This window comes from Megalobrama amblycephala, linkage group LG15 (genome assembly GCF_018812025.1).
Source record: "Megalobrama amblycephala isolate DHTTF-2021 linkage group LG15, ASM1881202v1, whole genome shotgun sequence".
Taxonomy (NCBI): domain Eukaryota; kingdom Metazoa; phylum Chordata; class Actinopteri; order Cypriniformes; family Xenocyprididae; genus Megalobrama; species Megalobrama amblycephala.
Window position 1 is genome coordinate 20510357 of NC_063058.1, and position 128940 is coordinate 20639296.

At 37.0% G+C, this 128940-nt stretch overlaps 3 protein-coding genes and 1 long non-coding RNA gene across 9 annotated transcripts in view; 1 reads left to right on the forward strand and 3 right to left on the reverse strand.

Annotated features, from left to right (window-relative positions):
• The window catches only part of si:dkey-219c3.2 (transcription initiation factor TFIID subunit 4), a 60870-nt gene extending 38768 nt beyond the window's left edge, over positions 1-22102 (forward strand). For 2 of the 3 annotated variants that reach the window (XM_048159285.1, XM_048159287.1), the window contains exons 13-14: positions 3314-3433; positions 18934-20566. In XM_048159285.1, coding sequence (XP_048015242.1) covers positions 3314-3433; positions 18934-19107 — 294 coding nt within the window. In that variant the 3' untranslated portion in view covers positions 19108-20566. Of the gene's footprint in view, positions 1-3313; positions 3434-18933; positions 20567-21890 lie in introns of those variants that run through there. The other variant, XM_048159286.1, reaches the window with a different exon arrangement.
• Positions 22103-22284: 182 nt separating this feature from the next.
• kctd15a (potassium channel tetramerization domain containing 15a) lies at positions 22285-41081 on the reverse strand. 4 transcript variants are annotated; one of them, XM_048159291.1, is made up of 5 exons: positions 40285-41081; positions 38052-38227; positions 36845-36989; positions 30567-30872; positions 22285-24109 (listed from the first exon to the last, which is right to left on the reverse strand). In XM_048159291.1, exons 1-5 carry the CDS (start codon positions 40294-40296, stop codon positions 23951-23953), a joined length of 798 nt encoding a protein of 265 aa, XP_048015248.1. In that variant the 5' UTR covers positions 40297-41081; the 3' UTR covers positions 22285-23950. The 4 variants fall into 4 exon arrangements, with proteins under 4 accessions (XP_048015248.1, XP_048015249.1, XP_048015250.1 ...); XM_048159292.1 differs by lacking the exon at positions 40285-41081 and adding an exon at positions 39997-40271; XM_048159293.1 differs by lacking the exon at positions 40285-41081 and adding an exon at positions 39239-39374.
• Positions 41082-45375: 4294 nt separating this feature from the next.
• Positions 45376-118252, reverse strand: si:ch211-269c21.2 (carbohydrate sulfotransferase 8). The gene is made up of 4 exons (XM_048159288.1): positions 117931-118252; positions 96370-96578; positions 50279-50319; positions 45376-47852 (listed from the first exon to the last, which is right to left on the reverse strand). The coding sequence occupies exons 2-4, from the start codon at positions 96542-96544 to the stop codon at positions 46773-46775; spliced, it is 1296 nt and encodes a 431-aa protein (XP_048015245.1). The 5' UTR covers positions 96545-96578; positions 117931-118252; the 3' UTR covers positions 45376-46772.
• A 7338-nt stretch (positions 118253-125590) lies between these two features.
• LOC125247563 overlaps positions 125591-128940 on the reverse strand; it is an 11212-nt gene continuing 7862 nt past the window's right edge. The window contains exon 4 of the long non-coding RNA XR_007180112.1: positions 125591-126001. This is a non-coding gene — a long non-coding RNA (uncharacterized LOC125247563). The remainder of the gene's footprint in view (positions 126002-128940) is intronic.

Below are 128940 nucleotides of genomic sequence, written 5' to 3' on the forward strand. Positions count from 1 at the left end.
ATTGCGCTTTTTTAAAGCTATAATAAAGTAATTATGCAGCGCGCGCCGGCGCATTTGCGCATGCAATTCTTGAGTGCGCGCCACGAGCACAATAGCCTATAACGGCTCGTGTTATTTTTTCTGAGTTTTACCGACATAGGCTTACATGATCTCATCTGATCTCTTCTAGCAACATTAAATCCAGGAGAGAAGACAATTCTAGAGAAAATGCATGTTTGATTTACATGGAACAAAGTTTGAGCACGCACAACCGCACTCGCAATATCTGAGCGAGAGCAAATAACGCCACGGAAACTGTCTCAAATTAACTATAATGACGAGAAGAAAGATGTGTGCGCTGCAGTCAGAGGTTCTTGATTCTCTAACGACTTTTTATTGGTTAAAATGAATGGAGAGTATCTGAGCTCGAGCATCCACCGGATTTCACTGCATTGAGATGCGCGTCCTGGAAATGGGAAGCCTCGGGTGCGGCTTCACATTGACACTCACCGCATAATAACGAAGTCTCACGCGCAGCATATGCATCAGTGTAAATCAACATAAAAAATAAAAATCGCTCGGAAATCTGGGGGGGCCTGCATGTTAATGAGGGGGCCTAGGCCCCCTCAGGCCCCTCCGTGGCTACGCCACTGCCGTACATACATTTTCAATAGAGGGACAGAAAGGACTAAATCTAAAATATCTTAAACTGTGTTCTGAAGATGAACGGAGGTCTTACGGGTTTGGAACGACATGAGGGTGAGTCATTAATGACATAATTTTCATTTTTGGGTGAACTAACCCTGTAATTTATATTAAATATAATTTTTATATTTTTTATTATTTCTATTAATACTTTTTTTAACACTATTAGGATAAATTTACCTTCCTTTTCCAGCATCATGAATATACATTAGTCCAGATTTTTAAAAACTATTTATTGCATACTGTTTCACATACTTTACAAAAATATGCAGTATACAGTATATAGGGGTATGACGAGATCTGATATTGCCACGACGAAGTGTGAGGTTGAAATTAGTATAGAATATGCCACCGCTACATTTACATTATGCCTCCACTTGTTTTTCTTTAGGGTAAAAGTTGTAGAAGCTCATAATTCATGTACAGTTGGGTCTGAAGAGACTCATGAAATCATACAGGAGAGAAGACAGTCAGTTGAGTTAGTGGCAAACCTTTTACAGTGCTTAAGTATTGTTGTCTTTTACTGCATATGATAATTCATACTCAGAAAGTAGAACTGAAATGACATTCATTACAAGATGATTAGTTAAAACATTTAAAATGCACCTGCAGACTATTTTTCTAGTCATGTATTTTGTCATTGAGGATTTCTTAAAAATACTGTGTAAAAATCTCATCTCGTTCTCGTGACACAACTGTCTCGTCATACCCCTAACAGTATGTACTGTGTAGTAAGCAGTATGCTGCTATTCCATTCTGAATATAGCCGAAGTGTTGCAGTACTTTTGATTTTAATGAAGTAAGTGGAGAATCTCCAATCGGTATTCACAATGCCGAACAACCGTGTTAAAGTTGAGCTGCAGGAATTGTGATTGAGGTCAGTCATTAAACAGTGATTATGTGGAGCTACAGAGCTCTGGATTACAGATGGCATAACTAGGTTCCCCTTTCACTCCTCATCAAATAATCGAATATGAACGCAAGTCAGCACTCTAGCTGCAGGCGGCGAGAGAAGATCAGCGGCGACACCAAACAGTGCCTGTCCGCCTAGAACCTTTCATTTAACACCCCAAGAGTGGCTGCATTGTGTCCATTCAGGGCCTTCTTACCTCTCATTACTTCAAATAGATTCACGCACCATGCCGTCCATGTCTTTTATGTGCCCTCGGGCACATTCACCGTAGCTGTCGGGGTCAGGTGAAAGTTCAGTGCACCAGATCACTGACATGCAGCAATCGCACTGGGCATGTTTACGTGTCAGCTCACTCTCTCCGGGGCATCCACGCGTGTGCATGCAATGTGCACAACTTCCCTTCCGATTAGCATAACCCTGACTTAATTAGCATGTAAACGTTGTCTTGAATTAGCGGTTTGTCAATTTCTCCCTCTTCATTATGTTATTTAGTTTGTATTTGTGAAAGGAGGGGCAAGCTGCATAATTATTTGGACAAATTGTTTCTAGCAGCACAAGTGACAAATTCAGTCAATTAAAAGTAATCTACATACACAATGAAAATCAGTCACTCTTTACAGAATTTCTGGAATATTGAAATGTCTTTTGCACTCCCACTGATCCATCAAAAAGGCTGAAGTCTTTATCAATTGACACAAAACCAAAAATATCACAAGTAACTTTACATAAAAATAAAAATACTAAGTATACTTTAAACCCATTAACACATTTATTGACATATCACTTAAGACATACTGATATATAACTTTATTTGGAGCATTTCTTTATTGCACAATGCACATTTCTTAATATTATGCCTGAAATGTGTTACTGTTAATAAGGATCATATGATCTCTGTATAATATCATTATACATCTTTAAATGCAGCATATTTTATTTCTAGGTTTAACTAAGCAAAATGAAACTATTTCCAGGTCCTCCTGGTTGGGAATCTCTTTTTGGAACGTCATCCGTCCTGTACCCCACCTCTAATGTTTTGTTCCCACATTTCCCCCACTTCACTTCATAACTCCAGAGGCAACTGCAGCTCAGTGAATGCACTTTCTAATAGGGCCGTCGATGACACACAAAGCTTTTGTTGCTGCTAGTGTTTTTTTTGCGAGTTCATGGCCACAGTGGTGTGAGTGTCAGGGTGAGGAGAGGTGAGGACTCTCTCTGCATTCTGTGCCCGGCAGCGCTCACTCCGAGCGGGGGAACAGAGGACGCGCAGCCCCCCTCCTCATCAACCCCTCCCGGCATGGCTGGCTCTGTCACTGCCTGCTAGGGTGAGATGACTTTACCTGCGGGCTGTGCTTTTTGAAAATCGCTCGCTCTCTCATTCTCAAACACTCACTCACTTTCTCTCTCATTCCCTCGTGGAAAGAAATTGAATTAAGCACCCAGATACGGCGAAAGCTCTGAGTTATTTGCTGCATTGAAGCTGTGCATGATGTTCGGAGCTTCATTTGCTCTTTTAGAGCTCTTCAGGGCAGCTTGGAATGAATGTAAAATACACAGCATACAAATATTTGAAAATGATAATTCAAGTAAAGGAATGTGATACACAGTAATACTTATTTGGGGACTTGTTATTCACAGACCTACACAATGTATGTCGGTTTCGCATGAATCGTTTTGATATGCAGTTAATATTGATTGAATGTTCTTGCCATTCAGATGCAGCAGCAGGAACTCGCCCAGATGAGACAGCGGGATGCCAACCTCACAGCCCTTGCCGCCATTGGACCCCGAAAGAAACGCAAGCTTGACTCTCCTGGGGCCTCAGCAGGTGCAGAGGTAAGACCCTCGGGCCCTTATTTATATGGACCTCCACACTAAGGTTCATATGGGCAAATGCCAAGTAGATAAAAGCATGTTAGCTCCTGAAATGCAATATGTTTCTCTCACAAAGTCTTTAAAAATGGATTCTTCAAACCTAGAAAATGTTAAAAAAAAAAAAAAATAGACTATAAAAGTAAATCTTAAGATTAAATTGTGTCATTATCATTAGCACATTTTTTTTAAAGCATTTTCTAGTTGCAACAGTGACTGGGCAACTGGGCTTGGTTGCATTATTATTTTTCCCATTCATTTGGTCTAACATTCATTAATAAAGAGAGAGAGAGTTCAAAGCCATAAACCAAACTAACCAGCTCTGTGATGGTTCACAATACAAACATGAACTGGAATAAAGATTGTACAAGATTGTGATCCACTTAATGTCTTTTGTGAGGAAATGAACTACAAAGCACTGAGATCATTGTCAAAAAACAATGGTAAAACACATATTTTTGCTTTGGTAACCTGACTGTTGCACTCACAAGCGTATAATATATGGCCATAATAAATGCCCCAACCAGTGACATGCTCAATGGGTTTTTTGCTTGGGCAAAGCTTATTTGTGCTAATTTAGTAAATCAAGCAAGTGTCATTTCAGTTCTATGTAAATACTGTGACTTCACATGCTGCCGCCCATGGCATATTATCAATAAGAGATGTGCCAGACGATATCGCACATAAACGATCATTACCACTATTAACATTAACAGTAGGGGCTGCCTTCTAATGACCCGCCACATGGTTTAGATCTTCGCTGTACTTGCATTGCAACAATCTGCTGCTGTGGAGGGCACTAAATGTCCCTTTATGGAGAGCATAAATAACCAAATAAAAGCATTATTTCTGCTCTATGAATGCACTGCCGACCTCTTTCACTATGGATTACCTTCATCCACCCACATAAAACATAACCAAAACAGATCAGCAAACACAACCAAACTGATTACACAACTCAGGCTTTCCCAGATGTCTTTTTGTTGTCCCAGGTAAGAGCGTTTGCATTCAGTGTGTCCAGAATGAAGGCAAGTAGATGTCTTCTCTCTTCATTTTCATCCCATCATTTCTGTCTTTCACATCCAACTCAACGTTGCCTTCGGCAGTGCCTCCCCCAACATGTGCACAGAAACTCGCGCGCACACACACTGCCTCGATGTGGAGGAAAGTGAATATGACTTTTCTAAAGGGGTCGGTCCTCGCCCAGAGGTCCATGGCTGGGCCTGCTCTGAAGGGTCCAGTCAGAGATTTCATCACAGCAATGTGCCTGAAGGGCAGCACGGCCCGGAGCAGGAGGCAGCCATGTCATAATGGCTCCACTCATTCTTCCCCCACCCCCGTGTCCTGACAGCAAAATACCTCGTCCTTGCTCCCCGTTCGCTCTGTGCAAGCTTCCTGCGGTGTCTTTCTGCGGGGAACTTCATCGGGGACGTAGAGATAAAATACTCAAGTTCTTGTTTGCAGCGGTTGAGGAAAGGGCACAGTTTTTTGCTTGCCCTTTGTCTGGCCTTGACGCCCTTGAGGCGGTTTGTTGTTTGATTGCTATTCCGTCTGTCTTTGGGTTGATGAAGCGCTTAGGCCAGAGGGCAGCCCTGCAGGACTGCCCGAGGGTAGATTAGTCACAAGGGCAGGTGATGAGGACGTTCTGAAGGGCGAGTTTTAGGGCACGCTGTAATAAAGGCCGCTGAGTTCCTGTGGGCCTGCATACCAGACTGAGCCTGGGGGCAGATCACACATGAGGGTTCAGAGTTGAGCTGTTCTAACATGGGCAGCCCATATTAACATGTTCATCCCAGTCCTGAGGCCAGGGGGAAGAAGAGGACAACGGATTGAGAAAGAATCCATGTGGAAAAAGAGGAAGAGATGTTTTCATATTGTCTGGTGTACTTCTTGTACTATTATTTTTGGTTTTTTTTTGAAGATCACCATGATTCTTGACACAAACTAACTGTAAGCATTTTCTTGGCCTGCATGCGTTTTGTAAGTGTAACATGGGCTTTAACTTTCAGTTTGATTTGTGAATCAACACGCCTTCATTGTGTTCCAAACCTTTATGATTTTCTTCTCTGAAACAAAAAAACTAATTGAAGATACGGATGCACAATTGATCAGTACTAAAATTTGAGTTTCCGCATGCATTCCGTAACATGTTGGCTTTAACTTTCAGCTCAAGTTAAGAAAAGCGAGTATTGTGAGAAGGAAAAATGGAGACGAGAAGCAAGAAGAAATGTATCTCTCATACAGAAAAGGAGAATGAATATACGGTTGCCCTTCCCTGCAGCAGAATTAACAGGCATCACATGGAAAACAATCTCAGCCCCGGCTATGAAAGAGAGGAGAGGGCCATTAAAAGCAGCCTGAAGGGATGGACTGGACCCAATATCACTAAAGCAAGCTCTCACTCACTGAAGTGAGGGCTCGCTCACAGGCAAAGAACCGTGCAGAGTTCTATAGCCACAATTAAAATCTCCCCCTCTGCCAGATCGGCCAGAGGGCAGAGACTGAATGGGTGGAGGGAGGGGAACGTGGGGGCAGACATGGAATACCAAAGGCAGATTGAAATGTGTAGCCAGTAATGAGCACTACCAAAGCACAGCTTTTTGCAGCAGCGGTCTAAAGTTTAAACATTACCAGTCATTGAACAAAGTGTGGTTGTTCTGTATGTGTCGTTAAAGGGACCGTTCGTGCAAAATTTGAGTCATCGTTTACTCACCTTCATGTTGTTCTAAACCTGTATGACTTTCCTCTCTGCAACACAGACAAACTGTGTATAGGGATGCACAATAGATCAGTTATGTATATATTTACGTTTATGTATTTTATCTATCAAATATTTTGTTTATGCTCATTTACCCTATTTTTACATTTAGATTACCTTCATCTAGATTATCGTCTAACATTTACTTAAAGGTGCCCTAGAATCAAAAATTGAATTTACCTCGGCATAGTTGAATAACAAGAGTTCATTACATGGAAAAGACATACATTGAGTTTCAAACCCCATTGCTTCCTCCTTATGTAAATCTCATTTGTTTAAAAGACTTCCGGAAAACACGCGGATCTCAACATAACACCGACTGTTACGTAACAGTCGGGATCATTAATATGTACGCCCCCAATATTTGCATATGCCAGCCCATGTTCAAGGCATTAGACAAGGAAAGGCAGTATTAACGTCTGGATCTGTGCACAGACAAGGTAAGCAAGCAAGGACAAAAGCGAAAAATGGCAGATGGAGCAATAATAACTGACATGATCCATGATATCATGATATTTTTAGTGATATTTGTAAATTGTCTTTCTAAATATTTCGTTAGCATGTTGCTAATGTACTGTTAAATGTGGTTAAAGTTACCATCGTTTCTTACTGGATTCACGGAGACAAGAGCCGTCGCTATTTTCATTTTTAAACACTTGCAGTCTGTATAATTCATAAACACAACTTCATTCTTTATAAATCTCTCCAACAGTGTAGCATTAGCCGTTAGCCACGGAGCATAGCCTCAAACTCACACAGAATCAAACGTTAACATCAAAATAAATACTTTACTCACATAATTCGAAGCATGCATACAGCATGCATGATGAACATCTTGTAAAGATCCATTTGAGGATTATATTAGCTGTGTGAACTTTGTAAATGCACTGTATAGTCGAGAGCTCGTGGGGCAAGAGGGAGCGCGCCATTTAAAGGGGCGGCGCGCTGCAAAAATCAGTGTGTTGTTAATGATGGCCCAAAATAGGCAGTTAAAAAAATTAATAAAAAAAAATCTATGGGGTATTTTGAGCTGAAACTTCAGACACATTCAGGAGACACCTTAGACTTATATTACATCTTGTGAAAAAGCAATCTAGGGCACCTTTAAAGTTTATCTTTAAAAACACTCTTCAATTTAAAGCCGGCATGAAAATAACCTGTTTTCTAAATACGTGTTGTTGATCTTTGTGAACAATTTATCTCTGTAATTTAATTTTTGCAATTTTGACCTCGTAATTTTTGATCACAATTATGACAAATTTCTTCTGGCGAAGTATGCCAGACTTCTCCAATCATTTAGTCAGCTTAAACTGGAAAAAAAGGGGAAAAAATCAGCTGCAAGCTTGCATTCAGATCTGACTCCATTCAGTCAGCAACTGATGGACCGGACGTTCCATCCTACAGTTTTTTTTTTTTTTTTTCCCCGATAATCCGTTTTGTTCAGATGTGCGTCACAATACGGAAGAAAAGATTTATTGCTATTTGTTTCATTGCGACTTTAATCTCAAAATCAATTCATTTTTTCCTGAATTCACAATTGATCTTCGCGTTTTATTTTATTTAGACAAAATAATAGAATTTTAATACCAGTGCATCCCTTAATTGCACATTGTCCAAAGCTCTTTTTTCATAATAGGCACTGGCACTGTTAAACTTCCAAATAACAGTCTGTATGACTCGTGCACCATATTTCAAGCCGTTGTAAGCCATAAAATATCTGGGGGTTTTTGTTGTTTTTTGTGCAGGGAAAAGACTACATTTTTTTTTTTTCCCCTCATTTTTAGATGTCTGTTCCTCAGGTTTCCAGTAGGCTCCTATTTTCTGTCCCCTACATGCCTTAACCTTGGCCTACACATTGTGCTTTATCTCTGTGGTTTGTTACCGTTGTATAAAGTTGGATCATTAATCTAAAATTCACACATATTCTCTTGTTTCCTGTGGCAGATTTTGCCGGTTGATTGGAGCTCCAGTGTTTTTTCATGCACGGTGATGTGATGAGTCTTGTGTGCGCTATCTGTGGGTTATCTGCATGTGTTTTGACATGATAAGAAGGAGCATGAAGAGTCTGTTATCAGTTTGTAGGGGTTGCGCGGAATAACGTAATGCCAAAAATTGCCTCTTTCTGACCCCAGGCTACCACTGCAAGAAGTGGAAGGTCTTTGTTAGTGGTTAGGGCTTTGTAAGAGTGATGATGTGTTCTGTTTTTCTTAATTTTGTATTGATCAAGTCATGCTTTGACAAGCAGTTTTTCATTCAGTATATTAAGGGAGGTTAAATTGGGTTTTATTTGTCGACCCAGAAAAATCCTACTGAAAAGGATTGTAAATTGAGGGCTAGTTACCATCTTGTTGTCTTCATTAAATTTCAACTGAAGATATGTCAGAAATAATGAAATTTTTAGTTTTTACTACTTTTTTTTTATTAATTGGAGCCAGATTTTGCAGTGATGTTTTTGCAAATTGCTTTATGCAGTGAATGGTGGTTTTATAACCCTAATTTATGCATGAAATATTTCTTTGTAGATTTGGATGTTATTGCTGTATGATTTATTTCGGTAAATATACATAATGCTAATCTTTTCACATACATCATTGATAATTTTTTACCCACAACACGCATAGTAGATTGCTTGCTTAAAGACACAAGCAATGTGTAACACTTGATGGATTTACTCAAGTTTGTACAGGGAGTTGACAAATGGAAAATCCCTTGCAGTGAGTAGCTATGATCAAATGGAGAGCAGGGCCTCCAGAATATTTTCAGTCCTTCTTGGAATACTGTTATAAAAGTCTTGATGTGTGAGGAGTGGAATATTGCATCATTCTCCATGAGGAAAAGCGCCTTGAAGGATGAATGAGATGGAATTTGCTATTCCTACTGTGTGCTCGAGAACTTCACATGATGGTTCGGGTTTGATGATGCTCAGATTGGGAACTTGGTGAGACCATAAATGCATTTGACCTTATCTTGGCTTGAAATGTAACATCAAACCATTATACCTGTCTGGATGTAGGAGAAAAAAAGCATGGCTCTGAAGAACATTACTGTTCTTGCACCAAATTAAGCATCATTTTTTGCAATTACCGCAGCCCTGCCATATGTTTCAGCTTTCATGACCAGTTCCTGTTCAGCGTGTCTCAGAGTACTTTTACTACCTACTGTTTCTTGGATTGTGATCATCTTGTTTGTGTAGAAGCTTTTTTTCTTTTTCTTTTACCCGTTATGGCTAATGAAGATTTTGTGGGATGTTTGGTAAAGTGAATAAGGTGATCTACATTCAGTTCCAATAATAACAGCACAATAGACCTCAAAGAGAAACGTTTCCAGCCATCAACTCTTTTAGAATGCAAGTACATGCTTTTCGCCAGCTTATAATGATGCCCCTCTATTTTGCCCACATCAATGAAAAAGCATTCGGCTCCGTCAACAAAGTCAAGCCTTTGGCGCTTTTAAGATGCCCATCTCAGAAATTAATTACCTCCCTTGTTAATCTTTGCTAATTAAAATTGTAAGTTTATTGGTTCATGATGGCCATGGAAGGACAACACTCACCAAGTTCCCTCCAACTGCAAGAGTTTTGTGAAAGTTGGCTTTAGTGACACCAATCAGAACAGTACGAGACTCTTTTGGATTCATTGGTCTGATATAGCTTTTGAGACGAGCGTTTTTACCTCCTTTTTTCAAGAATTTTATTTTGTACCAACATATGGTGACAATCTTTTGTTTGTTCTGTTTTTTTTGTGAAGAAAGAAAACAGTTGGTCCAAGATTAGCTGCAGAGGTTGCCTACATGTAGACTAATCCATTAGTGTGGATAGGTTATTGGCTTCCTTTCTGCTGCTCAAATGGAAACCCATTAACGGAGGTAATGTGTGCCTCCGGCGAAGCCCACGGCACGGAGGCAGTGGAGGGTGTATCTCTCATGGAGCAAACACACACTGGTGTTTAGAAGACTAACAGTCTCCTGAACCGATGAGCCAAATATTTCTTTCACTGTCACTTTTTTTTTTTTTTTGGCGTTAATTTTTTATGCTTGTCCTCCTTTAACTCTTTTCTCTGTCTTTTACTCTATGTATCTCATATTTTCAACTGTTTTCTCTTTCTCTCTCGCTCGCTCGCTCGCTCTTTTGCTTTCTCCTGACGCTCTCTGGCTGACACTGGCTTGGGTACAGAGTCACATTGATCTGTGAAAAATCCTTCAGGCAATCATGAAATATTAAATTCAAGTCGTACTCTACCACTTCTCTCCTTTCTCTCTTTCGTTCCTTCTCTCTCTTTATCGCTTTCCTTCCCGATTCGCCATGTCCTTCCTTGCATTTAGTTTATTCGCACTGCATTTCATCAGTTGGAACAAGTTACAACCTTGCATAAGTCACACAGACCGATCTCTATCTGCGTTTTAAGCATTTGCATCTACATCTTTAATGTAAACACCTTTCTGTAGTTTATTAACCAGAACAGTCATTCGCAAAGCACTCTTATTCAAAGATTCAATAGTATTTGTTGATACGATAAAAATATAACAAAATGGTTGTCTAAATCGTTTTTATAAAAAAAAAAAATGTATATTATATTTTACATACACCATGAGTGTACGTTTCCTCAGTTGGTAGACACAATTGTGGTTGTGAATGTGTATACCAATTGAGGAAACGTTGATTTTGTCGATTTATATATTTTTGTTCCTCAATTATATATACATTGTGGTTATTAATTTCTTTCTTAATTTTCTTTTTCTTTGAGTATTTGTATTTTTTAGCTTAAAGAGTAAAAACATCAACAAACTGAATCTAAATGGTTATATACATTGTCTTGGATTTCCTGTGCTTAATTTTTTTTACGTTTTTCTTTCTCCCTCACTGCCAGAGATCTCTGGTTGGTTGTGTAAATAATCTGTTTCATATTACCGCAATGACCCTGTGTGTATGTAGAAGCCAGAGGGCTATTGGCACCATCTTGGCTTACCCTCCTGATTCCCTCAAGCTGTTCAGCTACCATTACAGCTCATACTATTGCTCTTTATACATTTTGTTTATTCTGGATTGAAACGCAGTAGGCGTGCATTTTGCAAATCGTAATGTAACAGCAGCATTGTTTATGTTAAATCCATTCCATTGATAAACAAAATGTCATAACTTATTTTGAAAGCTACACAAAATCGGTAATAGTGGAGACATTCAAAATCCATTCCAGTGTAATGGAACATTTTTTTTTTTGTACTCCAAACTAAACGAGTGTTTTAAAGACCATCATGCCACAATCTTTGTTGAGCTACTTCATGTGTTTGTATAGCATCGCCCTCGAGCTTAATGTGTACCTTGTAGCCATGTAAGCTGTTGACAAGTGCTCTTTTTTTATACAGGCAACACAATGTGGGAGAGCTGTTTGAATTGCAGGCAGATGTAGGCAGAATGTTCGTTCTCCCGCAAGTGCTGCCTGAAGCATCCCGGTTCTTTGTGCTGAGAGAGTGAAACAGGGCGAGAAAGGGATCTGCTGTAAAATGTGTGCAGAATATTTGTGAATTTGCACCGTGGATATTTACCACACAAATTCGACAGACGTACATTGTCAGTGTCATATTAGACACTTAAATAATGCTTAATCCTGAAAAAGAGAAAAAAAAGAGTTGGAGAGGTCTGGAGATGTCAACTCCTACAGCCCGGATGAATCACAGTATGTGGCATCTTCTGACATTCATATCTGACCCAAGTGTTTGGCGTACATGCTGCACTTTTGTTTTTACTGAAAAGACTTTCTCTTTTTGGCTGTTATTAACAATAATTGTGGCAGATTTGAGAAGTTCGTATATTGATAAATGCTAATGATGGTTATCTAGTCCATTGACTAGAACCTGTGCCATATCTAGAGACCAGAGACTTGGGATGGGTTCTTTTAATCAAGAAGAACACCCTAGAAACACCATAGCAACCACATACCATGGTAAAAACCACCTAGAGGTGAGTTTCTGAAGCCAACTATGGTCGCAAATTCCATCTTTACCAACACAATTCAGCAGAACTTGCGACTATAGTTGGCTAACAATGCTTTTGGGAAACGCACCCAGAACAGCTAGCATGTTATGTGGTTGTAAGGGTGTTTCCAGGGTTATCTGGGTGGGTTTTACCAACCGCATAGCAACATGCTAAAAACCACCTAGAAAAACTAACATGTTATGTGGTTGTTAGGGTATTTCTAGGATTATATGGGTGTTTATTTAGCAACCACATTGCAACATGCTAAAATAACCCCTTAACTTTATAGCAACATGCTAAAACCACTCAAAACACCATAGAAAGGCAATAGCAACCATAGTTACCCCAAGGTTTCTTCAAAGGAACTAGTTTTGTCTATTCCATTAGTGGCTGAAGATCTCAATTTGATTTGAAGGGGGAAAAATCTGAAAAGAATCAGGTGGCGTGTTGTGATTCAGGGTTTGTAGTAGTATCTTCATCAGTTTGACAAGAATGCATACACTTTGCTGCATTTTGTTGTGTCTGTACTTAATTATGTGGTGAGGTAATGATGGAACACCACAAAGCCTCACATGCTCTTGTTTTGGTTGGGGCCGCAGGCCTGGATTTTATCCCAGCTCTGCCCCTCAGCTCCTCAACTTCACTGGAGGCAAAGGAACTGCAGCTTTGCCACTATTTCACTAATTAGAAAATCCCCTTCCCTACAGCAAGACTTTTTAATTATGTGTAGTGTCAACTACTTTACAGATTTAATCCATGGTTACTACACACTGAACCACAAACTAGGATTGTGTCATAAATGGGCTGGAAAAGTGACCATTGTCTTAGTGGATTTCGTAGCACCATCTTACACACTTAAAAATATAGGTTCCAAAAGGGAATTTAGAACTACTATTTTTGGTTCCCCCAAAAAACCTTTTAGTGAACAGGTCTTACGAGAACCATTTTTTCTTAGTGTGAAGAACATTTTAATAATCTAAAGAACCTTTTTCCACTATAAAGAACCTTTTTGTGCAATTGAATAGTTCTATGGATGTTAAAGGTTATTCATGGAACCATTGATGCCAATGAAGAATCTTTATTTTTAAGACTTTAACTCTGGATCTTCTGCGAAGAAGACATTGTGGTTTAAGCGGCCTGTTTTGAAGTCCAACCATGTCCCTCATAGTTTTGTAATTGCACAAGGTTAGACGGTCCTGAATCAAAGTAAAAGACTACCATCAAAAAGCCGGATAGTAGAGGGTTAAAGTGAAGTGGAGCAGGGTTGCGTAGCCCCGGGCGGCAGTTCTGCAGAGACTGGGCTGTGTTCGTGCAGAGGCAAGGCGAGTCATTTCCCCAAACGCTGGAGACACACAGAACCCTCAGGCACTCTCTAACCTTTAGAGGCCAGAAGTGCTCACAGTCGTTTGGAGGAATAAGGTGGAGTAATAAGGTTTTTTTTCTCTCCATTTTGTCTGGAGAGGGTTTTCTCTGTGGTGCTTTGGTCACTTTGAGTTGAAGGGCTTCTCAATTCTAGGGTAGCTTTGGCGCAGAGCTGCTTCTTGCATGACTTGTACTTGTTTGGAAGATTTTAAGACCTTTACATCTGGTTGAAGGATTTGTTTCATGCCGTTCTGCTCAATTCATGGCTTTCAGAGACCTACAAGTGTAAGCTGCCTCATCTCTTCAGGGTTTGGAGTCAGTTCCTCTGGAGGTGTTTGCTGTCCTACACACAGTGAACACGCACTAACACAACTCAAGGGTTTACAACACACTTTAACCCTAATGACACTCGAAAAAGATAGCTTGTGCACCCTACACATTCCACTCCACAGCTAATGTGGTTTTAAAAAATACATTTCTCTCAGTGCCTGGGGCATGTTAATGCTCACATCTGTAATATATTCATCCATATCTTTACACATTTATGCAGGCTTAACAAGCTCCATCTCTAACGCACCACTAGGATAGTGGCAAAATGCCTTGAGCGTGTTCACCCACACATGCTAACTGTGAAACGCAGGCTTCCTGTACTGCAGTATCGAGTCTAGCAAGTAAAACTGTCTCTTACTAAAGGCTAGAGTTTTTGGTGATTACATATTGGATTTTTTTAAATGACTATATTTTGCTTCTTGTTAATATTTTATTAGTGGTCAACGATTAAAAATGTAGTTTAAAACGGAAGCGGCAAGTTCTTAGAAATTTACTCTTCATATTCATTATGGTTTTCAAAAACTTTTATATAATTTAAGAAAAGTATCTATTTAATGATATAAATGTCATGTTGTGTAACCGCTATTGGTGTGACGAGACGGGTATCTCACGAGACGAGATGAAACTCGAGATTGAGTTCACGAGACGAGACAAGATTTTTTACACACTATTTTTAAGAAATCCTCAATAGCGAAATACATGACTAGAAAAAATATTCTCCAGGTGTATTTGAAATGTTTTAACTAATCATCTTGTAATGAATGTCATTTCAGTTCTACTTTCTGAGTATGAATTATCATATGCAGTAAAAGACAACAATACTAAAGTACTGTAAAAGGTTTTGCCACAAACTCAACTGACTGACTTCTCTTCTGTGTGATTTCAGTCTCTTTTGACTTCCTAACTGAACTCCTTTCCACAAACTGATCATAGAAATAAAAACAGTATAAATAAAAATGTTAACACTTTACAATAAGGTCTCATTTATTAACATTAATGTATTAACCAACATCAACTAACAATGAGCAATATATTTGCTACAGTATTTATTAATCTTTGTTTATGTTAGTTAATAAAAATAGTCATTCATTGTTAGTTCATGATAGTTCACAGTGCATTAACTAATGTTAACAAATGAAACCTTACTGTTTGTGCTTAATAAGATTAAGAGAAAACTGTTATTCATTTTTTATGGTAACACTTTACAATAAGTGCAACCATAATCGCACCCTTTCAATATTCAAAGTGCAAATAAGACCAATTTTTCTTTGATACAGAGCTAAGAGATGGTTACAACTACACTGGCCAGCCTAAAATATCTTTCATATTGAGAGATATTTGCATTCATCAGGGAGCCGCTTTCAAAATGCGGGGTATTGAAATCGCGTTTGAATGCGCGCTCGCGTTTACTTTCACTTTCCCGATCGTGCGTAACTCTGTGAATATGGAGCGGCGGCGACCGTTATCCAACTGAATTAAATGTTTTTTATTTAAATACAAAGCAAAACGATAGTGGAGGCGTAATGTAAACGTAGTGGTGGCATATTCTTTCCTAATCATCCTAACACTCTGTCATGGCAACATCACGAGACTACTTTTCGCCTCGACGAGAAATCTCGTCACATATTAGTCTTGCGAGATCTCGTGACACGAGATCTCGTCACACCCCTAGTAACCGTGATGTAAAAAAGTAATAACATTTTCCTAACACCTTGAATGTATGCGAGTGTAGACATCCTAGTTATTGTTTGAATAGTTTTTAAATGTTTTTCAAGGTAAAATGTCTACAGATATCATGAATTATTCATGTCATTTATTATTCATATTTTATTTTATTTCAGCTTTTATTTCAATTAACAAACAGCATTTCTAATAGTTTTTCACCAACAGTACTGGTTGGTTGCACCACATGTCACCACCTGCAGAAGTTAGGTAATTTTAATGTTTAAGAGATTAATATTTTAATGAAATTGCTTTTTTAGCCTAGAAATGGAAATTTTGCCAAACTATAGCTTTTCCTTTCAAGAGTTTCATTATTTTAATGAGAATTTTTTTCTTTGTTTTAATATATGGATTTTTTTTTTTCACCCTAGCATTTTGGACATTTATGCACACTTAAAAAAAAAAAGAAGAAGAAAAAAAAAAAAAAGAAATTAATCTTAATTTAAAAAAAAAAAAATGGAAAAACATGTTCATTATAGAAGAGGTGTATTCAAGTCATTGCATGTATGAATCAATTTTTTTAAATAAGATCATGCCATTGACCCATTTATTTGAAATCCCCAAATGCAGTGGGTCTGTGTTTAAGACCTCATTCAAAAGTGTTTGTTGATTTGCTGACTATTGCGTGGCATTGAGTCAGATGCTGAAATCTCGCACTAGCTCGTTACGTTTTTATCACACACACACACACACACACACACACACACAGAATCCAATGCTCGGCATTGATTTCAGGTTTATTTAAGTGTGTGCAATATGTAACCAGAGGCTTACTATCACTCGATCACATCTTGTACTCACTTCCTGGAACGGTCTCTTCTGGGTGTGGTCATGAGTGAGAATTTTGGCATTAATCTCTGATTTCAGTTTTGTGTTTCATTCTTCTCTTAAAGTGCTCCTAACAATTTTCGAATAATAATCTAACATTAATGACATACAAGACCACGCACGACCTGCCCGCGTAAACACGTCGTGAGCTTTGCCAGCCCTGGGTGTGTGTGAGAGTCGGAATCATTCAGGGTGTGTAAGAGCATGTATGAGGGTGATATAGATCCCACAAAGCTGCACGTTGTTTCTGTAGGGTGTGGTGTGCGTTTTGTGCCCAGAGGCCATCTTACACCTTCTCACGTATACTTAGTATTCAGTGAAGGCTGGAGACCCTAACCTCATTCCAGCCGAGTGATGTCACGCTACAGACCCCCTGTACGGCTGATGAATACAACAACATGCGATCTTCCTCTCTCCTCCAGTAAATTGGATGTAAGGTCTTTCCCCTCAAGGTGGACTACTGTGGCGTCAGCTCCTTTTCATCATCTTCACTAGTATTTTATTTGAATGATCTTTGTTTTTTGCAAGAGTTTCGTTGTGATCTCACTCTTTCCCACTCACATTTGTTTGAGTCAAATCTGCTTTGAGATACTGTAGTTGAGATCAAAAGTCTGCTGCCCGGAGCATGAGGTGTGGTTCTCTAGCCTCGAGCTGAGAACAGATGATCACATGTTGGGCAGGTGTGCTGACAAACACACAAAAGCACAAAACCAGAGGATCTTTGATGACTGCTAGGGAAAAAAAAATCTAATGTAGGCCAGACTGGTTCGTCTCAGATTTAGGTAGCACAAAGACTTCATTTCTTTGCTTCTTAAATTTTGGGTTTTATTTGATTTTATTCATTTTTTTGACTCATTTTTAAACCCAAAACCTTTTGACACAATCTTTTTTTTTTAACACAAAACAATCTGACGGAATCTAGTCTTTGAAAATAAATAGATTTTTTATATAATTTTATTTCTTATTATTATTTTAAGTTAAATACGAACACAAAATAATGTGACCTAATCTTTGAGAATAATAAAAAAAAAATGTTTTACTATTATAAATGTAACAAAATATTTCAATCCAGTCTTAAAAAAAAAAAAAAATACATTTTATTCATTTCGTTTTACTTTTTTAAATTAAATGACCTAATCCAATCTTTGAGAATTATAAAGTTGTTTTTCTAGCTTTGTTTTATTTTTATCATTTTATTATTTAAAAAATAAAAGAATTTGTCGGCGCCGATGGCCTCATGGGCATATAGCGCCAATGTGCTTCGGCGACCCGAGTTTGAGTCCCGGCTCGTGGTCCTTTCCCAATCCCTTTCCCCTCTCTCTTGCTCTCTCTCTCACTTTGCTTCCTGTCTAATCACTGTCCTATCATAATAAAGGCAAAAACGCCAAGTCATATACAGTAAAATATTGGCAACTGTAAAATAAATCAAAGTCAGACATTTTAATAAATAGTAACATTTATTAAAACGAACAATTTGTCTAATTTCTTTTAAGTAATTCAGTGTGTTTGACTAACTCTGGTCTGTTTATGGTTAACCCTTAAATGCATACCTCGGGTCTTTAGTGACCCGGGACGTCATTCACTACCTTCCTCCTCATTCATTTTTTAAAGTTAGACATCAACCTTCTTGGTATTCCTCAATCAATTCATTATAAAGAATATAACAAGAAAAAAAATCATAAAATTATAAAAGAATGCCTATTTTTGTATTCATTTTTTGTAAAAATTGTTTAGGGTCGCTAACGACCCGAGGTGTGTATGAGTGTACATATATTTTTCCTGCACAACAATAATTGAATCTTAAATGATGGAATAAGTGCAATTCACCTTTATTCCACAAGGTGGCAATGTCTGAAACACAATGCTGAAGTGACGACTCGTTCAGACAGAAAACGAAATAATAAGAGAAAAATGAAATGGCTCAGCGATTTACTGCAGAGCAAGTACTGAACGCAATCAAATATGACTGTAACTGTCACTGGATGGATCTGGTGAAGCTGTTAGCAATCGAAATATTGATTTTGAAGATGTTGAAAATGATATAGTTCTGAGAATGTTTGAGATTGCAAATGGGCTCATATTCATGACCTCAAACATAAAACTAGCCAATTATTTGCTGAATTTACTGGGAAATGAGCTCTGACGAGGACAGTGATGATGGCATAAAAGATATGCTCAAACTGAGCCCTTTAAAGCTCCAAAAGGTAATAAAATATGATTTATGTTATTCTTCTGTAATTGTTACTCTAATATCAGAGGAGTTTTATATTATCGCGACAGGTAGAGATCCTTCCGTGTTAGATATAGATCCGGGTCGATAAAGACCCGAATATGTAAGAATGATTGGCGAAACAGTCATGCATTTAAGGGTCAAATAAAATAAAAATAAAATCTAGAATTTAACAGCCTTCTTGATGTAGAAACTGTTTATTGTCATCAATCACAGACTTGACAAACATTGACCTAATGAATTCTTTCATTATTCCCCTTCAGCTTCCTGCGGGCTCCTCTGGATCAGCGGCCGGTTCTACCTCATCCTCCACGTCCTCGGTTCGGCAGACCCGTCAGCGCATCACCCGGGTCAACCTCAGGGACTTGATCTTCTGCATGGAGCAGGAGCGAACCACAGCCAGGTCCATGCTGCTCTACAAGGCCCTTCTGAAGTAGCACTGATCCAGTGAGATAGATGAGATCATCCACCTTAATGGTACTCCACCTGCTTGACTCTCAGTAAACGTTCAAGTCTTCCTCTCCTTCTCCACATTCATCTCCAGTTTGTGCCTTCAGACTCACCTGTGGCATGAACTCTTTGATCAGTACGAGCGTATTGCTGTGAAACTTCCAAACGTGGCCGTTCTGGAGATGAGAAGGTTCTGGAAAAGCGTGTAAGGCGGCGGCGGCTGTGGACACCATGTGATTATCCCCTTTGGGTGACCCTTTTATGGTTTTACTTCCCCTTTGTTTTGGATTAATGAGCCATCATTTTGAGCAATGTTGATCTTTTTATTCATTAACTTGAACTCGGACTGATTTTACGTTTCAGGATAGAGATTGAGATTTGTTTTATATAAATAATGGCTGGACTTGTTTTTAACCGAAAGCCTCATTTGCAATAGAGACACTGGAAATGTGAATGCAAAGTTTTAGAGGTCTAACGAGTCGGAAGTATTTTTAGTAACTTATAAGTAGCGCATCTTTAAGTCTCTGAGGAAACGTGTGGATGTTTTTGGGGGGGTTTTTTGTTACAGATTTATGCAAAATGAAGAAATTCTGTGTTGTAAAACACTGACTGTCTTTCATCCTATTGGATGGTCTTTTGAAATTCAGTGACAGTTTTGTCTCGCACACTCAGTGTGGGGTTATAGGTGTGTACGGTTTCACTAGTGTCTGTTAAGTATACTGTGAAATGGTGCCTTATGTGGCCCTCCTGGGGCACCATTGTTTTTGAATCAAATCAACGGCATGGAATTATCTAATATGCTAATACTAATATGCATCGCTTCAACAACGATTCTAGAGCAGGATCTCTCGTAACTTATTTGTGGAGAAATGGCAGGTTGTACGTATTGTTAATTTGACCATTTTTTTTTTTTTTTAAATACGTTAAAAATGGGGTGGCTTTGACAGACTGCAGTAATGATTTTAAAATACTAATAATGCATTTTGGATCCTGTACTTTTGTGTATGAAATTCAGTTTCACTATAAATTTAGTATCTGTCATTGGGCATTATTTTATGTCTGAAACAGCAAATATTTGTATACTGCCCTTTATGACTTGTAGTAGGAGAGGAAATGACATTGTTCGACATGTACCTTTTGGCGTTGTACAGATGTATGTTGGGAGACGGTCAACGTTCATGTCGTGTGCAATGATTCTTTTGAGATCTGAGGCAAATTTTTTTTCCATCACTCAGATTTGTTTTAATTCATATTGTTTGTGCTGACATTTGGACAAACAGTATTGTTGATCAAGGGATTGTCTTTTGTCTAAAAAACATATCTATTAGAATTTCTATTTTTGCTAAATTTAACAATTTTTGAATGTTTGGTTGGTTTGAAAAAAAAAAAAAGTGCTCATCTCTATTAAATTTGTACTTTTGTAAAAGAATAAAGTTCCTAATTATACTTCTGGTATGACTTTCTGTGATGTTTGCCAATAGCTAATGCTCTAATTTATGCTGTTGACATAACCAGCAAGTAAAGGATCAAATAAATGTGGCCTGATTCCTGGGACAAGCTTTATATAAGGGGTTAGTTCACCCAAAAATGAAAATTCTGTCATTACTCACCCTCATGTTGTTCCACACCCGTAAGACCTTCGAAATTTCGTAACACTTACAACATAACACAGCCTCGTTTACTGAAATCACGTGACTTTGGCAGTTTGATGCACGCTCCAAACCACTGATTCGGAACAAAAGCTTCATGAAGCAGTGTTTTGAAATCGCCCGTCACTAGATATTGTTGAATAAAGTCATTATTTAGTTTTTTTGGTGCACAAAGTATTCTCGTCGCTTCATAAAATTAAGGTTGAACCACTGTAGTCACATGAACTGTTTTAAATACGTCTTTAGTAGCTTTCTGGGCATTTGAAAGTGTTCATTATCTTGCTGTCAATGGAGGCCTCACTGAGCCGTCGGATTTTATCAAAAATATCTTAATTTGTATTCCAAAAATGAACGAAGGTCTTGAGGGTGAGTAATTAATGACAGAATTTTCATTTTTGGGTGAACTGACCCTGCAAAGTGTCTTTAACTACTATGTACTAACACATTTTAAATTAATCATTTAATACAGTGCACTTATTGTGTAAATACATGTTTTTCATTGTACTTATATTATAGAAAATACCTTCATGTAAATATATCTGTGATTATACTGTTGACCAACCTTACCCCAGTGTTTCCCAACCCTGTTCCTGGACACATTTTAGATATGTCTCATCTGACCCATCTGGAGTCTCTGCTAATGAGCTGATGAGTTGAATCGTTGAATCATATGTGTTTGTTTAGAAAGAGTTGGAAAAAGTGTACTGTTAGTGTGGCTCCTGGAACAGCGTTGGGAAATACTGCCTTAACCCACCATACCACTAAATCTGCCCATAACCTTACCCATATTCCACCTCAATAGCAGCAAAAGTGTTTTGCATTAAACACAATAAGTACATTGTACCCAAGTTTGTTTGTTTTTATGTAAGTACAGTAGTTAAAGACATCTCATGCAAACTCATTCAGGTGAGGCTCTATTCTGGTTTTTACCACCCACCTTTCATGATTCAGTCAGTTTCTGATGAAAAACATCGTCGCGCCCTACATTTTGTTTTATCCTTGAATATTTTGTTCAGAAATACTTAGTTTACGAATGTTGTTACATGTTAAAGATCTATTTTCTAATTGCTATTATTGATCTTTTTGTTTTTAATCAATATTGTCATAACTCAATCTTTCAGTGAAACGACAAACTTCTCTCTGGTGACGTATGCAGGACTTCTCCAATCGCATCCACTGAAACCCTCCACAACTGACCGCAAGCTCGCATTCAGACCTGCCTCCAACCGACGGACTGAACCAAGTAACGAACCAAATGTTTCACTTGGATGTATGTTAATATGAAGAAAACATCTGTTGCTAATCCTGACTAAAGCTAACCCTGTTTTACAATATTTACTTCAAATGTTCACTGTCATTTGTACACATTCACATACATGCTGTCAGTGGTTTAAAATAGGGAAAGAACTCCAACAATTTATTAAAAGTTCATTTATCAACACCAATTACAAAAAGAATGTGACAATTCAAATAAACACATGCCTGACATACCACTATGATTCATATCAATAATAATCCATTACAAAAATGTTTTATTTAAATAATATACATTTGGACCATACTGCAATATACATCTTGACACAACATCCATTAGAGCAGTATTTAAATTAAGATTTTATTAATGTCCGACGCGGCTTCTCTGACCCTCGTTGCACTGGAGACAAGATAGTCTTTTTAATTTTTTTTTTGAAATAAAAAACCGAAACGCCAGTCGCACAACAGCGAGGTGGTAAGTTGCATTCAGGGGGACCTGTGACGCGTCCGTGAGCCTTTATGTACAATGTGCGACAAGTTGAAGAAATTTGAACACGCAGCTTAAAAGAAACAATGGCCAGTTGAGACAACAAATAGCATAACACATCCGTGACATTTCAGTGATTCTTCCTTTTGAAATGGTGAGGCAGAGAGCCTTAAAAAGCTGTCTCATTAAATGTGCCTTTTTACAACACATTATGCAATTCAGTCTGTTTACCAGCCACCAAGTTAACCTTTCAAGTCTATTCTCCCGCAGTCTCTCTCCAAGTGGCTTTGATTGCACTGTTTTGCTAAGGGAGAGTGAGCAAAAGGGATTGTGGGAAAGTGACCTTAACTCCTGGAGAGAATTCTGACCCATAGCCCCTCCGTCTCCAGGCCTTAAGGGGTACAAGTAATCCCCCTCTTCTCAGACGATCCGTGCAGCGCCCCCTGAAATTGCTGCGTTCATTAACAGTCTGACTAATCTCATTTTTCAAAAGGTGCCTTCATCAAAAAAGATGTTGTTTTGGATGCATAGGGCACAAATCTACAAAAAGATCTTTGCTTTTTAACCGTTTAACTCAAAGCAATCAAGATGAACTTTCCGAAGCTGCTAGATGGCTAGTTTCGTAGAAAACGGGCACCCGAAAGAAAGTCGATGCCATCAGGCAAGCTCTTCCATATGAGTCCAGGTTTCCCTTTAGACATGCTCGAACAAAAAGCCTCTCTGCCCAGTGCTGAATGCATTACCAGACTGTCCGCTTTAGCCGCCACTTAGCCTCAAGTCAAAGCCAATCCAGACCGCACTTACAACCAAATGACTTCTGAGAACTGCTCTCATATCCTTCATGTAGCGAGACAACAGCAATAAACCTGTAGGTCATAAAAGAACTGATTTACATAGATGAGACTGGAAAATGAGAACATTAGATATCAAGATTAAAAATGGATCAGAGGACAGACTTTGTATTTCGTGGTTAATTTCGCCCGAGAGCTTGGAGATCTGACTGGTGCATCATTTGAAAGTGTTCTAGCCAGAAGGTGCGTTCGCCACAAACGCAACTTCCTCGTAGAGTCCTTCTCGCTCTTTTACACACATACAATGGCGGTTATGTCATGATTCTTGTACTGTGGAAATCTTGATCAACGAGTGCATTTTTCATGACTCGAGCCAAAGAAAGAGTTAAAAAGTTCAACTCGAGGTCAGTAGCTGAAAAGCCATCCTGTGACTCGCTTGGGTTTGTAAAGCATCTTTTGGAGGAGTTTTGGGGGCATTGATGAAATTACTCGTACATTTACTAAGATTTCAGTCCTCTTGGAGTCCGAAGAGTCGAAGAAAACTCTTCTTGCAAATTAAGTCTTCTATTTGTCCACTGGCGCTTTTTTTTTTTTTCTTTTTTTTTCTTCGAAAGCAGACTGAGGTGTTCATGGTTGGTGCAAGAGCCGGCTAGTCCAGAGGCTCCTGTTTTATCCGGATGGGTGTGTGGCTGGTCTGACACCGTCTGTCCTCCCGACTCAGGATGTACTCGCTGAACTGGGAGGAGTCCACGCCCCCGCCGCATGATGCCACCATGCTGAAGCCTTTCTGGAACAGTCTCTCCAGGACCTAGGAGAAACCAGGGACATATTTAAATATACTGATATTTCAGTACAATATGAGAAACTCAGTACTTCATACAGTTGAATCGAGACACCAACAGAAAATTTAGGATGTCATTAGAGCCCCTCTCTCTGAAATGGCTGATGTCTTCAGGAAACCAGGGGAGTTTTTTAGTATTTTGAGATGTTCTCCATAAATGAATTAAAGTCCTATTTATGCTACTCGTATCAGCACTTCATTTAAATGCGTCAAGACAGCACCAGATTACACCCTTTTGCAACAGTCTCTATAGGACCTAGAAGAAACCAAGGACAATTATCAGTATTCTAACCAGTTTTTCATACAGTACTGGTTATCAAAAGCTGCGTTTCCACCGAAAATACCCAGAACAATTTTCCCCGGGTACTTTTTTTCCCTCCAGACCTGTTGCTGTCTGTTTCTTCATCGCGGTCTAAAGTACCGTGAAGAAGAGTCCAGTGACGTAGGACTGTGCGCAACTTTCCAGCTCCCACTGGATTTTGCCCTCCGCATATAAGCTTAATAAAGCCTGAACCTCTTTGTTGGTCCAGGGGTCATATATTTTAAACTTTATTGTTGATTCGAATAGCAAACTCTTACTGCACGCACCACAGCGGACTTTTAAAAATGGTGGTTGTGTCAGTGCCGATGGCCTCATGGGCCAACGCGCTTCAGGCGACCCGAGTTCGAGTCCCAGCTCGTGGTCCTTTCCCGATCCCGTCCCCCTCTCTCTCCCACTTCGCTTCCTGTCTAGTAACTGTCCTATCATAATAAAGGCAAAAACGGCAAAAATAAATCTTTAAAAAAAATGGTGGTTGAAATAACCAATCAAAATGCTGTGTGAACTCAACCAATCAGCATGTTCAGTGCCCAAGTCCCACCCCCAAAGTTCCTCAACTTTGAAAAAAGTACTACCTCGTGAGCAGGGACTTTCTGAGGGGGAAATTTTTTACCAAGAACTTCATTTAGACCCTGGTTCCTGTGATCAAAACACACAGAGTACCACCCCAAAGTCACCAATTCCTGAGGATGAAACACGGCTAAAGTAAACTCCAATTATGCAACTCTATCAGTGCTCTATAGCAGTGATAGTCAACCAGGGGTCCATGGACCCCTAGTGGTCCTTGACATAATGCCAGGGGGTCCTTAAATCACTTATCTGAATATGAATTTTTGTATATTTTGACATTTGACACGTTCCCATAAAAGAAGAAGATAATATGTATAATATAACTGATGATATGACTAAATATAGGACAAGTCAACTAACGTAGTAGTAAATTATACTTGATTGCATTTGGTCATCACAAAGAAATGAATCATGGTTCCAAATATGACGGGGGTCCATTACTCAAAAGGTTGAGATTCACTGCTCTATAGCAGTGGTTCTCAAACTGGGGGCCGCCAGATGGCACTGGGGGGCCTCACAAAAGCCCTAGAACTTTAAGCTATTTTAATAATAATAATTGAATAATAATTAAAATAATAAACAAAATAATAAATGTAATTAAATATATGTAAATTAAAAGTTCAGTATTCATCTACTATGTGCATAGTAAATTAATGTTCAATATTAATTAATTTGTTAAGGACTGTGCCGGTCAGCATGGCAACCTGCCCACCGAAGTGCCTGAGTACCACTGGCAGTGGTGCGCCGAAATACATTTTTGCGCACGTGAATGCTGTTTAACGTGGATGTCAGGACACGAGTGAAGTACAAAAACAGTGTTTACAAAAGAAATGACAGGTTGGCAACCAAATGTTACGTAGCGACAATGGAAACATTTGGATTCATGCTGAATGAGAGCGGTACGTGCGAGCCTGTTAAATCAGTATTCTGTTTGAAATTTTCCATGAATTTAACAATAGCCTATTACAATTAGACTATTCCTCTGGACATAAAAATCTCATTTGTTTCCCCAAATCCTTATTCACGTCTCTTTTCACAGAGGATTATAAACCTTCCTTCCTTTCATTCACTTTTGCATTTTTTATTACGGTAAAGGAGAAAAACACTGTATTACTGGTTTCACAGTTAGACGAGGCAAGTCACGTCAAGTTTATTTGTATAGCGTTTATAAGTATATTTCACACGCGCCGGTAATTAATGGTATTCTGCTCCCGGATACTGTTCTGCGGCCTCGTATCCTGTGCGCGCACCTACTTTTTGTGCGCGAGTTTGAGACATGATAAACGCCATAATATTCAGTTGTAGTAGTACATATTTTTCTTATGCAGAAAATAAAATACGCTCTTCTGACCTTTTACAATCAATGTCAATTGCTTTGGAACATCGGGAGTAAAGAAAACAATGAACATTGACGGACTCTGTTCAGCTCAGTCCCCTATCAGAGCGGGATATATGTGAAACCATTTATCTTTGTGGGGAAATATAATTAAATTTGGCTAAGGCCTACCTCCACAATTTTGCGTAATTTTCTATGCTATTGATTTCCAAGTTCAAGGACTTTGTCTATTGTTTAAAAGTGTATTAAAAAAAAGTTTGAATCAAATTAAAAGCATAAATTCTGCATTAATCTGTAAAACTTTGGCCCTTTACAACTGCGGTGGTAAATAATTAAATAAAAACTGCCACCGTCACAGCCCGTTTTGTTGCGCTTTTCCCAAACAAATTTCTGAAAGTATCAGTTTCAACATTCACTGCAAAAAATGCTGTTCTTACTTAGAATTTTTGTCTTGTTTCTAGTCAAAATATCTTAAAGTTCTTAAATCAAGAAGCATTTTCTTGACAAGTAAAAATTATTTTCTTGTTTTCAGGAAAAATAATCTACCAGACTCTGAAAACAAGATTATATATCTTATTCTTGGTTTGAAATAAGATTATTTTGCTTACCCCATTGGCAGATTATTTTGCTTGTTTTAAGGAAAAACTTACTTAATTTTAACTTATTTTTCCTGAAAACAAGAAAATAATTTTTACTTGTCAAGAAAATGCTTCTTGATTTAAGAACTTTAAGATATTTTGACTAGAAACAAGACAAAAATTCTAAGTAAGAACAGCATTTTTTGCAGTGTTTCTAACAAAACAGTTTCATGACAATTTGTTCCATTGTATAAAATAAAGATCTAGCCAACAGAATTGATGTTCCAGTATTGTATCATTTAATATGCTTTTGCTTTAATTCAAATTGTAAGTTTGAGACTGTTTTGGGTCATGAATTTTCTTTGGGGGGCCTCAAAGGGGGCCTCGCGCTGAAAAAGTTTGAGGACAAGTTGCATGCAGACAAATGCCATGTTTAAATTTTCTGGAACTGTCTCTCCAGGACCTAGCAGAATCAGGGACATTTTTAGTATCTTGAGAAGTTCTTTGTTCAATTTAATAAACTCACTATGAGTTTTTGGAGTAAGCAAATTATTATACTCTACATAATTGCATCAAGATGGCAACCCTTTTTGGGACAGTCTCTCCAGGACCTAAGCGAAACCAGGGGAGTTTTTCAGTATTTTGAGATGAAGTTTTCCATAAAATAAGCTGCTATTTAAGCTACTCTATCAGCACCATCTAATTGCATCAAGATGGCACCAGACTGAACCCTTTTGCGAGTCTATCTAGGACCTAAGAGAAACCACAGGAATTTAAATCAATATTTTGAGTTCAAGTTCTCCGTTATGAGAAACTCGGTATGGCTTTTTTCGAAGTAAACTCCTATTTATGCTACTCTATCAGCACTTCACATAGTTGCATCAAGACGCATTTAAAATGTGCAATCTCAGTAACAGTGCTATCAACAACTTCACGCTCGCATTACCCTCAGACGTTTCTCACTCCAGACCATCCACCCGGGATGAGAAGGAGCGAGCAGACATCCCCTGGGCTGTTTACAGGGGTTTGATGCGGAGTCAAATGAGAATAGGCTCCCCCACTGACAGCCCACACTGAAGCCGCCCGGCTCTTTCATTACAAACCCAATACACACAATCTCGGCTACTGTCAGAGATCCCTCACCGAGAGACGTCTCTGGGCGGCCGCTGTCACTGTCATTCCCGCCGCCGCAAAAAGCCAACGAAATGTTTTATCTGTTGGAGTGCTTGTAGATTTTTTTGAAATTCAATACATGCAGCCTTGAGTATTCACTTACTCCTGCACTTCTTTCAAGTGTGCTTCACATGAAAATGAAAGTTCTGGCTCGGGGCTACAGAGCCAGATAAAAGTCCCTCCGTAAAAAAAAAGAAGAAAAAAAAAAAAAGATGAAGACGAAGGAATCAGTTCAACTGCACAGGGCCTGAGAAAAAATGTCCATCCTTATCCTCACTTTGGAAGTTGAGGCTGCGGAGAAACTTGTAGAGGAAATGAACACTTCTTACGACTTATGCACAGATGAGGTATGAAAGACATCAGTAGATGATTCAAGGGCCTACCATGCACAAAGAAAGATTGCGTTTTGAAGCATTTTTTCAAGAACGTATATTGCCATTAAGATCCAAGTTAGGTTTCGGTTGCGTCAGTGTTGCAGAAGAGAGTTTTAATACACAAATCGTTCGATTTTGAAGTTTGTTTGAAACTTTTCCAGTGAATTTAGAAAAACTTCATCTTTTGGACACTTGTAAAAAATATTAGAGGGATAGTTCGCCTAAAAAATTCTAATTGTAGCATTGTACAATGTTGTTTAGGACCACGTTGACTTTCATTGTATGGATAACTTTCGTGTTCCACAAAAAAAAGGTGAATTCTAAGTGAACTATACCTTTAATTTGAATTTAATCCATTCCTTTGATAAAAAAACATCCATATCTAGAGTCGTACGTAAAGACAGAATGAACATATATAGAGTGTCACAAGCCACTCAAATATTCACGCATTGATATCTGAAGGCTTATGATTTTGACATTACACTCACTGCGCTGATTGTTGCATCACTTACTAACTTTCTTACAGTAAACGGCTACAATTTCTTGGCAACAAACTCTCTCTCTCTTTCTCTGTCTTTTTTCATATCTCTTGTCCTCAGTCATTCCTCTCTGATCTATCTTCTCATATTTCATAGGTGGGTTTTTGTGAACACCCGAGATGTGTGACAAAGACGGGGCTTTAAAAAAATCCACCCGCATGATTCAGTCGGTTAAGTGCGCAAAAGAGGGAAAAAATAAGTGTTATCAGACGCGCTAATTAGTTATACAGTAAGTCAATTAGGCGTGTGTAAAAAAGTAGCGTAAACCAGTTTAGGTTGTTCAAAGAAACCAAAGTACAGTATTAAAAATGTAGCATGTGTGTTTAAAACGCTTCGGGCACAGAAATGTTGGAGCACTTTTTCAAACGGAGAGATTTGTCTTAAGGACGAGTTAAAAATAAATTATGCATATCATTTCCCTCTCTTCTCCTCTCGGTTTCATGACTACATATTCCCCACATTAGCATCGCCTCCAGGATTCAAGGTACCGGACATTTTAAAGACGTATGTATGTGGATGTGTCTGTGTGTACGCTAGGATGTGTGTCTGTTTTAGCACCTTTTAAACAGCCAAATCATGGAGTATGTGAGAAGATCACATGGGGCATAACTGCACCTTTGCAGCTGTGGAGCCACACCTTCATCCACACCTGCCTACAACATCTCGCACCCTCTCACTTCTCTTCTTGTTGGCAGGCAGCAGTCAAGATGCATCCAAGACACGACAGCACAGCACGCTCAATATCCCAAGTTTTTTCCAAGTCTTTATGCTTTATATTTTAGAGATTTTTTTAACATTTTTATTTGACAGGCAGGATAAAGAGTCTGGAAGATGTGGGATCGGGGCATGTTGCAGTCCAGGTTCGAACCATCATTTCCAAGTCTTTCCAAGTTTTTTGTCTGGACTACGCTTGTCAAATTTGATTAAAACTATAAATGAATGGGTAAATCTCAAGGTCACAAATTATAATAATAATGAAAAAATATTTCTGGTACTAGTCAAATTTTTTTGAACTATGACATTATTTTTATGATATTTTTCCTCTAAATCTTCATTACCATGTGTCTGGACATTTTACACTTTTTTTGCAACTTCCATTATTCTCATTGGTGATTTTCATTAGATTCTCATAATTTTAATACAATACTATTAAACCAAGTATGCTCTATCGTTCAAAAGTTTGGGGTCACAAAGTTGTTTTTATAAATGTATAATTTAATTCAGCAAGGACGCATTATGCGTTTAATGTTTAATATTTCAAATAAATGCTGTTATTTCAAAGTTTCAATTCATCAAAAAATGCATCATGATTTCCACAAAATATTAAGCAGCACATCTGTTTTCAACATTGATAATAATAATAATGTTTCTTGAGCAGCAAATAGGGATATTATTATGATTTCTGAAGGATCATGTGACACTGAAGACTGGAGTAATGATGCTGAAAATTCAGCTTTGCATTTTAAAATAGATTCAAACAGAAAAAAAGTTATTCAAATCAAATACTGTCTTGGTATTAGGTGACAGTGCTGTACCTGTACAGAATTGAGCCTGCAGTAGCCATTCAGTGGAAAGCGAATAACATGGGTTGGATCCTGGTTCCAGCCGGCGTTGACTGAATTGCACATGACGTCCCCTGTCTCTGGGAAAATCTCTTCTATGAGGGCCTTGTCCCCACTGATGGCAATCCTCTCGCCCAGGTCAGGGGTCACCCGCACCACCAGGCACTCGCAGGGCTGAGCCGTCCGCCGCTGCTCCCGGTCCTGTTTCCAGCGCTCCAGCTCTTTCACCATGGGTGTCAGCTGGTAATACCGAGCCTCCTCGTACAGCAGCTGGAACTCCTGCGGGAACAACACATGGAACTGAATGTATGGATGGAAAGATAGATAAAACGACGAATGAATGAAAAAAACACCCCATCCAGCAAATGATTGAATGAGCAAAAAACAGACCAACGAATGAATGAATGAATGAACAAGCAAACAACCCATTGAGCAAATGAATGAACACACAAAATAAGTGGACAAACAAATGCACAAACAAACACAAGCTGACAAATTAACCAACCACTGATAGAATGAAAGAACAAGCAGATGAAAAATCCACAAACGAATGACTGAAAAACAACCCATTGAGCAAATGAATGAACAAGCAAACAAACAAAACACCAGGTTGAGCGAACGACTGAACAAATAACTCAAGCAAATTATGGAACAAGCAAACAAACAAAATACCAAGTGAGTAAATGAATGAGCAAACAAACGATTGGACAAACCCATTGAGAAAATGAATGAACAAGCAAACAAACAAAACACCAGGTTGAGCGAATGACTGAACAAATAACTCAAGCAAATTATGGAACAAGCAAACAAACAAAATACCAAGTGAGTAAATGAATGAGCAAACAAACGATTAGACAAACCCATTGAGCAAATGAATGAACAAGCAAACAAACAAAACACCAGGTTGAGCGAATGACTGAACAAATAACTCAAGCAAATTATGGAACGAACAAACAAACAAACAAAATACCAAGTGAGTAAATGAATGAGCAAACAAACGATTGGACAAACCCATTGAGCAAATGAATGAACAAGCAAACAAACAAAACACCAGGTTGAGTGAACGACTGAACAAATAACTCAAGCAAATTATGGAACGAACAAACAAAATACCAAGTGAGTAAATGAATGAGCAAACAAACGATTGGACAAACCCATTGAGCAAATGAATGAACAAGCAAACAAACAAAACACCAGGTTGAGCGAATGACTGAACAAATAACTCAAGCAAATTATGGAACGAACAAACAAACAAACAAAATACCAAGTGAGTAAATGAATGAGCAAACAAACGATTGGACAAACCCATTGAGCAAATGAATGAACAAGCAAACAAACAAAACACCAGGTTGAGTGAACGACTGAACAAATAACTCAAGCAAATTATGGAACGAACAAACAAAATACCAAGTGAGTAAATGAATGAGCAAACAAACGATTGGACAAACCCATTGAGCAAATGAATGAACAAGCAAACAAACAAAACACCAGGTTGAGTGAACGACTGAACAAATAACTCAAGCAAATTATGGAACGAACAAACAAAATACCAAGTGAGTAAATGAATGAGCAAACAAACGATTGGACAAACCCATTGAGCAAATGAATGAACAAGCAAACAAACAAAACACCAGGTTGAGTGAACGACTGAACAAATAACTCAAGCAAATTATGGAACAAGCAAACAAACAAAATACCAAGTGAGTAAATGAATGAGCAAACAACTGGACAAACCCATCAACCAAATGAATGAAGTCTTTATGCTTTATATTTTAGAGATTTTTTAACATTTTTATTTGACAGGCAGTACAAAGAGTCTGGAAGATGTGGGATCGGGGCATGTTGCAGTCCAGGTTGGAACCATAATTTCCAAGTCGAGCACCGTGGCACATTTTGTCTGGATTACGCTTGTCAAATTTGATTAAACTATAAATGAATGGGTAAATCTCAAGGTCACAAATTATAATAATAATGAAAAAATATTTCTGGTACTAGTCAGATTTTTTTGAACTATGACATTTTTCCTCTAAATCTTCATTACCATGTGTCTGGACATTTTACACTTTTTTGCAACTTCCATTATGAATGAACAAGCAAACAAACAAAATACCAAGTGAGTAAATGAATGAGCAAACAAACGATTGGACAAACCCATCAACCAAATGAATGAACAAGCAAACAAACAAAACACCAGGTTGAGCGAACGACTGAACAAATAACTCAAGCAAATTATGGAACAAGCAAACAAACAAAATACCAAGTGAGTAAATGAACGAGCAAACAACTGGACAAACCCATCAACCAAATGAATGAACGAGCAAACAAACCACCAAGCGAAAGAATAATAACAAACAAATACTGAGATATTTTCTAGTGCTACTCTGTCACGATCAAAGATCATTTTAGATTTAAATTGTACGTATGTACTTGGTATAATGTCGTGAATCCACTAGGTAAGACATGATGCAATACAATACAATCCCTTACATACATGGAAAAACAAACAATGAAATTCAAACCCATATAATGATTGAGTACTGTATGTTTCAAAGCATATGTCATTTAACATTTAGCATGAAGCCAGACCAACACATGGAGCAGTTTTGCCCATCTGACCCGTCTATAGCCAGGACCAGGGCGAGGGGGGTGGGGGGTGTAAGCCCCTCCGGCTCTCCCCTCACTCACAGATTCTCCGGTCGGACAGCACAGATTGCTGCCTCTGCCTGAGGGGTCCTCCACCCTCGAGCACATTTACCCCACTTACACTCGCCTTTCATTCACCACTAAACCAGATGGCAACGCGCCTCAGTCCAGCCATTACAAACACTGCGAAATGGAAATATTTCCAATATAAACATGGTGGAATGCATGGGCATATATTGAGGAAAAGGGATAATAAACAACTGATTTTATGCTGCAATTCAAGTCCGTCATCTCTATTTTTATATATTTACCAATACTACAAGTATTTTGTGAAGAAAAACATCAAAATATTCAAAATATAAGCAATTAACCCTCATGTTCTGTTGATGTAGACCATGTTTTTTAAGGTGAAAATCAAAAAATAAATTATATATATTATTTAATACAATTATATTGTGTGTTTATATATATATATATATATATATATATATATATACTCAAACTCTTAATATGTTCCTCTGACCTATTTAAAACCCAATATCATCTTTTTAATAATAGTATATTATAAGGTATTATTAAAGCATACACTTTTCAGAAAAGAAAAAAAACTCTCAAAATATTTCAAGTGATGTGAAATACACCTGGAGTCTCTGAGACCCCAAACAGTGAGGTAAAATTTATCACGCAGAATGTTTGATGGATGTTATCGAGTTACAATTTTGTCAGTTCTCGTTAGATTAAGAAAAGTCATGAAGCATTAACCTGATATTCCATGTTAATGTTTTTTGAGATATTAAAAGGGCCTTGGGGTCTCTCAGACCCCAAACACGAAGGGTTAAAAGGCATTTCTGCTTGAAACGCTGATACCATTCTTTGGTTGTGCGCCCGGTGGCCTATTTCCTCAGTGGCCGTGAGAGATAGCTGTGATCTCGACCCTGCTGGCTCTTCATCCCCACCCTGTAAGACTACTCATTCCACTGCAGGCTACGCCACGGAGAACAATAGCACCGACCATCTCAGACACAACGCTCTTTTACAATTACCACAAGAAAAGGAGTTGTTTTCTTACCCACACCCCTCCCTCACCCTCTCTTCTTTCTCTCCCTCTTTATTCCCTATGTTCCTTTCTTTAGCCCATACTGGTGCTGACAACATGGATACAGAGACTTTAGGCCTTCAGGCTCTTGCTAATTCAAAGAAAAACAAGCTCCGCTTCTTTCTCAGGTCTGCAGTGAAGGCTGGGTATGTTTTAACAGGGTTCCTTCTGTGACTCACTTTTGGGAAAGAGAATGTAAAAGCAACGGCCCACAGTAGAGTGAATTTAGTCTTTAGGCCATATCCATATGGACAAATGAAGCTGGATGCACTACACGGTTTTCAATAGCAAACTCTGCTAGAAGAACGAAAATGTTGCCAATTAATCCAATAAGTCGAGTCGTATGAATACGCAAATGTAAGAGGAAACCAAACGTATCCCATCACCTCTCGCAGGAGGTTCTGCTCTATCTGACTACATGCATCATTCGCCAGCTTCGTCTGAAAAAGATGACCACTGTTAAAAAGACTTTATAGGGTTTGAAGGTTTCTAGGCCTTACAGACGGACCAAACAGCGATTAGTTCATGTAGTCATTAAGTTTTCCTGCTCTCACAGGTCAGGGCATGGTGAGTTTTGATGGGAGAAGAGTGGAAAGTTAAGCATAATGGGGTGTAACGATGTGCCTCTCTGTGCAGTTACATATTTTATGTTCTGTTATCAAACAGTCTCACACAATGGAGGAGAGTTAGCCACAGAGCCTGAGGCGGAAATGACTAGTCTCACCCTAATTAATCCCATTGACACAAATACCTTTACCCATCTGATTTTTGACTGAGGCAGGAATAATACTTCACCGACTTATCTGCCGTCATTAAAGAAAAGACTCACAGCTATGTGGGTTTGAAGTCAGAAATTGTATTTCACACTATTTCGAGTCCGAATTTCAACATTACCTTAGACTTTAAAGGCCCTGATATATTCTCCTATAGTTTAGGAGTAAAACGAAGTTTGAAATCCGCGAGCAGCGATATTGGTTATCGAACATGTGATACTAGTGTGCCAGAATTATCAAATTCCAAAAATAAATGCTACAAATAAGAATATATCATCTCTATATTTCGTAATTGTTTTATAAAATTAATGCTATTGGTCATCCTTTATGTCTGTATGTGGGTTTTACAAATGTTTAACCAATAAAAAGCATTTAAAAGAAGTTGTAACTCCATTGGCTCCTCAAACTGTCAGTCAAACCTCACAACTACGCCCCGCCTCCATTTAGAATGAATAAGTAATACGATGCACTTGCCTCAGATGCGGCTGTTATATATCTGCCATTCGCTGGTCAAAAACCTCTATTTGAACTTGATTTTCATAAAATGTTAATATTATAATGACATTTGCAAGCGTCTGACCATATAAAGCCATAATACCAACTTCGACGACAGTGTTTAATTAAATACAAGGTTTCCGCCCAACAGCGACTATATGTAAACAACAAACATCATACCTTATTGTGTTCCTACCTGACTTAAGCTTAAGTTTAACATTAAATGTGAGTACCACTTTTAATATTTTTGTTTTCTTAATTTTCATTAAACATTAAAAACAGTGTAAGTGTCTTGTTTCATCAGAAGACAACTTCATTTTCTACTATAAAGCAGCTCTCCGATGCGTTCATGTTTTCACTCGCGGCTGTCTGACCTCCATTAATTGAACAGGAGAAATAAAGCGGAAAAGATTTCCACACCTACTTATTGTGTAATCGCCACAGACCAGTGGTAGTACAAAGGTGTTTTCCAGCCGAAGCAAACTTTTCCGAAGTTCATTTTGGCCTGATTTTGTTTTTGATTTCTTCGATTTTGCTTGAAGTAGGCTATATTGGGGCCTTAAGGCTTTATTTTTATTTATTGCTATAAATGTACTTAGTATTTTATTTTAATTTTAGCCAGTATGGAAAGATTTGTATGAATATGCAAAGGAATTGCCAAGATAACGTATTTCCCAGCAAAAATTTTAAGGTATTTCTGAGGAACAATGTCATAACACAAAATTCCCATTATGTCAAGATGATCTGAGGCAATTTTGGTGAAGATTGGAGAAACTTTATAGGATGATTACAGGTTTTCGTAGAGATGCCATAGGAGAACCATTTTTGGTTTCCTAAAGATCCTTTCAGTGAACAGTAGAAAAAAGAACCATTTTCTCTTGTGTAAAGAACTATAAAGCCTTTTGTGCAATGGAAAGGTTCGTGGATGTTAAAGGCTCTTCATGGAACCATCGATTCTATTAAAGAAGCTTTATTTTTAAGAGTGAATGCAATTCAAGATGGTGGTAATGTGTATGATGAATCTTGGAAAATGATAATCAAAGTATTCAACATGCATTCAGGAATATTAAGGTTGTATTATTCCAAACACATGGTGTGGCCTAATAAAAAATCTGTATTGAAACCATCATTTTTCTATGGTTCTGTCTGGGACTTTTCTGCTCAAGGCTATTGACGTGATGCTAAAAGAGGAACTAAATGAATGTTTTGACCTGCTGAAGGGACGTTCGGTGTGTGCTCGTTACCTTGAAGTCATCAGGAAGAAGCAGTTTGCTGGTTCTCAGGTAGCTCAGGATGAAGCGGAATATCTCTCCGTCTCTGTCGATAAAATAATGCTGCTTCAGACTGTCCAAAACAATCGGTTCTGTGCCGTTGAACAGGCGACTGATTCTGGGGGGAGAAAATGTAAATCAATGATACTTCAACTTCAAGGAGAAAAAGTTTTTATGCAAGTACTACACTACATAAAGAATGATTTAGCTCATATCATGTTATATATTTTTTTTTTAAAAACCTCCTTTCTCTTCACATTTGAAATAAGTTTAAGGGCGAACATATAAGTTGATTATTTTAACCTGATTAAATTGCCGGAATGGGGTCAAGCATTTGGAATTACGTTGTACGCTATTTCTGTTCTTTGGATAAATCGACTTTATCTTTGCAAAATGTTCTTATTTCATTCTCTCATCCTATTTCATTCTTCCGTTCTTTCTTTCTCTCTCTCTCTCATTCTGGAAACCGATGCAAAACACTTAATAAGAAAACCAATTCCCCCTTTTGTGCCTCGGGTGGTCCTTTTCTCATATGGTCTTGCCGTTCCCCCAGTTAGAATTTCACCATATAGCTTTAGGCAATCTTAGTTTTTCATCTCAGCCTCTTTTTTTTTTTTTTCTCCAAAAAGCAATTAAAATGCTGCCTGCTTTTCACCCTCCCCCAATTTTCCTCTCCTCCCTCCTTCTCGTTGCTCTCTCGCTCCATATCCATTAATAAATCAGAGCGAGCCACGCTCTCTGTTAACCTGAACAGATGTGGCAAAGCTCTCACACTCACTTCCCATCTTGCACACACATACATCTCTAACAGGTGGCGTCCCTTTACCTCCCTTTATCTGCAAACATCCGTAGATTACAATTGGGATGGATGCAGCAGGTAGGAATTGCACGACTCTACAAGTGGCAGTGGTAAATCATGTCTTTTGAGCAAAAAATTTGACACAAATTAGCTTTAAATCATTTAAAAGTACAGCAACTAAATATATATTTGATTCATCGCTCTATTTATACATAAATACATTGCTAAATGAAGTAATTTTGCACTTATATAGAGGCAAAAACCACAGAATTACAACATAAATGCTCATAAACATGACATAGTTTTACGTCAACGCCTCACCCGTCCCAATAACCCCCCCCCCCCCCCCAAAAAAAACTCAAAATGTCAAATTTGTCTTACCTGGAGTCTGGGTATTTGGTGAGGGTGGCCAGACTGCTGGTGTACATGTGCCCGCCTACGTCAATGTGGACTGGAGCATTTGCTTTAGTCAGCTGAGCCGGCAGTGGGATTCCCTGAGCGGCCAGAGGAGACACTGGGGACCGGGTCAAAGACAGCCGAGACATGCTCCTTCCCTCCTGTACAAACAGCACAGTATCAAATAAACAGCTCCTGGTTCCCCTCTCCCCTTCAATCTCCGCAGATCTAAGGTGTGATTCTGGCCTGCAAGTATGCAGGAGATCACTTTTACATCTTCCCTTAAATTGCGTTTTTACCTTAAGAATTAGCACCACAAGTCTAATTAAGAAAATTTGCCTGCCGTTTTTTTTCCCTCCTTTTTTCATAGAACCGGAGGGGAGAAATGGAGTGATGCTTATTAGCGAGCACGAAATGGAGAGAGGGAGAGAAGGAGAGAGAGAGAGAGAGAGGGATGGATCCTAGTACTGTAGGTGTCTACCTCCGGGGAAAGAGAGTGTAAACTCCTAATTAAAGATATTGGGCGAATGTGTGAGATGCAAAACACCTCATCACCAACAGCTTTTCACTTCTTTAAAAGTTTCTCAAAGCAAAAGAATCAACATTTTGAATTGAAACCAAAAATGAGGCTAAATAAGACTCAAACTTTCACAAGGTCAAAAAAAAAAAAAAAAAGAAAATCAAAATGATGCTGCGTCATAATAAAGATTCAGTTAGGTTCTAAATGACACTACATAATCTCACTGTCCACTCCTTAAAGATCACAGCTCTTTACATTAAAACCATAGGGACCGTGATGCATGACTGCTACCGTGACATGAATCGACCTTTGTTTGGTGAAACAAACAATTCCGCCTAAACAGATGGTTAAAGTCCCATTTCCGGAGGCAAAATGCCTGGAGCATTGTGTGCATATGGATTTACGTCAAGCACTTATATACTCATATATAGGACAATGTTACCTATGTCTAGCCATTAGATTTAACTATGAAATGGGTCCATGTTTTAGCTATAGTTAAATTTCAAATCGTTTATAATATTTTTTTAGACAAACAACTTAATATGAGGAGTTTGTTCCAACAAGTTTAAATAAAATGAAAAGACATTTTATATATATATATATATATATATATATATATATATATATATATATATGTGTGTGGATTTCTGACCTATGTAGCACTGTCAGGAGAACTGCCCCACTTTTCACAATATTCAAAAAACAGCCACTGAATCTAGTGAATCTACAGAGCCACGGCTAAAGACATTATAGGGCTATATTACATTCTTCTGAACTGAATTTGATGAGATTAAAATACAGTGTACATAATGACAAGATAACATATATTTCAGTTGTTTCAGTTCCAAAACATACAACGGGACCAGTGTAGTCCCATAACAAACTAATGACTCTTATGAGCCGGTTCTTTTAATGAATCACTCAAAAAGACTCAGAACTTAGAATCAGTCTGACGAATTCTATAATGAATGAACAGTGAATCCATTTTGAATCAACATCTCACTCAGTTACTCAGTAACAAGTAATCGTTAAATTGTACCCAGTGTAAATATATAAACTTGTTGTGTGTGTGTGTGTATATATATATATATATATATATATATATATATATATATATATATATATATATATATATTCACACATTAGGTCGGAAGCAAACGATGATAAGAGATATCATCAAAGTCAGAAATGATAGTTAACTGCGCCAGGTCCCTGGAGTGCGTAAAATAGCCCTACAACTCTCTGTACCGCACTTCCTGTACGCAATGGGCATACAGTAGTGCTATGACCTCTCATTGTATACTCAAATCAGCCCTCCCTGATCTAAAACTGCAAAAGCACGACACACTGAAAACGAATGCAAAGAAGCACTGGAGAAACATTCGAGAAATTTGACAGAATCCACCGTACCGTTTCAAACATTTTAGGATGTCCGACGCAATCTGAGGAGGATTCTAGCAGATTGTCTCTGATGAAGGCTGCTTGTCCTTTAGAAAGAACTTTTCGTAATATTTTTCTCGGCACTCCAAGAGCTCTTCGTACAGAATCCGGCGACAATTCCGTTCTGAATATAACGCCGGCGCAAACGCAGCGCTATATAGGTCGCTGTGGCTTTAAAAACTCGCTTAAAACACAGACCTGCTATAGACACTTTCCACAAAAGCTACACAGGGGAGTCAGTCAAGGCTGCGTCCTTACCTTGGAAGACATAGCTGTAAATGTATCTTCAGCCCTCTTTAAAACATGAGATCGATCGTGGCGTGTCTTAGCCTCGCTTTTTTTCTTTCTTGCTCCTTTTTTGTTGAAGCGTGAGAGTGCGTTGAAGGCACAGCGTTCCAGCCCGAATAACAGAGGACAGCTGAACAAGAATTCTTGCTCAAGGCTCTCCAAACGCCCCGGGGCAGGATTAGGCTACAATTAGCTCAACCCTGCCTGAGCTGGGGCGAGTTATAAGAACAACATTTGATCTTGCTATTCACATTTGGAAGTATGCGTATATATGTGTTTTAATCGCATTTATCGTCGTTTGCCGCGTACTGAACAAATAAGATATGTGCATGCGCGAGGATAACGGTTAGGTTACCTGTGTGCATGTCTTTGGCTTCAGCGAGCAAAAGAGAATCTTTTATTTTAAGCGCTTTAGTCTGTACTGTATTATAATTTATGTATAATTTCCTCCTGTCTTTTTTTTTTTTTTTTTATGTTTCTATTCCAGCTATTCTTGCGGGGATATAAGAATTTATCATCTAAATTTAGTTTTTAAATGTTTCTCTCAGCGTTATAATAATGTTCTGCTGGCCATGAAAACTAAATGACGTATATCGATATGCATTGTGCCTCTGCAAAAGGCGCCCACACAACCGCCTCGAGCCAAACGCGCCATTTCAATTTTTTGCGCGCGGCTAGATAGAGATGTCTGGCTTGATGGCACACAGCTTTCAGGTGGAAGACAGGCTGAAAAGAAAAAGACTTTTACAAAAAGGATATTTGACAGTTTTAGCCCTTTGTAGTAGTGTTCTACTTCTAACGAAAATGTTGACATCTGGCGCCAACCAGTGACCAAACTGAAAGCTAATAAAAATGTTTTTACAACATTTCCACAATGTCTTTGTTGCAATTAGGTAACATAGCAAGACAACGCCAACTAAAATAGGCTAAACAAATATTAAATACTGAATTAATAAACTAAAACAAATCGTTTTAGAAACTGAAAAATGTCTAATGGTCGAAATGTCTTTAACTGTCGAGATGTCTTAAACCGTCAGTAGCCTATACGTCAGACGTCAATGTTTTCGACGAAAACAAAACATGCCAAACTTTAGGAAAGCTTTAACTTAATTTGTACATATATTGGGGGGAAATAATCTAAGTTCCTGACATAAAACACTTTTAAAACTGGGAATTCAAACATTTTTTTTTTTTTTTAATCTAATTTTGAAACAAATTAGCTGAAAGTCATTTAAAAATAGGTAATGTAGCAAGACAACACCAACTAAAATAGGCTAAAAAAATTATTAAATAATGAATTAATAAACTAAAACAAATCGTTTTAGAAAATGAAAAATGTCTAACGGTCGAAATGTCTTCAACTGTCGAGATGTCTTCAACCGTCATACGTCAATGTTTACGACGAAAACAAAACATGCCAAACTTTAGGAAAGCTTTAAATTAATTTGTTCATATATTGGGGGGAAATAATCTAATTCCATGACCTAAAAACACTTTTAAAACTGGGAATTCAAACAATGGAGGCAAACGAGAACAAATTGTGAATTAAGATTTCCATAAATAAATAATTAAAATAAATTAGGCCTATAGTTTATTTCAGTTCAGTAGTTTCGCAAAAGTTAAATGTGATAGAACCCTTAATTTGTCACAAATTTGAATTAAAAAATATATATATATTCCAATTACCTTCAAAAATCTTTTGGCACAGAGCTAATGTTATCACCTTCAACATAATAGCCCACATTCTCGAGTGAAAACACAGCAAAGTAAATCTGTTTGTATACAGGAATATGTTGCAAACTATTTGGACTTAACAGCCGAATTTTTTCTCGCCTTTGGCTGAAATTAGTTTCCCACATCAGACGAGCAGCAGGAAGACAAGATATTTTTGTTCAATTAAAGGAACAAGCCCGGAGTTAGTTCAATTACTTGACGCTGGAGGAAGATGTAAATTTAAAGATTTAAATAGCTTAGAATGTTGCCTCGAGCGCCTGCACTTCATTTCCTTAATTTACAGAGAGATGAGGGGAGTAATGGTTATCCCAATGATGTGCATCATGCCAACAAACTGTATATCTGAGTAACATTTACTATCCCTGGTCTTACAGTTGAGCTCGAGTCCAATAAAACAGCCTGAAGAAAGAAAAACAAACGCGCCCTGGTTATCAATATAGCAGCTAATGCTAAAACTTTCTCAATTCACATGAACTAATTTAGCCTCAATGATATGTGAGACTTTATTACATTAATATTAACATTGTTAATTTATAACCACTAATAGTATTTAAATTATAGTGTTAAAATTTAAATATTATTTAAATTATGTAGGCTAGTCGCTTATTTTTTATGTAGGCTATATGTATTTCTAATATGATAAATTATTACACATATGGGAACATGAGCCACTTTTTGCCAAGAGAGACCATTGTAATACCTGTGCAACATTCATAAATGCATAAATAAATCGACGTATTCTTTCTCAAGTCGTTTTCAGATGATGAACCACAGCGCCATCTGCTGGACATGACTTGCAACAACATCTCACCTTCTCACCTGAAAACAACTTTCAACATTTTTTGATGCTGTTGCATTTTGTCTACACTTCTTTTGGTAATTAGATTTTCCACAGTCTTTTTGTAATAACTTAATTTCTAAAAGTTACTTCAGAGCTTATTCTGTTGCCTCCAGGTCCTTCCATTCCAAAAACCCAATCATACGGAGAGACTAATTTTTCTCTTTTCAGCCCCCCCACCCTCTTTTTTAAATATGATTTTGGTGCTGAAGAAAGAAAAATGAAGATTTTCTTTGTTCTGTCTTCCACGTGACAAATGGTAGCTGATTTGATGTGCCCTTTGAGTCTGTAGATTGTGAGAGAACAGGATGTCAAAGCCTCAGGCTCTGTGAGATAAGGAGGGGGTAACGAGGGGGTGGAGCTAAAAAAGCCGCAGTTGCTCCAGGCGGCAGAGGACTTATTGGAGTGGGAGGACAAGATGTAAAGATCAACACCAGTTTTGACTGCTGCTTTTGTTTCCAATGCTGGGGTAAAGTAGCAAAAAATATATAGGCCTGTATAATAAAAATAATAATGTCTTATCAAACAGTTGCGAAACTGAAGCTCAGGATACAGCCAGGGTAAAATATTCAGCAAACACGGACTTAATAAATATGTGAACTATTGATTTGCTTTTAAATTATTTTATAACCTTACCTGTATATTATATTGAAGCTTCCGCTAAGAAAAAATAATCCATTACAACGTACAAAACAAGCAACTAGACCAACAATATAACATTATTATTAACAGTGAATGTCGGAGGTCATTGTCACTGTAGTTGATAACTGAGACGCAAGATGGCGACAGTTGAGTTTATATAAACGGAGTGATAGGTGTGAAAGTGAAAGTAGCATCGCGGATTGGCGCTCTGACACAGCGTTGCCATGAATGACGGCAAATATTAATAATGTAAATAATAATAATCAGACTGTCAGATGGCGCAATCGACCAATCAGAAGCAAATCGGCATTAAAGTAGTTTCACGTAACTCTATCGCAACTTTCATTGACCAAGGACCGCTGAGAGGTCGTTTGACAGACATGTAACACAACCAATCACAGTTCCGCGTCATGTTTAGGGGCGAGAAAATGTAAAGTCGATGTCCCGACAATAACAGCCCGGCGTGCATCTAATAAATTATTCATTCAAGAAAGTTGTGCAAGTTTACTGCAACAATGGAGCCGTGAACTTCACATACATTTGAAAATCCAGCATTTAGTTGATTCTGATACGTACACATTGTCACAGTTGTAAACACGATGGTGTTCTTCTTTCATGAGGGGGTTTGGCCTCATGGTATTTGTTTCTAGGAGGACCATTAAAGAACGTGACACACGCGTCTCCTGGACATCCTGTAGAGTTCAACCAACCAGATGACGACTTTGAACATCCTGAAGTGTTTCCAGTTGTGTGCCATATGGATCAGATGGGTGTGACGTCTGAGGCTGAGACTAGCATGAAAGTGAAGCTGCGATAGTTTTTTTCCCTATTGTGACATATATAACAGCTTCTGGATGGATTTGTGGAGGATATTTACACCATGTCGAAATTGACTGAATTGAAATCACATCCTTGTAGAACTCATAATTACAAGTTGTAAATTGGGAATTTTCTGAGAGCTCCGACTTGTACCACCTGACTGCAGATTCAAATTGGCATTGATAGTGTTGTTATAGAAACACATAATCCTGAGTCTGACAACAGCTCTGAGTAAAATGTCACGTGTTTTCATCTCGTAATTACGACATGGCGTGAATGCCGCAATTGACCCTTCACCAAGGGTTTGATTGACAGGCAATCTAACCAATCATAACGGCGAATCTGCCATTTTGTCTGGCAAAGCAGTCAGGGGAGTTAGTAGATTAACGTCGGTGGACTTGAACTTGAAAAATGGCTACTGACATCTTTCCGCGGTTGAAACAACATTCCTTCTCATGTTCATTCATGTTTATTTGATGCTATAAATGAACTAGTAGGAAGAGATGATTGGTTCAGGAGCCGCTTGAACTTGGACGCTACAGCGATCTGTCACGACACATTAAAGAGCCACAAAACAGTATTTATTGTTTAAATTTCTTTAAAATGACAAAATTTGAAATTTAAGACTTTGTTTCATATCAAAAGTAACCTGCTCTGTCTTGTCTGTCAACATGTTGCTCCGCGATGTATTTTTCACTGCATGAGAACATGGTGTGTGGTGTGAGAGCAGCATGGCTTGTCGGACATAGCAACAGTAACTAAAGGAGGCGGGTCTTTGCGAATGGTCAATTAGGCCCACTTTCCGCCGAGACACACGTCATGAAGAGGTGTAGACGGGGTGTAAAACGTTTTGAGCTTGCCCACTTTCGACCACTTCCACGAGGTAGTCAAAAACGCATTCAACCAGATTGAGTTCGTGGTGTAGATTTTAGCTGACCTTTAGCAACCGTTCATGTGGTTGAAAGTGTTTGAACAGCCGCCTACTCTCCACCTACTGACACAATAAACATTATCGGAAGCACGCAAAACAGCCGGGATTTAAACTTTGCCGGCTAAACCATAAGTTCGGGTTGAAGATGAAAAATGTACTAAGCACAATGTTCTCTAAACATTTATTTTTTCTAACATGCACTCAGAGCAGAAACGAAAGCTGATGATCTCTGTAAGTTTTCCAGACATCTCCAGTTGTGTTCATATGCAAACTGCATGCAGTTATTTCGCCTATTAGATCGAAAGATCTGAAAAAGCCCATACATTTACCTGCCCATAGACCTGAATCCTCAAAGACATCAGGACAGAAGTGATCAAAAGTGGACATACTGTAAGAGATGGATTAAAACACCAGGTGTAAACGGGTATGTGCCTCTCGTCCACTTGTGATCCGATCGACCAAAACGCATCTTAATACCAGGTGTAAACAGGGCCTAGGAGACTAGAAATGACTGGTATTTTATACATCATTATAACAATAAAAAAGGCAATAATGCAGAGATGTCATCTAACTAACATTAAAAGATGGTGTTAACATTTATTGATATACAGAAAATGTCATAATATGAGAATGTGAAAGTAAGGCAAAGGTGTAGCAGGTCATGCTCTAATACATGACATACTGTAGACAAACTGTTCTTATACATTCACAAAATTTCGATTTTATCATTACCAGATGTACCAGACCAAATCCAGCAACAATCTGCAAATGTCACGTAACATTGTTGAAAATGTTTCGGTGTGTTATATTGAGTAAAGTGATACTCAAAGAAAAGCTGGACTAGTGTTAAAACAACTTGCAACCTGCAACACTTTAATTAATAACATCATGACACTCTTAGTAGTCTATTCTATTATATTCTAGACAGTCTGAGAAAACATGACACACTGAGCCAAATCATACACAACGTGTTGGATAGTTCACCCAAAAATGAAAATTGTACTCACTCACGTTCATATGAGTAACCTTCGCATTTCATAACTCACCTTCAGCATTCATTCCAAACCAATATGGCTTACCCTTTTCTGTGGAAAAAAAAAGAAGATATTCTGTTTTTTTAATTTGTTGTTGTTGTTTTTGTCCAGATGTTGGTTTGGACCCCATTGGCTTTAATTTTACTTAAAATAAGTACATTCTTTACAATATTTTTGTTCACACAAGTTTGGAATGACATAAGACCAAATTATGACCAAATTTTCAGTTTTGGGTGAACTATCCTTCAAGAGATTTCTTACTGAATAGAATTAAATAGGTTTGGCAAATAACAAGATAAACGCAAGGACCAGCCTGCAGATATAAATATAGTGTGATTAATATTTAACATTAAAATTTGTTAACAAATGAACAACATTTTAAAGTAATAAAATAACCTCACTAAGACAAAATATGAACATCAGGCCAACACACAAGTTCATCAGATAACTGTAAAAGGCCTCAGTATAAATCTTTAAACGGTTTGGAGTAGTTGAACATCAAATAATCCATGTAGTAAAAGTCATATGCCCTTTGTCTCTCCGTCACATTTAGCTGTGCAAAATATCTCTTTGTGATTTCCGAAGATGTCCTTTCTGCATTAGGGTTCCTGTCTTTAAAACTAGGGAATGTTAAATTGCTAGGAGCACCAATTTTTCTCAAAAGGAAATTGGCTTCTTCCTCCAGAGTCTCAAATTTCCCAATGAAATCATAGTCCAGCAGACAGGGGCTGCAGAGATGTCCAACAGGCTCCCAGTGGATGTCCATGCCAACCGGCCGATGCACGTCTAACAAATACTGGATGAACTCCTTGAAGGTCACACCCTCTCCCGTTCGTAAGGCATACTGCGTCGCATTGCTGCGGTATCTTGAGATGATGGGCTTCCCAAACACTGGGTGGTAGTACGAGTTTGGACTCTCAAACTTGTCCCGAAAAGCAGACACTAGCCTTTCGAAAGGTTCCCTCAGGAACAGGACTTTGGTGTAGGTCTTCAGACGCCGGATGATGCCCTTTTGATTGAACGAGTCTAGACGCTTCAAGTGATTCCCATAATGCACCTCGTCATGTTGGATCTCTCCTGTGGAAGAAGCGAGACCTTGAAGCACCATGAGCACCCTCTTCCAGTTGGAGCAGCCTGCCTTAGGCACCTCACAGTAGAGGAGTTTGTGCTTGTCCTCCACAAAGATACGGGACACGTGCATACGGGTTATAGTCTGTTTAGCGGTTCCGCTTGTGTATTTGGCACATACCTCTCTCATAAGCCTCAGACGGGAGCTCTGCACCTGAGTCAGTCGCTCTGGACTGCTCCTGATCTGGCCAGGAGGGTCGGCGTTGAGCTGCTGGACAAGTGGGCTGCTCTTAAGGAGGAGTTTACGGTGGCTCTTTGTGACATGGGAAGCAGTGATGTCTCTAGGGTTGATTAGAGAAGAACGCTGGACCCATGGGAAGACTGGAAGTTGCACTGGCTGCACAGGTCTAGGAAAGTTGTCTTCTGTTGGATCAGACTGTCTGTCATTGTCAAGACAATAAGGACACTGTTCCTGAAAGTTAGAGAATGAGAGTAGTCAGCAACAATAGTTGTGTTTCCTCAACTTTCTGACATAGAACCCGAAAGCACTGCACTGTTTACTACGTGAAAAGCAATTGTCGAATAAAGTCATTATTTTTGTTTGTTTTTTGTGCACAAAAAGTATTTTCATCACTTCATAACATTAAGGTTGAACCACTGTAGTCACAAGGACTATTTTAACGATGTCTTTACTACCTTTCTGGGCCTTGAAAGTGGTAATAATGTTGCTGCCTATGTGTGGTTCAGAAAACTCTAGGATTTCACCAAAAATATCTTAATTTGTGTTCTGAAGATGAACGAAGGTCTTACAGGTGTGGAATGACATGAGGGTGAGTAATTAATGACAGAATTTTCATTTTTGGGTGAACTAACCCTTTCTGTACACTTTTAAAATTACACTTTGCAATAATGTCAGATCAAAAGATTTCATTTTAAAAGACATTAAAATCATGTTTTAATAATATTTTTTTTGTATTTCAAAGAAGTACACTCATTTTGATGTGTTGACTAAAATACTAAAGCACATGTAAAGTAGTTGATTATATTTTTAAATGTAGTGTGTTATTCAATTTTACATTTAAAGTTAATATATTTTAGTTTATATATTTTAAACTTCCTCATTACAAATATGTAAATACATTATACAAAAGTTTTAATAGAAATAACATTAAAGTACATTTTAGTTTACCATAAATGCTTGTCAGTACATGAAATTCCATATAGAGAGATATGCTTAAAGGGTTAATTTACCCAAAAATGAAAATTCTGTCATTAATTACTCCCCCCTCATGTCGTTTCACACCTTTAAGACCTTCATTCATCTTCAGAACACAAATTAAGATATTTTTGATAAAATTCGATGGCTCAGTGAGGCCTCCATTGACAGCAAGATAATTAACACTTCAATGCCTAGAAAGCTACTAAAGACATATTTAAAACAGTTCATGTGACTACAGTGGTTCAACTTTAATAAAGCTTCGAAGCTTTACGAATCTTTTGCTTTGAATCAGTGGTTCAGAGAGTGTATCAAACTGCCAAAGTCAGATGCACCACTGAAATTTCAAAACGTTTCGAAACACTTATGACGTAAAAAAGCCTTGTTTACTGAAATCACGTGACTTTGGCAGTTTGATACATGCTCTGAACCACTGATTCGAAACAAAAGATTCGTAAAGCTTCGAAGCTTCATGAAACAGTGTTTTGAAATCGCCCATCACTAGATATTGTTGAATAAAGTCATTATTTTGTTTTTTTTGGCGCACAAAAGTATTCTCGTCGCTTCATAACATTAAGGTTGAACCACTGCAGTCACTTTAAGGGCATTTGAAAGTGTTAATTATCTTGCTGGTAATGGAGGCCTCACTGAGCCATCGGATTTTATCAAAAATATCTTAATTTGTGTTCCGAAGATGAACGAAGGTCTTAAAGGTGTGGAACGGCATGAGGGTGAGTAATTAATGACAGAATTTTCATTTTTGGGTGAACTAACCCTTTAAGTTCTACCTAAGGGGGTCAAAAAGGAACTCTTAAGGTCAGCTAAACTTTCATTTAATTGCAATTAAGATACAAAAACTTTACATTAGTTTGCACATAAGTATATTCTTTTAAAGTATATAAAAAAAAATGTTTTCACAAGGGCATTTATGTTACAGGGGTTTATTTTTATCACAACCCTTTTTTCTTTTGTTCTATGAAGTTCCTATTAAAACTGATTTTAAAAAGATTTTTGTTTCCCATTTTTGTTTTAATCTTACACTATAAAAAGCCATTATAAAAATATGAGTATTATGTGGTTAAAACTATGATAAACTAAATAATCTAAATAAAGCATTTAATATTTATTGTGTAAAAATAATTTATATCACTTTTCTTTGTCACAGTTGTTTTCAAAAAGTGTGAAAATATTATTTAATTGACTATTTAGGAGACATAAATACAAGCTATGAAATTACTCTAAGTAAGGAAAAGGAGTATTGCCATTTTATTCCAAACATGTTAAAAAATGTCATTTTCACACAATGTTTTGTCAAACACAAAACATTTAATTTGAGATGTGGCGAAAATGACACTAGCTTTTAGTCAGAATTCTCTGCTGGATATTGCTAGCAGACAAATTAAATAAGCAAATTAAATTGAACAAACTAGTGAGAGTGTGAAAGTATATTTTAAGGAGTACAGTATCTAAAAGTCCACATGGCTACAGGCCATCAAATGAAAATACATCAACACAGGAACGATTTTTAATGGGCTCTAAAAGCATTTACAAGAGAAGCTTGTGCTTTTAAAGTCTTGTCTCTGCAATGGCAACCACCAAGTGGTGCTAGCGCACAATAATTTCAGCAGCTGTAGCACAGGACTGAAGCAGGCGCTTGTGATTGTTCAGACGAATAAGCTTACCTTTCTTATGGCCTGCACTTGGGAGAATATGACCTTTGCACCTGAGGGAAACAAAAGAGAGGGAATGTTAGGATGACATTTCGGGCTTATCCATTTTTACAGCCCATGTACCATGAAAGTGAACTTTTGGGTTCAGGAATTTTTATCGAGCTGCTTACATTCACTGAGATCCACCCGAATGTGCTGAAATAAAGAAGCATATGGCTCAGCAAAGTGGTGTCCTTGCTTTAGTTTTAGACGAAGTGAAGAGAAAGGGAGGGCGGACGGAGGGAGGTTGACTCCTGTGGTCGACTGCTAATGTTTATGTGCCATTGCTTGCAGCAGCTCCAGATGGTCTCCCAGCAGCCTGACAAACATCATCTTGACATCAAAGGTTATTGTGTATGAACAGAGGTGTGTGTCAAAAGATATTCGTTAGTATTCACCATGGGAAAAGTCTGCAGTCCGAAGTCCAGATTAGAAGATGGCCTGAGTCATACTGAATCAGACTTTGCAGCTCTGGCAGAGATGTCTCAATGCTTTGACACTGACCTATGGAAGGGCAGAGACTAGCATCGATTAGATGCCAAAGCCATGACACTTCTCGTTGATAGATTCATTGCAGGTGGCGGCCTGACTCGGTTTTGAGAGCAGGTTATTTACAGGCCAGGAAAAGGGGCTGGGCAGAAGACTGTCCTTTCCAGGGATGCTGTAATCTGTTTATACATTAAATCATAACTGACTTTATTTGCTTTCTTAATGCACGTCTTACTGTGAACGTTTCAGTGGTGCGTGTTATTCAAAAGCAAAACTGTCCTCGTAATCTTTTAATCAAAATGTTAGTTTACACACAGTTCACAAGAAAAAAAGGCATTGAGATATGGCGCTTTGACCAAAGATGTCCGTCTAGCACATTTACATAGAAAAAAGGTTAAAAAGACTGCATTGGAACACAAAAATGCACCTTTACTCTTCCTCTGAAACTTTGCACACTTCAGGTTTGTACACTGCAATTGAAATTAGTTCACAAATTAGTCACATGACCAAAGAAATAAACTTGTCGATAACTCTGTGTTTCCTGCAAAACACTGATGTCCAGTTTGCGACCAAATGACTCTTATGAGTCAGTCAAAAAGATTCACTCATGAGTTATTGGTTTGAATCCGACTCACTAAGATGAATCATTCAGAACCGTTATTTAGTTCACAACTGCCTGATTGAACAGCGAGTGATTTTTCAGTAAACCCAGAACTGTTGGTCACATTAGTCGGTTTACTGACTATGACATTGACAAAACAATTAAAAATCGATTAGTTCCTGATGGATCAAATCAAGTCCTGACCTAAATTTTGCCTGTTTAATATTCTTACTCAAAAATCCATATTACAGAGGTAAAATGGGTTGTGAAAGGCAATTCAGCTAATCTTGTATGATGTATCTTGTATAATGCTATCTACAAGATAGCAATCTTGTATAATGTGTAACAATGCTAATAAAACCTGTTTAGTGTATATAATGATTACAAATAAATACATAGAGTCATATTCACAGAGTTCTGGAAAACAATACGGTTCATGTAAACCTACATGTAATCAGATTTGGAGGTTTCCTGTAATGAGGACACTGTATAGGTTGTAATTTCCCATAGATGAGTGAGGGTATGAATTTCAAAGAGAATCTGCAAAATATTCATGGTGTTTCTTCTCTTTTATTCATAAATTCATAAAATCCTGCTGGTGAGCCTGTTTTATCCTGCACAATTTGTGTCATAATGCATTATTTCACTTAATACTGTATACTATTAACAAACTCTGCATAATCTGTCACAAAATTATGCCATTTAGATATGAAGGGCCCATCCATGCTGTTTTTTTTTTTTTTCTTCATGTCACTGCAGATAAACAAAATATAATCGAAGTTTAAAAATACATTGAATCAACCATGTAAAAACCCAATTATTTGGCTAAAAATCAGTCATGAATTATTAAATGAAGCATATTTCCCAAAATTATGTGGGTCGGGATAAGTTATACTAATAGTAAGTGATAGTGAGCTATTACCATTACACATACTATTAATATTAAAAACACTATTACATGTGTTATTATATTACTATTATATGTTGAATAATGTTTCACTATATTCAAATATTCTGAAAATTAAACCAGTTCCTGTTAGTTTATTAAAGTTTATTTACTAGTTTTTACTAGTAAAACAAGTTTTTACTAGTTTATTAAAATGGAAATAATGAGACATTGGAATGGGATTGTGCATTAATGTTTTTTTTTTCTCATTTAACTTCATATATTTATTTAACCTGTTAACTGTCACCCCCACTTTTTGTTTTAGACAAGAAAATGCACTATCCAAACTTAAATGGTTGTAATTCAAGAATACTTTGGCTGGTCTTGTTTTAAAGATGAAATTTGGCAGATTATTGTAGACGTGAAATAACTTATGTAAGTGAAGCAACAAAAAAGTTATAGAAGTTTATATTTATGAAAATGTAAAAATATAATATTTTATATTTTATATAAAATATATATTTTACAAAACAAGTTTTACTCTAAAACTGCAAGGAAATCAAAACCAAAAATCTGAACAAGTTGTGTTCCAAATTTCAGGTTGATATCTCAAAAAATGAGCTTTCAGTAAGATTTTGTTTGGGCGCAGTACCACACTTTTTCACTAGATGACAACCAAGCTCCATTGGTGACCATATAAAGGCGCCTCTATTTCCATATATGGTTTGAGTGATCTGAACCATATATTTCCATCATTTTCATACAATTTATGAAGTAGACATCCTATATAGAAGTAGTATGGGAAGTTTGGCAGAATTTTATATGAATTCAGCCTCTAATAAACATAAAAACAACATGTATGTGGGTTATAGATCGCTGCCACAATCATAAATGTGTTTTGTTTTTTTTTACTATTAAAAACATTTTCAGACCTTTTTTTCTCAAAAAATTGAATGAATGTTTTTGAACTCTTGGCATGAAAACAAACATGTTTCAACCAATCTTTAATGATTTTTCATGTTCATCGCTATTTCAAAATAAAGGTCTGAATATGCCTTATGAGAATGAAAATTTGCTTGTTGCAAATTGAAAAATTACTGCTCCTCTGTAATTTATTTTGAAAAATATGAAATCTAGAGATTCTAAGCTTTCAAATGATATATAGTTTGTCAAGATTAGTTTAGGTTTAGTATAGAATATTACTGTTTTAAATATGTAATGGCTGTTAACAGTTAACAGGTTAAAATGTAAATTATTTAAATAATCCCCAATGAGTCTTATTTCTATGGCATTATTTTATAGATGATATAGATGTATTGAATTTCTGTTGATCCTATTTAACGTGAGTAAATAGCTTTCCATATATGCCAAATTGTGCCTTTATTTAGTGCATTAGAACACAAAAATGCATTTCTGCGAGAACCGGCCTTTACTCTTCCTATGAAATTTTTCGTTCATGACACTTCAGGCCCCTACACTTCAAAGAAATTGATCACAAATTAGTCACATGACCAAAAATGACCAAAACAACAATGTCCGATTTGCGACCAAATAACTCTTACGAACTAATGCGTCAGTCAAATTTATTTAGTGCTAATCCTCACTATTGCTCAATTATTGAACTTGCTACAATTATTGTAAAGTTATAAAAATGAATACCAAGCAGCACAAAATGGAATAAAAGATAGTATGCGCTCGCACGGATGCACAGCCTTGTGCGTTGACCCGACTGCATGCAATTCTCTCACGCTCTATGGGTCTGCAAGATCTCTCACTTGAGTGGGATGAAGTGAGACAGGGAGGAAAGGAGAAGGCAGGAGAGATTGTGTGAAAGATAACAGACGATCCCTGTAAACAGCTAATGTCTTTGCCGCTGCGCGTCTCCCTCCTGCTGGCACCGGCAGATCACTCAGTACTATTAGATCACAGTCTCGTCAGAGACGGCCAACCTAAACGACATGAGGTGAAGCAGGAGAGCGACGCTGCTGCACGGTGGGAGCTGGCAGTAATGGAGCACTGCAGACAGCCTCGCTCCCGATGACTTCACAGCTTATGAATAACTCAAATCCCGGGAAGAGAGCAGGAACACGGAACGAGGGACTCTCATTGGTCCCACCACCGTCTGATCTTCTAGAATGCTCTAGTACCCGCTAGTCCTAACCAAAGTTAAGTTTTTATAAAAGAAACTGAAAAAACATTGTAACACACTACTTGTAATGAAACAAATGACGTTTTGGAAGTAATTGTCACGGTGGAGTTGGTGTCACTTTGTAAAGAAACATGTAATATGCATGCGCATGATGTCACCGTTTTCACAAATTTGCGTTTTTGTAGTTTACACGGAGATGATAACGGTATCGTTTTCAAATGTTTGTGTTTTCAGACCCCCAAAACACCGTTGTCGTGTAAATGAATGACCAAAACACATGGGCTGTGTCCAAAAACTGGAAAATGCTGCCTTCTGAGGACACATTTCAAGGTAGTAAGGCAACAAGGCACGTCCGAATCCAATGTTAGCTTCACTTCCTGTCTCATGAGATACCTTCATCTGATCGATTTTTGAAGGAAGCATAGATATATCCTTAGCTGCCTTTGATATCCCACAATCCTGTGCTTTCCATTCTGTGACAGTTGAGCTAGAAAAATAAAGATGGCGTCCGAAAGTTGCGTTTGCTGCTCAGTTTGTGTATAAATGTATGATTTTGACCAACATATTTCAATTTTGATATTATTTCTATCGAGAAATTACTACTGTAGTAATTAAATATTTGTTTAGTTCTCACCAAAGCTCGCACTATATTGCTGTAGATCATTAAACTGTTAGGCTGCCTCAGAAGTCTGTCCAAAATCAATTTCCTGAGGTACCTTCATGCACAAACGCTGCCGTACAAGTCATTCTCTTATAAGATAGCGAGGCAGCAAGACAGCTACCTAGGTTTTCAGACGCAGCCATCGTGTCATGTAAACGGCCTCTAAGGGCAATGAATACACAAGATAATGAGGAAATAAACAAGACACAGGTGATAACGATGAGAAAACATGGAAACAAACTAGCAATGGGAACAAAGGAAAACAAGGAAAACAAGAACAAACTAAGAGTCCAAGAAAACTGAACAAACAAAAACTTACTGGTATTCTTTCTAGAATAATTAGTAATGTTTGTCTATTTGGCCTAATTTTGCACTTTATTGTCACTTAAAATGATGTTTACGGTGAATAAAATTGTTTGCGTGTTGCTATTTTGAGGCAACTGAAAACAACTGCGCCACTGACCAACAAAAACCTGGTCTAAAGTCAATGGCGTGGTAATTATTCAATTTTTTGTTATTTAAAGGGCGTTACACACAATTTTTAAACATTTTTAAATATTAAAAAAAAAAGGATTACAATGTAAAATATTATTATTGTTTGCATAAAGATAAAAATGCCTACATGTCATAATGGATAGTCATTGCATATATCAGAATTACCTATTTGCAGTAATGATGAATGAAATTGGCTAATTAATTGACCAATCATGGCAATACACATGTATTTAAACTGACTCGTCAGGTTGAGGGTGTCTATATTCAGCCATGTAAACAGCAATCCGCCATGGAGCAAGCGCACCTGGAATTTAAAAGGAATGGGAGATGACACTTTGATTTATTGTTACGCCCAAAACATACCCATGACTCATTAAGAGAATAGGTACAACCCTTTTGGACCACACCTGCCGCGCCAATCATTTTTTCCGTCAGTAAACTACAAAAAGTGCAACTGCGGCATGCGCTTCATGAGCTTAGATCGATAAAACAGGGCCCAATTAGTTACTTTTATAGGAGAAGTGCAGTAATATGACAAAATTTCCAACACTAACAGCAGATAACCATCATATGAAATAATATACCCTCTTGTTGGGTTTTTTATGCCACATGCTATTGATATGGATTAAGATACTCCCTCACTGATGCTTGAGTGCAGCTGTATACATATAAAGTTATACAACAGACATCTGAAGAGGCAGAGAAGAGCAAAAGCAAGCAGAGTGCCTGTCACATCTAATGCAGGAGCTCTTTGTTTACCACGGTACAGCTTTCCACAAAATCAAATCAATATGTCATAAACATGGCGACAGTCTCCGGCATGATGAGATGTTACTGATTTGACAGAAACAGAGAAGCAAGGTTTATACTCGAATAGCAGCAGAAGGGGTCAAAGTTTGGCTGGTTAGTAAGGTCCAGTTAGCCCCTGTAACTAAAAAGTCCACAAAATAAAAACACAACAAAACGTCACTATATTTATGTCACTATATTTACGGATATTTTATAACATACTTTCTATATACAAATACATTGGACTATTGTTTAAAATTTGGAGGGTAACAAAGCATCCTGTGTCAAACCACTGAGACCAGAAATGAGGCTAAATTTGGTGGTAAAATATGCAGCTGTCAGTATCTCCATTGGCACACTGTGTGAGATGTGGTGACTGACTATAATAATGGTTTCCTGATATTAGTCCTCTTCATTAGGCTTAATGCACTGTGAAAAACTCACATCATTTTCACACAACTGATTTGTATGCCTGTCTAACCTTGTTAGAATCCAGCAACAACTAAATCAGGAAGACTTAGTCTATTGCTATAAATGATGATAAATATGCCAATTGGTGTATTAGAGATGAGTTTAATTCACCTTCAAATACAAACTCAACTTGAGGGCATGCCCAGTTTCAACTGCCTATATACTGTAAGCAAAGATGCAGCAAGGAAACAGCTTATATCAGGTATCGAAGCAAGATGTATTTATAAGAATGAAAAAAAGTTAAGATGTGTTTTCCAGACAGACAGTGGGCGTATAAGTGTGTATATGTGTGTTTCTTTCAAAAAAACTTTGAAAACTCTGAACTGAGTAGAAGAATTTCACCTTGCTTTGGAAGTATTTGTTGCCTGGCTGCAGGAATATGAATTTAAATAACATATAAAAATGTATCATCTTTAATGGAGTGTCTATTTACACTAAGTGTAAATAGCGTCCCCTCTTGGCAAACACTATTTACACTAGCTCCGCCCACCAACGTCTGGTTGGGCCACTCTTTAAAAAAGACGCACAGAATTAAATGTCTTCAGTAGCGCAACAGTAGCAAGTAAGGCTCGCAGATCTGGCTTTTAATGCAATCGACGCGGGTTCGAATCCGCCTTTTGCCGAGCTCGCATTTATTTCCAATAAAAATGAAATTGATGTTCTAAAAGTGGAAATAAACTTCGAATGAGTGTTTAATAATATTAAAAGTGTTTATTGGGTAGGGTTGGGGAAGGTGTAGGGAGGGTTTTTATTCACCCAATAAGGCAGCATCCATTTAATCATTTTAATAAATATATATCATGTACACTCTATGATATTACTGCATCCTGTTAATGTACAAAGATACAAAGAACTGATACTTTTACATGGTGTAAATAGAATCTATCTCTATTTTCACCTAGTGTAAATGCAGTGGTGGTCAGAATTATTGGCACCCTTGGTAAATATGATCAAAGATAACTGTAAAAATAAATCTGCATTGTTTATCCTTTTGATCTTTAATTAATAAAATTAGCAAAAATCTAACCTTTCATTGAAGGAAAAGAATTGAAAGTGGGGGGAAAGTTACATTATGAAATAAATGTTTATCTACAAAACACGTTGGCCACAATTATTGGCACCCTTTTATTCAATAATTTGAAATTTCAAATCTTCTTCTATAATGCCTGATGAGTTTGGAGAACACCGGACAAGAGATCAGAGACCATTCCTTCATACAGAATCTCTCCAGATCCTTCAGATTCCAGCTCCATGTTAGTGCTTCTTCTCTTCAGTTCACTCCACTCATTTTCTTTAGGGTTCAGGTCGGCCATGGCCATGACAGAAGCTTCATTTTGGGCTCGTTGACACATTTTTGTGTTGGTTTTGATGTTTGTTTTGGATCATTGTCCTAATGGAAGATCTAACCATGGCCCATTATTGGATTTCTAGCAGAAGTGGTCAGGATTTTATTTTTTATCTGTTGGTATTTGATAGAATCCATGATACCATGTATCTGAACAAGATGTCCAGGACCTCCAGCAGAAAAATAGGCTCACAGCATTAGAGATCCAGCAGTATATTTAACCGTGGGCATGGGGTACTTTTTATCCATGTGTGCACCAAACCCATCTGGTGGGTTTGCTGCCAAAAAGCTATTTTTTTAGTTTTATCTGACCATAGAAGCCGGTCCCGTTTGAAGTTACAGTCTTGACTGACAACTGAATATGCTGGAGATTGTTTCTGGATAAGAGCAGAGGATTTTTCTTGAAACCCTCCCGAACAACTTGTGGGAATGTAGGTGCTGTTTGATAAAGTTTTTTTTTAGGCTTTCTGAGACTCAAGACTCAACTAATCTCTGTAATTCTCCAGCTGTGATCCTTGGAGAGTCTTTGGCCACTCAAACTCTCCTCCTCACAGCGCATTAGGACGATTTAGACATGCGTCCTCTTCCAGGCAGATTTGTAACATCTTTAGTTGATTGGAACTTCTTAATTATTGCCCTGATAGTGGAAATGGGGATTTTCAATCTTTAGCTATTTTTTTTTACAGCCACTTTCCATTTTGTGAAGCTCAACAATCATTTGCTACACATCAGAACTATATTCTTTGGTTTTACTAATTGTGATGAATGATTAAGGGAATTTGGCCTCTGTTTCCTCATGTTTATTCTCCTGTGGAGCAGGAAGTCATGGCTGGACAATTTCATGTTCATGATCACCCTGGTGTGCTAAAAAAAATGTAAATATGAATGGGAATATACTTCAGAGATATTTTTATCATAAAATATTCTAGGGGTGCCAATAATTGTGGCCAACATGTTTTGGAGAAAAACATTAATTTCATAATCTGATTTTCCCCCCACTTTCAATTCTTTTCCTTCAATGAAATGTTAGATTTTTGCTAATTTTATGAATTAAAGATCAAAAGGATAAACAATGCAGATTTATTTTTACTGTCATTTTTTATCATATTTACCAAGGGTGCCAATAATTCTGACCACAACTGTAGCATATTGCTAAGAAAATGCTGCTATTTTCACTTAGTGTAAATATCATAAAAAACATTTACTGTCACCTTTGATCAAATGAATGCTTCCTTGCTGAATAAAAGTATTAATTTCTTCTAAATAAACAATCTTAGTGACCCCAAACCTTTGAATGGTAGTGTATTTATACATTTTTAGGAAAGTTATCATGGAAGATATTGAATACTTCCATGATGAAGTTCCATGAGTTTTTCTGTTAATCTAAAGTATTGTGGATTTCTGTCTGAAAGATCTTCAGGCGAATGAATGTTTGGAATGGATCTTAAAGTTGATCGTTTATGGAACTCTAAAGTGCATAAAGGATCACAACAATGTCTCTCTCTCTTTCTCTCTCTTTCTGAACAGACTGTGACATCCATACGGGCCGTCCACACATCAATATTTATACCTGGCAGTCACAGGAAGAGTAAACACCTCTGGCTGCCACCGTCAAGAAGGGGACGAATGAATGAACTGCGTGTGAGGGAGGGAAAATGAGCAAATCGCAGCAAGATGGAAGGATTTAGTGAGTGATGGGGTGATAGATTTCGTGATTGATTGGACAGAGGAACGGTTAGATGGCTATAAGGATGGATGACCTGATGGATATGGTTGTTAAGAATGTAGTTTGCAATTTGTGTCTGGCCATTTCCTTCTCAAATCCAGCCCATTTTCAGTCAAGTGTCCTTCTGCCGTCTGATGAACACGTCGGCGACTCTACATCCAATTATCGTCCCACGGTGACACACACACACACACACACACACACACACACACACACACACTCACACTCACACACACTCACGCATTTATTTACAAATAGCCTACTTTTTCAATATACGCAGTCTTTTCATCGATGCTGTTGTCCTTGACTAACCCAGACATTTTGGAAATGTGTAAAGAGACTCATTTATTGTAAGCTGTTTACTTGTTTACTCCTGTTGTGTACCAGCGGGCCCCCTGGTGGCACATCCGTCTGTTGTTAGCTGTTGTGTGTGTGTGATATCTGGCTCTCTCCCCTCTCTCTGCATGAGCCTGCGTTCTCTCCAGAACTTCATTAGCTTGATTAACATTCATGTCCCACCTTCCTTCACCTCGTGCTGTCAGCTACTGACTTCTTAACTAACTTACACACCCCCTAGACCTGAGCGCTTGTCTTGACATTGGTACGTCTTTCAGCCCACTTCAAGCTAACATGTACTTTAAAGCATGTTTACTGGACATTAGGGCTAAATCTGTTTCTGATTCACAAACTCTCATTTTGTTACATATATAGTACTTTTCAAAAGTTTGGGGTCAGTACAATTTTTTTTCAGCATGGCATATTAATTTGATCAAAAGTGACAGTAAAGACTAAATATGGCCTTGTTTACACCTGGTATTAAGATGCGTTTTAGCTTCAACAAGTGAAAGCTAAAAACTAGGGGTGGGACAAAATATCAATAGGGCGATATATCATTGTCCTTCTCCGTGCGATACTGATATTGATATTTTAATGAATAAAATAAGGTGTTCTAAATAGATTTCCCTGCTCCCAGCATCTAAAAATGCACAAAAAACATGGTAACGCCATTTTAACCTTCTTTCCAAAGCGTTCGGGAGCTTGCATTCCCGTGGTGTCTGCCGTTACTAAGCAATCATGAACCAGGTTCTCTATGAAGACGAGGAAGTTTAGCAAAGGATAAACAGTTTCCTAGCCACCGTATTAGCTCTACTGATATATATATTTATCGAGATGAGAACTAAAAACCCTAAACAGTGTGGATGATGGAACAAAACCTTGTTGAAGCCGTAATGCGCCACAGACGTGTACAGTGTGCGGTCATCGGGCCGATTACCGAGCTCGGAGCCCTCTCCACGGACAGCATGCCAAATATGTTTACCAATTAATTTACCTGACTTATTTGTAAGTGTGAACTCGTGAAAAATGTACCAGGTTTATATAGAGTTGATAAGCAGTTAAATGTGTCAGTTTATACACATAGAAAAATTTAAAGGGGGGGTCTAATGCTATGTCATGTATTCTGACTTATTTACACTGTTAAAGAGTTGGATTCTCATGCTAAACATGGCCAAGGTTTCAAAGCACGAGTTGGACTTATGCATTTCTGTGCCAAAAATACTCTTCCAAATCCCCATAAACTTCTCAGTCTTTTTTTCGAGTGTGTGACGTCATAAAGGTCGGAATTCCTTGTACGGACACTTCTCCCGGAAGAGCGCGCGCACACGTCGACCAGAGCGAGAGAGCAAGAGCACACCCATCAATGCGCGTTCGGCTTTACGGAAGTCGTCGGTAGTGCTGCACAGGTCACAGGACTTCACGAAATCAACAATGTCACCAAAGAAGTGTGTTTTTGGTTAGGAAAGATAACCTTGCTTCTCAAAGAACCCAGCGTTCAGTGGTGCTGAGAGATTTGTGCTCACGCATTACATTGATGCGCTCTCGATATTTGTTATTAAAATAACCATAGAAACTGATAGTTGGAATCACTTTTTTATTGGTTAAAATGAATGGAGAATATCTCGTGTTTTCCGTGGCTGCTCGAGCCTTCAGGATCGGCGCTTATGGTTTTATAAACAAGGCCCAGTTCTACGCTGGATTTACAGATCGTTTGAAACTGAAAGATAGAACGGTCACAGCGATAATGACGGCACGCCTCCAGGCGCTCGGCCGTTTTCGGAAAGACTCGGTACAGCATATGTAAATATAAATATATAAATATTATAAATATAATAAAACTAAAGACTTTTTGGAGATATGAAGGATGCACTACTACTCTATAGGTAGTCAAGATTAACATGAGATTGGCAGAAACTGTGTGTGATCCCCCCCTTTAAGCTTTTCATAAGTACAAGAATAATATGTTTAATTTACTTAAAATGTTATTATTATATAATGTATATATATTATTAATGTTATTATGTAAATTTAATTTCCAGAATTTTTTGTTTTGGTTTCTAACAGTTTGGTCTTGAATAAAGAGACAAAATCTGCACTTAACCTTTCACAGGCATTTTATTTTCATTGTTAGACAGATATTGTGATGTATAATTTTAGGATTGTCTAGCAATATAACGATTATTGCAGAATCGCTGTATCATGATATTATCAGTATCGTGAGCCATGTATCGTGTATCGTATCGTGATTCCCAACACCCTGTGATTCCCAACCCTACTAAATACAGTTTTAAACGGGGTCTAAAATGCTTTGAGCTTGTCCACTTTTGACCACTTCCAGATGTAGTCAAAAACGCATTTGATCGGATTGCTTTCATAGTGGAAATGCTCATGTGGTCGAATGCGTTTGAACAGCCACAAAAGACCGCCTGCTCTCTGACCTATTGAACTAATGTGTAAACATTATGTGAAAGTGTGCTAGCCAGATGAGATTTAAACTTTGCTGGATGAAGATCCAAGTTTGGTTTGAAGATGAAAAATGTACCAAGCACAATGTTCTCTCACCATTCCTGATTTCTAACACACACTCACACAGGTCTTGTGGCTGTCAGAGCAGAAACGAAAGCTGCTGATCTCCGTATGTTTTTCTGTCGTCTCCGGTCGCGTTCATATGTAAATTGCGTGAGCTTCTTTCGCCCATTAGATCAAAAGATCTGAAAAAGCCCCTACATTTACCCGCCCATAGACGCTCCCGTCAAAGAAATCAGGACAGAAGTGGTTGAAAGTGGACAAAAGAGACAGATTTAAACACCAGGTGTAAACAGGAATGTGTCTCCCTCATCTACTTGTGATCCGATCGACCAAAACTCATCTTAATGTAAACAGGACCTTACTTTGTTACAAATCAATGCTATAAAATAAACTTTCTTTTCATCAAAGAATCCTGAGAAAAAAAATGTATCACATTTTCCACAAACATATTAAGCAGCACAACTGTTTTTAACATTGATAATAATAAGAAATGTTTCTAGAGCAGCAAATCATCATATTAGAATGATTTCTGAAGGATCATGGAGTAATGATGATGAAAATTCAGCGTTGCATCACAGGAATAAACTGAAAAAAATTTAAGGAATAGCAACATCAATATAACTAAATCAAACTGATGTTGATTTAGTAGCCACTCTTTTTGTATTATTTAAAGGTGCTCTATGTAGGAATGACACCCAGTGTTGAAAATAGGTACTGCAGTTCAAATTCAAAATATTGTTTGGCCCGCCTCCTCGTTCAAAGACGCGGGTTGCCAGCAACAATAGGGAGCGCAGTTCACAATGAAACCTGAGGAGACTTCAACATTGTAAGCTGATTTATATGTTTTAATATGCTGTTGTTCATAGAGATATTTAGATGGATTCAGAGGCTTTTTAGATCAAGTAGAATCTGCGATTCTCTGACCTAGTTTGTTTGTTGGTTTCCATGGTTGCAATACGCGGTGTTTTCCGCCAACTGGCAACCTGTGATGTCGAAATACTATTGGATAAACTGGCAGCACATGGTTTCACACAGACCAAAACAAAGACAGACATTCCGACACAGAACACACATTTTCAAAGTAGAATGTCTGGCTGTAGCGTTGTTTTTCTGAGGAACAAGTAGGTTAACTTAGCATGTTTCCTAAATATCTGCAAACATATCAGGGTATTTTTATGCTTTATTAACTCCCTGAGGTCTGAAAACGCGCCGGCGTGTTTTGCAGGATTTTTTTCACATTGCAGCAAAACAGACTTAAAATACTCCGTCATTTCTTGTCATAGAGACATAAGTAATATATCAATTGAAACTATAGAATGTCTTCTTTTATTTGTGTACACTCAGAGTAAAAACACAATGTTGTGCTTTTTGTAAAATAAAGAAAACTAACATGATGCGTGATCTCTCCTCTCCCTCTGAACGAAGTCCAATCTGATAGTTCTCAGAAAATGAACTGTAACTTAAGAATACTAATGACAAAAAAATGACACTTACGTCTAAAGAAACGTTGAAATGTCAGGTTTTAAATCGTGCAAGTCAAATCGAAAACAAACATTCTGTGTTTATGTAATCTGTATGAAAAGAGAGCCATGTCAGAAGTCTGTGATTCAGCTCATTATCCGCTAATGCGGCCACGCCCACGGAGCCAGCGCTATTCAGATGCAAATTCAGAGGCAATACATGCAATCATCGTCTCAATTGTGTATTTATTGTCTTGAAAAGTGTTTATTTGGATGTTAAAGCAATGGTTAGCGATCTCTAGAAGACATGCCGTTAGTTCCTAGTTCCTTTTCTTCTTTATATGAATTTGTGGCCTAAAGGTGTACAGAGAGCACCCTCCGGCTGCAAGTATGAATTGAAAAAACAGTATCCAGCACTCATAGTGATGACAATAAATATTACTTCTCAGTATAGAAAATTGACATAAATATATAAGAATCCATCAATATTTCTCCAAATGTGCATGCTTTTAAGCTAAAAGCCTATATGAAATGCCATAGAGGTAACATAATTGTTCAGACACTTTGCATCACAGAAATACATTTTATTTTAAAGAATATAATAGAATACCATTATTTTAAATTGAAATAATATTTCACAGTATTGCTGTTTATGATGAGCTGAGACATTATTACAGAGGGTTTTTTTCACAGCCTACCTGACTGAAAGGCCTCATTAATATGCAAGTCATTTCAGGTCATTATTATGTGATTCTTTTGTCTTCTCAGGTGTAAATGGCCCATTATTCATGCAGATTCACGCCTCCACACATACTGTTTCTTGACAAAAAGTGTCTTACAAAAACTAAATCAATATATTGTTTTATATGAAGGAGTAGGCAGCATAATTTTTACATAATTCTGAAGCAAAAACTCTAGTCTACAACCTCCAATACCCAAAAGTCTTGTGAACACAGATTTAATATACTTTTTTTGGCCTTATTTCAGTGACTTAAGTTTTTTGTTTTTTCAATAACCACGCATAAACATTATTCCTTCAAAAATACAAACATGTACATACATGTTCCTCACATATTATTGTAGCCTAGTTTGTGCTGAATACAGTGTAATGACACTTTTGTCATTTATATGTTTATGAACAACTGAAAAAAGCACAAATGTCAGGGCATGTCAAAACTTCTCCAAGCCCCAAATCAGCCTCAGACTCCAGAGGGTTAAAGTAAAAATCTTACATAGAGCCCCTTTAAAAAGGACAGACTCATAAGTCATTTGTTCCTGAATTGGACTACACTGGTTGCGCTGTTTTAGATTCACTAAAAATAACCTGTTCAAAAGAGTCATTTGTTTAATCACACTGTATATTACTGCATGCAGCCTGTGAGGACAGCTCAATAATAAGATGAATTTTCTTGCTATTATTTGACACATTTTTGGTCTGTTCCTGACAATAATCTAACACATTTCTTGAAAAGACACAAGTCATATGTATCCCTTCTATGATACATTTAAAAAGGTTGACAGCATCTGTCCACACTGTGTGGAAAGGATCTTTGGTAAACTGTGCTAGACATTCTGCTAAACTGCTTTTTGTGCTCCAAGAATGACGTTCTCAGTTTGGAGCAGAATTTTAATTGTCTTGGTGAACTAAGCTACAAAGAACACAGATAAAAATAACAAGACCAGGTCAACAACATTCCTGAAAATCTCAGAAAACAAACCTGTTTATGATCCTTTAACAGAAAATGTCATTGTATCTTTTATGGCACTGAATCTATCTCTAATTCACTTTACAATTCTCACCAACACTCTTTCTTCACCTTCAGCCCTTCTCATGACCTTTCCTGACTTTTTGGCTTATTGTTTATTCCCATAGGTTGACTACAGTGACTACAAACTCACTTACGGAAATATTTTATTTACCAGACCGTGCATTATTTACACTCAAATTTGTTTACAAGCAACAGCTGTAGGGTTATAGACCATATCCATCCTCTTATTACTTTTCCCATAAAATACCCAATTTTTATCTAATGAGGACACAAGATATAAAACTGCTTTCCCCTCATTTTCTATTGTATACATTCTCCTAGTGATTTCCTTTTTTTTTTTTTGTTATCTGCATCCAGAACACATACAGCATGTATAATTCACAATAGAGTCACACAAAGGAGGAGCCAGTCAGCACACTGAAACACAACATGAATTCTGCTGGAGTCAAAACCTCCAAGACATCCAGTCCATGACCCAGACCAAGATGTGTCTACAAAACAAATTCACCCTTACAAAACAAAAGGTGTTGTGCAGTAGGTGAGGAATACACCAAATAACACAAATGTGGAATTATAGTATAGTTATATTGGTTTAATTACGCTAATTATACAATTAAAGGTTACTTCCCAACACAAATGTCTTAAGTAAACTGAAAGAACAATTAATTTGTTGGAATTATTTATTATTTGTTTGTTTTTTATAAGTGCAAGCAGCAAAATAATTTTTTGAGTGAGATGAAGGATGATGATGTCTTTAATGGTTCTCCAACATTTTTTGATTCATCAAGGCAACTGATCAATAAAAACATTTTCATCTGCATCCTTTAAAATCAGCCTCTAACTTTTGATTTTATGAGGCATGAGAGCTACAATTGTTCCCAGAGGACGTCATCTCCGCACCACCTTTTGTTTGCATGGATCAATTTTAATAAGTAATGAAAATGGATTATTCCATGATTGAAATCCACACTGAGCCACAAATAAGATGAGTCTGAAGACTACTCTTTCCCAGGGTGAGAGGATTGAACATTTCTATGGTTCAGAAAGAAACTAGTCTCCTCTGACCTTGAGGCGCTTCGTAAGGAAATGGTGAAATCTGGGCTGCTGCTTTGCAAAGCTATTCTATATTAAAAGCAAAAACCTTTGCCTTCCAACAAAAATGTCATACTAGTAAAATGAAATCTTAAGCAACTTCCCTCTCTCTCTCTTGTAATGATATTGCACAGGATATTGCTGCATGCAGAGAGACACGGATTATTGTGTAGTGGGTCTGCAGAGAATGTATGCTGTGAATCACAGCATGCTGAATATCAAGGGTCCAAAGTTCTTGTTTTCCCAAAACGTAAGACCTAAATAATGCAGACCTGAAAAATCTCCTGTCAAGCACACTTGTCTGAAAAAACAAACAACAGTATCTGTTACTGTCCTTTGAACACTTTGGGGAAATCGTAACGCTAGAAAATCTTTTGGAGTGACAGACATGCAACAGTGAGTGAGTTCTGAAGAAGTTTTAAAATTATATTTAAAGGGGAGATATGTAAGAAGTTTCATGTATTAACTGCATTTTTATTGCCAATGTGTGAACAGCTTGTAACGTAACTTAAAAACGAGACCTAACCCGACTTCCTAGGTTTAAAAGCCTGATTTTTATGTGAAGGACTCGGGACATTTTTGACAGGAAAATCCAAAGGATGTGACATTTACGCATGCTCCCGAGAGCCTCTCTTCCGTTCAATGACACATGAAACGAGTGCTTACAATGTTCAGGATAATGCCGAAAGAGCCATTCTGTACTGTAATGTCAATGTGTCATGCAAAGAAAAAAAAATGTATTCAAACTACACTCCAAAAAATGTTGGGTTGTTTCAACCCATGTTTGAGTCAAATATGGACAAACCCAACCATTGGGTTTAAAATTTTAATTTAAAAATGTAAACCAACGATTAGGTTTGGCCATAATTGACCCAAACATGGGTTGAAACAACCTAGCATTTTTTAGATTGTATAGTCTCAAAGAGCACGATCTGTATAGTCCACAGTCTCAAATATACTTTATAATCAAACTAAAATAACAGTGTGATTTTAATGGCCTCAAACTAAAAATATATCACTACAAAGGTATTTCCAACTATGTAAAGAAGAAAAAAACTTTGCTGTGAGTATATCAGGACCTTGAATCATGTCGTGTACGTTACGTGTGCACAACCCCAGTTAAGTGAACAAGCCACCGGTGTCGCTAATAAAAAGGGTTTCTGAATTCTACATATAGCCTCTTTAACATGTTAAAGGATTAGTTCACCAGACCGCCTTCCGTATTCAACTTCTGAACAAAGCGTAACTGACGTTGCGTAAGTTTCATAAGTTGAATACGGAAGGCGTAGGACGTAGCATAAGCGTTTTGAACTGCGAGAGGCGTTACGCTTTCTTCCTAAGTTGAATACGGAAGGTGGTCTGGCGGAAGCTGGATATATTAATTTATAACTTGTTAAATATGGATATTTTTCTTACACTAATGCACCCCTTCACTTCAGAAGGCCTTTATTAACCCCCTGGAGCCATGTGGAGTATGTTTATAATGGATAGATGCACTTCATACTCGTTGGTCCCGTTCACTGCCATTATAAAGCTAGGATGCGTCAGAATATTTATTAACCCTTAAATGCATACCTCGGGTCTTTAGTGACCCGGGACGTCATTCACTACCTTCCTCCTCGTTCATTTTTTAAAGTTAGACATCAGCCTTCTTGGTATTCCTCAATAAATTTATTATAAAGAATATAACAAGAAAAAAAATCATAAAGATTAAAAGAATCCTATTTTTGTATTCATTTTTTGTAAAAATTGTATAGGGCCGCAAACGACCCGAGGTGTGTATGAGTGTACATATATTTTTTCTGCACGACAATAATTGAATCTTAGATGACAGAATGAGTGCAATTCACCTTTATTCCACAAGGTGGCAATGTCTGAAACACAATGCTGAAGTGACAACTCATTCAGACAGAAAACGAAATAATAAGAGAAACATGAAATGGCTCAGCGATTTACTGCAGAGCGAGTACTGAACGCAATCAAATATGACTGTAACTATCACTGGATGGATCTGGTGAAGCTGTTAGCAATCGAAATATTGATTTTGAAGATGTTGAAAATTATATAGTTCTGAGAATATATTTGAGATCGCAAAAGGGCTCATATTCGTGACCTCAAACATAAAACTAGCCCATTATTTGCTGAATTTACTGTGAAATGAGCTCTGACGAGGACAGTGATGATGGCATAAAACATCTGCTCAAACTGAGCCCTTTCAAGCTCCAAAAGGTAACAAAATACGATTTATTTTATTCTTCTGTAATTGTTACTCTAATATCATGGGAGTTTTATATTATCACGACAGGTAGAGATCCTTCCGTGTTAGATATAGATCCGGGTCGATAAAGACCCGAATATGTAAGAATGATTGGCGAAACAGTCATGCATTTAAGGGTTCATATAACTCCGATTGTGTTCATCAGAAAGAAGAAAGTCAAATACACCTAGTATGGCTAAGTGAACTAATCCTTTAATTTAAGATGGTTAATGAAAAAGTAAAGTATTAAAAATTCTACATTGCAATATGTGTTGCTGTGGACTGCAGAACAACACTAAAAAAAAAGTAAACGCTATATTTGTATGTCTAAATTACCATTACACATACGCAACAACGATATGACATTTGACCCATCACGTCACCACCACTGCGACAGTGCGACTTTTGTTGATGCTTCTCGTAGCCTAGTTGGAGCGAGCGTTGCAGGAGTAGCTATGGATGAAGTAAAAGTAAAGTTGGCGAGTGGAGTATATAAAATTGTTGACAACGAGTCTTTAAAGGCAAAATCGGAGTGTGGTGTAATCTCACTTTTGTAATCTCACAATCGCACTTTAGCCTGTTTCATTAGCCCATTCATGACGCTGTTGTGATGTTGAGAGAGGTGCGAGATAAAAAATAAAGCACTTTAATTGAAATGATTTTAGCGTGTGTGATTTATCGCGGGCACAGATCGGGTAACGGGCCAAATATTAACGGGTCTGGGCGGGTGCGGATATAATTTTGATATTATCACGGGTGACGGGTCAGATCTGGTGCTGAACTTTGCGGGTATGGGCGGGGGTGGGTCTCCAAAAATGGACCCGTGCAGGACTCTACCTAATATTATATTTTTACATTTGCCAATTTTTCAGTAGAGGACTGAATCAGCATCACAAACTGGTTCAGTGCAAGGTCAGTCCAACTTGGGTGCTTATCGGGTGCTCATTCATTTCTGGCTTTTACAGTTAATTAAAACCTTACAAGACTGATCCAAATGGGGTATAAGATTATGGCACAAAAAATAGAATAGTCACTGGGAAGAGATGCAATAGAGTGAAATCTTTATGCCGTAAATTAAGCCTTTAGTTCAGCTGTAACAGACCTATTCAGTGGGGTGTAATTCAATCTGTGCATTTAAGCAGAACTTTGCTGACAACACAGCTAGCAACTGCTGACCGGTCATATATCATTTGGTTTTAGGCAACACTTTATGTATCTTTATCATTTAGAAGCCCTCATGATATGTTTTTGTACTAACTGCAGTCTGCCAAAACATCCTTCTTAATCATCAAAATGTGCAGCTGTAAGGGAAGACTGAAGTCAAAAGCAAGCCGTACTTTGACAAAAAAACAATTGTATTTTTATTTCTGTGGCAAAACAGTCCAGTCTGATCAATGAGCCTCTTCTGGGAATACAAAAGAAATCATAAACGAAAAGGTAATAATTTGCGTCTTCAGATGAATAGGAAATATTTCAGACAGTAAGAGAGACGCTGGTTGTCAAACATCATCAGTGTTACAGAAAAGTGAGAGAGATCAAGTCGTAACCTAACACTAATGATCTGCCTACAGTTGTTCTCACAGAGACACTCTTCATAAATCAGACATCAGTCTTATGACACCGTCTCATAAAACACCCCCGCCATACATGTGCATGTGTGTGTATTTAGCCTTCAGCGTGGAGTATGAGTTTATGATATTTTTTAAAATGCTTTATGTGTTAAGTGAGAGTATAATTTATCAATATAACATATCAAATTAACCTAATTTTTAGAGTTTAGGAGAATTCAGTAATGTTCCTGTCAGGGCCATCAATGATCCTATTGTTTAGAACTAGACTATATGTAATTTCACAAAACATATATATATACATAGTTTAATACACGTTATGCTGGATGCTGTGCACAGTAGACAATGTCAGTTTGATATATTATAGACAAAAATATGCACAACATAAAGATCATCGCCCAAAAGGTTTCAAAATGATACAGTGGTGTGCTGTATTTTTGCCTGTTTTTACACTGAATATTCTCAGACCTTCAAACAAAACCTATAAATACATAAAAGTGATGCGCCATGAACAAAAAAAAACACAATGACACATCCTTCATTAATTTATTAAAGAAAGTTATGCAACATACCTTTTGCATAATTGAGACCATTTTGAAAACTAAAAAGCAAAGAAAGAAGCAATTTTGTCCATTTTATCACCGGATTGTGTGTGTGTATATATATATACTCTATCACAATCCTCCCAAAATAAATAAATAAATACTGACTGAATATAATGTTAAAAATGCTCACAAATTCAGATGAGACAGGATAACTTCAGATAACTTTTCAAGCACTGTAGGCACATTATATCATACAAAATTGTCTGTTGTTTAACATCAACTTAAAGGGATAGTTCACCCAAAAATGAAAATTATCCCATGAATTTCTCATCTTCCAGCCATCCTAGGTGTATATGACTATCTTCTTTCAGATGAACACAATCGGAGATATATTTAAAAATATCCTTGCTCTCCAAAGATTTATAGTGGTTGTGAAGGGGGGGCCTGTTTTGAAGCCTAAAATAAATGCATCCATCCATCATAAATATAATCCATACAGCTCCAGGGGTTAATAAAGGCCTTCTGAAGTGAATCGATGGGTTTTTGTAAAAAGAAAAACCACATTTAAAACTTTAGAATCTAAAATAACTTGCTTCTGCCAGACAACAATACGCATACTGTACTAAGTCGACTTGCGCCAAATGAATAACCCCCTGATGCAATGTATGAAGCAGGATGTAGGAGTATCGTAAGCTTAAATGCTTCTTGTGATTTAAACAAATAGGGCTGTGCAACAAACTGAAGCTCCTCTTTTCTTATATCGAAATCCTCCAACATTTCTCTTTAAAATTTCTCGTTTTAGACTTCTAATTCGTGACCGGTGTTTTGTTTTGCTCTATCCTCTGCGCTTCCGCGTACGTCATTGTGTCAGGCGTCGGGTCAGAGGTCACTCTTCCGCCGCAATCAATGCGTACAGCCCGGGTGTGTCTCATACGTCCTGAAAAGTGAAGCTGCGGGCTCTTTGATCGCCCCCTGGTGGCTGGATGCAGTACAGGTCATAAACCCCGCCCTCTCAATGCAGTCGAATGAGACTTCAGTGAAAACTTAAAAATAAATTCTGCTTCAAATAAAACTTTCTGAAAGATGGTTTTGGTCATTTAAAGGTGCCCTCGAATGAAAAATTAATTTATCTTGGCATAGTTAAATAACAAGAGTTCAGTACATGGAAATGACATACAGTGAGTCTCAAACTCCATTGTTTCCTCCTTCTTATATAAATCTCATTTGTTTAAAAGACCTCCGAAGAACAGGCGAATCTCAACATAACACCGACTGTTACGTAACAGTCGGGATCATTAATATGTATGACCCCAATATTATGGCGTTATTTTACTGTCAATTGTCGAGAGCACACTATTGTGACGCGAGAGCATATCAATGTAATGTGCGAGCGCAAATCTGTCCGCTCGCGCGCGGATTTCCTCTGCTCTCGCGCAAATCTGTCCGCTCGCGCGCGGATTTCCTTTGCTCTCGCGCAAATCTGGACGCGCGCGCTCAAATATACAGTGCTCTCTTATGAACTGCCTCTCCTCTCGCTCAGATATTGCGTGTGCACGCTCAAACTGTTTCCTGCGTGCTCAAACGTGTCCTGCGCGCTCAAACTGCACATGTGCGCTCACGAATCTCTCCGTGCTCTTGCAGAAATTAATTTGCTTTTGGATTAAATGCTGTCAAAAGTTATAAACCAATCAGAAGAGACGACTGATCCATGAAAATGCTACGTGGAATCTTATTGGCTGAGAGTGAACTGCGCCTGGAATTCTTTCGACAAAAATATATATTTTATTTCTTTACAATTTAATAATATTTATCAAATGTAACCTAGTCTAACTGCATCACATTACAGGTCAAACCCCTATTTATCTAAACAAACAAACAAAAAATGTTTCTTAAAGTATTGTGGTCATACGTTTTGTGTTGAAATTTAAAAAAAAAAAATTGGTAACATTTTACAATAAGGTTTTTATTTGTTAACATTAGTTAATGTATTATCTAACATGAACTAACAATGTGCAATACATTACTGTAATTATTAATCTTTGTTAACGTTAAAAATACAGCTGTTTGTTGGTTGTTTACTTCACAGTGCATTTAATAATGTTAACAAATACAACATTTGATTTTAATAACGTATTAGTAAATGTTGAAATTAACATTAACAAATATTAATAAATGCTGAAGAAGAGCAATTCATTATTAGTTAATGTTAACTAATGCAGTTAAATAATGTTAACGCAACCTTATTGTAAAGTATTACCAACAAACATCTTCTGATTAAGACCGAACAAGATCAGGGTCAAATCGTCATTCCCTTAATACTTATTGGAGATACTACCACCATAGTCAATTGTTAAAACATGACATAAAATCCTAAGCTCTTGTGTATGCACGATTAAGCAAAAGAACGCGATCTTATTCCTAAATGACAACGATTCGGTTATGTCTATTAAACCTTTTGAAATTACAATCATACCAGAATATTTAAACCTGCTTTTGCATTGCTGCTGAAAGCAGTGGTCATGTTAGCTATATGTTTTAAACAGCTTCACAAAGTGTTTTCAACAACATACTATTGCTACATCTGTGTTGCAAACATTAAATAATAATGCAAGTATTGCAATAACAATTTATAGTTAATATACACTGATTTCAGATTAAAATAATAGCTAAATGAATGTTGAAACAATGTTGTTAATGTTCTGCCATAGGTGGTGACAGTGACTGTTTAAATGTATTTGTTATCAGAATCATTAATTCAGACCTCAAAAGAAATTGACTATAGTGGTATATGTGATCTCCACATTAAGTATTAAGGGAATGACGATTTGACCCTGATCTTGTTCGGTCTTAAATCAAAGATATTTGTTGGTAAACTTTACAATAAGGTTGCGTTAACATTATTTAACTGCATTGGTTAAATTAACTAATAATGAATTGCTCTTCTTCAGCATTTATTAATATTTGTTAATGTTAATTTCAACATTTACTAATACGTTATTAAAATCAAATGTTGTATTTGTTAACATTATTAAATGCACTGTGAAGTAAACAACCAACAAACAGCTGTATTTTTAACGTTAACAAAGAGTAATAATTACAGTAATGTATTGCACATTGTTAGTTCATGTTAGATAATACATTAACTAATGTTAACAAATAAAAACCTTATTGTAAAATGTTACCTATTTTTTTTTTTTTTAAATTTCAACACAAAACGTATGACCACAATAACTTTAAGAAACATTTTTTGTTTGTTTGTTTAGATAAATAGGGGTTTGACCTGTAATGTGATGCAGTTAGACTAGGTTACATTTGATAAATATTATTAAATTGTGAATAAATAAAATACATATCTTTGTCGAAAGAATTCCAGGCGCAGTTCACTCTCAGCCAATAAGATTCCATGTAGCATTTTCATGGATCAGTCGTCTCTTCTGATTGGTTTATAACTTTTGACAGCATTTAATCCAAAAGCAAATTAATTTCTGCAAGAGCACGGAGAGATTCGTGAGCGCACATGTGCAGTTTGAGCGCGCAGGACACGTTTGAGCACGCAGGAAACAGTTTGAGCGTGCACACGCAATATCTGAGCGAGAGGAGAGGCAGTTCATAAGAGAGCACTGTATATTTGAGCGCGCGCGTCCAGATTTGCGCGAGAGCAAAGGAAATCCGCGCGCGAGCGGACAGATTTGCGCGAGAGCAGGGGAAATCCGCGCGCGAGCGGACAGATTTGCGCTCGCACATTACATTGATATGCTCTCACGACACAATAATGTGCTCTCGACAATTGACAGTAAAATAACGCCATACAATATTTGCATATGCCAGCCCACGTTTCCAACATTATTAAAGGCATTAGACAAGGGCAGCCAGTATTAACGTCTGGATGTGCACAACCAAATCATCAGACTAGGTAAGCAAGCAAGAACAATAGCGAAAAATGGCAGATGGAGCGATAATAACTGACATGATCCATGATTACATGATATTTTTAGTGATATTTGTAAACTGTCTTTCTAAATGTTTCGTTAGCATGTTGCTAATGTACTGTTAAATGTGGTTAAAGTTACCATCGGTTATTACTGTATTCACAGAGACAAGAGCCGTCGCTATTTTCATTTTAAACACTTGCAGTCTGTATAATTCATAAACACAACTTCATTCTTTATAAATCTCTCCAACAGAGTAGCATTAGCCGTTAGCCACGGAGCACTATCAAACTCATTCAAAATCAGAAGTAAACAATATAACAGTATACAATACTCACATAATCCGACGCATGCATGACGAACACTTTGTAAAGATCCATTTTGAGGGTTATATTAGCTGTGTAAACTTTGTTTAGGCACTGTTTAAGGCAAGCCCGAGCTCTGTGGGCGGAGAGCACGGGATTTAAAGGGGCCGCAGCATAAAATCGGCGTGTTTATAATGATGCCCCAAAATAGGCAGTTAAAAAAATTAATTAAAAAAAATCTATGGGGTATTTTGAGCTGAAACTTCACAGACACATTCAGGGGACACCTTAGACTTATATTACATCTTTTAAAAACATAATCTAGGGCACCTTTAAGGTAGTTGTTATCACGCTGATATATATTCAATTGTTCGTTTTTGTGATGATTTAGATTTTAGCTAGCAATTTGATGCTATAAAAATGGGGCGTGTCGTCATGATTCGCAGTTGATTGACAGCTTGTCTGAGGACTGTCGGAGCTTCGAGGGGAGATTGAAGATGTATTAACTAACTATTCATTTTGTTATTTAACACCAACAAAATGAGTTGTTCAGCAGTAAACTGTACTAACCGACCTACAGGATCTGACGGATCACTGAACTTTTTTCTGTAACATTAAATGTGGGCTTCATAAGCTAATTAATAAATGTTATTAGTTAAGATAACACACCTAATGTTAACCATGTCGGGGAAAAGCAGGTGATCATTATCTGGCAGTTACTTATTATTTTTATGGGTATAAAATAATAATTAGCAGGACAAAACTAATGATAGCCTACTCTAATTACAGCAATCGATCTCCTGTAACGTTAGTTGAACTTGATTTAAAATGGCAGGACCGTTTCTGACGATTTAGAGTTGTTTCTAGTGGCATATTATATTGATTTTATCTACTGAATTTGCTGTTTCAAAAATATTATTGCTCTAGAAACAGAATAGCCTATTATTTTGTAGGTAGAATTTTAAATTGTGTATAATTTTTATAGTCTATTTAAAATACATGAATGATGACGCAGTTGTCTGGGCGGAAGTTTGATACCGCGACTCCGCCTCCGGCTCCACTGACGATTCGTTCTGCGCATGCCCAGGCTCCAAACATTTTTTTTTTTTGACGTATTGCGTAACGTGTCAGCGCCCATTCATCGGCCCATTTTGGCTTCAGTTCAATACAATGGAAGGAAGCGGCATCGCGTCGTCCATCTTTTTTTACAGTCTATGGTACAGCCATCTACCGGAAGCTAGTTATTTTACTTTATAAAGTTTTAAATATGGATATTTTTCTTACAAAAACCCATTGCTTCATTTCAGAAGGCCTTTATTAACCCCCTAAAGCTGTATGGATTATATTTATGATGGATGGATGCATTTATTTTGGGTTTCAAAACACACCCCCCATTCACATCCATTATAAAGCTTTGGAGAGCAAGGATATTTTTAAATATATCTCTGATTGTGTTCATCTAAAAGAAGAAGATAGTCATATACACCTTTGGATGGCTTGAGGGTCAGTAAATCATGGGATAATTTTCATTTTTGGGTGAACTAACCCTTTAAGATTTTTTTTTTCTTTTAATTTCATTAAAAGTAAGACTTGCCATTCATTATTCATTCACATCGGCATAATAATTATTTGCCGGGTTATAATGAAGCTATGTGGTTATTATTTTCTGCATCACTAGAAGTGTGAATCGTGAAATGTTTTTAAAGCGGATTCTGTTAGTTAATTCATATGAATAGCAATGGTTTAGTCTGTAGTTGACTATTGGATGTTATTTGATGTTGTCATGTGATATCAGATCAGGATGAAGTCATCTGAACCTGACTTTTGGTGAACTGACACACTGGTCACTCTGATTGGAAATGAAATGGGGAGACCGTAGATTTCAGAAATGGCTTGACCTCTGACTGTCGTCTCTGTAACCCAGAGGCCATAAGCAGATCTCTGCTGAAATTCTGAGCACATGCTGCCCACACAAGGATTAGAAATCCTAAGGGAATGAACGACAATGAATTCTCAGTAAAGGGATAGAGAGAAAAAAGGGATGGAGGAAGGCTGAGCACATGTTCTGGACTCAAGGGGACCGAAAGGACGAATCATGCATATAATAGCTGCAGCACAAGCAGAGAACAGTTTCGTTACATCACATTATTGCATATGCAATATTACAAAATCCCGAATGTGACATCATACAGTAATTTTAGTAAGAACAAAAAAAAAAATGTATATAATTTAGACTGACAGAACATAAAAAAAAAAAGTTAGGCGGTTACATCAAAAGTGTAATTATTTTTTCACCTCTGAATAAAGCAGCGATATTCATCTATCCCAGCAATCTCCAGCTCCATCGCAGTGCAGCTGTTTTCCTAGCCACGAATGAAACAGGGTCTACACTTGGATGGGTGAAAATAATTAGGTGCTTGTCATGAGAAAGTGGGTTGTGGCATACCACTCTAACACTGGGCCTACAGTAAATTAAATCTGGAAATGCCAAGTATCCAATTTCTTACTGTTGCCATTATGGTCACCCACCCATATCCATTTATCAATTTTACCCGGCGACGCCTCATTGCTGTACATCACACCACCATCTGCTAGGAATCTGTAAACAGCTTCAGTGCACAAACTTCTCGTAGCGAGATGGACTGTGAACACGGGGATAGATTCAGAGACACAAACACACAAATATACGCACCAATGCAGATGGACGAGCAAAGATTATTGCACATACTCAGTACAATACAATGTTTACTTATCTGACAAAAAGTATTTAAAAATCCCTATTTTTGTCCTGTTTTCAAGTAAAAAAAAAAGCTAAACATCCTTAAAACAAGATAAATTTACTTGAGAAGCAAAACTGTATAAGATATTAAGACTTGTTAGCAATACAAGTATTTTTCTTATTACATTTTCAAAATGTCTTTAAGCTTAAACCTTATTTTTTTTAGATGTATTATAGCTTAAAAGATTTTATGTTCTTATGCTGCGTTCACACCAGACGCGACTTGCGCGAATAAATCGCGCTATTCGCGCGTAGTTGGACGCTTGAACATTTTGAGTTTACTCGCTTCATTCGCGCGTGAAAATCCCTTCACAACAGACACGAATTGGAGGGCTCTCCCGCTCCTTTATGTGTCCCAGACACTCCCACTGCTTTCTGCACACTTCCTCTGAATAAACACAACTTGTCAGTGGGGAAATAATTGTAAATTACAGCGAATAAGCTCAATTGGTCGTCTTTAGTTGGCTTGTAGTTTTAATATGTATATATATATATATATATATATATAGCTCAAATTGAGTAAAGACCGTTTTTTACAACTTATCAGATTGTCCGACCTCCTCACTTACTTTCTTTCAAACACGATCCTTTCTATTTCTGTTTCTATAAATGTATGAAGATCTACAGCGACGATGATTTTGTCCTCCATTGTTGTTTCGAATTTCTGTCTCAGATCGCTACATCACGTCACTACTAGAGCAAGCTCCTGATTGGTTAATGTGGCGTGGAAATTCGTGAATCACACGTTAAGCACGTCAAACGCCTGAATCGCTCAATTCGCGCCGCGTCATTTGCGCCGCAGGATGTCAAATCGCGTCTTTGCATTGACTTAACATGTAAACACTCGCGCTTACCGATTCATTCGCGTCCGGTATGAACGCACCATTATGCTCACCAAAGCTTCATTTATTTGATCAAAAATACAGTAAAAACAGCAATATTGTGAAATATTATTACAATTTATAATTGGGTATTTTTAATGGAAAAACATGATAAAAATTTTTTATTAAAAAGTATATTTGTTGCATACACAGAAGGTTTTTTTTTCTAAAAAATAATAAAAATTTTGGCAAAAACACAAAATGCTACTTTTATGTTGTAATTGTTAATGAGACAAGGGGATTCATCTTTTGGTGACTGCTTAGTGAATCTTTTTACTGTAATGCTTATCTATAAAATGACATGATTATAGATTAAAAGGTTGAGATACATCACATTTCTAGCACCTGAAATAAAATTCTAGCTGGGCTAACAATGAATCTGGCATAAATAAAAAAAGATGACCTTTCAGAGCTATTTTAAGAGTTTCAAGTGGAAAAGACAGAGGCATCTTCAAAAATCTTTCAAAAAAATATGACAAAGTCCTTTGCTTTCTTCGCAAAATACTTTCCCTTCATTTAGTGAGACAAGACAAGTGATGTGAGGGGATGCTGCTTTCAACTAATTAGAATAACGACCATTAGTCAGTGAGAAATGACACCAAATTGTCACGACTATTTGAAAGTTTAGCATCTTATTTGAAAGATTACAGTCTTTAGGGAGTCAGAAAACATAATAATGATGTGGGAGAAGGGATATGTGATGGTCACGTGTTTACCATCAAATGAGAGCATCCGTGTCTTTTTTTCTTCTTCAATTTAATTAGTGAAATCATTGACTGCAACACTCTTCTGCTGGATCCATTTATCCACAGTAATTTAAAATATGACATTTAGCTGACATTTATTTCTGGCTGCCGAGTCTTAAGCAAGTCTGCATGCAACAAATTAATTAACGGTAGGGGACAATATGACAGGATTTCACACATTTAGAATACATGCTGAATTTTCAAAGAGTTGTCGGTGACAAAAAGCCAAAGATCATACATTGACAGCACTTACAGTGGAAATTTACCAATTTTGCACATTATTGCATATGTTGTCTGTGTTGTTTTAGAACGTAGCATTGCCTTTCTTTTCAGCACAAACATACCCATTTACTATTAAAAAATAACAATAATAGTGGTTATTTTATTATTATTGTTATCACACTTATTACATGTTATTTTATATGTTTTTGAACAAGGTAAGGAAAGAGAGCGACATGCTAGTGTTTATAACAAGTGTTTGGTGTTTGTTCTAATAATAATTAATGGATGCGTTAGCGCTGAGAAGAATGACAAAGACTTAATTTAAAAATGTTTTCAGCACAAATAGCACCATGGTTAAACTATGTTGTGGGTGTTTAGTCAATAAGGCGCAGGTTTTTGTGCTGAAATATCTCACACAAAATTGGCACAATTTTTTAGTGTATATGACAGCATATCCATAAAAATGTCTATAAAAGTAAAAAAAAACCTTGAAACATATGTTCAATAAAATGAAAATACATGTTTGATCCTACATTTGCTACCTTATGCTGACTTCAAAGATCAAAGAGCCAATTTATAGTTCACACTGAGGCCATTCCTGGGAGAAAAACACCCGTGCCCCTGAACTCTGCCTGAACTATGTGTTGAGCGATGCTTCCTGTTCTGATGATGCACAATCCTCAAGACAGACCAGATAAAAGACTTACACCTGAGCCAGCTCCATTATCATCACTCTGACCCTGTTAACCCGCTGAACCATACTGGTGAACTTTTATTAATGGATTTCTTTACTCAGAAATGAGGAAAAGACTGATTATTTACATACATTTTCATCTGTTTCTCACACTAATCTAGTGTATGAGTCATCTGGACTAATTTTAAGATACTTCTACAGTGCATTCTGTTTGAAGCTTGCAAACTTTGGTGCATGTTCACTGTAATTGCATGCAAAAAAAAAGCTGCGGGTCAGAGGTGGTCCTAGAATGTCGGGGGCGTGTGCGAAAAATCGCACATTACACAATCCTTTACGCACATGGCTGATTTCTTTCGAATTTCTCACAGGCCTCTGGGCCTCTGAAATGTCTTCAAGCAGTGAGCACGATTTAGTTGTCTCCTCTCTTCTTAAAAAGAGAAAAAGAAAGAGGAAATATTGGGTCCATTCAATTCCTGAGATTGCATAGAGAGAAAGGAGAGTTCACCTCATCAAGGAGCTGCGTTATGTTTCAGAGTTTACTTCAGGATGTCAGTGGCTCAGTTTGATGCTTTGCTACTGGCACAATCTGTCTTTATATTCTGTATCTTTGTATTCCGCACGTTGTTTGTCATTCAGTGCTGCTGTTTTGTGCTGTAGACGACATGGATCAACTTGTCAGATGGCATTCTGGTTTTTTTGCGTTCGCGTACGGTGGCTCTGAATTGTAAAAACGTCTCTCAAAATGCGTGCCACGGATGCGAAAAACACAGAAAATGGAACCTGATCCGAATATTTTTTTGACGGACGAAAGTTTCGGAGGCAGTGTGCAAACGCGTTTGATATAACATGAGGTCGAATTTATTTTTTAACGTGCGAAAGTTTCGCATGCGAATTTCGGACTAAGGGCCCTATTTTAACGATCTAAACGCAAAGTGTAAAGCGCACGGCGCAGGTGCACTCAGGGCGTGTCCAAATCCACTTTTGCTATTTTAACGACGGAAAAACGGTCCGTGCACCTGGGCGCATTTTTGAAATGGGTTGTCCCTATTCTCTTAATGAGTAATGGGTGTAACGTTCAATAAACCAATCAGAGTGTCATCTCCCATTCCCTTTAAGAGCGAGATGCGCTCGCTCCATGGCGGATTGCTATTTACATGGCGTACACGCGATGAGTCAGTGTACGCCATGTATACACACACATATATATATATATGTGTGTGTATTGGCACGATTGTTCAATTAATTAGCCAATTTCGTTCATCATTATAAGTAGTAATAGGCTGAATTGAAAATAGGTAGCCTAATTCTAATACACGCAATGACTATTCATCATTACATTTTTATATTTATGTAGCCTACACAATAATATTCTTTTACACTGTAATCTGTTTGTTTTTAATATTTGGCATGTTTGTGTGATGCGCATCTCTGTGTGTAATAAGCAAAGTCAACGCGCACTGTGGACGCGCCCAGAGGCGCAGTTTCTACCAACGCTCTCTAACAAAAAAATATTGCGCCATTGACTTTAGACCAGGTTTGAGTTGGTCTATGGCGCAGTCTATTTTCAGCTCCTTAAAATAGCAATGCGCCTGAACACACCTCTTTTTTAGACCAGCACGCCCATGGGCGCACTAACTGGCGCAAATGCATTTACTAATTTAAGGACGTGGCGCTGAACGGGAAAACGCGAACAGCGCCGGACGCAAACTAGCAAACACACCTGCGCTGCGCCTTGCGTCGCATTGCACTGGGTGTATTATAGGGCCCTCAGTGTGCAAACGTCTTAACGGTGAAGTAGTTGTAGCCATTTTCATGTATTTTTGCTGTTATAGCACCACCAAGTGGCTAGTCACCGTGTCCTTTTCACGCGACCACAGAATGAGCTCTTACATAGGTGTGCTGAGTTTGGTGAAAATATCTCATTCCGTTCACGAGTTATAGCCATTTTAGTAAAAGTGGCTCCACCCACTTCGAACGTTTTGGCGGCCCTTGGGGATCGTGAAACAAAATTTAAACTTTTTATGATAATTATTGACAATCAGACTCCGGAGAATCACGCTGCACTGGTTTGGTTCCGATCGGGCCAAAAACCTAGGGCTAGTTCGCAAAATAATTTTTCAAAAAATCCAAAACACCCAAACACCCAAGGATTCCAATGACATAAGACACTTGAGCCTACTCCTAACGGTTCAGAAGTTATGAGCCATTTCGTACTTTTGACCACTGTAGCGCCCCCGTCAAGCCAATCGGGCGAGCCTTGCTGACTTTGTAGATGGTGTGAGCACTACCAGCCCTCAAAGTTTCAAGTCTCTATGACTTATGGTTTAGTCTGCCCGATCACTTTTAGGGGAGAATGCTGATCCTTAGAAATTTTAACAATTACAATATTCAGCGCTATGCACTTGAACCTCCTAAAAATGACTGGCAAATTCCTCCTTGTGTGTTCTATTGAAGAAAGAAAGTCATAACAGTTTGGAACGACATGAGTGTGAATAAATGATGATGGAATTTTCATTTTGGATGAATAATTCCTTTAAATATGTAGCTCATTCATTCTGAATAATATATTTGTGTTAATTTTGGCATCACTTGAAATAACCCGTTGTTTTGATGGTGCATTTTAGATGAACACATAATCAGCTTTTGCTAGACAACCCTATCGCTTCACACCTGGAGGTTTGATTTAATCAAAGCCTTGCAGAGAGTGTTATTTTGTCCGGTAAAGCTTATGGGAAAGTTATTGCGAGAGGAGATACTGTCAACACAGGTGTTTTGTTCATTACCTGACATTGATATTTACATGCAATGCGGCTAGTCTCTAATATAGAAGCCTGAAGCTTCTTCTACCATAAATAAATACTTCATCCACATGCCTGAGATACACTTGTACAGCATCAGCATATTTAAGGCCTTGGAGGATAGCCGTGAGTTAATTTAGGCAAAATCATAATGTAGAAGCTCTAAGCTCAAAATTACACTGCCAGACATAGACATTTCTATCAAAAACATGTCTTAAATGTGATAAATACCCACAAGCAATTATATTCTTATTTGGTGAAACTCAGAAATTTTAATAGTAGTAATTAATTTAATACTTTTTCATTTCACACTAGTCTCTGCACTAGTGGTGTAAATTTTCCACTAACTCTTTCTCCAGTTACATCTTGACAGTCTTGATGAGTGAATCATTGAATCATTCACTCAACCGATTTGTTCAAAAATGGTTATTCAATCAGAAAATAAACAAGTGACTGTTCTTATGAGTAAATTAATTATTAGTTCAATCAATTCATTCAAAATGTTGACTCTCTTTATGAGTGATTCATTGAATTGTTAATTTGAACAATTTGTTTAAAAACTGATTTGTTCAAGAACACGAGTTACGTAATCAGATTATTTTTTTTAAGTAACTAGTAAAGAAATGCATTACTTTTAAATTAATTTATAACTAAATGTGAACATATATTTACTCATTTACTTCTTCTCCTGTGTCCTATTCTTCTGTATTCCAGAAAGGCAGCACAGCTGAGAGGTTTGTTTGAGCTGCGCCCTCTACTGTACAGGCGTGAATTTACATTTATTTCAACCTGAGGCTTATTCATTTCACTTTTGGTGTGAAAGGGCCTTGCCAAAAAATATAACTTTTTAAAACAAACAAACAAACAGCCCAGATGAGAAAAAGTAACGCAAAAGTAAAATAACATTACTTTCCATAAAAAGTAACTAAGTAATGCAATTAGTTACTTTTTTTAGGGAGTGATGCAATATTGTAATGCATTACCTTTAAAAGTAACTTTCCCCTACACTGTTTGTGAGTGAGTCATTGAATAGTTTTCTCAACCAATACATTCTAAAGTGCTGCTTCATTCAGGAAGAAAACATCACTAATGTGTTGCTAGTGTAACGGACATAGGCCGGTAAGAGCTGTGCATGTAAACCTCACTCCCCTGATCTCAAGAGGCGCTCTTGCGACTGACACTAGAGACTGCAGTCTTTTGCCTCCTTGTTAGAGCGCCCGACTTCCATGCCGGCGGACCTGGGTTCGAGTCCCGCTTAGAGCAGGCGGTTCAAACAGGAGGGGTTAGATGTGCAACAATTCTACAGTTTCTATTTTTGTTGACTAAGCAAAAACAGACAAATTCACTTGTAATATTTAGTCTAAAATCTAAAATATCAATTAACAACTTCATATTCATTGATTTGTTTATAGGAATGTGTGGTGCTACATGTACACCATTCATTCTCTTATGCTCACCAATGCTGCATTTATTTGATTAAAGATATAGTAAAAACAATTTAATTATTTTCAGATTGATTCCTGTATTTTCAGCATCTTTACTCCAGACTTCAGTGTCACATGATCCTTCAGAAATCATTCTAATATGCTGATTTGCTGCTCAAGAAACATTTCTTATTATTATCAACACTGAAAACAACTGTGCTATACACAGTTGTTCAGTTGCACAATGTGTAAAGTGACAAAATAATAATTTGTGAATCCACTTCATCATGGCTAGTCTAACAAAAATAACTCAAATCTAGATAAAGTCATAAAGCTGGATAATGACGTGCGTATGGTGTGTACTCCCTCATTTCTCATCTTAATTAAGGAAACACCTGCTGTATGGACAGGAGCCAGTGGCCTAATTGTGTCAAGAGCTCTGCACAGGGTGCAACTGCACAGCAGCAACTGTGTGTTTGAACAGGGATCAGTTACTAGTGGCCGGGAAAGTTTTGCCCCAAAGGAATGCAATAGCCTTGTGTTCAGATACCACAAGTCATGCCCGGCCGATACAAAGCGCAAGAGTCTCTCTGTCATCTTTCATCTATAAATACCCCAGCCACAAACCGCGGCACCTACACAGCACGGCCAAGGGAGGGGGTCGAATATCAGGATTTCTATAAATAAATAGATTGAAATTGCATTTTTTGCCACATGAAATAGTGTATTGAACCCATTTGATTTAACACTGCAATTTATGCATGAAGCAAGGTGACGAATGAGGCTGGGTAAAAGCATGTGGCCTTAATCAAAGCCGTCTGGTAATTCACCTCCATTAATTCGGTGCTATATGAAAAGAATATCACCCCATCTTACATTGTTATAGATGTCACGTAAAGAAAGGCACTGTATGTGCACTTTTAAAAATTACCAACCTGCAAAAACCATAACCGCACAGTAAATGCGATACTAATTGACCTTTGTGTAATATGCCTAAACGAACTTAACGAGCAGCATGATTGAATGTTAATGAGCTGCGTATATTTTACACTGGAAACATCTTTCAAATGTGACGACCTGCATGCCCACTGCTTTGAGTGGGCTTGATAGAACGCTTCACAAAACCATTAACAGTTTTTCTTTGCTTCCTTTTCCACTCTGTTTGTGCTTTTCCTCATTTTTTCATCATTGTGTTTTTTCTTGAGGTTAAAAGGACAGCTGCTTTTCATGATGACTCGAGACTGCAGATATTTTGTTGAAAAATAAATAATTACAGGCCGTTTACACAGTTCAGATCTCCTTGGAAAAAAGCGCTTCATTGTCTGAGCCACTGAAAGAATTGTTTGTCTGCAGTTTCTGAAATGAAAACATTTTTTTGTTGTTTGGAGACCAGGTAGCTTGGCTTTGGACTATTTGGTCTTCAAAAACGCCCACCTTGTGGTGAATGAGCTAACAAATGCATCAACCAGAGTCTAAAACCTTCAATTTTCCACATCTGACAACTGTGAGGGAACTGAAAATGAACCGTTACCTTATAATTTTGATATTGTAAATTTAATATCATATAAATTCTAAATTTATATGAACTATTTCATATTTTATGTAACGTAATATCTCAATATATTTACATGTAAAATATATTTTTGTCTTATGACAATGGGATTTGTAGCTACAGTATTTAAAAAATATATATTATAATATAAATTATGACAATGTGCTTGGCAAGTGTTTATTTCGGACTCTGGTATCAGTTGCAGCATAATCTTTCACCATCCCCGCTCTCTTACACTGAATTAACTCATGAATTCTTTTTAAAATGCACACATGTAATTAGATTTGGAATCTCATAATTAGGTTTATCTAGATATAATCTCATAATATTATGAGAATTATGAGAGCAGGATGTGAGCCATGGGAAGACCTGAAAGACAGTTGCTTCAAAGAACCATAGGGGCCTAATGCAAGTATATATTCATATTCTCAGGCTGCGGACTCCTCTGAAACCTGACTGCGGAGTGGTCCACTCTGCGTGAACTCTAATTAAACTAAGACACTCCGGCGAGACCTTCCCATGCAGAGACATGTTTGCTTGTTGATCACGGATGCTGGAGATTTTCACACACCTCTCACCTCTCTGAGTTTTGAACCTTGGGGAAAGAATGTAATCTACAGCCTCACACATCTGAAGTAAAAAATAAATGCTATCATGTCATATTGTATGTCTCACAGTTTCATCTTGGCTGAAAGGGAAAGTTCACCTAAAAGTGAAAATTCTGTCATCATTTGCAAACCCTCCTGTTGTTTCAAACCTGTTTCTTTCCTTCTGTGAAACACAAACAAACGTTTATGTTGTCTTAAGGTGATGATACACGGGGCAACTTTTTGAGCAATGTTGCTGGGCAATGTTGCCGTCAACGTGCAACCTGATGAGACACAGGGCAACTAATTAGGGCAACAGACAGTTGGCAGCAACTAATCAGAGAGGAGCAAATCTATTGCCAACTCAATAAATACTTTATTATAAACACTTGTTAGGCACTTTATTTCAACTTTTCAAATATTTTCTTCATTTTTATTAAAAATAAATGCCTTTCCGATCTGATTTGTGACAGGAAAAGGGAGAAGAGTGAGTTCGGCAAAAGGCGGATTCGAACCCGCGTCGATCGCATCAAAAGCTATTCAATGACTACAGACTTTGAAAAATCCCGTCTTTTTAGTATTTAACTGAAATCATTGAATAGCTTCATTACAGCATACACACATTACTTTCGGACAGTTGTTGGTATTTTAAGCAATATATGAGGTAAATTCCCTGTTTTGGGTTGACGCATGACAACTTACTAGCGTAAAAAGATAAAAGTTCACACTCCTTTTCTCCGCTCCACTGCCGCTGAGAGGCCGCCATCTTGTTTGAATTTTTTCTGAAATCTCCGAACCGGTCACGTGATCGGCTGCTAACATTCTGATTGGAGGATCTCAAAAAATTGCCCACGACCGATCTAACGTATCCAGATATATATTTGTTGCTCATTCTCAGTGGGAAAGTGCCCAAGCAACGTTGCTCGGCAACATTGCCCGGCAACATTGCTCAAAAAGTTGCCCCGTGTATCATCACCTTTAGATATGAATGGATGGAAATAATGTTATAAAAGGAATGTCACTACAATATCATTTTTTCAGTGACAAAACTCTTCTTAGAATCCCGACCTCCTGAGCTGAGGCATATCAATTACAGAATCAGAAGTGAATTTAGTCAGTTTAGCAAGTGTCAATAACTTGAAACCACATCCTGTCATAATTGTTTCCAAACTCATAATTTGGAGGACTCGAAGATAGCATTACATCTCATTTAGTGTTCCACAGAGCAAAAAAAGTAATTAAGATAAAGGTTTGGAACTACATGAGGGTGATCAAACAATGCATATAATTTATATATATATATATATATATATATATATATATATATATATATATATATATATATATATATCCTTTGTGCATCAAAAAAAAGTTACACATAGGTGCAAAATGGACAAAAATGTCCATGTCCAAAAACTGATGATTTATTAATATTTTTTTCCACTTTCAATTTTTTTAACCAGCATCTGTTCTATCCATAGATACCAAACATTCATTAATTTTAAGAACTGTATCCCTTTAAATGCTGGTTTGTTTACATAATGCTATAGGTGTTTTTTATGAAAAAATTAAAAATAGTAGTTTATTTTCATAAACTAAATGCTAAGCAGAATTTTTTTTCTTTGCTTATTAGATTCTTGGGTGTGTCAATGAAGAACAACAACATTAATTTTGAGGCATTTATATTTTTTATGTAGTGTCAGATTTTTTTACAAAAACTAACACTTAGGTCCATAATGGACAAAAATGTCCATGCCAAAAAACTGTCATAGAAATATTATATATTAATATTTTTTTCCACTTTCACTGACTGTTTTTTTATCAGCATCTCTTCTATTCATATTTACCAAACATTCATTCATTTTCAGAATTTTAACGCTTTACAAATCGGTTTCTTTACATCCTCGGCTTCTAATGCACCTGTGTGCTCACTGTCAGTGGGCAACACTAGCTTCAGAGCTTCCTCTGCTGAGTAACGTCTCTTCATCTTGCAAACAATGAAATGACCAACCCCTCAAGCACCACATTTTTATAGGTTTGGCTGTGAGGACACCTGTGTGAACTCAAACTTTGTATAAAATCTACCAGACTAAACAATCAGCATTTTCTTGTGGTGAAAACTAAAACAATGTGTTTAGGGGCTTCTGAACTGCGTTCAGCATTCGCTTAGTGAGGTCTGAACGTGCTCTGACAACGGCAGTGATGTCTAGCACTCATTGAGGTATAAGCGCGAGACATCACTGCCGTTGTCAGAGTGTGATCAGACCTCACTAAACGAGTGCTGAATGCAGTTGGACATGGTGTTTTAGAGGTAAAAAATTATATAAATACTGTTCGGTTTCTCACACAAACCGATCGTTTCATGTCTTAGGACATCAATGTGTCGTCACGAGCCGCAGGGTTTAATATGGATTTGTCTAAGCAAGTTTTATTTACTCTTATAAAAGAAGTTCCCATTGACCCACATTATACGGCTGACGGCATTAGGGGCCGTTCACACAGAACGCGTTTTTCTATTCCAATGCGCTACTTTCCCATTGTTTTTCTATGTAAACACGCGCTTGACGGACGTGCATGACCGTTACGCTCGCGTCTTTTGCAGCGCCTCACACATGAGCACCGCGTTTTTAAGACGCCGTGTCAAGTTAAAAGAATTTCAACTTTTACACGCAGCGCAGCTCATCAATGTCAGTTCCAAAACAGTGGACCAATCAGAAGAACTTGGAGGCGGGGCAAGTGTTGCGAGTTGGCATGACAACTGTTTTATATAATGGCAACATGGTGGAGGAGGCGCTCATTATTATCTTATTTTCTTTTTTTCCATGTCAAAACTTGTATCTGTAAATTCTGCAGTTTGCCTATTTCTATTATTTCCGTTATTGTCGTTATTGCATCACGTCTCAAAGGCGCGTCTCGAGACTCTCACGTCACCTACATCTTGGATGCCCTGGGGGTAAGCAGATAAACATCAAATTTTCATTTTTGGGTGAACTATCCTTTTAAGGTCCTGGGTGTGAGTATTTTTTGTACGGAGGGTAAAATTGATTTTTTGAAGGAAATGAGGGTAAAATATTAAAATTCCAATAAAAATAAACACCTGAGCCAAAAAATAAGGTAGTTGGCATTAACAAAGGCACACTTATAACAAAAAACAAAACTGAAATGGACAAAAATGTCCATAAGGTCGCACAAGGGATATGTGTGTATATATACATATATACAAGTTTTATTTAAATATAAGTTTTATTTAAATTAATTATAATGAGTTTGCAATGAACAGCTGCATTTTTCTGAATTTTGGCGTCTACTATTTTAGTTCAACTGGGTGTTTGTTTTATTAATGATTTTGGTATAATTATAGAAAAGTCTGTTAGTGTATCTATCGTCTGCTGTGTGTGAAAGAAATGTGTGAGAGAGTCTGAAATATTTTATTTATTATATTTATTTATTTATTCAGAGTTGAGAAAACTGCATTTGTTTCATGGTATTGAATAATTAAAAAAAAAAAACACAGAGGACCACTTGAATAACACTAAGTCTTGTCTCTCTCACTCTCATTTATTGTTAAAGGGAGTACTACTGTATATATGTATATATATATATATATATACACACACAAACACAAGCAAGCAATACATATCATGCCAGTTTAAAGCATTTTTAAAGAAGTCTCTTATGCTCACCATTCTGCATTGCTTTGATGAAAATGCATTAAAAAAACTAATATTATTACAATTTAAAATAACTGTTTTCTATTTGAATATGCTTTAAAATGTAAAAATTAAAATGTAATTACTTCTTTTAAAAAAACTGACCTCAAACTTATACAACCTTAAACTTAACAAATAAAAATATTTATGTAAATGGTATTGTTATCTATATGCAATGCATAATACAACACACTTGTATGTGCCTCACTACTGCTAGACCTGTGAATTGTTTTAAATATATATTATATTCATTTATGATACACTGGGTCAGAGGTTAAGCACTCATCAAATTATTGACAATAATGATATCCTTAATGGGAAGTCGAGTTTGTTAATGTTCTGCAGAGGTGGGGTTAAAATTGACTTGAATAATTGCTCTAAATTGCCTTGTAAATCTAGCAGGACTGTAAACGAGTATTGATCTTGTTTAAGTGGTGTGCAAAGTGAGCTCAATGGCAATCAAATTAGGCAGGGGAACGGTCGGAAATGCATGTGCTATGATGTAGTTCTTTATAATCCCATTGACTGCAATAGACCGTCTGAAAGCAATACAATTGACTGGCCTGTGACTGATCGCATCCTTTTTTTGGCAGCTGAAAACTCTTACTCAGGCTCTTCGGAACAGTATCACTCTAATTATCTCATAATGGAATGTCCATCACTGACCTGATAATTGTGAAAAGGGCTAAAAGGTCCAGCCTTGACTCATTTTAACACAGCATTAAATGTCTGGGTTTAGGAAATGTCGGTTTACTTCTTCCACCATGTTCCTGTCAATGTAAGAAAACACCTGGTGCATTTTAATTTCTTTACACCATGTTAAACACATCAGCAAAGTCTAAAGAAACACTGCAAGAATTGAACATTTTAGGAAAACATCAAATTAGACAATTGTGGAAACATCCACAGCTGTAATTGGATAGTTAAGGCTGAAGTCTTATGCGATTCATTCTCTTTCATGCACAAGGAGTCAGTCTTAATGAACAGAGATATGCCCTCTCCAGGGCTCGTCGTATTTCTTTTGATTCCTGTTGGCCCACATTCAAATAGACACTCAAAAATCCCCAAAAGTTTTCTCACCAACACTCATTGCTGAAAGTATTGTATAAAGTATCATTGCTGATGTATTAGAGCGAAAATTATAGATCGTTGTATCGGCAAGTGTATAATAACCATTGACTGTAACTAGTCTGAAATATGCTAGTATTATACAGGACTGGACTGGAGAGTCATATAGAAGTTATTATAGTCACAGACTGAGGGCCCCACGGCCTCTTTTGAATGGTCGTCAATGATGAAATATGCTTATTGGGTCCAGATAGTGCATCCAAACGGCATCTAAAGGAACAGAAGGGACTAATGGGATCATGTTAACCTGCCAAATCTTGACCCCTTGGTTTTTATTAGTCCACCAGGAAACAATGTTTCAAAAGTACCAATCGTCAAAAGTCTAGTTCAGCAAGACTAAAGTTAAAATTGAATTAAACTGAAGAGAGATTGTTTTAACCAGGGGTTTTCAAACTGGGGTCCGGGGATATTAATATTAAGTAATCAATAATATCTTCTTTTTTCTTCTTCTTTTTTTTTTTGTGTATTTCTGCCATGTATCCGCTTAATCCCAGGGTTAGTTCACCCAAAAATGAAATTTCTGTCATTAATTACTCACCCTCATGTCGTTCCAAACCCGTAAGACCTTTGTTCATCTTATTCATCATATTTATTTATTTATTTTTTTTTACTATTTTCTTCTTTTGTAAAATGGAGAAACCCCACAAGCTCTGTTTGAAATACCTCTGTGCCAAACCTTGGTTTGAACCTCAGTTTCCCTGCCAATGATTCAGGGTCCAAAGAGACAGCTGTCATTGACTGGGCGGGTTGGATCAGAGGGAATGGAGAGACAGATCAATCAGCACAGGAGAGATGAAACTGAATAGACTCTCTTTTCAGGGCACTATTGAACTGTTATTTAGCTTTCCAACCAGTGACTACTTACACAATCCCTCAGTCAATAGTAACGTAAGATTCAATCATCTCAGGCTAGTCATTCCCTAATTAGATTCTAATGCGCCAAAGTGCTCTACTTTTTTGGAAACAAACATCTCAAATGTAATGCATTTAGAGAAGATTTACGTATATTGTTTGTGTCTTGTCAAGCATTTGAGCTCGAGGCTCGTGTAAATGTTCAATTATTGAGGATGCCACTGAATTCTGTCTGTGATCTGACAGGAATGTCAACTAACATGAACAGGTTACTGTAAAAGTCTGTTTTATTTGTATTAACATGAATTTTTCTATTAAAACTGAACTTGATGATATCAATGAGGGAGATAATACTATAAACAAAAATGCATGCATAGCCATAAATGTGTTTTAAAAACATTTCTCTTGATTTAAAATGAAAGGTTAAACACTGCATCAACAAACAGCAGTGAGGTTAACAGGCAAATTTCCTTTAAGACTTTCTGTAGAGTTTTTCATTGACCCACATTTCCAAAAGACAATGTTGCAATATCTCCCCTGCGTATCTCGCAATCAGTATAATATCGTTCTCATGAGCTTCTGCGCTCAGCTAACAATTGTCCTCTGTCGCAAGATGAAAACAGACAATATTAGCTGCTTTGATGGCTCTGCAGGGAAGACACAGCCCACTTCACTGCATGCTAGCACTTCAAATAAACTGAAAAATGGTAGTAATCAAACACAGTGTTAGCTCTTGCAGAGGACAACTGTAGTGTATGCTGGGACATCACCTTGCCAGATAAGTCTTCTGGTTGTTTTGCTGGAGCTGCATAATTCAATAAATAATTGCTGGTGCAAAAAAGCAATTTTATGCAGGTTTGTTCTGATGTAGGTGTGTGTGCGTGGGCATGTTTTTGTGAAATATCAGGACACAAATGTGTATAATGACATGGGTGTGACATAGGTATTACAAGGAGAGGGTGACTTATGAGGACATTACCCCATGTCCCCACTTTTCAAAAGGCTTATAAATCATACAGAATGGGTTTTTGTGAGAAAGTAAAAGTGTGCACAGTTTCCTGTGATGGTTACGTTTAGGGGTAGGGGTAGTGTTGGGGGATAGAAAATATGGTTTGTACAGTATAAAAACCATTACGCCTATGGAATGTCCCCACAATTCACAAAAACAAACGTGTGTGTGTGTGTGTGTGTGTGTGTGTGTGTACGGAAAGTATTCAGACCCCCTTAAATTTTTCACTCTTTGTTATATTGCAGCCATTTGCTAAAATCATTTAAGTTCATTTTTTTTCCTCATTAATGTACACACAGCACCCCATATTGACAGAAAAACACAGAATTGTTGACATTTTTGCAGATTTATTAAAAAAGAAAAACTGAAATATCACATGGTCCTAAGTATTCAGACCCTTTGCTGTGACACTCATATATTTAACTCAGGTGCTGTCCATTTCTTCTGATCATCCTTGAGATGGTTCTACACCTTCATTTGAGTCCAGCTGTGTTTGATTATACTGACTGGACTTGATTAGGAAAGCCACACACCTGTCTATATAAGACCTTACAGCTCACAGTGCATGTCAGAGCAAATGAGAATCATGAGGTCAAAGGAACTGCCTGAAGAGCTCAGAGACAGAATTGTGGCAAGGCACAGATCTGGCCAAGGTTACAAAAAAAATGTATGCCGCACTTAAGGTTCCTAAGAGCACAGTGGCCTCCATAATCCTTAAATGGAAGACATCTGGGACGACCAGAACCCTTCCTAGAGCTGGCCGTCCGGCCAAACTGAGCTATCAGGGGAGAAATAAGATTCTCTGGTCTGATAAGACCAAGATAGAACTTTTTGGCCTTAATTCTAAGCGGTATGTGTGGAGAAAACCAGGCACTGCTCATCACCTGTCCAATACAGTCCCAACAGTGAAGCATGGTGGTGGCAGCATCATGCTGTGGGGGTGTTTTTCAGCTGCAGGGACAGGACGACTGGTTGCAATCGAGGGAAAGATGAATGCGGCCAAGTACAGGGATATCCTGGACGAAAACCTTCTCCAGAGTGCTCAGGACCTCAGACTGGGCTGAAGGTTTACCTTCCAACAAGACAATGACCCTAAGCACACAGCTAAAATAACGAAGGAGTGGCTTCACAACAACTCCGTGACTGTTCTTGAATGGCCCAGCCAAAGCCCTGACTTAAACCCAATTGAGCATTTCTGGAGAGACCTAAAAATGGCTGTCCACCAACGTTTACCATCCAACCTGACAGAACTGGAGAGGATCTGCAAGGAGGAATGGCAGAGGATCCCCAAATTCAGGTGTGAAAAACTTGTTGCATCTTTCCCAAAAAGACTCATGGCTGTATTAGATCAAAAGGGTGCTTCTACTAAATACTGAGCAAAGGGTCTGAATACTTAGGACCATGTGATATTTCAGTTTTTCGTTTTTTAATAAATCTGCAAAAATGTCAACAATTCTGTGTTTTTCTGTCAATATGGGGTGCTGTGTGTACATTAATGAGGGAAAAAATGAACTTAAATGATTTTAGCAAATGGCTGCAATATAACAAAGAGTGAAAAATTTAAGGGGGTCTGAATACTTTCCGTACCCACTGTATAGATATATATATATATATATATATATATATATATATATATATATATATATATATATATATATATATATATATATACAGTCAAACCAAAAATTATTCAGACATTATATACACTGAAAAAAATTATAAATGCAACACTTTTGTTTTTGCCCCCATTTTTCATGAGCTGAACTCAAAGATTTAAGACTTTTTCTATGTACACAAAAGGCCTACTTCTCTCAGATATTGTTCACAAATCTGTCTAAATCTGTGTTAGTGAGCACTTCTCCTTTGCCGTGATAATCCATCCACCGCACAGGTGTGGCATATCAAGATGCTGATTAGACAGCATGATTATTGCACAGGTGTGCCTTAGGATGGCCACAATAAAAGCCCACTCTAAAATGTGCAGTTTTACTGTATTGGGGGGGTCCGGAGACCAGTCAGTATCTGGCGTGACCACTATTTGTCTCACGCAGTGCAGCACATCTTCATCTCTACTGAGCCAATCTATGCACTTTGTGAGCATCAAGCCGTCATAAGTCATATTTCTTGAATATAAACACTTAATTTTGATGTTATCACATGAAACACATATTTAGACGGCCAGGCAAAACATTTTAACAGTGCGAACACCTTCTTTAAAAAATAAAACTGAAATAGGAAGACTTTTCATCTCTAAAAGTCTGAGTCACATGTTAGACAGACCTTGGCTTTGTTGCTGGAGTGTCTCTGTGAGGTCCTGTAGGTGTAGCAGAAGAAGACCTCCAGCGCCTAACAGCAGCAGGAACCAGAAGGAGCAGGGGAGTCTCATGACCGTTGAGCACAGGGACCTCCTTCTGCCTCCACAGCCAGCCTCCAGAACCCTACACTCTACCAACATCACGGCCTGTGACGCACGGCCCTGACGGTGGGACCTACACACACACACACACACAGAAAGAAAAAACACTTCAGCACAGTGCCTTAGCAACCAAGGACATTGTGACTGCTTTACTTCTGCAAGACAGGCTATAATAAAGAAATCTACTTAATTCTGCTGTTGGGAACTGTTGAGAACTTTTATTAGTTTTCCCAAGTTAAGAATTGAAAAGGACAATGGGGCGTTTGCATTTGTGAATTTTATTTCTGTATCTCACGCTACAATGTGCATGCATTTATATAAATAGCGTGTTGTGTTTTCGCAGATTTATCTGATGAATATTCTGCTGACTGCAAGGTCCCATTTCCCACAAGAGAGGATGCAAGACAGAGAATAAGAAAGAGAGAAAGGGAGGCACAGTTGTGTGTGGAGAGTATGCCAGGTTTGCTGTTCTCAGCAGGTGAGAGCAGCATAAGGAATCATGTGCTCTGAGCCTATAGGGACCTGAAGCCTACTCAAAACATCTTGCCCTGCCTGTTCCATGTGTATCTTCTACACTCTGTGAGATTAGACTACCTGACTCACACGACCCACACAAACATAAATTCTTATTACAAACATTCATCATACAATGTGCCTCGTGGAGCTTAACACCAAACAAATCTGGTGCACTGAGGAGGAAATTATAGACTGATGTGAATTAATTTGCTTTTAACATTATTAATAGGACTGTGCATAATAACATTAAATCCACATTAAATGCCACTTTTCCACAAACACAGACAGGCTACAAAATTGAGCCTGAACAGTCAGTAAAGGAATTGCTTAACCTTCAGAAAATGACTGAAGCCAATTTCAGGTGGTCAAACTAAATTTTACATGAGCTTTTTTTTTTCCATTCACTTTTGTATGGAAGCTTGTTTCTGCCACTGAACAAAAAATAAAAAAGATATGATTGTAACTTTTTATCTCGCAATTCTGACATTTTTCTCAGAATTGCGAGATATAAACTCACAATTACGAGTTATAAAGTCAGAATTGCGAGATCTAAACTCACAATTGCAAGTTATAAAGTCAGAATTGCGAGATCTAAACTCACAATTGTGAGATATAATGTCAGAATTGCGAGATATAAACTCACAATTGCGAGTTATAATGTCAGAATTGCGAGATATAATCTCACAATTGCGAGTTATAAAGTCAGAATTGCAAGATATAAACAATTGTGAGTTATAGTCAGAATTGTGTAATATAAAGTCGCAATTGTGTTATAAAGTCAGAATTGTGATATAAAGTCAGAATTGTGAGTTATAAAGTCAGAATTGTGAGATATAAACTCACAATTGCGAGTTATAAAGTCAGAATTGCAAGATATAAACAATTGTGAGTTATAGTCAGAATTGTGTAATATAAAGTCGCAATTGTGATATAAAGTCAATTGTGAGTTATAAAGTCAGAATTGTGAGATATAAAGTCAGAATTGCAAGTTATAAACTCACAATTGTGAGTTATAAAGTCAGAATTGTGAGATATAAAGTCAGAATTGCAAGTTATAAACTCACAATTGTGAGTTATAAAGTCACAATTGCGAGTTATAAAGTCAGAATTGCAAGATATAAACAATTGTGAGTTATAGTCAGAATAGTGTAATATAAAGTCGCAATTGTGTTATAAAGTCAGAATTGTGATATAAAGTCAATTGTGAGTTATAAAGTCAGAATTGTGAGATATAAAGTCAGAATTGCGAGTTATAAACTCACAATTGCGAGTTATAAAGTCAGAATTGCGAGATATAAACTCACAATTGCGAGTTATGTCAGAATTGCGAGATATAAACTCACAATTGCGAGTTATAAAGTCAGAATTGCAAGATATAAACAATTGTGAGTTATAGTCAGAATTGTGTAATATAAAGTCGCAATTGTGATATAAAGTCAGAATTGTGAGATATAAAGTCAGAATTGCGAGTTATAAACTCACAATTGCGAGTTATAAAGTCAGAATTGCGAGATATAAACTCACAATTGCGAGTTATGTCAGAATTGCAAGATATAAACTCACAATTGCGATATAAACTCACAATTGCGAGTTATAAAGTCAGAATTGCAAGATATAAACAATTGTGAGTTATAGTCAGAATTGTGTAATATAAAGTCGCAATTGTGATATAAAGTCAATTGTGAGATATAAAGTCAGAATTGCAAGTTATAAACTCACAATTGCTAGTTATAAAGTCAGAATTGCGAGATATAAACTCACAATTGCAAGTTATGTCAGAATTGCGAGATATAAACTCACAATTGCGAGTTATAATGTCAGAATTGCAAGATATAAACACAATTGTGAGTTATGGTCAGAATTGTATGATATAAAGTCGCAATTTATAACGTTTATAACGCGCAATTGTTAGTTTATAACTCATAATTCTGACTTTTATTTCTTGCAATTCTGAATTTAGATCTCGCAATTCTGAGAAAACAAGTCAGAATTGTGAGATATAAATTCGTAATTGTGAGGAAAAAAAGTCAGAATTGTGAGATAAAAAGTTTTTATTTTTTTATTTAGTGGCAGAAACAAGCTTCCATAGGTTTGCAAACCAACTGGGACATGTACATAATACCTGATTTGTGTGGTTTTCTACCAGTAAACTTTATATACATTACAGTTTAACTGTTTTCAACATTGATAATAAGAAATTTTTCTTAAACACCAAATATTAGAATAATTTCTGAAGGATCATGTGACACTAATGATGTTCACAATTCAACTTTGCATCACAGGAGTAAATTACATTTAAAAAAATATTGTGATACTGCCACATTAATGACCTCTAAGCATAAACTTTGCCTCTAGTCAAAATGTATTATATATCAAGTTGACTACAAAATCTATTACGTTTTCGGTCATTAAAATTAGCCAACAATTATAATTTTTTATTTATTTAAAGTTCAGAAAGTCAAGAACTCTGAGATGGAAAAAAACAATATCACAATTTTAACTGGTCTGGTGTCATCAAAATAAATCAAAGCCCAGCAATTACAGAAATTATATATAGCACTGTAAATGTGGCTTCATTTGCTGTGCAAAGTCATTTTCATTTGCTTGAAAGCATTTTCCATTCAGAACTTAAATGTAAGTGCTGCCTTTTCTACTGTAAAACCGAACATCAAGCCTTTGCCAGATGGAAACCAGCCTTATCATCTTGCTACATCAAAACACCAAAATTGCAGCTTGATGTGTACAGTCGCATCTTTGCAGGCAATCACAGCAGAGGTGATGGGGGTTAGATTTCTTTAACAACAGCTTTGAGTAAAAAAACACCCCATGCACCTGCTCCTTCATCGACACCCCCTTTCCTTTTATCTGGGCTTGATTGCTTTTCCCTGGATTGGACCACTTCCCCCATTACGCCAGTCCCAGGATATTGCTGATCCCTGACCTGTATGATAGTGGGATTTAAAAAGGTCTTGAGTAGCACAAGGAAACCTGTGGATGTAATCTAGAGCTGCCCTCCTCAGTCGAGCCAGAGGATCTTCTGCTAATGAAAGCAGTTCTCTCACCAGATGCTACCCTGCCATTTAAGATCTTACATTTGACATCCACTTGTGATTATACTTCTAATTCAAACCCAGGTCAAAAGGGCTACATTATTTCACTTTTTAATAATTATTACTTCTATTAAGCAAGCTCTTATGCAACTTGCCCATTAGTCAGACTATAATAATCATGTGAAATATGGAAATTAGATGCTGGATCATTATAAACTTATTCTTTAAATAACTTTAATAAGTCACTTTAAAGAAGTTTTATTCCACCACATGGCCACAAAGTCAAAATAAAATAAAATAAAATAAAATAAAATAAAATAAAATAAAATAAAATAAAATAAAATAAAATAAAATAAAATAAAATAAAATAAAATAAAATAAAATAAATAAAATAAATAAAATAAAATAAAATAAAATAAAATAAAATAAAATAAAATAAAATAAAATAAAATAAAATAAAATAAAATAAAATAAAATAAAATAAAATAAAATAAATAAAATAAAATAAAATAAAATAAAATAAAATAAAATAAAATAAAATAAAATAAAATAAAATAAAATAAAATAAAATAAAATAAAATAAAATAAAATAAAATAAAATAAAATAAAATAAAATAAAATAAAATAAAATAAAATAAAATAAAATAAAATAAAATAAAATAAAATAAAATAAAATAAAATAAAATAAAATAAAATAAAATAAAATAAAATAAAATAAAATAAAATAAAATTAAATTAAATTAAATTAAATTAAATTAAATTCTGCCTTGTAAAGGCTGGTCAGAAATCATGAGTTTAATCAAAATTATTTTAAGCTTCTCTTCAGGTTTATACATCTGTAAGTAGTGATGATGGATATAAAACATACAGTGTGAGTAGAAACTAAATATTCTTCCAAATTTTATTTCATGAATATTTATAATATATATTTTTTGCAGTATAAATTGGTTTTTATACATGAATATACATACCTTATTACAGAGGGGATAATTTTGGGTTGTCCATAGCATTACAAAATGTAACTTTTTAAAAACTTGTGCACCGATGAATTATGTGCAGACCATAATATGTCTAAATAAAGTTTATTTTGATTGTTCTGCCTTAAAGTCAAGTCTGAAGTCAGATACAGTGTAATTCAGGTCGTAGTGGCCTGTTTCGATCATGTTTCTTTGCAACATTTGCAAATTTGGAGGTTGTAACCACATCACAGGCTCGCAAAGACCAGATGTGCACAATTACCCATGATAAATTAAATCTCTGTATTTACATAAACAGACAAAATCAATTTTGTTTCACTTGTTTGGACAGCTGTTAATTACAAAATACACAAGCTTGTGCTGATAGACCGTTCACAGCTGTAAATTGAGTTCTGCAAAAGTTTAGTTGCTAGTGAAGCTAAGTTAAAAACAGCCTTGAGTCTTAAACTACTGGTTGATGTGATCTGTTGAGCTGCTGTATTCTGTGTAGTGTCATATTAACATTCATTATGGTGACAGATGGATGACATACTTGCAAATCAATACCACTGTAAGCTTCCCCACCGTCTCTCCCCCACTTCACTGTCCTTCCTTGCCGAACACATTCATCATTGCTCTGAATATTATACCTCGCTTTTGCAATTATTACCCTGTTGAATCAGTACTCTGAAATTAGAAAAGATTAAAACCATTGATCCAGTTTACAACGTTCAAACATAGCAACCATGTTGCATTGATTTGTCAACATAATCGCAGTGTAATCTTATTAAAAAAGCAGCATTTATCTCCACATGCTTTTTTGATGTTATTAATTCCCTTTCCAAGGTAAAATAATTTTAGTACATGCTGATGATTCTCTGTGCATGGGTAGTTTTGTTCAAAGAACTGGCTCTGCATTTTAACTGGGTTGGGATGTGTCCTAGTAACTTTAAAGGGTTAGTTCACCCAAAAATGAAAATTCTTTCATTTATTACTCACCCTCATTTCGTTCCACACCTGTAAGACCTTCATTCATCTTCAGAATACAAATTAAGATATTTCTAATAAAATCTGATGGCTCAGTGAGGCCTCCATTGCCAGCAAGATAATTAACACTTTCAATGCCCAGAAAGCAACTAAAAGCGTATTTAAAACAGTTCATGTGACTACAGTGGTTAAACCTTAATGTTATGAAGCGACGAGAATACTTTCTGTGCGCCAAAAAAACAAAATTGCGACTTTATTCAACAATATCTAGTGATGGGCGATTTCAAAACACTGCTTCATGAAGCTTCGAAGCTTTACGAATCTTTTGTTTTGAATCAGTGGTTCGGAGCGCGTATCAAACTGCCAAAGTCACGTGATTTCAGTAAAAGAGGCTTTGTTACGTCATAAGTGTTTCGAAACGTTTCGAAATTTCAATGGTTCATGTGACTTTGGCAGTTTGATACATTCTCCGAACCACTGATTCGAAACAAAAGATTTGTAAAGCTTCATGAAGCAGTGTTTTGAAATCAACCATCACTTAATATTGTTGAATAAAGTCGTTATTTTGTTTTTTTTGGCGCACAAAAAGTATTCTTGTCGCTTCATAACATTAAGGTTGAACTACTGTAGTCACATGAACTGTTTTAAATATGTCTTTAGTAGCTTTCTGGACATCAAAATTGTTAATTATCTTGCTGTTGTAGCAAATTAGCTCAAAATAAATATGAATAATTAATCATAACTAGTTATAATTAATTATTAATATTTTAATCAGTTAATAAAATTGTAAAATGTAATAAAATTAATATTACAATCAATTAACCTGTTGTTCAATGAACACGCAGTGTTAATTGTTTATTAATTCTAAGAAATGTTCATTTCCAGGTTATGGGAAATAACAATCTTATTCTACTAAAAGCCTGTAGTCAGGACCGACATGAATAGGGACTCCCGTATATGAGCGCAAAACACAGACAACCTTACGTGTGACATGAACAAGACTTTATTAACTAGACTAAACACTTAAACTACTCTAACATTCACACACATACATGCATACAGTTTACCAAGAGAGAGAGGGCTAAAGCAGAGTACAGGAAGCAAGAGGTTACAGCATTGTTGGACATTTCAGCAGATCAACAGCCTTGAGCAAACCATCAGTTTAGTTTTAACAGGCCCTTCTTTCAAAGGGGTAAGGATACTCAATGTATCCGATAATGAGACTAAGTTTGATACTTGCATGTCTCTCCAAGTTGAATTAAAACTGTCCTGATGCAATTTGTGGAGGTTTCTGTTGAATCTTTGCTAATATTGTCTTGATGAAAGAGAACCAGTTGGATTCAGAGGATCTTTGGTGAATGGAAGGTCTAGGCCGAGGCCTGGCACAAGCTTGGGGTTCCTTAGAAGCTTCTAGCTTCTTAAAGCGTCATCTTGACGTCAGCATTTGTCAGTAAAAAAAGAAGAAGAGCAGGAAGAGCAGGAAGAGAGGGGTTTTATCTTGTGATCCATGAATATAAGGGGTGGAGACGTCACACCCTCTTAAGGTGTCTGAGCCAATAAGGAGTTGCCCCCTCGGAGGGAAGTTTTACGAGTCTTTGTTCTGTAGCAAGATATTAGCATAAAACACTGGATTGGATGTTTGAGAGAAGAACCCTCTAGATTCTTATAATACTAATGTGTCACAGAGTTAGTAACATGTAACATAAATTACCAAATAGGAAATGAAAGTTGGAGTCCGTATGATACCAAGCATGCTGCCAATGTGATCTCAGTTAACTATACATTTGCAACTATGGAACATTAATACCAAAATAGTTCAAAAGAGAGAATTAATACATAGAATAAAGCCTATAAAAGGAAAGTCATGAGATGGGAAACTTGGATACATATTTATACATTTCCCAAGTGGTTATATAGAGAATACATAGGATTAAGAGAGTTTATTTGTCCCTCTCAGAAAGAATGAGTCACTAGTCTCTACAGCATTCTTATGGATCATAAAAGTACCATATAACTGTAACAGGACACCTAGTTGTGCCTGTGTGCTAGCTACACTTGGGATGTTGGTTGCAGTTTTAGGGGGATGAGTTCAGATAGTGAGAGTGAGTTTATGGGTAAATCATTAAATACCATGAATAATTGTGTGGCTGATTGGTCCAGATGCTACACTGTCAATGGAGACCTCACTGAGCCATCGGATTTTATCAAAAATATCTTAATTTGTGTTCTGAAGATGAACGAAGGTCTTATGAGTTTGGAACGAGGGTGAGTAATTAATGACAGAATTTTCATTTTTGGGTGAACTAAACCTTTAACTTCAAGAAATTTAAAGTCGAGAGACGAAACATGAAATATATGATTATATATTTTTTTTTAATTCTAGTAAGTTGTCAATAACATTTCTCTGTAGGTGATTAGAATCAATCCTAACCTACCTACAACATATTAAACGTCACTGGTTACCAAAAAGGGTCTCTAAAGCCTTCTGAAAGCTGTGAGGACTCAATGATGTCAAACTGACCATTTAGGTTATTTACTGGGTTAACTTGAACATCAACAAGTGAGGTTACAGAAAATGTACAGTCTGAACCATAGCAATAGAGCAGATGTGCTTAAAAGAGAGGCTGAATCAGAGATTTTTACAATGATTGGGCCTTATTAGAAACAACAAAAAAAATCAAATGAAATGTAATGTGAATATAAATGAAAAGTGAAAAAGCTCCACAGTATGCTTACCCAAATGACTTGATTTCCCTAATCATACTGAAATGGTGAAATAAATCACTCTCGCTGCACAGTCAGAAATCAATTGATCTTTATAAAAATGAGATATGGGATGCCTTTGCATTATTAACTTGCCTAAGAATCTGCTTTTATGCCCACTTGCGCATTTATCTTCTATATGTTACATCAAAGGAGAAGATAGCTTATCCTTGGAATATTCTCCAGCCCACTTCCTTAGGTATTACTGGAGTGAATGAAAGATGTCTCATTATAGTGATTCTCTCACACTGAATAGAAATGATACTGCGGCATGCATGACTCACGGCTCATGCTTTCCAATCGTACAGGGCTTTAGGATAGCGATTCCCAACCAGCGGTATGCATACACCAGCAGGTATTAAACCTATTAAAAAGTACAAGATTCATATATATATATATATATATATATATATATATATATATATATATATATATATATATATATATATTAGATATATAATTAATAAATACATATAAATTAATAATAATAATTGATTTATATATATATATATATATATATATATATATATATATATATATATATATATATATATATATATATAATTAAATATTTTAATACTATGGTGTAAAAACTTTTATCCTAATTTACAGTTAAAATCACAATTATTTTTATTATTATTATATTATTATTAATACTACTACTACTATTACTACTACTAATAATGTATTATTATTATTATTTTAAAAATAATATAATAAATGAACAAAATTACACAAATTCTATTCAACATCAATTAATCTCTTTTTTTTTAAATTAATTGCTTAACCCTTTAAGTCACTTTTTAAGTGAAAAAAATGTTAGTTTGTTTTGATGGTGAAACATACTATACTCAGGATATTCTGTAAAAAAAAAAAAAAAAAAAAATCCTGAATAAAACTTTTTGTCCAACCTTTCTCCGCTTGCAGAGGGAAGAACCATATTGATTCTTGGGCATGTGTGATATTAACCTACATGGATTAATGGTTAGAGACCCACCAAAGCCTTTTCATTTACAGATCACAGCTTTTTTTCATTAAGTAAAGCGCTTCTAGAACATGATGGAGGAAGGGCTGTGATTACATGGGGATCAAAGGAAGGATGGAGAGGAAGGTTAAACCTGGTCCTATGTGTACACAGACCCCTCATCCATCAGAAGCTTTCTGCATGGATATACTGAATAATCTGTAAAAAGGGCATGAATCTGTAAAATCTACTGAATTTCGTTCTCATCTCATCTCGTCTCTAAAATCCATGCCCTCTCATTTTGGTTTCATAAATCATCTATATTGGCAGTGTATTTGCAGACAGGCTATATCTTATAATCCATAACTGTCATCCATCAGTAATTACTTGCAGCACGTGATTGTTAAACTGGGATTTAGAGTGATCTGTTTATTACAAAATGACTTGTCATGAGGTACAGATGATCTTCATCAGTCATAGTGCTGTGTGGTGTGAATCACCCATACAGATTATGTATTATGTGGCAATCTTGAGCATTCAAATCTAAAATAATAATAATAATTCATTTTTTATTATATTTTATATTTTAAGTTTGTTTTTATATCATTTTCATTTACACACAATCTCTAAACAGAAATTACCTGTAATATACCAGGAAAGGTGATGACACACGGGGCAACTTTTTGAGCAGTGTTGCCGAGCAATGTTGCTTGGGCACTTTCCCATTGAGAATTAGCAACAAATTTCTATCTGGATATTTTAGATTGGTCGTGGGCAATTTTTTTGAGATCTCAGAATTTCAGAAAAAAATCAAACAAGATGGCGGCCTCTCAGCAGCAGTGGAGCGAAGAGAGAGTGAACTTATATCTTTTTACACTGGTAAGTTGTAATGCGTCAACCCAAAACAGGGAATTTACCTCATTTAATGCTAAAAATACCAACATGTGTCCAATTTAATGTGTGTAGACTGTAATTTAGCCATCGAATGTTTTCAGTTAAATACTAAAAAGACGTGTTCTGTTTAACATCTGCTTTTGTAGGTTTTGACGTGATCAATATTTGAACAGTTGAAATAAAATGCCTAACAAGTGTTTACAGTAAAGTATTTATTGGGTTGGCAATAGATTTGCTCCTCTCTGATTAGTTGCTGCCAACTGTCCATTGCCCTAATTAGTTGCCCTGAATCTCACCCTGTGTATCATCACCTTAAAGACTGTATGTGAAAAGGGGCTAATAACTTTGCATAATTCATTACCATTCACAACAAACTTGTTTGCCGCCATGCTTCACATGGACACTGGCAATCTGGGCATCATCTGAAATTGCAATAAATAAATAAATATGATTTCACTTAGTCATTCATGTACTCTGATCTTGCAAATGCAATATTTCAGACTCCATCTGAAAGCTACCTATATCATTTGCTTACTAAAATGCTTTAATGAAACTTAGAATCTTTAACAGTCCCATTTCCATTTGAATCAAATTAAGTATGGCGTCTAATTCGACTAAGATGCAACCTGCTGAGTATATATTCACTGACGTCCTAAGAGACTTACTGCCATAGTAACCGGCCCCATGCAAGTCTCCAGATGCTACTGTCTTTCGCTACTCTCACTCAGGTCCTCTTATCCTTCTACTACCCATGCATGAAGCAGCTTACTGTGATTTTTTCAAGCAGGACATTTTCACATTCTTGTTGGTCCTGGAACAATATGATGACTTTTAGGGGTGTAACAATACACTTACGTCACGTTTTGGTTCGTTACACGATGCTAATCTCACAATACAATACTCTCACAAGTTAAAATGGTAAAAAGAAATGTTTAAATTATTACTTCTAAGATAAACATTTATCAAAAAGAGTGTTCATTAATATGCATTAAATTTGGTATTACACCAGGGGTGGACTTGAATAGGCTTTCGGCGCTTTTCCACTGCATGGTACAACTCGGCTCGGCTCGTTTTACTTTCGGTTTGCTTTTTCACTGCAGTTTAGCACTGCTTCAAAGTGGGTGGGATTATAGATTGATCGTTATAGTTGCGCCGCCTTTACTGCCGTGGATCCGCTCCTCGTCTACCAACAAGTCTGCACCTCATCTACTGACCACGATACAGCCATTTCTTATTTCAAGTTGCTTGTGACGGTCGTTTAAAGCAAGTCGTTTAAAAAAAGTTGTGCGATCAAATGATACTGTGGTTGCTGTTACTGAACATTTAAATCTAGCGGGTTTGGTGTCTCGTGTTTCAAATCCAATAACGCTGGTAGTGATGATTCTCTCTGACCAATCAGTGATCTGCAGTGTTTACACGTCACATTTAGTATCGGTACAGCACGCTTGGAAACTCAACCAAGGTGGTACTATTTACGCGAGCCATACCATTCGGTACCGAGCCGCACCATGCAGTGGGAAAAGGCTATCAGACTAGGTCCTTCTCCCCCATGCACCAGGCAATGGTGACACCAGAATAAAAAATATCCATGCTTAGATAAAAATACAGAATTGTGTTAGACACATAAGCTTGCACTCTGTCCCATTCATTTAAAAAAGTTTTAAATATTGTATTTTAATAAATAATCAATTTATATTTATTATTAATAATTAATGGGAGCTTAAAGGTGCCCTAGAATTAAAAATTGAATTTATCTTGGCATAATTAAATAACGCGGAGCGTGAGCATTTAAAGGGGCCGCAGCCTAAATCGGCTCATATTTAATGATGCCCCAAAATAGGCAGTTAAAAAAATTTATAAAAAAAAATCTATGGGGTATTTTGAGCTGAAACTTCACAGACACATTCAGGGGACACCTTAGACTTATACACCTTTTAAAAAGACGTTCTACGGCACCTTTAAATGTGTGACCTTCTGGGTTTACAATAATTGATGCTAGATTAAATGTCTAAACTTTCATTTTGGGTGAAGTATATACAATACATACTGTCACTATCCATGATACATGTTGCTGCATTTTTGTATTGCGATATTTTGGGACACGATATATTGTTACACCCAGTGTTGGGGAAAATTACTTTTAAAAGTAATGCATTACAATATTGCGTTACTCCATAAAAAAGTAACTAATTGCTTACTTAGTTACTTTTTATGCATTACGTTACTTTTTCACTACTTTTTCCTTTTTTTTTTTGTAAGGCACTTTCACACCAAAAGTGAAATGAATATGCCTCAGGCTAATCACAAATGCAATGTTTATCTAAAGTCATTTTTACTTCTTAGTATGGTTGAATTGGATCTTCAAAGATCAGCAGCAAAAACATTGGTTAATTAGTTTAAGTTAGATTAAGTACATTTGTTTAATTTAATATATTTAATTATTGCAGGTTTGTGCAATATTCTGAGATTGCATTTCACTGTTTTTATTCATTTTGAGGAATACTGACTCTGTTTTTGTGCAAGTGAGATGAGTAAATGCTTTCATTTAGTCTAAAGCTACAATAACCATCATGTTCACACAAAGCCTCCGCACTTACAATTTCTCTCATAATGGAGACAGGAGATCTGTCAGTCAATACGTGGGAAAACAAAGTTGCTATTTGAAAAAGTAACTCAGATATTTTGTTGTAAATTTAAAAGTAATGCATTACTTTACTAGTTACTTAAAAAAGTAATCTCAAGTTACTTGTAATGCGTTACCCCCAACTGGATTCACCCCTATGAATCCCTCTGAATTTAAGGGTATTTGATAGTTACCATTTTTATTTGATTATGAGCCAGGAATACGTCCTGCTTGGCCAAATCACAGTCAACAACACACATGACCATCACCCAAGGAAACTCTCACTCAGGTCCTCTTCAAACGCTACAGGTTCTCGTCTCTTACCGAGCTGCACGACACACAAAATGATTAGTGCTGACAGGTCAGTCATCACTGTGCCTTGCTCTCCCTCTCTCTACCCTGTCATCCTGCGACCGGCCTTATGTTGTGACAGTGTAAATTACATCAGTCACTGCACTGGGGCGGACACACACTCGGGCACTCATCCGATACGCAATGAAATACACTCTCTGCTTGCTCAAAACGCAATACCAACTCTATTTTAACAACTCGCCTTCTTTCCCTCTCACACACACCGTACAGCTCTGCACCATATGTTGACCTCCCTTACACATGAGGTGCTCTGGCCCCGGAAGGAAATAAATTACACACTAATATTACTGTGCAATGGCACGCTTCTCCAAAAGACAGATGTTTACTCAGAATGATCTTTAAACAACAGCTTCAGCAAGACTTTTCACATCCTTTTTTCGCCTTAATGCTGGCCAAAGCTCGCTGTACCCTGACCATGTTTCTAGGAATATTCCCGGGCTAAGATCAGTTTCTACACCCCTAACCTAGTGAGAAAGGAAAAGTTGACTCAAAATGACTTCACAAATGAAAAACATTTTTAAAGGTCCCGTTTTTCATGTTTTTTTTAAGCTTTTTGAAGCTATTTTTCACATAATTTACTTATCTGTATACCGCTGTTTCCACTGTCATAAAAACGGGCTGATGACTTCCTTGTTCTATGAAGTCCCTCCTTCAGAAATACGTAACGAGTTCTGATTGTGCCAGCGGTTCCTGTGTTGTGATTCGACAGCAGCTTAGCGCTCCTTGCCCGGAAAGGTCACGCCTCTTACCATAACGTGGAGATGCACGCGCTCAGTGTTATTGTAAACATGTCTTTAATTTTACCCTATCAATTTGAGCCGGAATCAGACCCGGTGATTGGACTGCGGGATGAAAATAACAGCGTTTCGACGACATGGCGACAAACACACTCTACAAACGCAACTCTTGTGTATTCCTGTGGGCGGAGGTTAGTCAAAAAACGTTTTAGTGACGTCATTAAAGAAGGAAGTAGAGGGATGTAGTCCAAACTGGCCGTTCGATGTAGGCGACTTCTGTTAAATAAAATATCTCGCTTGGCATTGAACTTTGAGCTTTAAAATTTTACAGATTTTATTTATACTCTAACAACAACATTACACACTAACTAAAGTTTGAAACATGGGATCACGAAAAACGGGACCTTTAATGAACAAAAGGAGTGTGATTTTGGGATGAACGCATTAGCGCATTTTACTGCATTAGGCAAGACAGGGTTTTGTATTTATTCTTTATGTTGGTTGCCATGCCAATAAAAAAAACAAATCACATTATGCTTGATCTTCAGTCACTTAATTAGCAATGCAATGTGAGTACTGATATATGCAGATGTCTGAATGGACAAAAATTAACCAAAAATTAATCAGACATTTTTGATATATTTGTACTAGTGGGTGCAGGACACTGTAGTTGATTTATGTAAGTGAGGATAGCAAAATAAAGTAAACTGTGACATATTATACCCAAAAATTATTCATACACTGGACTACCAGTAAAACTGATAAACATTTGGAATCAAAAAATATTCAGACACTTTGACCTGACCATGTTTTGCTTAAGTGTTATCAGACATAATTAAGATTCATTTTTTCTGACAGTTTAACTCTGAGATCTTACCATTTTTAAACTATAGTGAATAAACTGAATTAATGAATGAAATGTTCAAGGTGTCTGAATGAATTTTGGTTTGACTGTATAGCAGGAAATCTATTTTAGTGATTTATAGTGAAAAAACTCTATACAAATAAAATATAGGGATTTTGGTCTTTCCCACCTCTTGACCTTACTCAACTGGATCTAACAATTCAAATGTCACAATATTGACATAATCCATAATCCAATATATTATTCCTTAATTGTGACACCTGAAAATTAACATAATTTTGACCCTTTTACAGCATGACAAGACGACAAGTAAAAAAAATGTGTTTTGTACACATTACCCAAGTTATATATTATATATAATATATTCAAAAAGTAGCTAGCAATAGCTTAATGTATGGTCAAATATTTCTGGCCTATTACCTGAAAATTCAGTAACCCAAATGGCATAGTTTTTTAAAATACATTTCGCTATAAAATAGCTTTTTTATAAAATTGCATTTAGATTAGATATAAAACCGCAGGGCTTCAAAAAATTGCAATCTTCACATAAAATGAATATAAAATATAAAAGCTCATAAAAAAATAGTTTGACCTTCTGAGGTCGACAATCAGCTTTTTCTGAAGCACCTCTTGTCACTGACAATTTGTTGAATTTCTTTTTTTTTTAAAGAATTTCAGGCCTAAATTGATACCCTACTCATGGAAAGCATGTTTAGATGAATTATTTAAGAAAAAAAAAAAAAGACATTCATTGACACACCTACACCTACCGGTCTTTATTGCTTTACCCTGCATTTGGTTCACACCAGCCTATATTCCAGTCAGACAGTGTGATGAGCGGATCTTTTGAATGTCAAACCCCTCATCCTCTCAGGGCCTGACTAATCATAAAGAGTGAGAACTTGTCTTTTACCTTCTCTTGGAGCTTTCTGATTCTGTCCTTGACATTCAGACAGCAAACTCTGTCATGAGGCTCACAGAGGAATTCTGTGTTGGTGCGAGGTGTGTGAGGCTGAAGAGCTGGTGAAGACTTGAGTTAGTGTGGGTGTGTGTGTGTGTGTGCATGCAAGTGGTAATTTCAGTTTGGATTCTCTGCAGCTATTACAAAATATTAAAGTGATATCCTGTCAAGCAGGATAGTAATTACTGCAGTGCTCTGAGAAAATACATTTATATTATATTGTTGAATTACAAGTCCACTTTTGAATACAACATGCATCATAGAAAGAAATGCCTGTGAAGTCATTCAATTAACAAAGTCAATAACGTGCACCAGTCCATAGAGCCCTGTGCGGTTTTAATAACAATCCATAACCTCCATTGTTATAGATAACAAAACGTAACAGACTTAAGTCTGTAGTCATTAGTTTTAATAAACATCGTCTCAGAATCTAAACCAGACTTCTCTAAATGCCAGACTACTATTATTCGTGGTGCGTTTGGTCTTCATGTCCACAGGCTTAACTAAAAAGCACGTTACACCTCAATAGTCAAGTTCCGAAAGAAAAAGTTCCATTCATTTTCTCCATAAGGAAATTGATTTTGAACAACAGCTTTAAAGACAGACCTGGGGTCCGTTCTTCGTACCTCACTTAATACATCAGAGATTATTTGACAGATGCCAGATCTTCTAATCATGATAACTGAACTCTGGCTAATTTATGTTCTTCAAACGAATTAGATTAAAATATTTGGATTAGATTGTCTGCGATTACTGCGTGTTCTCGTGTTCCTCGAAAAGGGCAGATGTATCGATACTCAAAACCACGATCAGCAATGCAGCGATTGGCTGGCGTCATGATGGCAACATAATGACATCATTAAATAATTTTTAAAAAACACCTGACGAACAACTTGACAAATTTCTGGACCTTTATAAGAAAACAGCCAAGCAACTAAAACGAAATAAAAGTTATAATAGATAAATTACATTTTTTTTTTTTTTTTTACATGATTCCCAATTATTTAGGCTATAGCCTGTTCACGATTTCATTTTTATTTCAATGTTGTAATTAGCAATTAATTTAATTTTACCTTTGGAGCAGATTTATTTTTTTACGTGACAGCATTAATTAAAGTTTCTTAAGGGTCAAGATAAAGTTATCTGCATCTCCTGCACTGCATCAAGCCACTCCCATAATAACTGTCACGGTTCAAATTAATGCACGCAAGGCATAGACTGTACATCATGTGTGTGAATAAAATCATTAGGTAATTATTCCCTCATGAATAAATCTATCAACAAGTAAAACAGACTGTGTCTATGATAGACTACACAACATTATAATATTATTTGTAAATGTATTTTTAAGTCATTTTTATTGTCCCTGGTTCACATTAGGGTACTCTTGTAAGAAAGTAGCAGTGGCTTTGACAGACTTTAAGCATCACCTCCACTTTAAAAGATGCAATCTAATCCTGTTTACATGAAATAAGCCTGCTCCTGAGCAGGTTTAAGCTTACGGACCTATTGCTATGACAGCAAGTCCAAGATGAGTGTCGAAGAACCGAACAATCCAAGATCATGCCAAATCGTCAATCAAATCCAGCTAACCGAGTTAGCAACGTACAAAGAATGGACCCCTGAGCTACGAGGTTTTTAACTGATGATATTTGATTCCATTGAAGCCGTCAGCTCGCATTATGTCACTTACTTTTTAAATAATCGTTTAATCGTGAAATTTGTAGTGAAAACTACATTACCCATGATGCTGTACAGAAAATTCCACCAATCAGATAGTCGAAAAAAGTAAAATGGCCAAAAGATTTTGTTAGCTCCGCCCACTCCCATGAAGCGCCGCAAATGACAGAGTCAGTCTCCTTAAACTTTCAAAATACTTAAATACTTGAATATACATGCATATTTATATATGTGTGTGTGTGTGTGTGCGTGTGTGTACTGTGTAGTTGAGCTAATATGGCAACCTATCGCATTCAACTTTTTAAGTTAACTCAACTAATCCATGCCAGTTTAAGTTAACTCAACTAATCCATGCCAGTTAAGAGTAGCAGGTATTCTTTTGAACTTAAAACTTCTTGTCAAGACAACTAAAAACAAAACAAAGTTAAACATAAGTTAACTCATTTAATTAATTCCAGGTAAAGTAAACTTGAAAACTTTTGTTCATGAGGCAAATGATGTTCATGTTGTGTACTTAACTTTGAAAATCAAACATGGAGATGAAAAAACAAAGATTGTAGCTGCTTGCATTGCTAAATACTGAACATTCTTTAGTTGTCTTGACAAGTTTTAAGTTAAAAAGACTACCTGTTATTGATTAGGTGAACAACATTTTTAAGTTGACTTTACCTGGAGCAAATTAGTTGAGTTAACTTAAAAGGTTGATTGCGATAGATGGCTTTATTTTTTTCAAGTTGGCTCAACTTGTTTTTTGTTTTTTATTTAGTTACCTTGACAAGAAGTTTTAAAGGATTAGTTCACTTCTGAATTAAAATTTCCTGATAATTACTCACCCCCATGTCATCCAAGATTAGGGCTGGGTGATATATCACATGCGATTGTCAAGCGCATTTTGTCAGTAAAGCCGGTTCCCTGATTACCGCAAAATCGCCATCACCTGCTTTCAAATGGAGCGGCATTTAATAGACAGAGCCGTAGTTCACTGACAAGCTACGCAATATTGCGTTCATTATCGCAGATGAATCGCCTTCGATAATGAACGCGATATTGCGTAGCTTGTCAGTGAACTACGGTTCTGTCTATTAAATGCCGCTCCATTTGAAAGCAGGTGATGGCGATTTAGCGGTAATCAGGGAACCGGCTTTACTGACGAAATGTGCGTGACAATCGCATGCGATATATCGCCCAGCCCTATCCAAGATGTCCATGTCTTTCTTTTTTCAGTCGAAAAGAATTTAAGGCTTTTGAGGAAAACATTCCAGGATTTTTCTCCTTATAGTGGACTTCAGTGGGGCCCAACGGGTTGAAGGTCCAAATTGTAGTTTCAGTGCAGCTTCAAAGGGCTCTACACGATACCAGGCGAGGAATAAGGGTCTTGTCTAGTGAAACGTTAGGTCATTTTTTTTAAAAAAACAAAAAAAAAAAACATTTATATACATTTAACGATTGTCTTGCACATTGTCACACGTGACATGGCGAAAATCTAATTTTCTCCTCCAACTTCAAAATCGTCTGATATCATTGTTTTACCTGTTTTGATTTTTGTTTTTTTGTAAAGGGTGTTTGGCTTAATCTTTGCAAATTTGCTTTGTAGACACTGGACTGGTACTTCCGCCTATGTCACGCATGACCTTTGTAACATGATTACGTCATGCATGCGGATCGCAGAGCTAGTGCAAGACGAGCATTTGTGGTTAAAATGTATATAATTTTTTTTCTTTTTAGAAAATGACTGATTGTTAGATAAGACCCTTATTCCTCATCCGGGATCGCATAGAGCCCCTTGAAGCTGCACTGAAACTGCAATTTGGACCTTCCACCCAGTGAACCCTCTTTAAGTTCACTATATGGAGAAGAAACCTGGAATGTTTTCCTTAAAAACCTTAATTTCTTTTCAACTGAAGAAAGAAAGACATGAACATCTTGGATGACATGGGGGTGAGTAAATTATCAGAAAATTTTCATTCAGAAGTGAACTAATCCTTTAAGTTCAATAGATTACCTTGTACTCATATGAACAAAAGTATTTAAGTTTTAAGTATTTAAAACTTAAGTATTTAAGCGAATTAGTAATACTAATTAGTTATAACTAATTCAATGCGATAGGTTGCCTTATTTTTTTTAAGTTAGCTCAACTTTATTTCATATAATCAAAATTTTAAATGAGTAGTTTATTTCTCCATCGCTTTTAATTTGATTGCTGTTCACAGTGGGATTGTAGCTGGTTGGCTTGGTTCATGACTTAAAAATCATTAATGAAGACTATTTTTGAAATCGGACCAACGGCGCTAAAAAAGTGGGTGGGCACTGTTGCACCCTATAAAGACCTACAACGTAAGCTGGAAAAAAGTGCTAATTCAAAAAGAATGCATCACAAACATATTGACAATGTATGATGAAAAATGACACGGATCCCGTCATCTTAAACGTATCAAGCGTACAGCCGAACCAGCTTTCTGTCCTTAAGTGGTTGTTTTAAAATGTTACGGCTCTCTGCGGCCTCCACAAACAGCAAACATCCATTAGTATAATGCTAAAAAATGCATGAGTTGTCCCACAAGTATTATTTCCACAGAATTAAGGAGGCCATTATATAGGCAATTTCTATGACAGCGAAAGTAAAAATAACCCTCTGTATAGACCAGGGTGAAATACAGACGGAATTGTTACGAGACAAAATGATCAGATGATGACCAAATGTTGGGCAGCCAATCAAATGGATCCCCTTGGGAGGGAAAAGAAGAGCTCTCACATTCATAATTCACTCGCTGGGTGAATACTTGATGGTCCAGATTAAAGATTTAACTTTAAATTCTTTTTAAATTGTTAAAAGAGACATGAATTCAGTAGATGTGTCAAGTGAAGTGAATGTTCTGGGTTAAGTTCAATCGACAGCAATGAAAGCGAATGTGCAAAAGCATAAACGTTAAAATACCGTTTCAACAGTATAGCCACTAGACGTAAAGAAAAATGTGTTAACATTCTTTCAGGATGATCTGAGACATTGCACATGGACAGGATACAAACTGACTGGCCAAATAATTGTTGCGATATCAACCACTCTTTCTTTTATTATTGTCGAACACATGCTAGAAGGTCTTGTCCTCTGAGCACATCCATTTCTTAACTAGAAGCTGGTGGGGGCATGTCACCATCCTATTTATAGCCTGCCGAGAAATAATTCAAAGGAATCAGAGTGAGATCTCTTAAATCTTCCCTTTCAGAGTCCTACACAGAATGAAAAAAGAGAATGTCTCTTTTTCCCTCAAAAGCCATCTGTATGAGACAGTGCAGCACACCTCTGAAAAGGTGTGAGTTAAAATCCTAAACATCACAGTGATGGATGTGGCATCTGTTGGACAGACAGAACAGCACACATGGCGCTTGTTTCTAACTGTGACAGGCAATAAAAAATTGAAGCTCAAATTCCAAAAGAACTTCCAAAAGTAATTTAAATGCATGTTGGAATAAGAACTAAATGCTCTTAAAGTGACAGTACACCCCAAAAATTAAAACTCCATCATACTATATGATTTGTTTTCTACTGTGGAGCACATATGGAGTTGTTAAGAAGGATAACAGCCTCAGTCACCATTCACTTTCATTTTATGAGAACACAAATGAAAAGATGAATGACTGACACGTTTTTTTGCGGAAGAAAGCCATACAGTTTGAAGGGGTTGTAAATAACAATATTTAGGCAAACTATCCCTTTAAATCATTTGAAAATAAGTCACAAACATCATTTTAAAAAACACTGGATTGCTGAAACTCAGTCTTTCAAAGTCTTGTTCAACTCATTAAAGTGACATTCATCATTTCCACTTGAACAAGACATCGACATTACTGTCCTACAGTTAAACACGACAGGTACCTAACTGCGTTTCCACTTCTCCTTCACACAATTTCTTTCTCCTCACTTCTCCTCCACGGTCCAGACTCGGACACATGCACTTTCTTACCTCTTTGAAGCTCATATTTCCTCGCTTGGAGGACCTATTTCTACTCTTTCCCCTAGGACTAAGCGCGAAAACCCGTTAGCACACGCAACACTTACCTCAACAATCTTCATATGTCTCAAATGTGCCGCTGCAGGCGCTCCACTTCGTTTGGGCTGGCTGAATTCAACGGTTTCAATTTCAGTACCGAGTTAGTACCTGAACCATGGCACGTAAATAAAACCTAGCCTGCGATAAAATGCCTATCTGCGGTCGGAGTGTAACTTTAAAGCGATTGGCAGTTGTGTTTGGTGAGATGTGAACGGTCGCGCGGCGCTCGTGTGTGTTGGGCGTGCGCATCCTGTGCTTCTATTCTCGCGCGCTCTCTAGGGACACCGATGCTGCTGCTGATATTGCCAAGCAACAGCTTCTGTAATAACCCATCAAAGTCTGACGAAGCTCAAGTCTGGCATGCTGTATAACAAACGTTATAATTCATTCAACTGTCATTCATAGTTAGGATGTATGGAGAGATCTCTACAGATAGTGAGGCCATCATATGCCTTATTTTGGTGTAATAACTTTCATTAATGTCACTAACAAACATTATATGGGACTTTGCTTCGCTATACTATGCGGTATGTTTTCATGTGCCCATTATACCTAGCCTACATGTATTAATAAAGCCTACTGAAAAAAACAAAAACAATTAAACTCACCGTTTTTAAAGACAGAAACCATAGTTTCTTTCCCAGTTTTTATTTATTTATTTATTTTAAACACAATTAGGATAATTTTTTAATAATTTTGCTATTTCTTTTAAAAGCCAGCAATGAAATTTCCTCTCTCAAGATCCATAAAGGTACTAAAAACATATTTAAATCAGTTCATGTGAGTACAGTGGTTCAATCTTAATATTGTAAAGCGACGAGAATATTTTTGGTGCGCCAAAAAAACAAAATAACGACTTATATAGTGATGGCCGATTTCAAAACACCGTTTCATGAAGCTTCGGAGCGTTATCAAAGTCCTCGGCGGCCATCTTTGAAACGCCTCTCGGGCATCCTGGGCATCCATGCAGCTCCTATTTCTTTGAATGGGGAAACATCAAATTCTCTAAAGCTGTTTGCCAAGCTTTCGATTAAATTTCATATTTGAAATCACCAATGAAATCTGACAACAACTGTCTCATAATTTTTTTTTCCAAACGCTCGAATCATGACAAAAAAATTTATTTTTTAGGCTGGATCAAGCTAATGCGCATGCGCAGACCTAAATGCGCGTCTCTTGTGCCTCATTTCGGAGGCGAGCGTCTGAGTGTTTCTATAGAAACCAGTGCTTCTAACGGCCGCTGCAGTGACGCGATGACTTTACCAGTCGGCGATTGGCTCTTATTTTGAAGGCGGGACTTATTCCGCCATATTGCGCGTTACACTTTACCCCATTCAAAACAATACAAGTGACACGTCTTGTGTTATTCTATCCGCTTGTTAAGTCGTGACGTAAGGAACGCCGTTTCCGGGTCCAAGCCTCGACTCGTTTCACTTGAGAATGCCATCGACGGCCGTTTATGAGCGCTATTTATTCATTTTAAACATCAATCATTTTAAAAAGTTAAACATTTTAAATAGGCCTACTTACAGTCTACACAACAGTCTCCATGCTTACAGCGTCACAGATATTAATATTTTAACGATTTATAAAAGATGAATCATTGTCTGGCCATCTGGAATTTTGGTATGGAGATAAATGTTATAATTATATATTTTTTGTAGTATTACACCACATCGTGTGTGTATATTAGCACCATTTGTTGTTTTCTTGTGGTATGAGATAGAGCGTTAGGACCCGGAAGCGCTGCCGCGTGACGTCAGACTTAACAACCGAATAGTCTTTGGCGTTATGAATCAGCGTGTCGAATCAGTGGTTTGGAGCGCCAAAGTCACGTGATTTCAGCAGTTTGGCGGTTTGACACGCGATCTGAATCAAGATTCGACACAAAAGATTCATAACACTCCAAAGCTTCACGAAGCAGTGTCTTGAAATCGGCCATCACTATATAAGTAGTTATTTTGTTTTTTTGGTGCACCAAAAATATTCTCGTCGCTTTATAATATTAATTTCTTTGACAGCGAAAGTAAAAATAATCCTCTGTATAGACCAGGGTGAAATACAGACGGAATTGTTGCAAGACAAAATGATCAGATGATGACCAAATGTTGGGCAGCCAATCAAATGGATAATCTTGGGAGGTAAAAGAAGAGCTCTCACATTCATAATTCACTCGCTGGGTGAATACTTGATGGTCCAGATTAAAGATTTAACTTTAAATTCTTTTTAAATTGTTAAAAGAGACATGAATTTAGTAGATGTGCCAAGTGAAGTGAATGTTCTGGGTTAAGCTCAATCGACAGCAATGAAAGTGAATGTGCAAAAGCATAAACGTTAAAATACTGTTTCAACAGTATAGCCACTAGACGTAAAGAAAAATGTGTTAACATTAATATAAATTGCTCAAATAAATCGGCCATCACTATATAAGTCGTTATTTTGTTTTTTTGGCGAACCAAAAATATTCTCGTCACTTCATAATATTAATATTGAACCACTGTACTCACATGAACTGATTTAAATATGTTTTTAGTACATTATTGGATCTTGAGAGAGGAAATGTCATTGCTCCCTATGTAGGCCTTACTGAGCCATCGGATTTCAACTAAAATATCTTCATTTGTGTTTCGAAGATGAACGAAGGACGTACGGGTGTGGAACGACATGAGGGTGAGTAATAAATTACATTATTTTCATTTTTGGGTGAACTAACCCTTTAAGGCTGTGTTGCCATTTTTTATGGCAGTTTTAATAAAAGTGAAATCTAAAATATTGCTTTCTCATGCAGGGTTATTATCATTAACTAAAACTAAAACGGAAATAATTTTGATAACATATATATATAAATAAAATATATATATATAAAAAACTTAAATGCATTGTATTTTAGTTGCCAAGGCAACATTTCTAATTTTCATTTAGTTTAATTTGAAAAAAAAAACTAAAATTAAATAAACTAAAACTAATAAATAAAAAAAATTATTAAAAAATATACAGACATTAAAAAAATAATAATAAAAATGACAAAAACAAACTACAAAATCACTAAAACTTTTACTAAAATTAAAGGTGAAACAGAAAATATAAAAATTAAAAATTAAAAACTATAATAGTATATCAAAAATACTAATATAACACTGTTCTTATGTCATCCAAATACTCTTCTACGCCTGCTTAATGGGTGACGCTGGACAGGAGTCTATAAATAAACATACAATCCATAAATAAATTCCGACTCTGGGGACTGACCGAGATTAAAGGAACATTGTGAATTTATGAAACTGAGAATGATATCATTGTGCGGCACTGCCCTATTTTTTATCAAGGTGTGAAAATACGTATCAAGCCCACATACAACAGCACTTTTTTGTCTTGGGTTGCATGAACATTTCATTTAAGTCTATAACACAATGCTGATTAGCCTTTCTCTTGTCGATCACATTTTATTTATGGCGTTATTTTGTCTATTGACTTTAGCAACTCCAAAACAATAGACTTCTACCTCCAAATGGATTAAATGATGTACCGGAGGCGGTTGTGCTACTTTATCCTGAAGGCACATATTGATTGCTTTATAAATTACTGTCAGCTAACATCATTTCATTTCTTCACTGTCACCATGAGATACTGCCCGCTTTTCCATACAGCAGTACATTTCACCTAGCTGCCCACAAGATAACCAACTGTTTTTTATTCACTGCAGAAATAGACAAAAGAATATTGATCTTATGATTCAGGTCTTCTTGTTGCTCTATCCCCACAGCCCTGAAACCTCTTCAGCAGTCCAAAATGAAAGGCAATATGGGACATTCTCTTCAAGGTCCTTTACTTACGCATAACCATTGACATCAAAGATGATCTCTCAGCACCTATTTGAGTTTTACTTGAATTTAGAGTTACAGAAACTCCTTAAAACAAGTAATTGCAGTTATCTGTTTGGAAATCACAAGAATAAAGATATTAAGAGATAGAAACACATTCAGTCAGTCAATGTGAAATCAAAACTGACCCTAATTGCTTGACATAACCATCTCCATTTTCAAGGTTATGAAAATAACACAAGATGGGAGGAAAAATATATATTTAAATGCTTTTGCGTTCAAAAATTCTGCGTTTCCTCTAAAAACCTTGTGTTCGCTCTCAAAACCTATGTGGCCCTTTCAGAAACTTTACTTTTCAAAAGGTTTTGTGAGCTAATGCAAAGTATTTTCAAGGGAATGCAAAAGCATTTAAAGGTACAGAGCCCCTAAAGGGACATGGTGGTGAAAAAAAAAAGAAAAATGAGGGAAAAAAATAAGTCAATGCTTTTGCGTTCTCTCACTTCCCCCCAGAAACTTTGTGTTCACTCTCAAAACCTTTTGAGCTCTTTGAGAGCAAATGCAAAGTTTCTCTGCAGAACGCAGTGTAACAGTACATGTATTCTTCCAGAACCGTACGGTACGGACGTCACGGTTCAGTGTATGCAGTCAGACGACGAATACAGTCAGTCACAGGCGATCCGCACTCCAATCCAGAAGGGGGCGTATGCAGTAATAGAAGAAGAACAGATGAACTAGATATTCTAGTAATCTCTCAACCAGTGTTTCAACCACAGAAAGACATCAATAAAACAGCTTGAGAATAATATCTCACATAGCATTACATTTACCTCAGGCAAGTCATTTATTGTCCACAGCATGTTAGTTCACTAGAGAAATGAACTCTAGAGGGGAGCATTTCAACTCTGTTGTTAATTGTAACCTTTAATATTATAGTAAGAAGAAGGGGCTCCCTGTAAATAGTTTACAGCTTTAGCTGAGATAGATTAGCTGAGATTTTTTATCCTTGAAATGTTAATTATATTTTAATCATTTTACATTAGCGTTGACTAAGCATTTGACTGCAGATTGTTTTGTAAACAAGGTACAACAGACAGTTCACAAAGAAACTTTTGTTGAAAGATGAAGAAGCCAACTATATTGGATCTGACAACAGCTACTGTACGTCACAAACCGTAAGTAAACAATTACGTAATTCTTTGTCTGTAATATGGATAAAATCTTCAAAACAATTACTCATGTGCAATAGCAAGTGGGCGTTGATATTTTTTACTATGCAATGACGTTAGCCAATCATAACAGTGGCCGTTTACTGACAAGGCGAGGCCGCTGGAGAGATAATAATGAGAGGCAATTGCAACACACGCCTCACGAGCAGCGGAACTTTTATTATGTCACAGTCGCCGGCGCCGCTTCCGCTTTTCCCGTCATGAGTATGAGGTAACGCAGCTCTGTTTATCATATTAGACACATTTGAGAGTGTTGAAAATGTTATAACGTTTCTCTGTGCGTTCGCTCGGCGGCTGCTGTGAGACACTGTTACACACAGCAGTAAGATAGATCGATTTTAGAATATATTAAATGCTGGATGGCTTGTGTTGAAAAATGGCATGCAATTCATTTTAAAACGTATTGTATGATGGAGAAAATGCTGTATTACTGTTACTAAAGATAAAGCTGCATCTGATTATGCTATGTTAGCTACTTCACAAAATAGTGTTTTTCTCTGAGATATGGTAAAGCATGGTACTCGCAAAAAATCAAGAAAATTAGATTTAAACAATAAGACTAAGGGCCCTATCTTGCACCCAGCGCAATTGACTTTGTACACCGACGCATGTGTCATTCCTATTTTGCACCCGCGCAAAGCGCGCTTTTCCCTACACAGAAGCACGTCGCTAAACTAGTGAATGAACTTGCGCTCCCTGGGCGGTTCAGCGCAAAAAAGGAGGTGTGTTCAGGCGCATTGCCCGCGCATTGCTATTTTAAGGAGCTGAAAATAGACTGCGCCATAGACCAACTCAAACCTGGTCTAAAGTCTAAAGTCAATGGCGCAATATTTTTTTGTTAGAGCGCGTTGGTAGAAACTGCGCCTCTGGGCGCGTCCACAGTGCGCATTGACTTTGCTTATTACACACAGGGATGCGCATCACACAAACATGCCAAATATTAAAAACAAAAGGATTACAGTGTAAAAGAATATTATTGTGTACATAAATATAAAAATGTAATGATGAATAGTCATTGCGGGTATTAGAATTAGGCTACCTATTTTCAATTCAGCCTATTACTACTTATAATGATGAACGAAATTGGCTAATTAATTGAACAATCGTGCCAATACACACACACACATATATATTAACTGACTCATCGCGTGTACGCCATGTAAATAGCAATCCGCCATGGCGCGAGCGCATCTCGCTCTTAAAGGGAATGGGAGATGACACTCTGATTGGTTTATTTCACGTTACGCCCAAACCACACCTATGAATAATGAAGCTACTTCAGACCAACCCATTTTAGATTTGCGCCGGGCGCAAGAGCCATTTATCCCGCCGGGAAAATAGCAACAGCGCCGAGACCCGCCCACAAAGTTACTTGCGCTTCGCGCTTTGACACTTGCGTTTCAGATCGTTAAAATAGGGCCCTAAATGTGTTGAGCTATATAACAATAATTAGTTTTCTGTCTATAAATATATCAAAACAGTTGTTCCCTTGTCTATTAAAACATGTAAATATTAAAGCGTCTTTGGTGTTTCCATGGTTTCTACAAAATAAAACCGGAACGCGGGTATGACGCAATTGACAGTCGACTCCTCACACGTCCAGGAGCCTTGGTTAAAATTGCAATTTTCTCACGATTTACAAATAGTTGCAAACATTTGGGATATTGTAAGTACTCAAGTGAACAAAATATAAATGGCCTAGTGGTTTTTGGATATTTTACTGCAAAATTCTTACATATTGCACCTTTAAATGAACCTCAAGGAACATATTAAAATATTTTTTTTAAAATCCATGTCATGACCCCTTTAAATACATTTTTTCCTCCCATTACATATTTTTGTCTCATAGGTATTAAAAACCGACTTTTTTTTACTTGGAAATATCTCATATAAGGAAGTAAAATTAGTTGTGAATGCCGTTTCACATGGACTTTAACGCAATCAATAAAGAATCTTAGACTTTATTGATGTTTCAGATTATTAGTTAGCATTTGACATCTGCTTTGATTTGTGATGTTGTTAATCAGTTTTCTGTCTAGTTTCATGGTGGCAAATTTATCAATGACTTAGTTGCACCTGAACTGAATCATTTGCTGCACTTCTTCCTTCTATGGATTGCCAACCAATACATAATTAGTTAATCTGCAGGGCTAGAAGCTTCTTTTAGCTCACTAATGGAGCTCTTACCAGGAGATCAAATAGCAGTTCGGTCAATGATGAGGGTTGTGGATAAAAGAGATGATGATGTCACCTATAGCCCCGCCTGTATGATTGCATGAGAAAATCCCAAGCCTGAAACGCAGTGCACAAACAAACAATAAAAACAAAAGAAAAAAGTGTTTTTTCATAGACCATCATACATGTACAGCATCTTTCAAATGTGTTGTTAGTAATTGCATCAGATGAACTGAAACTAATAAAACCCAGGACAGTTGCTTGTTTGTGGCAAACAAGCTTTGCTATTGCATGTCTTATGACCTGCTGATCTCAGAGGGAGACAACTTGTGTTTCCCAAGACACAAATAAGACCTTCACAGAAGAAGTGTCAAAAACCGAAACTTCTAAAACAAGATAAAACTTTCACCAGGTGCTTCAGACAGACTTATTTATAACACAATGGCAAAATGAATAGATCTTTCTCAAAGGATGGCATTTTCTGTCCTCTAACTAGATTTAGATGGCTGCCTCTGTCTTCTAAATTTAGATGAAGAAAGTGAGTCAGCCCAGAAAGTCAATATTAATGGTGATTTATTGGAGAGTGAAAAAGAAAATGTATCCTCACAGGACAGTCAGTGTGAGAGCACCTGGCCCACAGGCTATGAGGTAGCAGCTTCAGAGGCAGCTCTCCGAGGCACACTGAGGTGGAGGCAGTACAGTGAGTCCCTCACACTACTGGCCTCTGCTGGCTGACCGGACCACTGCACAACACTGACACATCCTGTGCATGTGATTTTACCAAGTACAGGAAATGTTCCAACATCTGAAGGGGATGTGGACGCAGCTCAAACAAACCTTTCAGATGTGCTGCCATTCTGGAAAACAGAAGAATACGACGCAGAAGAAGAAGTAAACTTGTGTTTCTTGTTTGAAAAAGTAACTCAGATATTTTGTTGTAAATGTAAAAGTAATGTGTAACTTTACTAGTTACTTGAAAAAAGTAATCTGATTACGTAACTCATGTTACTTGTTATGCATTACCCCCAACACTGCCGCCATTCATCCATTCCCACCCCTTTCCTGTCTGAATTATACTTTCCAATAAAAATACACTGCGTTCCAAATTATGCAAGTGACATATCAGTAAGATTTCAGTAGAATAAACAGATTTTAGTTTTTATAAGAAAATGTTTGTTTGTTTATTTATCCATGTCTTTTTAGATAACTGGTATCAATCTCAGACAAAATAATTTGCCAGGTCTATGAAACCCTACTTAGAGGTTGTTCCACATTATTAAGCAAGTCACAGTTCTCATGCAATATGGGGAGGAAGAAAGATCTTTCTGAAGATGAAAAACATGTAATGGTTCAATGTTGTGCAAAAGGCATGAAAACAACTAATATTTTGTGAAATTGAATGGAGACTATCAAATTATCATAAGATTTGTGAGTGATTTAGAGCACAGCAGAACTCGGTCAGATAAAGGCTTATTAATGAAAGTTCCTGTCAAAAAAATTAATTGTATTAAAAGGGCAGCTATAAAAAAGCCAGTGTTGAGCAGCAAACAGGTATTTGAAGCTGCTGGTGTCTCTGGAGTCTTGAGAACCTCACCATGCAGGCTGGCAGTTGTGCGTAAAGATGCATTTCAGCCATCACTAACCAAACCTCACAAAGAGAAACATTTACAGTGGATTTAGAAATACATGAAGACTCATTTTTAAATAGTTTTTTTCACTGACTAATGCTATACTACAATGGATGGTCTAAATGGATGGATTTCTGGATGGTTGGTGAATGGCCACCACGTTCCAACAAGACTGCGATGTCAGCAAGGAGCTGGCGGGTGATGATTTGGGCTGGAATATTGGGAAGTGAGATGGAAGGTCCCTTTAGGGTCTCTGAGGGTATTAAAATGACTTTTGCAAGATATGTGGAGTTCATAACTGGCCATTTTCAGCTATGATATAAAAAGGAGGATAGTGCCTTCTGAAATACAATGCACTATTTGTACAATGCACTATGCACTATCCTATGCTGCCAAAAAACCCCACAGCAATAAAACTGTTTGAAAATGTATTTGTAAACCCACTGTAAATATTTCTCTTTGTGAGGTTTGGTTAGTGATGGCTGAAATGCATCTTTACGCACAACTGCCAGCCTGCATGGAGAGCTTCTTGAGACTCCAGAGACACCAGCAGCTTCAAATACCTGTTTGCTGCTCAACACTGGCTTTTTTATAGCTGCCCTTTTAATACAATTAATTTTTTTGACAGGAACTTTCCTTAATAAGCCTTTATCTGACCGAGTTCTGCTGTACTCTAAATCACTCACAAATCTTATGATAATTCGATAATCTCTATTCAGTTTCACACAATATTAGTTGTTTTCATGCCTTTTGCACAACATTGAACCATTTCATGTTTTTCATCTTCAGAAAGATCTTTCTTCCTCCCCATATTGCATGAGAACTGTGACTTGCTTAATAATGTGGAACAACCTCTAAGTAGGGTTTCCTAGACCTGGCAAATTATTTTGTCTGAGATTGATACCAGTTATCTAAAAAGACATGGATAAATAAACAAACATACATTTTCTGAATCTTACTGATATGTCACTTGCATAATAATTTGGAACGCGGTGTAAAGGCAAAAAGCCCAGAAATAAAATAATAATTAATCTGAATGGGACATAAAATGTAAAATAGGAGCTAAGAGAACTTAGTCAGGGTAGCGCTATATTTAATTTCTGAGAGGAATGAAAATGAGTCTGTGAGGAATAACAACATACCGACTGTTCAGCTAATGAAACATCTTTCCAAAAGACTTTCTGTGGTCAAAAACTCTAAACAATTGTGAGTTTTGAAAATTACATGTGAAGGTCTATTTGACAGCCATGAAATTGTATTTATATTATTTTTCTGAAAAATAGTTTGTTATTAAAGTGGTCCTATTATGCTTTTTTTTTTTTTTTTTTTACATTTTCAACTTTCTTCAGTGTGTAATGTTGCTGTTTGAGCATGAAAAGGGTCTGCAAAGTTACAAAGTCACTCCAAAGGGAGTTATTTTCTATATTAGTAAGCACTGTTTCTGAACTCCTTGAAACGCCTTGATTCTAGTCTTGAGTTTTCTTCCGGGAACAAAACTGACACAGTATTCCTTATTTAAATAATTCCCACCCAAGCGATGCGCAAAATAAAGTGGCAAGGCCTGGTTGAACTGCATTAGTAATCTGCAACTCGCTGTCATAGTAAGCGACATGACCTTTATGAAACACACTTGAAGTGGTTGACCAATCACAACACACTAGTTCGGTCGACCAATAAGAGCACATTGCGCTTTTCAGAAGGAGGGGCTTCATAGAGACAGGAACTAAACAGAGCTTTACTTTTTTTTGAACATTCAAGCACAAAACCCTATTCTAATAGACCCCAAAAACAAATAGACCCCCTCCCCCCGACCAAAAACATTTTTAACTTGACACTGACTCTTAAAAATGCAGCGTTCACTTGCAAAACACTGAAAAAAATGGAAGTGAAAAAGTGTTTAACCTTCAAAACCCAAAGCTTTCTTCTCAATCCACCCAGCTTGTTTGAAATTAAGCTGCAAAAACTTGCGATTCAAAAACTTTTATAGTCATGATGTCACAACCTAGCATGTTATACTATGCCTGCCCAAATCAACAGAAAATATTTACACAAAGGTTAGCATATTAGGAAAGGTCATTCTTTTACATATAGAAGTGTTTCATTTGGAAGGTTTAAAGAAATGAAACAACTGTTTGCAATGCAATAAAACTTAAAGGACACCACAGAGA

Bases quoted from the DNA above. Each gene is read 5' to 3' on its own strand.
- kctd15a (XM_048159289.1), bottom strand. From the start codon at position 38,434: ATGAAAAAAGGAGGGAAAAAAAACGGCAGGCAAATTTTCTTAATTAGA. The intron at 30,873-36,844 runs GTAACGAGCACA...TTGTTCCCGCAG, and splicing joins TTCTTCCTGATGACTTCAAG to GAGTTCCAGCTGCTGTACGA. The intron at 24,110-30,566 runs GTACAGCACTGT...GGTTTCTCCTAG, and splicing joins GCAGGCTCAATTCTGTACAG to GTCCTGGAGAGACTGTTCCA.
- si:ch211-269c21.2 (XM_048159288.1), bottom strand. From the start codon at position 96,544: ATGTTGGTAGAGTGTAGGGTTCTGGAGGCTGGCTGTGGAGGCAGAAGG. The intron at 50,320-96,369 runs GTCTGTCTAACA...TGTTTCCCTCAG, and splicing joins ACTCCAGCAACAAAGCCAAG to GTGCAAAGGTCATATTCTCC. The intron at 47,853-50,278 runs GTAAGCTTATTC...TCTAACTTTCAG, and splicing joins AAGTGCAGGCCATAAGAAAG to GAACAGTGTCCTTATTGTCT.